The 144,179-nt window shown below is 44.2% G+C and overlaps 1 protein-coding gene across 1 annotated transcript; it reads left to right on the forward strand.

Annotated features, from left to right (window-relative positions):
- The first annotated feature begins 11,275 nt into the window (after positions 1-11,275).
- On the forward strand, positions 11,276-114,569 carry gpc4 (glypican 4). The gene is made up of 9 exons (XM_060927819.1): positions 11,276-12,119; positions 86,290-86,448; positions 102,196-102,593; positions 102,841-103,006; positions 106,520-106,650; positions 110,997-111,134; positions 111,288-111,412; positions 111,512-111,684; positions 111,910-114,569. The coding sequence occupies exons 1-9, from the start codon at positions 11,960-11,962 to the stop codon at positions 112,113-112,115; spliced, it is 1,656 nt and encodes a 551-aa protein (XP_060783802.1). The 5' UTR covers positions 11,276-11,959; the 3' UTR covers positions 112,116-114,569.
- The last annotated feature ends 29,610 nt before the right edge of the window (positions 114,570-144,179 follow it).

Below are 144,179 nucleotides of genomic sequence, written 5' to 3' on the forward strand. Positions count from 1 at the left end.
AAAGTGACACCGTGGATGGGTCAGGTTTCCCTTGACAACAGCAACTGTTTTGTTCTTGCACTAATGCTACCTTGTGTGTCTATTAAGCCTTGGCATTTCCCTTCTGATTCACCTCACTCCACCAGTTATGCACTTTGAAGAAATTTTTCACTGTCTGTTTTCCATTTACTGCTTTTTTCTTTTTCCCCCTCTCTATTTCCATCGCAAAAAAAAAAAAATGCATTGCATGTGTCACAAATTACCTGAATTAGACTGTTCTACATTATCTAACTACCTAACTTGGTCAGATGGGACAAGTTAAAAATTACTGTCTAGTAAATATCCTAAAATCAATATTGATTAAAATCTCATCTCATCTCATCTCATCTCATTATCTCTAGCCGCTTTATCCTGTTCTACAGGGTCGCAGGCGAGCTGGAGCCTATCCCAGCTGACTACGGGCGAAAGGCGGGGTACACCCTGGACAAGTCGCCAGGTCATCACAGGGCTGACACATAGACACAGACAACCATTCACACTCACATTCACACCTACGGTCAATTTAGAGTCACCAGTTAGCCTAACCTGCATGTCTTTGGACTGTGGGGGAAACTGGAGCACCCGGAGGAAACCCACGCGAACACGGGGAGAACATGCAAACTCTGCACAGAAAGGCCCTTGCTGGCCGCTGGGCTTGAACCCAGAACCTTCTTGCTGTGAGGGAACAGTGCTAACCACTACATCATCTCATCTCATCTCATTATCTGTAGCCGCTTTATCCTGTTCTACAGGGTCGCAGGCAAGCTGGAGCCTATCCCAGCTGACTACGGGCGAAAGGCGGGGTACACCCTGGACAAGTCACCAGGTCATCACAGGGCTGACACATAGACACAGACAACCATTCACACTCACATTCACACCTACGGTCAATTTAGAGTCACCAGTTAACCTAACCTGCATGTCTTTGGACTGTGGGGGAAACCGGAGCACCCGGAGGAAACCCACGCGGACACGGGGAGAACATGCAAACTCCACACAGAAAGGCCCTCGCCGGCCATGGGGCTCGAACCCAGGACCTTCTTGCTGTGAGGCGACAGCGCTAACCACTACACCACCGTGCCGCCCATTGATTAAAATATTAAATAGAAATAACTTACACTGCCCTCCACAATTATCCCCCCCCCCCACACACACACACCTCAATAAAAATAGTAAAAAGGGTTAGGGAAAAAAAATCCACTTTTTGGTGAAGTAGCTTCATCTCACACTGAAAAAAGAGGAAAAATCCAACCTTTAAATGAAATAAATAAACGAAAAGCAAATCCTTCATCTATTTGCAACAAAAACGTGCCACTGTTATTGGCACCCCTGCATTTAATACTTTGTACAACCTCCTTTGCCAGTAAAACAGCACTGAGTCTCCTATAACATTTTATAAGGTTGGAGATACAGAGCAGGGCGTCTGAGACCATTTGTCTTTACACAATCTCTCCACATCATCCAGGGTCCTCGGCCCTCTCTTGTGCTCTCTCCTCTTCAGCTCACCCCACAGGTTTTCAATGGGGTTCAGGTCAGGGGACTGAGATAGCCAGGACAGAAGCTTGATTGTGTCCTGCTGGAAGATCCAATGACTTCCCAGTTTTAGTTTCCTGGCAGAGGCAGCCAAATTTTGATTTAAAATGTTCTGGTATTTCATGGAGTCCACGATGCCATGTACCCTAGCAAGGTTTCTAGGTCCTTTGGAGGAAAAACAGCCCCAAAACATCACAGCACTTCCACCATGTTTTACAGTTGGGATCGGGTTCTTTTCATTATAGCCATCCTTCTTTTTACACCAAACCCACCTTGAGTGTTTGTTGCCAAAAAGCTCCATCTTTGTTACGTCAGACCATAGAACACGGTTCCGGTCACAGTTGTAGTAGCATTTCGCAAACTTCAGGCACTTATGTTTGTGGTTAACTTACCTTTGTGGTTAGGCTTTTTTTTCTGGCATACCTTCCAAATAACCTGTTGGCATGGAGGTGGCGTCTGATGGTGGTTTTTGAGACTCGGAAACCCCAAGATTTTACTTTTTCTTGTAATTCACCAGCAGTGATCCTTGGGGGTTTGTTTGCCTCTCTTACCATTCTCACTGTATGTTGGGGCAAAATAAACTTGGGTTCTCTTCCAGGCAAGTTTGTAACTGTTCCAGTTGGTGTCCACTTTTTATTAATGCGCTAACAGTAGAAATGGGCATTTTCAGGCAAGTAGATATTTTTATAACCATTCCCTGACTTATGAAGGTTGACACGCTTCTCCCTCATTTGGTTTGTGTTCTTTTATCTTACCAATGTTGATGGATGATGAAGGGAATTTGGCCTCTGCGTCACCTCATATTTGTTCCCCAGTTAATCAGGAAGTCATGGATTACAGCTTGAAAGTTCCTACACACTCTAATCAACTCAAAAATGTACAATTTAAATGGGAAACATGCTTCAGTTAGATGTGTTCACTATAATTTCCAGGGGTGCCAAGAATAGTGGCACATGTGTTTTTGGTGAAAATAATTATTTCCTGGTGAGGGATTTGTTTTGCTCTGAATAAATTTGTTTCAATTAAAGGTTGGATTTCTCTCATTTTTTCAGTCTGACATGACGCTACTTCACCAAAATTGGATTTTTTTCTAACCCTTTTTAGTTATCTTTACAAAGGGTGCCAGTAATTGTGGCACTGTTTTTTCAGTGATATCAGTAAATTATGGTTTATTGATGAGGATAAACCACAGATATAATTCTGAGAAGTAAACAAACTTTTGTTAATGTGTCCCATGTTCCCTGATGCCAAATATTACCTGAATTTACATTATACAGTCAAATCCAGAATTACTGGCTCCCTTGGTAAAGATTGGGGGGCAAAAGGGTATGGGGGAGGGAGTCTTTGTGGATAAGTGTAGGAAGAAAAAACAAAACCCTTATCAAAAATATTTGAGCAGAACCACAGTCATAACTATTGGCAAAATTCGCACATACATATTTATTTATTTACAGTGGGGCAAAAAAAGTTTTTAGTCAGTCACCAATTGTGCAAGTTCTCCCACTTAAAAAGATGACCTACCTAATTTTCATCATAGGTATACCTCAACTATGAGAGACAAAATGAGAAAAAAAATCCAGAAAATCACTGTCTGATTTTTAAAGAATTTATTTGCAAATTATGGTGGAAAATAAGTATTTGGTCAATAACAAAAGTTCATCTCAATACTTTGTTATATACCCTTTGTTGGCAATGACAGAGGTCAAACGTTTTCTGTAAGTCTTCACAAGGTTTTCACACACTGTTGCTGGTATTTTGGCCCATTCCTCCATGCAGATCTCCTCTAGAGCAGTGATGTTTTGGGGCTGTCGCTGGGCAACACGGACTTTCAACTCCCTCCAAAGATTTTCTATGGGGTTGAGATCTGGAGACTGGCTAGGCCACTCCAGGACCTTGAAATGCTTCTTATGAAGCCACTCCTTCGTTGCCCAGGCGGTGTGTTTGGGATCATTGTCATGCTGAAAGACCCAGCCACGTTTCATCTTCAATGCCCTTGCTGATGGAAGGAGGTTTTCACTCAAAATCTCATGATACATGGCTCCATTCATTCTTTCCTTTACACGGATCAGTCGTCCTGGTCCCTTTGCAGAAAAACAGCCCCAAAGCATGATGTTTCCACCCCCGTGCTTCACAGTAGGTATGGTGTTCTTTGGATGCAACTCAGCATTCTTTCTCCTCCAAACACGACAAGTTGAGTTTTTACCAAAAAGTTCTATTTTGGTTTCATCTGACCATATGACATTCTCCCAATCCTCTTCTGGATCATCCAAATGCTCTCTAGCAAACTTCAGATGGGCCTGGACATGTACTGGCTTAAGCAAGGGGACACGTCTGGCACTGCGGGATTTGAGTCCCTGGCGGCGTAGTGTGTTACTGATGGTAGCCTTTGTTACTTTGGTCCCAGCTCTCTGCAGGTTGTTCACTAGGTCCCCCCGTGTGGTTCTGGGATTTTTGCTCACTGTTCTTGTGATCATTTTGACCCCACGGGGTAAGATCTTGCGTGGAGCCCCAGATCGAGGGAGATTATCAGTGGTCTTGTATGTCTTCCATTTTCTAATAATTGCTCCCACAGTTGATTTCTTCACACCAAGCTGCTTACCTATTGCAGATTCAGTCTTCCCAGCCTGGTGCAGGTCTACAATTTTGTTTCTGGTGTCCTTTGACAGCTCTTTGGTCTTGGCCATAGTGGAGTTTGGAGTGTGACTGTTTGAGGTTGTGGACAGGTGTCTTTTATACTGATAACGAGTTCAAACAGGTGCCATTAATACAGGTAACGAGTGGAGGACAGAGGAGCCTCTTAAAGAAGTTGTTACAGGTCTGTGAGAGCCAGAAATCTTGCTTGTTTGTAGGTGACCAAATACTTACTTAACCGAGGAATTTACCAATTAATTCATTAAAAATCCTACAATGTGATTTCCTGGATTCTTTCCCTCCATTCTGTCTCTCATAGTTGAAGTGTACCTATGATGAAAATTACAGGCCTCTCTCATCTTTTTTAAGTGGGAGAACTTGCACAATTGGTGGCTGACTAAATACTTTTTTGCCCCACTGTAAGTTCATCCAAATGTTTAGGAACTCTTAAGCCATCATTAATGACTTCCAGTTTCACTGGGTTATACATGTAGACAGAGGCTTTTAGTCATTTATAAACATGTTGAAGATACAATACACAAATGAAATGTCATAAATCAAGCAATGCTTATAAAAAAAAATAGATACAGACATGAATCTACTGTTAGACTGTTTAAAACAACCAGAGCTGTAATAAACTTCCCTGGAAGAGGACACACACATCGAGGAGGATGGCTAGAGAGCCAAATAATTCTCCAAGGATCACAGCTGGAGGGATGAAGGGTAGCATTTTGAGGTCATCAAAGTTTCCAAATCTACAATTAGACACCTCCATGCCAACAAACTGTATGGAAGCCCTGCCTTTTCTATTGTCTAACCACAGAGACACTACTGAAACTTTGAAACCCTTTTGCTAGTTCTATGGTCAGAAGAAACAAAAAATTTAGCTTTTTGGCATCAAACACTCATGGTATGTAGCATGTATGTAGGCTCTGTGATGTGATATTGTGAGGCCTTTCTTTTTTTTTTTTTCTTCAAAGGCCCTGCAAAACCCTCTTAGAATACATGGCGTCATAGACTCCATGAAGTATCAGGAATTATTATACATACAGGACACTTTTTCCATGAAATAAGTATTCTTATTCCCTTCTAGCGGGTTTCATTCATTTGGTTTGATAGCATGCAATATTATCATATCGCTTATCCTACATGTATTACACCACTCTACCCAATGGAGAATGAGCGTGCAATATTATTACAATATTGCACGTTGTCAAGACAACATGACTTCACACGTCGGCGCTCATGTGAATATCCAGTGATAAAACTTTTCTGCTGCGCATGCACATAATCATTTCTTTGTCCGCCAGGAACGAGAAAAGACGAGGCTAATCCAGTGCTACTGCTAGGATTAGCTATGCTATAATTAACCCCGAAATAAATAAACTGAAGACTGAAACTAAGGACACGTTGAATACCAGAAAGTCTACCAAAAGTTCATTATATATTCTTCACACATATTTACAAGAGAAAAACATACCAACGGACATCGAAAAACTGGAAAAGAGACATATCAGAGATGTAAAACAGATGTAAAATGAGCGAGCGAGCAAGTGAGTGACTGTGACAGTTTGTAAACAAACCATTTAGATCCACCAATTAGCCTAACCTGCATGTCTTTGGACTGTGAGGGAAACCGGAGCACCCAGAGGAAAACCGCGCAGACACGGGGAGAACATGCAAACTCCACACAGAAAGGCCCCCGTCGGCCACTGGGCTCGAACCCAGAACCTTCTTCACTGTAAAACATTTCAAACTGGTTTAACTTGGAAATGTAAGTTCACCCGCTGCCTTGAAAATGCAAGTTAACTCAATTTGACGATTATCTTTGTTTCAACTCAGAAAAAGTCTCAATTAGTCAAGACAACTAAGTAATTCAAGTCTAACCTTTGAAAACTTGCACAGATTAGTTAAAATTAAAACACTTTTCAGCCCTGCGATGACCTGGCGACTTGTCCAGGGTGTACCCCGCCTCTCGCCCATAGTCAGCTGGGATAGGCTCCAGCTTGCCTGCGACCCTGTAGAACAGGATAAGTGGCTACAGATAATAGATGGATGGATAGATGGATGGATGGATAACACTTTTCAGAGCTCATTGAGTTAAAGAGAAAAAGTAAGTGGACTAAACAAGCCTGAAATGTTTTACAGTGTTGCTGTGAGGCAACCGTGCTAGCCTCTATACCACCGTGCTGCCCCCGACATCGATATATTTATATAAAGGATAATTTGTACTCGGCGGCATGGTGGTGTAGTGGTTAGCACTGTCGCCTCACAGCAAGAAGGTCCTGGGTTTGAGCCCAGCAGCTGGCGAGGACCTTTCTGTGTGGAATTTGCATGTTCTCCCCATGTTCCTCCGGGTGCTCTGGTTTCCCCCACAGTCCAAAGACATGCAGGTTAGGCTAATTGGTGACTGTAGATGTGAATGTGAGTGTGAATGGTTGTCTGTGTCTATGTGTCAGCCCTGTGATGACCTGGCGACTTGTCCAGGGTGTACCCCGCCTTTCGCCCGTAGTCAGCTGGGATAGGCTCCAGCTTGCCTGCAACCCTGTAGAACAGGATAAGTGGCTACAGATAATTGATGGATGGATGAATAAGTCTATGTAGAACAAATTTTCAATTAAAAACTATGTTTTGTTAACTTAATACCACATACTGATTATTTTTTACATAAATAATCATCTGGTTGTCGATAACTGTAGAACAGTGTTGATAACTGTAGACAAAGGTGTCCATAATTGTGGAATGGTGTCACGTAATCTGATACACTAAGTAATCGGTAATCAATTCTTTTTTTTTCCAGTGGAAGTTTGAGTAATTATTCATGCACAATTTACGTATTGAAAGTATTTTCTACTTTTGCAATGGCCAAAAGATCATTAAGGTGTCGATAATTGTAGCTGCCTCTCTGTTAATAATTATAATAGTTCATCTCATTTCATTATCTCTAGCCGCTTTATCCTTCTACAGGGTCGCAGGCAAGCTGGAGCCTATCCCAGCTGACTATGGGCGAAAGGCGGGGTACACCCTGGACAAGTCGCCAGGTCATCACAGGGCTGACACATAGACACAGACAACCATTCACACTCACATTCACACCTACGGTCAATTTAGAGTCACCAGTTAACCTAACCTGCATGTCTTTGGACTGTGGGGGAAACCGGAGCACCCGGAGGAAACCCATGCGGACACGGGGAGAACATGCAAACTCCGCACAGAAAGGCCCTCGCCGGCCACGGGGCTCGAACCCGGACCTTCTTGCTGTGAGGCGACAGCGCTAACCACTACACCACCGTGCCGCCCATTATCTCATCTCATCTCATTATCTCTAGCCGCTTTATCCTTCTACAGGGTCGCAGGCAAGCTGGAGCCTATCCCAGCTGACTACGGGCGAAAGGCGGGGTACACCCTGGACAAGTCGCCAGGTCATCACAGGGCTGACACATAGACACAGACAACCATTCACACTCACATTCACACCTACGGTCAATTTAGAGTCACCAGTTAGCCTAACCTGCATGTCTTTGGACTGTGGGGGAAACTGGAGCACCCGGAGGAAACCCACGCGGACACGGGGAGAACATGCAAACTCCGCACAGAAAGGCCCTCGCCGGCCACGGGGCTCGAACCCGGACCTTCTTGCTGTGAGGCGACAGCGCTAACCACTACACCACCGTGCCGCCCATTATAATAATTATATTTATTTCTGAAAATATTCCTATTAGAGGTGGACAAAGTACCCAACTTCATTACTTAAGTCAAAGTACAGATCCCACTGGTCAAATGTTACTCTGATACAAGTGAAAGTTGTACAGTCAAAATTTTACTTAAGTTAAAGTACTGAAGTACTTGCTTTTAAAAATACTTAAGTATTTTTATATATATTTTTATATATATACTTTTATATAAAAGTACATTTTCTGTCAACACAATGTTGTATTATTGCCACAACACTTACAAAACCTAATGCCTCTGAAGCAATCTACTGGATTTATAACATGAACACTTGCTGTGCATCATGGTGGTTTAACATTAAGCTAGCTAGTCAGTGACGCTCCACCTGACATGCTAGCAAACTCTTTTCAAACTTTAAATCATATTGGGTAGCTAACGCTACTAGAAAAGAAAGATTTCTACATTCTGTTTATTTGGCAAGATTATGATAAAACATTTCTGAAAGGATTTCAGATAAGTTAATGTTATTCATGTTAGCGTAACTCCGTTTTTACATGCTTATAATACATAGAGCCAAATTACTCAATTCTGATTGGTCAATCAAGGAGGGCTTTTTTCCTTAACATGGGGCCGTATTTCTGAAATGCTATTGGCTAGTTTGTTGCTTGGTTACGGTTACAAAAATTAGCAAATTTTGTCAAGAAAATAGCTTTTGTAAAGAAGTTCCAATAAAATTTTGCAAACCACTTTCAAACTCCTCGTGTCGTGTCGCTGTGTCATGATGAAAGACACTTTAGAAACTGATTCAAATGTGCAAGATAGTCTTGCGCCCTGATTGGTTCAGAAAACGTGAAGGACAAATGTTGTGAACTTGAATGGCTTCCGAAGTATGAATTTGGCCCTATATATTATAAACAAGTAATCATATGGGGCCGAGTAAAATTAAGGATCAATTTCACTCGTGATTTCAAAGTTTTGAAATTGCCCGAGTCGCGAACTTCGAAATCACTCATGAAATTAATCCTTAATTTTACTCGGCCCCATACAATTACCTATACTAACTAATAGTGTCCACGTTAATTAGCTATGTGTTAAGGTTAGCCATGGACAAGGCGATGGCAACTTGGTGGACAAATCCATAGAAAGTCATTTGACTAACCAGACCGCATCGCTATTCTCGCTAGCTCTAAAAGCACAGACAACTTCATTACAAGCTTTCTCTTGGAATAAAACATTTATATACCTCAATATGCTTCCACAGGTTGGACGGTGAGTTTTTGTAGGCTGTGACGTGGTTTGTTTTCGGCAAACATTTAAAACGAAACGAATCTTTAATCCTTTTAGAAAACTGAAACATGGGTTCATGGGCGTGTGCATCCAGAAGAACCGCCTCCTTCCATTCTGCCATCAACTGATTTGTGTTCAAATAATGCTGCTGAGAAATTGAACTTGATTTTATCCAGTCTATGGCCGTGACGTGACCCTAGTGATTACTGATCGGCTGTCTCAGTGTCACCTGGGAAAAAAAACAATCACGTTTTAGAAAAGAAAAAACAGACATTTTCAAAACTGATTCATAGTAATGAGGACCTTGATAAAAATGTAGTGGAGTAAAAAGTACGAAATTTGTCTTTTAAATGTAGTGAAGTTAAAGTCATAAGTTTCCAATAAAAATAATATTCGAGTAAAGTACAGATACTCAAAAATGTACTTAAGTACAGTACTCAAGTAAATGTACTTTGTTACTGTCCACCTCTGCTTAATACCATATACAGATGATTTTTTAAATAAATCATCATCTGGGTGTTGATAATTGTGGAACGGTGTCGATAACTGTGGAACGCTGTCACGTGATCTGAAACGCTAAGTCATCAGGAATCATCCATCCATTATCTGTAGCTGCTTATCCTGTCCTACAGGGTCGCAGGCAAGCTGGAGCCTATCCCAGCTGACTACGGGCGAAAGGCGGGGTACACCCTGGACAAGTCGCCAGGTCATCACAGGGCTGACACATAGACACAGACAACCATTCACACTCACATTCACACCTACGGTCAATTTAGAGTCACCAGTTAACCTAACCTGCACGTCTTTGGACTGTGGGGGAAACCGGAGCACCCGGAGGAAACCCATGCGGACACGGGGAGAACATGCAAACTCTGCACAGAAAGGCCCTCGCTGGCCGCTGGGCTTGAACCCAGAACCTTCTTGCTGTGAGGGAACAGCGCTAACCACTACACCATCTCATCTCATCTCATTATCTCTAGCCGCTTTATCCTGTTCTACAGGGTCGCAGGCAAGCTGGAGCCTATCCCAGCTGACTACGGGCGAAAGGCGGGGTACACCCTGGACAAGTCGCCAGGTCATCACAGGGCTGACACATAGACACAGACAACCATTCACACTCACATTCACACCTACGGTCAATTTAGAGTCACCAGTTAACCTAACCTGCATGTCTTTGGACTGTGGGGGAAACCGGAGCACCCGGAGGAAACCCACGCGGACACGGGGAGAACATGCAAACTCTGCACAGAAAGGCCCTCGCTGGCCGCTGGGCTTGAACCCAGAACCTTCTTGCTGTGAGGGAACAGCGCTAACCACTACACCATCTCATCTCATCTCATTATCTCTAGCCGCTTTATCCTGTTCTACAGGGTCGCAGGCGAGCTGGAGCCTATCCCAGCTGACTACGGGCGAAAGGCGGGGTACACCCTGGACAAGTCGCCAGGTCATCACAGGGCTGACACATAGACACAGACAACCATTCACACTCACATTCACACCTACGGTCAATTTAGAGTCACCAGTTAACCTAACCTGCATGTCTTTGGACTGTGGGGGAAACCGGAGCACCCGGAGGAAACCCACGCGGACACGGGGAGAACATGCAAACTCCACACAGAAAGGCTTTTGCTGGCGGCTGGGCTCGAACCCAGGACCTTCTTGCTGTGAGGCGACAGCGCTAACCACTACACCACCCATAGGGAATCAACTCATTTTTTTTTTCCAGTGGAAGTTTGAGTAATTCTTCATGCACAATTTAAGTACTGAAAGTCTTTTCTACTTTTGCAATGGCCAAAAGATCGTTAAGGTGTCGATAATTGTAGCTGACGCTCTGTTAATAATTATAATAATTATAATTCTTTCCGAAAATATTCCTATGGGCTTCTCAAAGCACACACAAAAAAAAAAAAACAAGAAAACGTGGCAAGTTGAATGATTACAGAAGAATTCGGGCCAGAAAGATGATTTCAGTTTGTTTGTTTATCTAAAAAACAAAGGTGTCGTGTTGAGATGCCTGAGTCAGATCGCCCCAGGTGAACGCGTGTTGCGCGCACACGCTGCTTTGTTTGGAATCGCGTTCACGTGAGCGCGCAAAGTCGACGCGCCGAAGACGTCGTACTGCGCGCGCGCAGACAACGCTCGAGCACACGGCGAGCGACTCCAGCCTTCCGGCGCCCTGAGAGCCGCACAGCACCGGGACCGCGGAGGAGGAGGAGGAGGAGGAGAAGGAGGAGGAAAAACTTTTCACAGAAACTTTCACTCTGTTCCCGAATGAAGCTCCGGCTGAGTGCGGTGCGAGCGGCTGAGTGCGGTGCGAGCGGCTGAGTGCGGTGCGAGCGGCTGAGTGCGGTGCGAGCGGCTGAGTGCGGTGCGAGCGGCTCCGGAAGCCGCTTGAACGCGAGTTGAGAGTTTTTTCACGCGTCAGAGAGAGAAAGAGCCGCGCGCGCGCTCCACTCGCTTTTTCACTCAGAAGTTTGAGCTCGCGAGCCGTTCAGGGAACTCACTCCGGTCCGCGCGCGCACTCGCTGAGGCTCCTGTAGGCGCGTTCAGGCTTCAACCGACTTTCAACAAACAAACAAACAAAACCGGATTGTGTGTGAACGAGTCGGTCGAGTCGCGAAAACTTTCTCTGCCTTGGAAAGAGAGAGAGAGAGAGAGAGAGAGAGCGAGCGCATCTCCATGTGGAAATCCGCCGCGCGGCTCTCAGGTCGAGTGTAAGCGAGGAGCCGGAGCGCTCTAACCGCGCTGTACGCAGAGCTGTCCGCGAGCCGGAGTGTAAGCGCGGAGCCGGAGCGCTGTGTACTCAAAGCTCTCCGCGATGAAGGCGGTTGTTGTCGCGGTTTGTGTCTCGGCGGTGTTTTTTGTCTCCGCCAGCCCGAGTCCGAGTGAACAGAAGTCAAAGAACTGCAATGAAGTCCGGACGGCGTACAGCAGCAAGGGCTTCAACAGCAACGACGTCCCCAACAAAGGAGTGTACGGTAAGAACCGCTCTGGACTTTTCTGGGCTTTTCTTCTCCTTCCTGCCTCTCAGAGAGCAGACGGAGGTTTGTGGCCGAACCTGAACACTGGTATTACTCTTGGTCTTTAGTGTGTCCTGACTACAATCAACAGAGGATAGCTAAAGCTTCGCCTGAGCTTCTTCTCCTTCTTCTAGCTTCTTCTCCTTCTTTTAGCTTCTTCTCCTTCTTTTAGCTTCTTCTTCTCCTTCTCCTTCTTCTTCTTCTTCTTCTTCTAGCTTATCCTTCTTCTTTTAGCTTCTTCTCCTTCTTTTAGCTTCTTCTTCTTTTAGTTTCTTCTTCTCCTTCTTTTAGCTTCTTCTCCTTCTTTTAGTTTCTTCTTCTTCTAGCTTCTTCTTCTCCTTTTAGTTTCTTCATCTTTTAGCTTCTTCTTTTAGCTTCTTCTCCTTTTTTAGCTTCTTCTTCTTACAGCTTCTCCTTTTTTAGCTTCTTCTTCTTACAGCTTCTCCTTTTTTAGCTTCTTCTTCTTATAGCTTCTCCTTATAGCTTCTTCTCCTTCTTTTAGCTTTTTCTCCTTATAGCTTCTTCTTCTTCTTATGGTTTCTTCTTCTTGCTTCTTCTTCTAGCTTCTTCTTGTAGCTTCTTTTTCTTCTTCTTATAACTTCTTCTAGCTTCTTCTTCTCCTTCTTGTAGCTTCTTCTTCTTGTAGCTTCTTCTTATAGCTTCTTACAGCTGCTTCTTCTTCTTCTTTTTCTTCTTGTAGCTTCTTCTTAAAGCTTCTTCTCTTCTTCTTCTTGTAGCTTCTTCTTGTAGCTTTTTCTTCTTCTTATAGCTTCTTCCTCTTCTTCTTCTTCTTATAGCTCCTTCTTATAGCTTCTTATAGCTGCTGCTTCTTCTTCTTCTTTTTCTTCTTGTAGCTTCTTCTTAAAGCTTCTTCTCTTCTTCTTCTTGTAGCTTCTGAGCGCGAGGACACTGGAGTGGAAAAGTTTACCATGTTAGCTAAAGCACACCACCTTTCCAGTTTACATTTATTATAATAACGGAGGCTATAAATGCAGTACTCCTGAGTCCATTCTGTACAGCCTCTGAGGTCCTTGAAACTACGGAGAATAAACATCTTGCCGTGATTTTACGTCAGGAAACCGGCAGCTTTTGTTTCTTTTTATATAAGGAAGTAAATCTGAGCACCATTTTTAGTCAGTTTGAAGGGCTAGGGATGTTTGTTGTTGTTGTTTTTTTTACCTTTGTCTTCTTTACAATACACACACACACACACACACACACACACACACACACACACACACACACTCACTCTCTGTACTGCTGCACTTGGAAGTAAAACTAATAAAATTTTCCAATTCTAAACCCTAAACCCAAATCTTATCCCAGTATCCATGTAAATGTAGTGGTTTTTATCTGGGTGGGGGTGGAAGGAACACTCAGCTCTAATGCATGGTCGGGATGAGCAAAGGTGGCTCCAGGGTACACTCTGTTTTCTATGTTTCCCTGGAGTAAAGGAAATCCATGGCTTTTACATTTACTTGCATTTATTTGGACAACTTATAATCTAAGGGCGGCGCGGTGGTGTAGTGGTTAGCGCTGTCGCCTCACAGCAAGAAGGTTCGAGCCCAGTGGCCGACGAGGGCCTTTCTGTGTGGAGTTTGCATGCTCTCTGTGTATCCACGTGGGTGGGTTTCCTCCGGGTGCTCCGGTTTCCCCCACAGTCCAAAGACATGCAGGTTAGGTTAACTGGCGACTCTAAATTGACCGTAGGTGTGAATGTGAATGTGAATGGTTGTCTGTGTCTGTGTGTCAGCCCTGTGATGACCTGGCGACTTGTCCAGGGTGTACCCCGCCTCTCACCCATCGTCAGCCGGGATGGGGTCCAGCTTGCCTTCGACCCTGTAGGACAGGATAAGCAGCTCCAGATAATGGATGGACTAAGTGATGCTAAAAGGAGGAGAATACATTTCAAGGATGTAATGGTGATGATACACGGGGCAACTTTTTGGGCAATGTTGCCGAGCAATGTTGCTGGGCAATTGCGTTTTGACTCTTTTCTATTGAGATTGGGCAACATTGTTTCTTTCTGAATGGTTTTGATAATCTCTGGCAACTTTTTGAGATAAGCCAATCAGAACGCGAGTATCGAGTCATGTGACCTTCGGTGAGGTTCGGATCAGAAATTTCAAACAAATATGGCGGCCGCTCAGTGTCAGTGGAGTGAAGAGATGGAGAGACTCCTCATCTGTTTTTACGCCGGTAAGTTGTTATTTTAATATTCTATATGGAGGAATTTACCTCATCAAAGCTCTAAAAAACAACAGACAGCTTGATTAAATGGTCACAGCAAAAATTAAGACATCGATTTTTTTTAGCTAACTGTAAACTGCCGTTGCTAACTGTTGTTGCCCATTGTTAGTTGCCCTGAAAAGTTGCCCTGTGTTTCACCTAGTTGCCCGTTGCCAGCAACATTGCTCAGCAACATTGCCCAAAAAGTTGACCCGTGTATCATCACCATTAGTGATTTCCCCAGGACCAACAGTGGCTCTCAGAGGCAGTCCTGAGATCTGGACTTCATGTAGCACACACACACACACACACACACACACACACACACACACACACACACACACAAAACAAGGATTTGTCTGTTTCTTTCACCTGAAGTTGGAATCACACCACCAGACTAGTAAGCTTTGTTGTGCTCAATACCCTGTGTATCGGTTGCCATGTAGCCTGCATTTAGCTTGCATTTATCTCATATTTATCTCATTTGCACAGCTGAGCAGTTGAGGGTGAAGGGCCGTGTCATGGACTAGATCAGGAGAGTCTTCTTTCTATCCCTTAATATTTAAATCAGTGATATTCAAAGCCTCTGTTACAAATAACGTTAAAGCCAGGTTGAACTTTTTTTCGCTTTGCATAAGTAAACATTGTTATTGTTTCCAAGTTTTAAATCCAAGGCAGGAAAAAGTCCAGATGTGGAATGAACTTGCTGCTATATGTCTGATTCTATTTATTTATTTAGAGCATATACATTCACTGGGCGCTTTATTAGGAACACCCATCCACTTGCGGTTTGATGCAGTTCTCTAATCAGCCGATCCCTTGACAGCAGCACAATGCATAAAATCATGCAGATACAAATCAAGAGCTTCAGTTAATGTTCACTTCAAACATCAGAATGGGAAAAATTACGGTCTCTGTGACTTTCACTGTGGCATGGGTGTTGGCATCAGATGGACCGGTTTGAGTATTTCAGAAACTCAGAGCTCGACAATAATTTTTTTAATCTACTCGTCCAAGATTTTTCACTTGTCCTGATCATATATTAACTGGTCCTGACCATAACCTTTTAATTACTATGTATTTACTAGTTCAGTGAAAGGAAAGTGGTTTTAAAAAGTTTATCAGAAAGCAGGTATAGTTATAATAATCATTATGCTTTAACGATTTATAATTTTTCCCCAAAAATAAAAACCTCAAGGAGTTCTATTATGGTGCATTATGATGTTGTTATAACCCATGACCTGATCTGCAATTTTAAGAATTAGACTCAGCCAAATTCAGAGCGTTTGGAGGAAATAAAATTAAATCTTGATTAATCCAGTACAACTTGAATTATAAATTAATTTAAGAAAATGAAACCGAGGGCGGCACGGTGGTGTAGTGGTTAGTGCTTTCGCCTCACAGCAAGAAGGTCCTGGGTTCGAGCCCCGTGGCCGGCGAGGGCCTTTCTGTGTGGAGTTTGCATGTTCTCCCCGTGTCCGCGTGGGTTTCCTCCGGGTGCTCCGGTTTCCCCCACAGTCCAAAGACATGCAGGTTAGGTTAACTGGTGACTCTAAATTGACCGTAGGTGTGAATGTGAGTGTGAATGGTTGTCTGTGTCTATGTGTCAGCCCTGTGATGACCTGGCGACTTGTCCAGGGTGTACCCCGCCTTTCGCCCGTAGTCAGCTGGGATAGACTCCAGCTTGCCTGCGACCCTGTAGAACAGGATAAAGCGGCTACAGATAATGAGATGAGATGAAAATGAAACCGAAAGAAAGCAAGTTGGACATGATAAGGGTGACAGAGTTATGTTGGGAATGAAAACAAACCCTAAGTGAGTTTGGCACTGTTGTGAAATTCCTGCGAAATATTTTATGACATTTGTGATGGTTAATGTGTACCATACAAAAGAAGAATACAATGAATGACCGAATTAAATGAAGATTCAATACAGGTTTTTTTTTTTTTAATTGAGGCATTTGATCACAATTTCTCCGATTTTGATGAATTCAGAGTCTAATAGTCTATAATTAGATATTATGACGTCGTTATTTTTATACACACACCTGCTATATCACTGAGGTGACTCAAGTAGTTTTGTTGGAACTTCATTGATGCAACTCTTGAATAGTGGTTTTCAACAAATATTCAACTTGTCCCATCAAACAAGCAGATGTGGATTTGACTTGTCTGGACCAAACATTTGGTTGTCCCAGACAGTCAGACTACCGTTAATGTCAAGCCCTGAAACAGCTGATCTGATCTGGATTTTTCACACACAACATCCTCTAGAGTTTACACAGAATGGTACGAAAAACAAAAAACATTGAGTGAGCGACAGTTCTGTGGGTGGAAATGTCTTGTTGAGAAGAGGAAAATGGCCAGATGGGTTTGAGCTGCCAGGAAGGATATAGTAACTCATAGCAACTCTTTACAACCGTGGTGAGCAGAAAAGCATCTCAGCATGCAACAACAGAAGGCCACATTCTGTTCCGCTCCTGCCAGAAGAAGAAGAAGAAGCCTTTATTTGTCACATGCACACTCAAGCACAGTGAAATTCATCCTCTGCATTTACGCCATCTGAAGCAGTGAACGCACGCATGCACGCACACAAGTGAGCAATGAGCACATATACATACTTAGAGCAGTTAGCTATATTACAGCGCCCGGGGAGCAGTTGGAGTTTAGGTGCCTTGCTGAAGGGCACTTCAGCCCAAGGCCACCCCATGTTAACCTAACCGCATGTCTTTGAACTGTGGGGGAAACCGGAGCACCCGGAGGAAACTCACACAGAAACGGGGAGAGCATGAAGAAAGGCCCTCGCCGGCCGCTGCGCTCGAACCCAGAGCCTTCTTGCTGTGAGGTGACAGTGCTAACCACTACACCACCGTGCCAGCAAAGAACAGGAATCTTAGAATCAAGAACAAGCTCCTATAAAAGCTTGCAGAGAAATTCTGATTTGTCCCCAAGTGGTTGGGAATAATGTGTAATTTTGGTGAATGAATCACTTTTGCAGTTACTGAAGCCCTTTTTGGGGAGAATTCTTTTACCTGCTGGCATTGTGTCATGTAACTGTTATGGGAGTATGCTCTAATTATTTTTTTTTAAAGTTCCACTCAAGTGCATCATAATTGTAACATTTTATGGACTATGTGTTTGCTTTTGGAAAGATTACATCATTGGTATTTTATAATGAGTAAAAATAGCATGTGGACATAAACCCAAGTAATGTACAGTGTCTTGCGAAAGTATTCATCCCCCTTTGTGTTTGTCCTGTTTTGTTGCATTACAAGCTGGAATTAAAATGGATTTTTGGAGGGTTAGCACCATTTGATTTACACAACATGCCTACACCTTTAAAGGTGAAAATTGTTGTTTTATTGTGGCGCAAACAATAATTCAGATGAAAAACAGAAATCTAGAGTGTGCATAGGTATTCTCCCCCCAAAGTCAATACTTTGTAGAGCCACCTTTTGCTGCAATTACAGCTGCAAGTCTCTTGGGGTATGTCTCTATTAGCTTAGCACATCTAGCCACTGGGATTTTTGCCCATTCCTCAAGGCAAAACTGCTCCAACTCCTTCAAGTTAGATGGGTTGTGTTGGTGTACAGCAATCTTCAAGTTATGCCACAGATTCTCAATTGGGTTGAGGTCTGGGCTTTGACTAGGCCATTTCAAGATATTTAAATGTTTCCCTTTAAACCACTCCAGTGTAGCTTTAGCAGTATATTTAGGGTCATTATCCTGCTGGAACGTGAACCTTCGTCCCAATTTGAAACCTCTGGCTGACTCAAACAGGTTTTCCTCCAGAATTGCCCTGTATTTAGTGCCATCCATCTTTCCTTCAGTCCTGACCAGCTTTCCTGTCCCTGCAGATGAAAAATATCCCCACAGCATGATGCTGCCACCACCATGCTTCACTGTAGGAATGGGGTTCTCAGGGTGTTGGGTTTGCACCACACATGGCATTTCCCATGATGGCTAAAAAGATCAGTTTTAGTTTCATTTGACCGGAGAATCTTCTTCCATGTGTTTGGGTAGTCTGCCACATACTGTTGGGCAATCTCCAAATGTGTTTTCTTATTTTATTTTTTTTCTTTAAGCCATACATGGCTTTTTTTCTGGCCACTCTTACATGAAGCCCCACTCTGTGGCGTGTACAGCTTAAGGTGGTCCTATGGACAGATACTCCCATCTCCACTGTGGATCTTTGCAGCTCCTTCAGTGTTATCTTTGGTGTCTTTGTTGCATCTCTGATTAATGCCGTCCTTGTCCGGTCTGTGAGTTTTGGTGGGTGGCCTTCTCTCGTCAGGTTTGTAGTGGTAACATATTCCTTCCATTTTGCTATAATGGATTTAACGGTGTTCTGTGGGATATTCAAAGTTTGGGATATTTTTTATAACCCAACCCTGATCTATACTTCTCCACAACTTTGTCTCTGACCTGTTTGGAGGCTCCTTGGTTCTCATGTTGCTTGTTTAGTAGTGTTGCAGAGTCGGGGTCCTTCCAGAACAGGTTTATGCAGACATTGACAGGTCATGTGACACTTTGATTGCACACAGGTGGATCTTAATCAACTAATTATGTGACTTATGAAGTGAATTGGTTGGACCAGCTCTTATTTAGGGGTTTCATAGGAAAGCGGGGGAATACTTATACACACTCCAGATTTCTGGGTTTTTTTTTTTTCATCTTAATTATTGTTTGTGTCACAATAAAACAATGATTTTCACCTTTAAAGTTGTCGGTATGTTGTGTAAATCAAATGGTGCTAACCCTCCAAAAATCCATTTTAATTCCAGCTTGTAATGCGACAAAACAGGACAAACACCAAGGGGGATGAATACTTTTGCAAGACACTGTAATAGGCCCTGTCCTGTTGACACATAATTTGCACCTACTAGATGTAACAGCATTATTGTTGTGTTTTTGTTTGTTTGTTTTTTAAACATCAACTTTAGTTTATTGGTCTATTCATGAGAGGTTAGCAGGTGGAATCATGTAATTTATAAGCTGTGTTACATGTGAGAAATAGAACAGCTGTCTCAAATCATGGGCACCATTTGCTTGTAATTTGCATTGTACTTTACACCACGTAAAAATCTCATTGTTTTCCCCGGTGTGTCGTTGTAATGTAAAATTTGGTTGATTGTACCCAAACTCATGATCTCTTATGCTGTGTTCACACTTGTACCGGTACGAAAGTGGTATAACTGTATCGATACAAAGTATACCGGTACAGTTTAGTGCATCTGTCCACACTAGCGAGAAATGCTTGCGGTTTTCTTTCACGGTAGTTGAAATGCGCGTGCGCGAAATGTTTCCGTGGTTACCGAGTAACTTCCTTCCGAGAATATGGCGGATGAAACAACGTGCGTGTGCTTTTTGTTGTCAATGTACAGTCTGTATTTCTGGTGGTCATTTATTCAGTCGAATCGTATAAAACGCGCGAGGCAGTTGAGAAAGAAACAAAGAAAACGAATCTCTGTTCTTCACTATTTTATTCAGCGAAGACATCGATTGAGGTGTGTGACTTTGCGCATGCGCATTATATTTGTATCGATACAGAACCGCTTCATCTGTCCACACTACAGCGAAGCGCTACAGTACCGGTACGAAACCCATACATTTGTGGGTTTCGTACCGATACAGTTATACCGCTACAGTACCGGTATAGTTGCTAGTGTGGACAGGTGTTGCGGTACGAAAGTAGTTTCATATCGGTACAAAATCCCTAGTGTGGACAGGGTATTATTGTAGTGGAACTCCAGTTTTGTCATGATGGTTAACAAGAATGTGTTATAACGGCTTGTTGAACACTCTGGGTGCCATGTACATGCGCATCTCACAATAGATCCTGATATGCATCAGACTCTTTCTTTGTCAATAATGGAGGCTGAGATAATTGATCCAGCGAGAGTAACAAGGTTTACTGTCGCTGAAGGGTGGAGGCTTCTTAGAAAGCCAAAAGAGAACACAAAAAGCTTTGCTTTTGGCTAACAATGTCTCCTGTTGCTAGGGTGAAAATGGTCCACAGGAGACTGTAATTGAACTGTCAGTGTCCCCTTCTGGTTTTGGCTTTCAGCGCTGGCCCTTTTCACCTGGTAGTCAAAACATCTATTCTCCATATTTCCATGCTCCTGAATCCACATTCTATCCACAGTTAGGCCAAGTACATCCAAGACAGCATCGATGGCCAAAATTATATCCTTTCCAAGCCAGCGTTTCTGCTTTTCTGTGATTAATCAGCAAGGGTATTATTATTTTTGCCCTCTGCATTTTTTTTTTCCTGATGGTTTGTTCCAGCCAAGTCGGCCAAATAAAATTTATCATAAAAATGGTATCCTTCATTCATATGTTTTGGCTTGCTGGGATTGTAAATCATATAATACAATAATGGTCACATTGTGAACTTTGAGTTATAAAGTTCTGCCATTTTATTTTTACCCAGATCGAATCTAAACAAGAGCACAGTTTTGTAGATAAAGCTTCTAATATGTCTTGTGATCCTCCAGCCACAAGCATCTTTTGTTTTCAGCTTATGGTGGAAAAATTATAGTATTCGCCTGCTGAATCTCCAGCCTTTCGATTAAGACCTAGTGCCTGTGGTGTTTTACACATGATCCAGGGCAAGAAAATGATCGAGTGTTTCCTGTGTGTAATTTTATTCGATTTTTTTTAAAACTCGATTTAAGAAGGCTGAAAAGATTTGCGCAAATGTATTCCTAGACCAACACTGATATTTTTTGACTCGCTATATTGCTTTCCCTCCGTTTTCATTTACAAGGGTTGTGCACTGTTGTTGGAAGGTGTGCTAACTTGAAGTACACTACCGTTCAAAAGTTTGGGGGTCACCCAGACAATTTTGTGTTTTCCATGAAAAGTCACACTTTTATTTCCCACCATAAGTTGTCAAATGAATAGAAAATATAGTCAAGACATTTTTCTGGCCATTTTGAGCATTTAATCGACCCCACAAATGTGATGCTCCAGAAACTCAATCTGCTCAAAGGAAGGTCAGTTTTATAGCTTCTCTAAAGAGCTCAACTGTTTTCAGCTGTGCTAACATGATTGTACAAGGGTTTTCTAATCATCCATTAGCCTTCTGAGGCAATGAGCAAACAGATGCCCCTTTTCCACCAAAGCAGTTCCAGGGCTGGTTCGGGGCCAGTGCTTAGTTTGGAACCGGGTTTTCTGTTTCCACTGACAAAGAACTGGCTCTGGGGCCAGAAAAACCGGTTCCAGGCTAGCACCAACTCTCTGCTGGGCCAGAGGAAAGAACCGCTTACGTCAGCGGGGGGCGGAGTTGTTAAGACCAACAACAATAACAAGACCGCGAAAGATCGCCATTTTTAAGCGACGAGAAGCAGCAGCTGTACAAACGCGAAGTCATCCATTATTATTATTATTATTATTGTTGTTGTTGCTGCTGCTTCTTCCGTGTTGTTTTTGCTTCGATATTCGCGCCAAGGTTTATGCAAACGTAGCGACGTAACTGACGTATACAACGACGTAATGACGTGTCTTCTCTTAGCACCGCGAGCGATGGAAAAGCAAGCTGGTTCTCAGCTGGCTCGCAAGTTGAACGAGTTGTGAACCAGCACCAGCACCGGCCCCGAACCAGCCCTGGAACTGATTTGGTGGAAAAGGGGCAACATTGTACCATTAGAACACTGGAGTGAGAGTTGCTGGAAATGGGCCTCTATACACCTATGGAGATATTGCACCAAAAACCAGACATTTGCAGCTAGAATAGTCATTTACCACATTAGCAATGTATAGAGTGGATTTCTGATTAGTTTAAAGTGAGCTTCATTGAAAAGAATGGTGCTTTTCTTTCAAAAATAAGGACATTTCAAAGTGACCCCAAACTTTTGAACGGTAGTGTATGTGTTGGGGTTGAGGAAGCGGTTGAACACAGGCTTGACCTGCCTGTGTGAAAAAGCAGTGGAATTAATTTTCCAAAGTCTAATGGAGTACATTGTTTTAGCTTCTCTTTACAGTCTGGGGTTTAAGGTGTTTATTCGCCAACCAGTTGGTCTCTTCAGATCCTTTCTGTTTGAGAGATACCAAGGATTATATCATCTTCGGGGACCTCATAGTTACTTAAGCCCTGAAGTACACAGTTTCCCACTAAGGTCTGAAGCTTTCACACCCTCCCATTCCTCACCAAAGCAGAGAGGGTCTTGGCCTTTTAAAGAAAATCCCCACTGTTTGTGATGGTTGATGATTGGCCTAGATGTTGTAAAATGTGTGTGTTGAGTTCCTGCTGCGCACTGGCTCTTCAAACGGAGAGTGGTTCGCACTGACCAGATTGGTATCTCTTTGTGTCAACAGTTTCTTATTGGGAGACAGCGGAACACTCTTTCCTGTGCTAGCGCACTCTGTTTTGCTTCATATTGGCAGCTGGGTCTTATGTCATGCCTCAGGTATGGGCAGTGGTGAAGATCAAAGGTTCTTCCTTCTTTACGCACGTCCCCGTTCTAATTACTTTAGTGCATTATAACTGAAGAAGCTAATATAGTATATAGTACTATATTATATTATTATTAATTCCTAATATAGTATGTTCTTTTAGGGGTATGCTTAATGCTTGAAATATGACATATTCAATTGGAGGTCATAGTTTATGTTTACCAGATTGCACTCTGATAAATAATTGACTAACTGTCCGATCACTGCAGAGATAAGACACGAGCCCAGTAACAGTTCTGCTGTTCCTATAGTAAACAAACAAACAAACAAACAAACAAACAAACAAACAATCTCTTCTTGTGCTTTATACACCAAGCTAATGTAATTAGAATTGACCAGTTGAACTAATGTCCTGATCAGTGTCATCTAGATTTTAATTCGAGAGTTCTGTTGCAAAGGACTTATTTGCGCAGAAGTGAAACCTTTGGCTGTGGATTTTTTTTTCCCCTTCTAGATAAACCCTGCCTGAATCACGTGCTGACATAAAAAAAAAATCACTTGCATGAGACTCAGTGGTGTTACATCTGAGTTCCGTCTCATATCAAATGGTGTGGAGTGGTTATTTAGATTTGATTTACTAAAGCTGTGTTCACATATATACCGGTACGATAGTGGTATAACTGCATCGATACAAAGTATACCGGAACAGTTTAGTGCATCTGTCTAGCCTGGCAAGCCAGACTAAATGTGAATATTTAGTCTGGCCTCGATCCGTAGACATTTCCGAAGGGGGTGGGAGGAACAAACCGCTGTCTTTCAAACTGTCTCTGTGCGTATAGGCCAACGCTCTGACCAATCAGCGCAACAGTGACTGTGACGTAGTCAGAGCGACAGAAAGCAGTGGGGGAGACCTTGAAATAAATAATTTTTCAAAATGCGTATTAATTATAAACAGGTTCTAGATATTAAGAAGTTTGGAGATAATGACCACAAGTTTGGAGTCTGTACCACATACACTCTTTTTTTTTTTCAAGTGTTTTTCAAGGGTTTGCTTAAACTGTTTTTGAGAGTTTTTATTTAGTGGTGTTTGGTGAAATAATTTCCCTTAAATTTAAAATAACGGGAAAATAAGAAACAATCAAAAAGTAATGTTTCAAAGCTGTTTATGAATTCTTCGTACTGCACAAACTAGCCCCATCCTTTTGGCTACGAGCGGAACCAGCTGGTAGATCAGACTTTTGCCATAGCCGGTCGGCAAAACAGCGAAAACGTCCTACTTGAAAAGGAATGAGCGGAGAGCCTCTTCCTGCTCATGTTTCAACGAAAACTCCAAGTCTAATTCTTCTAAAACTGATTCCAAAGCGGAGTCAAACGCGCGCTGTTCACTAGCCGTAGCCATCTTTCCTGCTGTGCTTTCTCCAGCGTCGCGCAGCTTTGTCGTCACTCCTGCAAAAGCCCACCCAAAGAATCCAAACAAAAACCTTGCGTTGTGATTGGCGGGCACGATTTGATGCCCGGGGTGTTTTTGTTTATATGGTGCGAGGCTAGACCCACTCGCTAGGCAAAAATATTTTTGGCCGCTAGGCGGGTGGGTCTAGTTTACTAGGCTAGCATCTGTCCACACTAGCGAGAAATGTTTGCGGTTTTCTTTCACGGTAGTTGAAATGCGCGTGCGCAAAATGTTTCCGTGGTTACCGAGTAACTTCCTTCCGAGAATATGGCGGATGAAACAACGTGTGTGTGCTTTTTGTTGTCAATGTACAGTCTGTATTTCTGGTGGTCATTTATTCAGTCGAATCGTATAAAACGCGCGAGGCAGTTGAGAAAGACTCGTACGGTACCCCTCAACTGTTCCTGGCATCGCTCGTCTCCCCAAAGCTCCAACAAACACATAACTTCGTCTTTGCTCCATGTAGCTCCACGGTCGTTTTGAGCCATTTTGACGTTTTATTTACAGCTGGAAAGCACGTGCGTATTGTATTGTATGAATAACCCGGAAGAAGTAGGAATGGTTCATTGCGCATGCACATTATATTTGAATCGATACAGAACCGCTTCATCTGTCCACACTACAGCGAAGCGCTACAGTACCGATACGAAACCCATACATTTGTGGGTTTCGTACCGATACAGTTATACCGCTACAGTACCGGTATAGTTGCTAGTGTGGACAGGTGTTGCGGTACGAAAGCAGTATCGTATCGGTACAAAATCCCTAGTGTGGACAGGGTATAATACTATCAATAACAGGTTTTTTTTCAACATTCAGTCTAGCTATGTTGATAAAGGTGCCTCGTGCATCAGCGCACACTGGAGTTTTACTAATCGAAATGCAGGCATTGACAGGGTTAGACCAATCAGGATACTTTTGACTTGAGTCACCGATCATAATCCTTTTTGCTCAGGGAACGTATTCTATACTGCCGAGTGTATTTGAGTAAACCCAGCTGTTTTTTTTTCTTGGTGCATGTAAAATATGCAGTGACAGTTAAACAGGGCTCATGTGAACAGCCCTGCTTTCTTTTGTATTGTTGGGTAAGAGCAAACGCACCAGGAATTATATTTCTCTTTGTCAGTGACTAAGGATTAACTCTTTTGTCAGGAAATGGGCCACTAGGATATCAACAGTATCAATGAAGGAAATTGATCCTGGCTCAACAGAAAGTGTTCCTCCTTGTTGTCAGCAAGATTGCAAGCCTAAGAACATGTGGGAAAAGAGTATTTTACCCTCCTTTCTATTCACCTCCCTGAACTCAAAAGCATTATGTCCTAAACTAGATGTGTTGCTTAAAGGTGTGTGTGTGTGTGTGTGTGTGTTAATGTGTTGCAAAGATCATTTTGAATTGGCATCTGGCTGCGTTGTGCGAAGCAGAGAGTCATTTCCGAAGCGTATCACTGTGGGTAGAAATGCCATCAGAAATCAGCATGAATTAAAATCATCTGTGACTTTAAAGGTGAAGTGAATCAATGTCCCATATGTAGATAATATTGGTTTCACAAAGTAATTAAAGGTAAAGTACCGTCACCAGGCACTTCAGTTAATCTTTACAACAAACATCATCATGGGAGGAAAATGTGATCTCAGTGACTTTGGCCATGGCTTGGTTGCCAACGCCAGACTGGTGGGAATATCGTGGACAGTCAACATTCTTTACACCTGAAGAACATGCAACATGTCGAATCTCGAAGTGAATGGGCCATAAGAGCAGAAGACCACATCGGGTTTTGTTCCTGTCAGCCAATAACAGGAACCTGAGGTTCACCAAAACCAGCCAGATGAACATTGGAAAAAGACCAATGTTTCCACTGACAAAGAACTGGCTCTGAGACCAGAAAAACCGGTTCCAGGCTAGCACCAACTCTCTGCTGGGCCAGAGGAAAGAACCGCTTACGTCAGCGGGGGGGCGGAGTTGTTAAGACCAACAACAATAACAAGACCGCGAAAGATCGCCATTTTTAAGCGACGAGAAGCAGCAGCTGTACAAACGCGAAGTCATCCATTATCATTATTATTGTTGTTGTTGTTGTTGCTGCTGCTTCTTCCGTGTTGTTTTTGCTTCGATATTCGCGCCAAGGTTTATGCAAACGTAGCGACGTAACTGACGTATACAGCGACGTAATGACGCGGATTCCCTTAGCACCGCGAGCTACGGAAAAGCAAACTGGTTCTCACCTGGCTCGCAAGTTGAACAAGTTGTGAACCAGCACCAGCACCGGCCCCGAACCAGCCCTGGAACTGATTTGGTGGAAAAGGGGTACAAGTGATGTTTTTATAATCTACAACTGTCCTCTTTCGGTGAGGCTTTGCCCAGTGTTGCCTCAGGGCCTCTGCATGCTCTTGCGACAAGGCTTTCGCAGATAGCTTTTCGCAGACAGTTGTAATTTATCGTTGAGCGGGGAGTAATAGGCGTGCGCGATGTTATTCACCGCCACAACGCAAGGGGGCGCGAAGTTGCGAAATCGCTAGGAGTAGTTGGTGGGTGTGGTTAGTGGAGTGTTTATCCTCCGGTTACTTATAATGACTAGAACTGGAGTCGTATAGATGTACGTACTTCCTCACTTCCTCGATCAACCGCTCTTCGTGCTGCTCCATCTTCGCTCGTGTTTATAAAAATGGCGGTCGTGAAACCAAACCAAACCGGGAAAGTAGGGAAGCGGAAGTGCGTGTACAGCGGATGTAGAGTGGACCAATCAGAGCCCTCTTGTCTGCGACGCTGTCTGCGAGGCTTCTGCGGTGGTCACAATTTTTGGGAGGTGCGCGCAGAGCATCTGCGAAGGAGGGGGGCTTCGCAGACACCATCTGCGACGCCACCTGCGAGGACTGGGTTGTCAGCATAAATTGGCCTTCAGATGTCTCTTTGTGGCGTTGAACCTGAAGTGTTTGTCTGGTGTTGTAGCCCATCCACTTCGAGATTCAATGTGTTTCTCAGATGCTTCTCTAGTCACCACGGTTGTAAAGATAAAGGTATTTCAGGGTTTTGTTTTGTTTTTCCACACAATTTTGTATAAACGCTAGAGACTGGTCCATTTGAAAATCCCAGGAGATCAACAGTTTCTGAAATAATGAAATGTATTCAAAATGGTAAGACTAAGTGATCATATTTTTAGATTAACTGAAGCTGTATATGCATGATTTTGTGCCTTGTGCTGCTACCACATGATTGGCTAATTAAATTGTGCATTTGTAATTGAGCATTTTAATGAGAAAATGCATTTGTCACAAATATGGGTTTAGGTGAACTTTTCGTCAGTTCACGGATGGAGAAATTAATTTCATTCAAAAAATAGATATAAATCTGTGCTTTGGGGCATTAGTGGCATTACTGAGGGACTGTTATTGAGCTGGAGGAAGATATCAGTAAGGGTAATTAAAGCTTGGGGCTATGGGCCAGGCAAAAACGACCTTGCTGCAGCCTGTTCCTGTGTCATGGCCAGGCCCTGTGGCTAGCTGACTATTTGGCTATCAGAAAGAAGATATGAAACACACTGACACGCATTACAAAAAGTATGCCTGGGTGTTTGAGGGTGTATGAGTCTTGGAATGGTCGGCTTAACATTTTTGTAAGTTTGTTCACCTTGTAATTTGCATTAGATTAGTTAGTGCACATATTGAGATTAAGGCATGAATGTTCGAGTCCCTTACTTGGTAACGCATGACCTGGATAACGGGCAGGTCATCAGTTACTTCATGACGTGTAGAACAAGCAGTTGAGTTGAGAGATGAATTTCCAGGTGGTTGAATACAGGAAGCTATAAATCAGCTACTGATTCAGCTGGTCAAGTCAAATTGCTCAGAGCCAAAACTTGCATTAACATTTTGACTGTGCTTGTGGTCTGTGACAGTAACTTTAAGTTATGAGTCTCGTGTTCTGTTTTGCTCCGTTATTTCTCTGAAAACCGCTGGAATTTGTTACCCAACTGTAAGATGAATTTTGTGCTGTTTTCTCCCCAATGTGCTTTCGGACCATCCATCCATCCATCCATCCATTATCTGTAGCCGCTTTATCCTATACAGGGTTGCGGGCAAGCTGGAGCCTTTCCCAGCTGACTATGGGCGAGAGGCGGGGTACATTCTGGACAAGTCGCCAGGTCATCGCAGGGCTGACACAGATACCCCTTTTCCACCAAATCAGTTCCAGGGCTGGTTCGGGGCCGGTGCTGGTGCTGGTTCACAACTCGTTCAACTTGCGAGCCAGCTGAGAACCAGCTTGCTTTTCCATTGCTCGCGGTGCTAAGAGAAGACACGTCATTACGTCGCTGTATACGTCAGTTATGTCGTTGTATACGTCATTACATCACTGTATACGTCAGTTACGTCGCTACGTTTGCATAAACCTTGGCGCGAATATCGAAGCAAAAACAACACGGAAGAAGCAGCAGCAACAACAACAATAATAATAATAATAATGGATGACTTCGTGTTTGTACAGCTGCTGCTTCTCGTCGCTTAAAAATGGCGATCTTTCGCGGTCTTGTTATTGTTGTTGGTCTTAACAACTCCGCCCCCCCCCCGCTGACGTAAGCGGTTCTTTCCTCTGGCCCAGCAGAGAGTTGGTGCTAGCCTGGAACCGGTTTTTCTGGTCTCAGAGCCAGTTCTTTGTCAGTGGAAACAAAACCTGGTTCCAAACTATGCACTGGCCCCGAACCAGCCCTGGAACTGCTTTGGTGGAAAAGAGGCAATAGAGACAAACAACCATTCACACTCACATTCACACCTACAGTCAGTTTAGAGCCTAACCTGCATGTCTTTGGACTGTGGGGAAAACCGGAGCACCCGGAGGAAACCCACGCAGACATGGGGAGAACATGCAGACTCCGCACAGAAAGGCCCTCGTCGGCCACTGGGCTCGAACCCAGAACCTTCTTGCTATGAGGCAACAATGCTAACCACTACACCACCGTGCCGCCCCGCTTTCGAACCAGGGAAACATTTTCATAGTTCTTAGAACTGTTGGAGGAATTTCCCCCTTTTTTGTGTGTCCGCACTGCAGGAACTGAGAACGGCCGTAATTCTTAGGACGCAATTTTCAGGGAACTTTATAGCTCCTACGTCAGGATAGGTACTCTCCCAACACAAGAGGAACCATGAGTGACATAAGTGCATGGCGATTGGTCGAACATGAACCAGTGCAGCACCGGCAACCGCCGTTTTTAAAGTTTAACATAAAACATTAGCCGTGTAAACAACAGTTCTTACTATTAGCATTTAATAAAACAGGCAAATGCATATATGTGATGGGGGGAAATACAACATGATTTTGACACTTGTTAGCGAAATATAAAATTCTTCATTAGTATTTCCTTCTAACATCACACTAGCAAGCCAGCTTGCATCACTTCAGTATTCCTACTGGTAGTGTAGGAATACACTAGCAAACAGAAAAAAAAAGCCCTGAAGGTATGTAGTTCTCGGGGGAGCTTCCCAGTGTAGTCCCTAGAACTGTTTGGTTTGAAAGCGCCTGTGGTTACCCGGCACTCCTCCTGTGTAGCCCCCAGTGAGTGATGGCTCAGCAGGGGATGGATTCTGTCTGCAGGAACAATTGAGTGACCAAAAAAAAAAAAAAGAAGAAAAACCCAAAAAACCCCGCCCATTTCACGTGAGACCACCAAGACCCACATACTGGAAGCTCAGATCCTTGAGCAGCAACAAAGCCTGTGCCAGCAGAGGATTGACAGGCTGCACCCACTGAGCAAAACGTGCAGGGGGATTTTGACTGATGGAAGATGAGCTTAGTCTGAGGATGAGAACAAAACTCAGGAATTACCAAAAGGAGCTGGCAGTGTCTATAATTCAGGCAAGAAGCCTCGTCTCTGGAGCCTTGCCCAGGCCCTGATGTGTTTGCTTTTGCCCATATACACACATGCTCTCTGTATAGACGAGGCATATGCATACTGACCTTTTTGTACCCCTACACTCAAACAGCTTTAGAACTTGCGTCTCTGGTGACATTGTTTAACTCTGTGGTCTCCGCTGAGTGAACCAGGCTGTGCACTACAGTACAGAGGCACTTCTGATTGACACTTTGTAAAATCTGCCTTCACATTTGTGCCTTTTCCTCACTGCAAGGCAGATAGAGGCCACCACCAAAGCTCCTTGTTAACACTTCCAATTTGCATGTGGCGTTCCCTGGGGCCCATTCACTTGGCTCATGCATCCTGCCTTGTCTTAAAGAGCATGCTTTGTAGGAAGTGTTGATGCAGGCATTCCTTTTTAATCTAGCCTTAACATCTAGAAGCTTTTCTTTCCTTTGTCCTCATTCTGTTGGGCCATTTTATCCGTTCTGGCTTGCTCCAAGACCTCATCCAAGGTCTGGTCCCTTCTCTATTATCCTTCATTGTTTTTCTTTCTGCTCTCTTCTCTCTTTCAGTTGAATTTAATATCAAAACCTGTTGTTTTGTACGCTTGCTTTGATAGACATTGTCGGTATGGGGTCACGTTGAATCATGCTTTTTGGATCCGTTGCAGAGACCAACTGCACAACAGACAGATTGTGTTTTTGAAGAAGACATTGTGTTGTCATCATGTGTTTCATATGTATGTGTAATAGAGAGCACTAGCGTGACTCCCTCCACCTCACAGAGTCTTTAACATTGTGTTCCATCGTACCCTTCCCTTACCAGGCACAGCTCCATGTGAAATTCCCTTGTTGGAGTGGCATTGCAAATTAAGCCATGAGCCAGTTGATGTTCGCTAGTAATGATGTTAATGGGAAGGATAGTACTGATGGTGCCAATAATAGTGGTGTCTTTATGGTCCCAGAGAAGCATTTTGTGGCTGCGGAGACATGGGCCAGGGGTTTGTCGTGGGGTTTGGGCAGAATCCCCAGCTTTGCTGACATTCCAGAACCTCTGAAATCCCTGCCAGTTTTTCCCATAAGCTTCATCGGGACTAACCTTAATGAGCCTAAGACCAGATCTCCATTCGCACTGGTAATTCACACTCGCTTCACTAATCCCACTTTTACAGACCTTCTAAACATGTCATAAAGTCTTTTGAAGAGCACAGTGTTGATTTGATGTGTGCTCGGGTTAAATTATCTCTGGTTCTCACAGATTTTTATTTTTTTGTTTTGAATATGCATGATGCTTTTGATGGCATTTCTTAAAACTGACCCTGCAATGGCCGAAATTAACAACAGTATTTTTAAATGAGCTACAGTGGTGCTTGAAAGTTTGTGAACCCTTTAGAATTTTCTATATTTCTGCATAAATATGACCTAAAACAACATCAGATTTTCACACAAGTCCTAAAAGTAGATAAAGAGAACCCAGTTAAACAAACGAGACAAAAATATTATACTTGGTCATTTATTTATTGAGGAAAATGATCCAGAATTACATATCTGTGGGTGGCAAAAGTATGTGAACCTCTAGGATTAGCAGTTAATTTGAAGGTGAAATTAGAGTCAGGTGTTTTCAATCAATGGGATGACAATCAGGTGTGAGTGGGCACCCTGTTTTATTTAAAGAGCAGGGATCTATCAAAGTCTGATCTTCACAACACATGTTTGTGGAAGTGTATCATGGCACGAACAAAGGAGATTTCTGAGGAGCTCAGAAAAAGCGTTGTTGATGCACATCAGGCTGGAAAAGGTTACAAAACCATCTCTAAAGAGTTTGGACTCCATCAATCCACAGTCAGACAGATTGTGTACAAATGATGGAAATTAAAGACCATCGTTACCCTCGACAGGAGTGGTCGACCAACAAAGATCACTCCAAGAGCAAGGCGTGTAATAGTCGGCGAAGTCACAAAGGACCCCAGGTTAACTTCGAAGGAACTGAAGGCCTCTCTCACATTGGCTAATGTTAATGTTTATGAGTCCACCATCAGGAGTACACTGAACAACAATGGTGTGCATGGCAGGGTTGCAAGGAGAAACCCACTGCTCTCCAAAAAGAACATTGCTGCTCGTCTGCAGTTTGCTAAAGATCACATGGACAAGCCAGAAGGCTATTGGAAAAATGTTTTGTGGACGGATGAGACCAAAATAGAACTTTTTGGTTTAAACGAGAAGCATTATGTTTGGAGAAAGGAAAACACTGCATTCCAGCATGAGAACCTTATCCCATCTGTGAAACATGGTGGTGGTAGTATCATGGCTTGGGCCTGTTTTGCTGCATCTGGGCCAGGACGGCTTGCCATCACTGATGGAACAATGAATTCTGAATTATACCAGCGAATTCTAAGGAAAATGTCAGGATATCTGTCCATGAACTGAATCTCAAGAGAAGGTGGGTCATGCAGCAAGACAGCGACCCTAAGCACACAAGTTGTTCTACCAAAGAACGGTTAAAGAAGAATAAAGTTAATGTTTTGGAATGGCCAAGTCAAAGTCCTGACCTTAATCCAATCCAAATGTTGTGGAAGGACCTGAAGTGAGCAGTTCATGTGAGGAAACCCACCAACATCCCAGAGTTGAAGCTGTTCTGTACGGAGGAACGGGCTAAAATTCCTCCAAGCCGGTTTGCAGGACTGATCAACAGTTACCGGAAACGTTTAGTTGCAGTTATTGCTGCACAAGGGGGTCACACCAGATACTGAAAGCAAAGGTTCACATACTTTTGCCACTCACAGATGTGTAATATTGGATCATTTTCCTCAATAAATAAATGACCGAGTATAATATTTTTGTCTCATTTGTTTAACTGGGTTCTCTTTATCTACTTTTAGGACTTGTGTGAAAATCTGATGATGTTTTAGGTCATATTTATGCAGAAATATAGAAAATTCTAAAGGGTTCACAAACTTTCAAGCACCACCGTAAGTCTTTCAGATGTCTTTAATTTTTCTCCTCCAAACATCATTAAAGAACTTGGTCACCAAACAGTGGTTTTCACAACCCAGTCCTCAGTGCCCTCGAATGGTCCAGATGTTTTGCTCCCTCTCAGCTCCACAGGTATTCAGTGTCCTTCATTCGCAGTTACTAAGATCAGCACCGGGTTCAACGTGACACTGATCAGGATAAAACGGTTACTGAAGATGAAACAAGCTAAAATTCTGCAAATTCAGCAGCGCGCTGTTTTAAAGCGAGGAGACGAGACGGACACACTGATGTTAATATTCCATAACTAAGCTGAAGTGAGATTAAGGTTGTCAGTGATAACTTGTGCATTGATGTTTTCTGTTTGCTGTCTTACATTGATAAAAATAAGATTGTGTTTGGACCAGTGGATAACTGCAGTGGATACTGTGAAGTTAACATTGCTTACTTCAGCGTGTCTCGAGTGTGGCCAGGTGACAAGACAATTCAGTGCATATGTGTGTGTGAGCATGCGCGTGGAGAGGAGGGGAGGAGGGCTGACAAATTAAACTATGGCGTGCCGCCACAGTTGAGGCAATTAATGGGAAACGCTGTGGTTATTACTGTGACCTACTTTCCGTTGCTTTATGTCTGCGTTCTGTTCGGCTAAAAGAAATTCTGTAATATTTCATGCTAGATTTGCTACAGATTTCCTTTTATTCCCCTCTGATATCAAATCCAACAGTTTCTGCTAATATCATCCCAACACTGATGCTGGATATCATCTTGGTGCCATGTCTAAATGCATGAAAAGGTGGTTAAATTTCTTTGGTTTTATTTATCGGCAGTTGTTTACTATAATCCTCTTTGGACACGGGCTGTGTGGTATTGCTTTTACTGTGCTTACTACACGAGAGATGCAGGCGGTTTTTCACCTGTCCTTCCCAAAAGCTGTGCTAAGCAGGAATTATCAGGTGGAGTGGAGACAAGTTTGTTGTTTGCTGTTTCTTAAGCCCTTAAATCTGCAGACATATTTTCTGGCATCATTCATTTTCAGAGCTATTGCGATAGATGGACTCGATCAGTGATTCTTGATGTCATCATTAAAGGAACAGTCCACTGTACTTCTATAATGAAATATGCTCTTATCTGAATTGAGACGAGCTGCTCCGTACCGCTCCGAGCTTTGCGCGACCTCCCAGTCAGTCAGACGCGCTGTCACTCCTGTTAGCAATGTAGCTAGGCTCAGCATGGCCAACGGTATTTTTTGGGGCTGTAGTTAGATGCGACCAAACTCTTCCACATTTTTCCTGTTTACATAGGTTTATATGACCAGTGACATGAAACAAGTTCAGTTACACAAATTGAAACGTAGCGATTTTCTATGCTATGGAAAGTCCGCACTATAATGACAGGCTTCGGCAGCGCATTGATATCTGAGCTCCGTATCAATGCGCTGCCGAAGCGCGCAGAAGGTGTTAGTACGCCTGTCATTATAGTGCGGACTTTCCATAGCATAGAAAATCGCTACGTTTCAATTTGTGTAACTGAACTTGTTTCATATCACTGGTCATATAAACCTATGTAAACAGGAAAAACGCGGAAGAGTTTGGTCGCATCTAACTACAGCCCCAAAAAATACCATTGGCCATACTGAGCCTAGCTACATTGCTAACAGGAGTGACAGCGCGTCTGACTGCGTCTGACTGACTGGGAGGTCGCGCAAAGCTCGGAGAGGTACGGAGCAGCTCGTCTCAATTCAGATAAGAGCATATTTCATTATGGAAGTACGGTGGACTGTTCCTTTAAAGGGGAACTGAAGGCAAATTTTTTATTATCAAAATTCTCATCTCATCTCATTATCTCTAGCCGCTTTATCCTGTTCTACAGGGTCGCAGGCAAGCTGGAGCCTATCCCAGCTGACTACGGGCGAAAGGCGGGGTACACCCTGGACAAGTCACCAGGTCATCACAGGGCTGACACATAGACACAGACAACCATTCACACTCACATTCACACCTACGCTCAATTTAGAGTCACCAGTTAACCTAACCTGCATGTCTTTGGACTGTGGGGGAAACCGGAGCACCCAGAGGAAACCCACAGGGAGAACATGCAAACTCCACACAGAAAGGCCCTCGCCGGCCACGGGGCTCAAACCCGGACCTTCTTGCTGTGAGGCGACAGCGCTAACCACTACACCACCGTGCCGCCTATCAAAATTCTATTTATCTCATTTTATAAAATGTAGGAATGCATTTCTGACAGCTATTTTGTCGCTGCTATAGCAAGTTATGAGTTTGAAATATGCTCTGTAATACATCAGTCCATATGTCAAAGCAATGGCTGGAAACGAGATTCGCTGAGACCTGTGCGAGACATCGTAGGACGGAAGTAAAACGTACAGCGGAAATCAAAGTGACCAACATCTACCAACGTTGTCAAAAGACGCACGCGCCCTCCTTCGAACGCTGACGTAATCAAGCCGGAAGTTTTCCCTGTGTCCGAAATCGCTCCCTACTCACTATATAGTGGGGACGCCATTTTGTAGTGCTGTCTGAAACCTGAGTGAGGATTATGTGGGAAATGTGCTCAGTATAATATGTATGTATCACAAAAATACACGCATGAATTTTTTATTATTTTGAAAACCCACCAGCCGCCTGATCTGGCACGTTTTAATTGTGCGACAGTAATGCAGCGCAACGGATTCATCCTTATCCTGTCATCTTTTCTACTCCACGTTGGTTCGAAGTCGTATGGAATAATCTCCATCACTGATGAAGCTGGCAAATCTCGAAATTAATCTAAATCGGAATGATATGGCGATCTGGCCGCTGTGTAAGCAGTTTTCAAAATGGCGGCGGTGACACTTCACGTTTGAAGTCTCGCACAAGTCTCGTGAAGATCGCGCGGATAAGCGACGCCTGCCGTGGACCAAATGAGCTACATTCAACATGGCTAAAAACCGAAAAGGCCGATAAGTGTAATATAACATGCTAGTACGAGTCACGATATAAGGTTAATAAAACCGAAAACATAATTGAATAACACATTAATTAAGAAATAAAGCAAGTTTAAAAATGACTTCAGTTCCGCTTTAATCAGCTCAGATCTACAGCCTGGATACTCTGAGCACTGGCTTGGGGAAATGTTTTAGTCTCTGAGTTTTAGTCTGGTCTTTTGAAGGAGATTGGAGTAACAAAATGGTGGATTTCACTAGGTAAATGGAGATGGCCATGTTTGATCCGAAAGCTTTTGCGTATGCAGCTTGTACTCATAGGCCTCAGTGATTTATTGACATGGCCGACTGTATCACCTTGGAGAGGAGATAAAGGATGTCCATGACTAAAGTATAGTACCTTGGTATAAGTTTCCCTTTTTTTTGCACTTGGCTAATAGTGCTGCTCTTCCCACCGACATCACTGCTATCCAGTTTCCTGTGCCCAACAGCTCTATCAGAATCATTGTGGCTGTGTTGTCGCATTGAGGACTTGGAAACATGATCATGGGTTTGACCTCATCTTGCCACTGGGCCCCTCTCACTCCATTACTTGTAAATGCACACACCGTTCGACCGCTTGTCCTTCAGGTTCAACATCTGGCAGATTTCATCCCCTCTTACTTGCGCTTTGTTTGTAATGGTCATCTAAATCTGCTGCTACTTTGCTTTGCTGATAAAGGTGAGATGTAGCATGTGATGTTTAAATACTTTTGAAGCCCTAAATGCTCCGAAGGCAAACGGGTTCATTTTGTTTTGAAAAAAAAAAAAAGACCTGTACAAAAATATGTGCGGCATAAAATGGCTTTAGGGTATACGTAGAAGGAGTATTAGTGCATTTATACATTGTAAACAGAACTAGCATTTCTGCAAATGTGTATTTTTCTCCTTTTTGGTCACACGAGTTGTGTTTATGGCATTTCTACAACACTAAATCACTTTTCAGGGAGGGCGGAAAAGTTGTTTTCAAGCTGAAAGTCCAAGCTTGTCTCCTTTCATTTAAGCACCAAAGAGCAGGGTATGGAGACGAGGTCTTTTGGGACAAAGGATGAGCCGGGCTTTTGAGCAGAGCTTTCCTCTGTTATAATAAAGTGTTGCTGTCTGGACAATCACTGTTTTTCCCCTACAAATCTTTAAGATTACTCATTTTTTCCTCTCTATTCTGTTATTGCCCAGGTGATTTAAAGGGGAAATATAATCGTCGTAAAAGTAAAATGAACTTGGGTATGAGTGTAATTGAATGCATGTTTCACTTGTATAATTTCAGTGTAAGTTTTTGGAGTTCATTTTACAAAAAAGCAAAAAAAAAAGCAAAATGCTCTTTGTTTATCAACCAAGACGGTCCATATGGGGTTTGGACCAAAGTTGGAGTGAGTGATCATGTTTGTTGAAAATGTAGATTTTCGGTGGTACGTGCTCATGGTGCCACAGTTTCTCATATTGCGTTACTCTTCCCCCAAGAGCTCCACCAAATTGGCACACACATACTTGTTTGTGTGTGTATGCAAACAGCTGTGCGCTTTTGCTCTCAGTGGGGATAGCAAATTCATTCTCAACACCACTGTCCGCAAGCGGTGTCATCAGCTCAGTCAGCCCTCTTTTCATGTCCATGTTTTCCCTCATTTCGTGTCTCCCTTCCCTTTAAAGTGTATGTAATGCCTTATTGTAATGCTTTAAAATGAATATACAGTGGGGCAAAAAAGTATTTAGTCAGTCACCAATTGTGCAAGTTCTCCCACTTAAAAAGATGAGAGAGGCCTGTAATTTTCATCATAGGTACACTTCAACTATGAGAGACAGAATGAGGAAAAAAAATCCAGAAAATCACATTGTCTGATTTTTAAAGAATTTATTTGCAAATTATGGTGGAAAATAAGTATTTGGTCAATAACAAAAGTTCATCTCAATACTTCATTATATACCCTTTGTTGGCAATGACAGAGGTCAAATGTTTTCTGTAAGTCTTCACAAGGTTTTCACACACTGTTGCTGGTATTTTGGCCCATTCCTCCATGCAGATCTCCTCTAGAGCAGTGATGTTTTGGGGCTGTCGCTGGGCAACACGGACTTTCAACTCCCTCCAAAGATTTTCTATGGGGTTGAGATCTGGAGACTGGCTAGGCCATTCCAGGACCTTGAAATGCTTCTTACGAAGCCACTCCTTCGTTGCCCGGGCGGTGTGTTTGGGATCATTGTCATGCTGAAAGACCCAGCCACATTTCATCTTCAATGCCCTTGCTGATGGAAGGAGGTTTTCACTCAAAATCTCACGATACATGGCCCCATTCATTCTTTCCTTTACACAGATCAGTCGTCCTGGTCCCTTTGCAGAAAAACAGCCCCAAAGCATGATGTTTCCACCTCCATGCTTCACAGTAGGTATGGTGTTCTTTGGATGCAACTCAGCATTCTTTCTCCTCCAAACACGACAAGCTGAGTTTTTACCAAAAAGTTCTATTTTGGTTTCATCTGACCATATGACATTCTCCCAATCCTCTTCTGGATCATCCAAATGCTCTCTAGCAAACTTCAGACGGGCCTGGACATGTACTGGCTTAAGCAGGGGGACATGTCTGGCACTGCAGGATTTGAGTCCCTGGCAGCGTAGTGTGTTACTGATGGTAGCCTTTGTTACTTTGGTCCCAGCTCTCTGCAGGTTATTCACTAGGTCCCCCCGTGTGGTTCTGGGATTTTTGCTCACCGTTCTTGTGATCATTTTGACCCCACGGGGTGAGATCTTGCGTGGAGCCCCAGATCGAGGGAGATTATCAGTGGTCTTGTATGTCTTCCATTTTCTAATAATTGCTCCCACAGTTGATTTCTTCACACCAAGCTGCTTACCTATTGCAGATTCAGTCTTCCTAGCCTGGTGCAGGTCTACAATTTTGTTTCTGGTGTCCTTTGACAGCTCTTTGGTCTTGGCCATAGTGGAGTTTGGAGTGTGACTGTTTGAGGTTGTGGACAGGTGTCTTTTATACTGATAACGAGTTCAAACAGGTGCCATTAATACAGGTAACGAGTGGAGGACAGAGGAGCCTCTTAAAGAAGTAGTTCCAGGTCTGTGAGAGCCAGAAATCTTGCTTGTTTGTAGGTGACCAAATACTTATTTTACCGAGGAATTTACCAATTAATTCATTAAAAATCCTACAATGTGATTTCCTGGATTCTTTCCCCCCATTCTGTCTCTCACAGTTGAAGTGTACCTATGATGAAAATTACAGGCCTCTCTCATCTTTTTAAGTGGGAGAACTTGCACAATTGGTGGCTGACTAAATACTTTTTTGCCCCACTGTACATCATTAGTAATGACCAAAAGGAATTAATAAAGCAGGGGGGGAAATAATATAAATAAATTTTTTCGCGGTCCGGTTTCCATCAAATCCTGCGCTCTGATTGGCTGGCGAGCGGGTCTGTATCCTACGATATGGATCCCAGTTACGGACCTCTGGCAACTCGCTCGTTCACAACAATGACAAACATAGTAGCAATTTTTGTCAACATTTATCTTTTTTATAAGATTTATTTATAAGATTTTTATCAAAAATCTTATAAATTTTTGCCAGCATTTCTCAGGAGAATAGCATTAATTTTACATCATGGACAGTGATAACGACAGTGTTCACAGCGAAAGCGAGTTTTACTACCCTGAGGAAGAAGAAATAAAAGAAAACATTTCAGGAGAAAGCTAAAAACCTCTAACGGTTGCTAACGCTGAGCAAAAACATGGCTGAATCCTGAATGACTCAGTTTTGTATAAATAGGGGACTACATAGGTGGCAAAATGTAGTTGTTTTTCTGCCATGGAAGTGCACTTGTATACCGAGGAGGAAGCAATTTGCATTACAGCCGTGAATGAGGATTCAAAATGGTGGCTCGGCTCGGTTTTCCCTTTCGGGTGCTCTCGTTTTCTGTTAGAATTTGGTAAAGAAAAAATAAATATATTATTTACCAGCTTAAGGTCGGTCCGTATGGTGAAATACCGTGACCTCGGCCTTGAATACTGACCTCGGCCCAGAGGGCCTCGCTCAGTACTTTCAATACCTCGGTCACGGTATTTCACGATACGGACCTCCCAGCTGGTAAATAATATATATTTATTTGTTATTTTATTATCAAGCACAAAACTATCGATAAATCGCGGCTTCCGGATAAATCACAGCTTCCTTGCCTCAGGGCTGATCTCACATGACGTCACACGTGGAACCCGGGTTATCTGGGTCATTTCAGTTCATCTGACTCTGTGCTTGTTTACTCACCGAGATTGGATATTGTTTTCGAAATCTTACAAAAATAGCGATGTGAAAGCGCTGCGTTGTGTTTGGATGTTCAAATTCCTATACAACAGGACATTCAGTTCACAAGTTTCCGAGAAAAAACACGAATCTAAAGCGACAGCGGGTGAGGTTTGTGCAGACGAAGCGGGCAGATTTTGTGTCGCCTACTACTAATAAATCTGATTCATCAAGTGTTCAGTACTACCAGAACGACCACATGGGAATTCATCTCATCTCATCTCATTATCTGTAGCCGCTTTATCCTGTTCTACAGGGTCGCAGGCAAGCTGGAGCCTATCCCAGCTGACTACAGGTGAAAGGCGGGGTACACCCTGGACAAGTCGCCAGGTCATCACAGGGCTGACACACAGACACAGACAACCATTCACACTCACATTCACACCTACGCTCAATTTAGAGTCACCAGTTAACCTAACCTGCATGTCTTTGGACTGTGGGGGAAACCGGAGCACCCGGAGGAAACCCACGCGGACACGGGGAGAACATGCAAACTCCGCACAGAAAGGCCCTCGCCGGCCCCAGGGCTCGAACCCGGACCTTCTTGCTGTGAGGCAACAGCGCTAACCACTACACCACCGTGCCGCCCCACATGGGAATTACTGGAGCAAAAAGAAACACATTTATTTAACAAATGACATTTGATCTGACAGTTCGTCAGTTCCCCTATTATCACACACAGTGATAACAGGGGAACTGTGACACAGAGACGCAGGATTATGAGCAACATTTACATGCTCGTGACATCCGATCTTATTATATCTGATGCACTTTAACAGGAAGAAAAATGCACATGCGCAATCATCATTAATTATTAACTGAAACATGTTAAATGCTCTCAGAGTGCAATATTGCAAGACTCGATTTGTTTTTAGTTTTGTTCAGGAAAACATGATGAAAGGTAACTACCACGTTCTGCACATTTCTATCTATCTATCTATCTATCTATCTATCTATCTATCTTGCACACGCTACAGAGGAAAACTGAGTGAACTGGCAGTTTCTCATCTTGGAGGCTCAAGAAGATAATCATTTACTCTGGAATATCCTTGATAATTATCTGCCCCTTCATCCGACATATCACTACTATCAGAATTCTCTCCAAAACGCGATTCCATATCGAGACTTGTCTCACCACTGCTGCACACATGAACACAATTGATATCTGGATTGTTACACATGTGACGTCATGCACCCCTTCGGGAACTTCCGGTTCAGTCTCGGTAGATTCTGTGAAAATCGGCTGATTTTCTTGATTTTCCATCGATTCATGGCCTTTTGGATCAGCTGTGGTTCAAAAACACATGGTCAATCAACATAATGATTGTTGCTTTGTACAAGGAAAAAGGTGGGGTTTTGAGGCGTTACATACAGTTTAATTGTCTTAGTTGCCAGGGATGAGAATTTTCCACGGATCTGCGGAATTCCAAGTTTTTCCCGCTGAAAATGTCATTTTTGTGAAACGTGTAAATCCGTTGAGAAAAATTTTTTTTTTTTTGGGGGGGGGGGGGGGGGGGGTCGGCGTGAGGCGAGGTTTGTGGTGGCACAAGCAGGCAGGACCGACCGACTGCCCGCCAGCATCTTTCGGCAACGCTCATCGCAAAATTAGTTGCAGCTGTGATAACAGAAATCGTCATTGCTTTCTTCAATATTTATGCTAACGATAACTCACGACGATTTCCGGCAACGTTTTGGCGCTAGTTTCATCTCACTTCTACAATTCGCGGAGAAATGAGCTATACGTACACGGTTTTGATCACTTCTTAAGTTTAGTTATTTTGATTAGTTTTCAAAGTTACTTCGCCAATATAGCGAAAGTTTTGGACCGCAAAAATGAGGATCGTGCCAGGGAACTCGATAAATCGAACGGGATAAAGAACTGTTTCCGATGGGCATGGCTCGATAGTAGCGTTACCGTGCAGATAGGGACACAAACTGTGACGACGTGCCTGACGGAACATATCCGAAAAGTGGACGTGCTGGGAAAGGTTCTGTGTATTCTGTGCTCAGATATGATCAATTATGGAAACAGAGGAGCTAGAAACATCCAGGAGCACATCAAAACAAAAAGCACAAAGGTACGTTTTACTTAAATTGTCAAAGATAGAGTCAGGAGGAATCTATCATTACAGTTACCTCCATTATCGCTCACTATATATATATATATATATATATATATATATATATATATACACACACACACACACACAGTTATGGCCCTTTTCCACTACCCTTTTTCAGCTCACTTCAGCTCGCTTCAGCTCACTTCAGCCCGACACGGCTCGCGTTTCGACTACCAAAAACCAGCACGACTCAGCTCGCTTCAGCCCTGCTTAGCCCCTAAAACTCGCACCGTTTTGGAGTGGGGCTGAAGCGAGCCAAGCCGTGCCGAGTGAGGCTGGGGGCGTGAGCAGACACTCCCCTGTGCACTGGTTGGTGAGGAGGAGTGTCCTCACATGCCCACACACGCCCCGCGAGCACGCTGGGATCTGTAAACACCGTAAACCCGGAAGAAGGAGAAGAATTACAAATTACGAGAATTTCTGAAGCCTTATGCGCCTCGCCTCATCTATACGCTCTTGCCAGTATCTGTAAGCGTTGTCGGTGACAACAAGCCACAGCACCAAGACCAGCAACACTAACGACTCCATGTCCTCCATGTTTATTGTTTACTATTCGGGTTGTGAGACTACCGCTTAAAAGATCACTGATGTCACTGTTTGCGCTGCTTAACGACATCACGTGACGTCCACCCACTTTCGCTAACTCCACCCAATGTGTCCACCCACTTCCAGCCAGCACGGTTCAGCGCGGTTGTAGTCGAAATGCAACTCCAACAGCCCCGTTCAGCCCGACTCAGCACGGCACGGCTCAGCCCGACTCAGCCGCGTTTGTAGTGGAAAAGCGGCATTAGGTCCATATATATTTGGACACTGCCACAAATTTTGTTTTTTTACCTGTTTACTGAAACATATTCAAGTTATAGTTATATAATGGATATGGACATAAAGTCCAGACTTTCAGCTTTCATTTGAGGGTATCCACATTAAAATTGGATGAAGGGTTTAGGAGTTTCAGCTCCTTAACATGTGCCACCCTGTTTTTAAAGGGACCAAAAGTAATTGGACAATGTTAGGGTTTTGCTGGGATTCGAACCTGGTTCGTTGGTGTGATAATCCAGCAAACCCCCACTAGGCCACCAGGGGGATGACTCAAATGCAGAGGCGTGAGGCGGAAGTAGAAAAAGAATCAAAAGGTTTATTTAAACTATATACACTATATACAGGGCAAAACAAAAGACAAAAAAAAAAACCAAAGAGTATAATCCAAAAGAAAAGCAAAGTGCAAAAATTCAAAAGCTAAGAAGATCAAAAAACACAGTACAAAGGAAACTGGAGATAAACATAACAGCACAAAGACTCCGTGACAAGAGGACTGAACTCAGGGGTATAAATAGACAAACTAATTAAGGACACAGGTGAAGATAATTAGGCAATTAACACAAACACAAGACACAGGAACAGTGGCGGCCTCTAGAGGCCAAAATAAACACGACATGAAAAGGAAATAACAGCGGCCTCTAGAGGCCAAAACAGTCCTAGTCCTAACAGGACCCCCCCCCTCTAGGAGCGTCTCCTGACGTTCCCAGGGCGATCCGGATGGGCCGAATGGAAGTCCCGACATAGTTCTTTATCAAGGACATCCCGAGCAGGAACCCAGCAGCGCTCCTCAGGACCATAGCCCTCCCAGTCCACCAGATATTGCAACCCGCCGCGGACCCGGCGGGAGTCAAGCAGGCGATTCACAGTGAACACAGTCTGCCCCTGGAAGATGCGGGGGGGTGGGGGGTTCCTAGGGGCAGGGGCATACGTAGACGTCAGTACGGGCCGTAACAGGGAAACATGGAAAGTGGGGTTGATCCTCAGAGTCCGGGGCAACTGGAGCCGGTAGGAGACAGGGTTCACCCTGCGCACCACCTTGAAGGGGCCAATGTAGCGAGGAGCAAGCTTGCGGTTCTCCACCCGCAGTGGAAGGTCCTTAGTGGACAGCCAAACACGCTGCCCAGGGCGGAAAGCGTGTGCAGGTCTTCTATGGCGGTTGGCCTGAGTCTGGTTGGTTCTGGAGGTCTGTATGAGGGTCTTCCTGACCTTGCTCCAGGTCTTGCGACACCGTCTCACATATTGGTTGACCGAGGGCACCCCCGCGTCCTCCTCCTGGTCCGGGAACAGAGGTGGCTGGAACCCGAATTGGCACTGGAATGGCGACAGCTTAGTGGCCGATGACTGCAGGGTGTTGTGGGCGTACTCCGCCCATGGCAGCCAGGTGCTCCACGATGTCGGGTTATCCATAGCCAGGCCTCGCAGGGTGGTTTCCAGGTCCTGGTTGAGCCTCTCCGTCTGACCATTGGACTGTGGGTGAAACCCAGAGGAGAGGCTGGCAGTGGCTCCGATGACCTTGCAGAACCCGTGCCACACTCGGGAGGAGAACTGGGGCCCTCGGTCTGAGACGATGTCCTGTGGAAGACCAAAGACTCGGAAGACATGATTAAACAAAAGTTTCGCAGTTTCAAGAGCAGAGGGGAGTTTGCACAGTGGTATGAAGCGGCAGGCCTTGGAGAATCTGTCAACTAAGACCAAAATGACCGTGTTACCTTGTGACTCAGGGAGACCCGTGATAAAGTCGACTGCCACGTGGGACCAGGGACGCCGGGGAATGGTCAGAGGATGCAGGAGACCCTGGGGACGCTGTCGTGGGTTCTTGGTTCTGGTGCAAACCTCACAGGACAGGACAAATGACCTTACTTCCTTCTCCATGTTAGGCCACCAGAAGCGTCTTTTCAGGAAGTCCAGGGTCCTCCGAGCTCCCGGGTGGGCGGTGAGAGGGGAAGAGTGACCCCACTGGAGAACCTTGGCCCGGGCTTGATGTGGGACGTACAAGAGGCCTGGTGGCCCCGTCCCAGGACCGGGGTCCTGGCGTTGGGCTCGTCGGACAGCCTCCTCAATACCCCAGCGGACAGGGGCCACAATCCGGGACACAGGGATAATAGGCCCGACTTCATTCTCCCTGTTAGTGGCAGAGAACAGTCTGGACAGTGCGTCAGGTTTGGTGTTCTTGGAGCCGGGGCGGTATGAGAGGGTGAAGTCAAACCGACTGAAAAACAGGGCCCACCTAGCCTGTCGAGGGTTCAGTCTCTTGGCTTGCTGGAGGTACTCCAGGTTCTTGTGGTCAGTCCAAACCAGGAATGGATGTTGTGCTCCCTCCAGCCAGTGCCTCCACTCCTCAAGGGCCAGTTTGACCGCTAGCAGTTCTCGATCCCCCACATCGTACCGGGACTCAGCAGGACTCAGGCGGTGGGAGAAGTAAGCGCAGGGGTGCAGCTTTCCTTCCGAACGTTGAGAGAGCACCGCGCCGACACCACTGTCCGAGGCGTCCACCTCCACGATGAATGGTTGGGAGGTGTCCGGGAGAACCAGAATGGGTGCCGTGCAGAAGCGGTCCTTGAGGTCTTTGAACGCCTTTTCTGCCTGAGGAGACCAGCCATAAGATCCACCTGTCCCTTTGGTGAGGTCTGACATGGGTGCTGCCACAGAACTGAAGTTCCTGATGAACTTGCGGTAGAAGTTAGCGAATCCTAAGAACCGCTGAACCTCCTTAACGGACTTGGGAGTAGGCCAATCCCGGACGGCCAGGGTCTTGGCAGGGTCCATTTGGAGTTGGCCTGTCCGTACAATAAATCCCAGAAAGGAGACCTCGGGAACATGAAATTCGCATTTCTGGGCCTTGGCGAACAGATTGTTCTGTAGCAGCCTCTGGAGAACCTGGCGGACATGGTGGCGGTGCTCCTGCACGGTCTTGGAAAAGATAAGGATGTCGTCGAGGTAGACAAAAACGTATAGGTTAATCATGTCCCTTAAGACGTCGTTGATTAGGGCCTGAAAAACAGCTGGTGCGTTGGTGAGTCCGAAGGGCATCACCTGGTATTCGTAGTGCCCAGACGGGGTGTTAAAGGCAGTCTTCCACTCGTCTCCCTGTCGGATACGGATGAGGTGGTATGCGTTCCGTAGGTCCAACTTGGTGAAGACGGTGGCGCCTTGGAGCAGGTCGAAAGCTGTGGACATCAGCGGAAGGGGATATCGGTTGCGCACAGTGATCTTATTCAGGCCCCTGTAATCAATACATGGTCGGAGCCCCCCATCCTTCTTGCCGACAAAGAAGAAGCCGGCTCCAGCAGGTGAAGTGGAGGGTCGAATAAACCCAGAGACCAGGGCATCTTTGAGGTATTCCTCCATGGCCTTGCGTTCTGGCTGAGAGAGTGAAAACAGTCTGCCACGAGGAGGGGTAGTCCCAGGGAGCAAGTCGATGGCACAGTCGTAGGCCCGGTGTGGAGGAAGAACGGCGGCCCTGCTCTTGCTGAATACCTCCTTGAGATCCCAGTACTCTGTGGGAACTTGAGATAACTCGGTGAGATCAGGGGGCTCGGCAGGAGACACAGGAGAGCTAGAGAGCAGACAAGAGGCATGGCATGCAGGGCCCCATTCCACAACCTGGCTTGTTACCCAGTCTATGCGAGGGTTGTGGCGAGTAAGCCAAGGAAGGCCTAGAATAACTGGGAACTCAGGTGAAGGAATCAGGTGCAGGGATATTTCTTCCTTGTGACCTTGAGACTGGAGGAAGACTGGAGAAGTAACTTGGGTGACTCTTCCATCACCTAACGCTTGGCCATCGAGGGCAGACACAGACAGTGGGACTTCAAGAGGTGCAGTCGGAATATTGATGCTTTGGGCGAAGTGAATATCCATAAAGTTCCCAGCCGCCCCTGAGTCTATCAAAGCTTGACAAGAGTGGACAGACTCACCCCAGGAGATGGAGACCGGGATGTAGATTCCTTGGCCAGGGAGTCCGGGAGAGAGGGTAGGCCCCGTCACAACCCTCCCTCGGCTGGACGGGGCGGTCCTTTTCCCAAGAGTTCGGGACATGATGCTCGGAAGTGACCAGGCTTGCCACAGTAGATGCAGCACTTGTCCCTCCTTCTGCGCTCCCTCTCAGATGCGGAGAGGCGAGTACGACCCACTTGCATGGGTTCTGGACAGTCACTGAAGGAGGTAGACGGTCTCCAGGTAGAGGTAGGGAGGCTGGGGGGGCTCAAGGCTTGGTGGCGTTCTCTCATCCTGTTGTCCAGACGAATAGCATGTGAGATGAGGGTTTCGAGGTCACTTGGGCATCCAATAGAGGCCAGACCGTCCTTGATGGGGTCAGACAGACCATGGTGGAAGGCTGACACCAGGGCAGTCTCGTTCCATCCACTTACTGCTGCGAGTGTTCGGAACGAGATGGCGTAATCTGCGACGCTTCCTCCTTGCCGGATGGACATGAGCTTTCGGGCTGCGTCGGTACTGATGTCTGCCTGATCGAAGACCCGAAGCATCTCTTCAGAAAACAGCTGGAAATCAAAGCACTCAGGTCCCTGTCTTTGCCAGATAGCAGTAGCCCAGGCTCGCGCCTTACCAGCTAATAAGGTGATCACAAAGGCAATCTTGCGGCGATCCGTAGTGTAGGTGGTAGGCTGAAGCTCAAAGGTGAGTTGACACTGGGTAAGGAACTCTCGGCACTCACTGTGCTTGCCGTCATACCTCTGTGGTGCAGGAAGGCTGGGTTCGCGAGGTGAAGAAGGCAGCATTGCAGGAGGCACTGGAGCAGGAGTGGGAGCTGGATCAGGAGCAGGAACTGGATCAGGAGCAGGAGATGCAGGCAGAGATGTCAGCTGTGCCAGGGTTTTCCCAATTTGCTGAAGCAGTTCCTCGTGGCGAGCGAGGGCCTCACGTTGGCTGGTGAGCGTACGTCCATGAGCGTCCATGGTCGCTCCGAAGCGTGTCAAAGCTGCCATAATTCCCTGAAGGTTGGCCGGGTAGACAGTTGAAGCAGCCTCTGCTGAGTCGGTCATGACGGAGTCTTTCTGTTAGGGTTTTGCTGGGATTCGAACCTGGTTCGTTGGTGTGATAATCCAGCAAACCCCCACTAGGCCACCAGGGGGATGACTCAAATGCAGAGGCGTGAGGCGGAAGTAGAAAAAGAATCAAAAGGTTTATTTAAACTATATACACTATATACAGGGCAAAACAAAAGACAAAAAAAAAAACCAAAGAGTATAATCCAAAAGAAAAGCAAAGTGCAAAAATTCAAAAGCTAAGAAGATCAAAAAACACAGTACAAAGGAAACTGGAGATAAACATAACAGCACAAAGACTCCGTGACAAGAGGACTGAACTCAGGGGTATAAATAGACAAACTAATTAAGGACACAGGTGAAGATAATTAGGCAATTAACACAAACACAAGACACAGGAACAGTGGCGGCCTCTAGAGGCCAAAATAAACACGACATGAAAAGGAAATAACAGCGGCCTCTAGAGGCCAAAACAGTCCTAGTCCTAACAGACAATTGACTCAAAGGCTATTTCATGGGCAGGTGTGGGCAATTCCTTCGTTATGTCATTCTCAATTAAGCAGATAAAAGGCCTGGAGTTGATTTGAGGTGTGGTGCTTGCATTTGGAAGATTTTGCTGTGAAGAAAACATGCGGTCAAAGGAGCTCTCCGTGCAGGTGAAACAAGCCATCCTTAAGCTGCGAAAACAGAAAAAACCCATCCGAGAAATTGCTACAATATTAGGGGTGGCAAAATCTACAGTTTGGTGCATCCTGAGAAAGAAAGAAAGCACTGGTGACCTCATTAATGCAAAAAGACCTGGACGCCCACAGAAGACAACAGTAGTGGATGATCGCTGAATAATTTCCATGGTGAAGAGAAACCCCTTCACAACAGCCAACCAAGTGAACAACACTCTCCAGGAGGTAGGTGTATCAATATCCAAATCTACCATAAAGAGAAGACTGCATGAAAGTAAATACAGAGGGTTCACTGCACGGTTCAAGCCACTCATAAGCCTCAAGAATAAAAAGGCTAGATTGGACTTTGCTAAAAAACATCTAAAAAAGCCAGCACAGTTCTGGAAGAACATTCTTTGGACAGATGAAACCAAGATCAACCTCTACCAGAATGATGGAAAGAAAAAAGTATGGTGAAGGCGTGGTACAGCTCATGATCCAAAGCATACCACATCATCTGTAAAACACGGCGGAGGCAGCGTGATGGCTTGGGCATGCATGGCTGCCAGTGGCACTGGGTCACTAGTGTTTATTGATGTGAGACAGGACAGAAGCAGCCGGATGAATTCTGAGGTATTCAGAGACATACTGTGTGCTCAAATCCAGCCAAACTGATTGGTCGGCGTTTCATAATACATATGGACAATGACCCAAAACATAAAGCCAAAGCAACCCAGGAGTTTATTAAAGCAAAGAAGTGGAATATTCTTGAATGGCCAAGTCAGTCACCTGATCTCAACCCAATTGAGCATGCATTTCACTTGTTAAAGACTAAACTTCAGACAGAAAGGCTCACAAACAAACAGCAACTGAAAACCGCTGCAGTAAAGGCCTGGCAGAGCGTTAAAAAGGAGGAAACACAGCGTCTGGTGATGTCCATGAGTTCAAGACTTCAGGCAGTCATTGCCAACAAAGGCTTTTCAACCAAATATTAGAAATGAACATTTTATTTACAATTATTTAATTTGTCCAATTACTTTTGAGCCCCTGAAATGAAGGGATTATGTTTAAAAAATGCTTTAGTTCCTCACATTTTTAGGCAATCATTTTGTTCAACCCACTGAATTAAAGCTGAAAGTCTGAACTTCAACTGCATCTGAATTGTTTTGTTCATAATTCATTGTGGTAATGTGCAGAACCAAAATTAGAAAAATGTTGCCTCTGTCCAAATATTTATGGACCTAACTGTGTGTGTGTGTGTGTGTGTGTGTGTGTATATATATATATATATATATATATATATATATATATATATATATATATATATATATATGAGTGATTCCACGCTTATGGGTACTGAAATGGGGACATGAACTTATTCACCTAAAACCATTTCTTTTTTTACCATCAGGTCACAAAACATGTAATCTTTAATGAATGATATGTTAAAAGATAACTTTAATTTTCTGAGATGTAATAAAAACATATTTATATGCCAAAGTCAAGCCTATGAGTTCCAAAATGATGTCTGTTACATTACTTCTGTTACGATTGTCCATCTCGCGTCTGTTACAAATTAATTACAATCTAGCTCTATACCATGTTAATCTTATTGAAAGAATGTGTATGTTTATTCTACTACACATGTTTATTAATTATATTTGCTAAAACATCACCTTCCTATGTTTCAAAAAGTAATTCTACATTGTTAAAATTGAGAATCTATATGTCCACAACACTTCTGTTACGTTCTGACTTTGGCATATAAATATGTTTTTATTACATCTCAGAAAATTAAAGTTCTTTTAACATATCATTCATTAAAGATTACATGTTTTGTGGCCTGATGGTAAAAAAAGAAATGGTTTTAGGTGAATTTTTAAAAATAAGTTCATGTCCCCATTTCAGTACCCATAAGCGTGGAATCACTCATATATATATATATATATATAATTATATCTGTAGAGATTTGTTATCTTACGCTACGTTCACACTGCAAGGCTTAATGCTCAATTCCGATTTTTTTGTGAAATCCGATTTTTTTGTGAGGTCATTCACATTAACAAATATATGCGACTTGTATGTGATCCTCAGTATGAACGAAAAGCGACCTAAAAGTGTTCCGCATGCGCATTGCAGGATACGACGACGTCACACGCAGTGAGCATGGCCAGTGTTTACGGAAGTAAAACCGCCCGGTTGCGGTATGACCCATCCAATCTAGCTTGAATAGCTGCATCCCCCCAAATGGAAATCAGCTCCCTAACCTCTGCGTCCTTCCATTGAGAAGATTCAGAACCTTCACAGCCCGAAGCGTCCCTTGCATTGATGTCATGCGCAGGGGCGCAGATACGTTTTTTGAACTGGGGGGGGGGACAAAAAACTGGGGGGGGGGGGGGGGGGGGAACAAAGCTGCCAGCAAACCAACCCCAACCCCGATATGCCTGTCAAACTTGTTGTGGGTTACTATAGCAACCAAGCTCGAGCTCGCAACCTGTGCAGTCTGCGCAGCTCAACCAACCGAATATCAGTCTTTGTTTTGCTTTATGTGAGTTGTTGCAACTATGTATACACTGCTGTGCACCTCAATAAACCGAATGGTAATTAGTCTTTTGATTTTTCCGTGAGGTTTGCCTTATGCAAAGTGGGGGGGACCGAACGAAGTGAATTTAAATCTGGGTGGGACGAATCCCACCCGTCCCACCCTCTATCTGCGCCCATGATTATGCACCATGTTGTTGTAACTTTTTTTGAGAGACCCGCCGCCTACTTCAGCGCAGAATAGTGACGTTTGTGGCTTGTTGATGACGTGTAAGTCGGATGAATGCGACCTGGCGGTTCAGACTGAAGTCGCATATGAAAAGAGCGGATAGGAATCGGAATTAGGACCACATATCCAAACGGCCTGGGTCGGATTTGAAAAAATCGGATCTGTGTCGTTCATATTGTCAATAAAAGATCGGATACAGGTCACATATGGGCGAAAAGATCGGATTTGAGTCACTTCAGCCTGCAGTGTGAACGTAGCCTTAAAGTTTATAAACGTTTTAACCCATCATTGAATTTGAAAACATTCATATATGTGGGAAAGTTGGCAGACATTTCAAAGTTTTTTTAAATGTCTGATTCTCATCCCTGAGTTGCGTTGCAAGCTAGCAGTGTCTAACCTGCCAGAGTAATAGAATTAGCCTCTGATTCTCTCTCACTCTTGTTGGTTTCATGGTTTGAGGAAGTGAATCTGCCTCAAACCGGAATGTTGCTCTGTTCATTTGTCAGCAGCTGCAGTCGGCCACATGGCTCTGCTCGGTTCGACTGCATTGACATGCTGTACAGTCGGTTTAAGTTTGTCAGTCCCATGCAGCTCTGCTGGTTCACTTGTGACCTGATTGTTCTTCCCTTGTTGGAACGAGGCCTTTCATTCCAATGTTCTTGCGTATCCCAAATCCCTAATGCGTAACAGAAAGCCTCTGCTCTGTCCATCTAAATGCTCGTTTGTCAGCTGTATGAAAGTAAATTCGTAGTTTCTATGACAATTCTGGAACAAAAACATTTCACAATGAGCCGACCTGGGAAGTGGTGTAGGCAGGGAGCTTTTGTGTACAGGGACAAAGCCGGAGACGGCTCACTGGGGAGGGAGATGGAGCCAGACAGAACGAGAGGCCAGATCCATGCTGTAGAATTTTCCCGGGGCTTTTGGGTGCATGTTCATGGATGACAACCTTTAGGAATGTTCACCACCGGGGAGTTTTAATTGGCCAGAACCTATGCCTGGTTTCATAATCGGAGGTGAACTAGAAGCAGAAGACCGTTTTTTTTTTTCTTTTGCCGTGCACACAGGCAAATCATTTTCAACACCTTTCATGTAAGGAGCCATTAATGATGGTTTCCTACAATGCCATCTATTTCATCATACAATTCTTCTGCATTGTCTCATAGCTCTGATAAATTTTGGATGCGTGCCGTTAGAGAGACGAGAGGAGCCGTAGCCTTTGCCATGCTAAATATCACCCTGGTTAATGATCACACAGTTGTCTAGACTCTTAGGCCTGTGATTAAACACGTGCTGTTCTAAGGCAGACGTTTTGAAAAAGAAACAGGCAGACATTGTCTCCGATGAAATCTGCTTCTGTAGATCGGTTTCTTTCATGTCAATCAAGTGCCATCTGAAAAAAAATGTGGCTGCTTAGTGTTTTGACAACTGTGTTTCGCAAGAGATTTTAATTCATGATTTATTTAAGGAAGCATTTTACACACACGCTTTCCAAGGACTTGTGGCTGGCTGCCCTACTGTAAAACATTTTGTTGCGTATTATAGTGGCTGTGATTCCAGATACTATAGTGAGTGAGTTTAATTCCAGATTCTTAAAGCATTTTTAAGTGAATGTTAACGTTCCTCTGTATTAATCAAGACTTCAGTGAACTCTAAGGGCTTCTGCATGCTCTTGCGACAAGGCTTTCACAGATACCTTTTCGCAGACAGTTGTAATTTATCGTTGAGCGGGGAGTAATAGGCGTGCGCGATGTTATTCACCGCCACAACGCAAGGGGGCGCGAAGTCGCGAAATCGCTAGGAGTAGTTGGTGGGTGTGGTTAGTGGAGTGTTTATCCTCCGGTTACTTATAATGACTAGAACTGGAGTCGTACAGATGTACGTACTTCCTCACTTCCTCGATCAACCGCTCTTCGTGCTGCTCCATCTTCGCTCGTGTTTTTAAAAATGGTGGTAGTGAAAACAAACCAAACCGGGAAAGTAGGGAAGCGGAAGTGCGTGTACAGCGGATGTAGAGTGGACCAATCAGAGCCCTCTTGTCTGCGACGCTGTCTGCGAGGCTTCTGCGGTGGTCACAATTTTTGGGAGGTGCACGCAGAGCGTCTGCGAAGGGGGGGGGCTATGCAGACGCCATCTGCGACACCATCTGCGAGGACTGCATTGTCAGCATAAATTGGCCTTTAATGTGAACATTCCTTCTCGGCCGTATTTTGCCTAATTTAATGCAAGTACAAGCAGATATACAGTACCAGTCAATAGTCTGGACACATTTTCTAATTAATTCTTTTTTCTTTATGGTTATTAATTAAAAGACACTTCCTGTCTTAAAGTAATGATGGACTGTGGTTTCTCTTTACTTAAGCCTAGGTCACAACCGGACGTACGATTTTTTGGGCGTGTGATTTTTGGCGGTTCCCAAATCGCTGCGTTTTTTTTTTTGTTTGTGGAGAAAGACGCACGTTGGCCGTAAGTTTGTCTTGCAACCTGAAAAAAACGTAAGCGCCCGTAGAGTTTGTTTGACACGACAAAGAACCTCTGCGGCCAGTCTACTGCTCGAAAATCAGCACGTCACACGCGCGCCCTCCGTGCGTTTCTTGAGTTTTTGCACGTAGACCGGCCGTAGGAGCACGTACGGCTGGTTGTGACCGAGGCTTTAGGCCATCCTTAAAAAAAATTCGTTTCCTGTCCACCGGGTGGGCAAAAAAAATTTCAGTCGGGAGGGAGGGATTTTTTTTTTATTATATATGGATGGATAAGAAATCGCAATGCTGTGTTTGCTTTTTCTTTCAGTACTTTTTTTATTACAAAAGCAGACACATTTAATAAAATGACAGTTTAATCAACTGAAACTTGTACAAAAACTTTAAGTTAGCATTTTAAATGCTGACTGCAACATTTGTAAAACTTTTACAAAGGTACTTAAAATGTCCGACACACGGACTTATTGTAGTTCTAAATCGAGCGTTAGGCCTAGTTCGGATGAAATTACACTATTAAAATGATCACTGAATGATTTGTTTTTCCGAATCTTTACTATTTTGTTGTTCGCTAGAATACCATTTTGCGATTTCACACTTAAGCAAATGTTTGAAAACTCCGGATCTCCTTCCTTCATGGTGGCTGCCATTTTTTTGTGCCGCACGGCGCATGCGCAGAGCTCATTCGACAGGGCTTTCCACAAGCGCCGGCCACACAATTAAGTCCAGCCGGCTACTTTAATGACTATTTTTGTAGCCCACAGGCTCTAAATATTAATTTTCGATTTTAATAAAATTAAATGTTTATCTAACGGACTGACAATAATGTCAAACTGAACCGTTGATCAAGGGAGAGAAACTCATCCGCGCCCCGACATGCGGTGTGCGTGCGCACTCGGTGCATGTTCAGCTGCGTGAATGTGTCATGCACCGAAAATAAGAGATTTACAAGCCAGGAATGCCTCATGATGTAATACGCAAGAAAAGAAAGAAGATTTACTGCCATTTTACTTTGTATTTGAGTAAAGTGAATAAATAAATGGTCTGTGGAAAATACACTTAATCCTGGGAACTGCGTGCACAGGAGTTTATTTTGTGTTTACCCCCCCAGCTGGCTACTTATTTGTCATGGCTGGCTAGTATGAGCCTTAGTGGAAAGCCCTGGGAATGCGGAAATATCAAGTTCGATTTTAGATTTACGAACCCGAAAAAAATGTCGAAAAACCGGCGTTTAAAAAAAAAAAAAAATTCAACCGCACAAATGGCACTCACCCGGCCAGTGGACCAGAAACAGAACATTTTTTTAATAATGGCCTTAGTTGAGCTGTTCTTGATATAGTATGGATTTGATGATCTCAGAGGCATTAAGAATTATAGGGTGCTGCAGTGGTTAGCACTGTCGCCTCACAGCAAGAAGGTTCTGGGTTCGAGCCCAGTGACCAACGGGGGCCTTTCTGTGCGGAGTTTTCATGTTCTTCCCTCGTGTCTGTATGGGTTTCCTCCAGATGCTCCGGTTTTCCCCACAGTCCAAAGACATGCACATAGGTTAACTGTGAATGTGTGTGTGTAAATGGTTGTTTCCCAAGCCTGGAAATGGGAGGGTTATGCTCCAATTAATATGACAGGGATCAATTGGGTCCATATGGCAGCGGCCCCGCACACATAAGTGGGACAAGCTAGAAGAAGTGACTGACCTCAAACGCATTAAGAAGGCAAGAAATTGCATTAATTAACTTTTGACGAGGCACTCCTGTTAATTGAAGAGCATTTCGGGTGACTACCTCATGAAGCTGGTTAAGATAATGCCAGTAGTGTATAAAGCGTCATCAAGATAAACGCTGGCTACTTTGAAGGATCTAAAATATGAAACATATTTTTTAACACTTGTTTGTTTACTACATAATTCCATTTATTTTTTTCCCGGTGCGGTTTTCATCAAATCCTGCACTCTGATTGGCTGGCGAGCGGGTCCGTATCCTATGGTACGGACCCCAGTTACGGACCCCGGTTACGGACCTCTGGCAACTCGCTCGTTCACAACAACAACAAACATAGTAGCAATTTTTGTCAACAATTATCTTTTTTATAAGATTTATTTATAAGATTTTTTTATCAAAAATCTTGTAAATTTTTGCCAGCATTTCTCAGCATAATAGCATTAATTTTACATCATGGACAGTGATAACGACAGTCTTCACAGCAAAAGCGAGTTTTACTACCCTGAGGAAGAAGAAATAAAAGAAAACATTTCAGGAGAAAGCTAAAAATCTCTAACTGTTGCTAACGTCGAGCAAAAACATGGCTGAATCCTGAATAACTCAATTTTATATAAATAGGGGACTACATAGGTGGCAAAATGTAGTTGTTTTCCTGCCATGGAAGTGCACTTGTATACCGAGGAGGAAGCAATTTGCATTACAGCCATGAATGAGGATCTGCCTCGGTTCGGTTTTCCCTTTCGGGCGCTCTCGTTTTCTGTTAGAGTTTGGTAAAGAAAAAAATAAATATATTATTTACCAGCTTAAGGTCGGTCCGTATGGTGAAATACTGTGACCTCGGTCAGTACTTTCAAGACCTCGGTCATGGTATTTCACGATACGGACCTCCCAGCTGGTAAGGTAGTCGTCGACTTACGACTGCGTTTGGTGACGACTGACCGGTCGTAAACCGATCTGGTCGTAAGTCGGCCTATGTTAAATGAACGTAAGTATATTGTGATGTGTAATGATATTGTAATCATCTTAAAGTCTTATTTTATCAACATTTTCTTATTTCATTACCTTGGCTCATTATTTGGTTTAAGTCAAACACTGCATACTACACTGCGTACAGTACAATTCGTTTAATATGTGCAAAACAAAAAATACGAAATACAGGTGTGACAAATAGAAAACATTTTAGTTTGAAACATACCAAAATACAAATGTAAAACATAGCAAAATACAAAACTTAGTGACCGCTGGCATCACTGGTGCTTGGCTGTGGGTCGTCTACGTCATCATCAGCTGTTGCAGTGCTCGGGCTGGCGGGGAGGATTTGCTCGTTTCATAAACCAGGAGCTGGGGCGGAAACTGTTGTACGCGGCGAGAGGCTGGATGCTGGGCGCTGCCAGGAGCTGGGGCGGAAACTGTCGTACGCTCAGCTAGCTCAGCTGGGAAACACTTGCCAGTCATAACCAGACGGTCATAAAGTTGATCTTACTATGTAAGTTGCATAGGTCATAAGTCGACGACTACCTGTATGTGTGTGTGTATATATATATATATATATATATATATATATATATATATATATATATATATATATATGTTATTTCAGTTTTGATGTCTTCACTATCATTCTACAGTGTAGAAAATAGTCCAAATACAGAAAAACCTCAGATGTGTCCAAACTTTTGACTGGTACCCTATACACCACTGTGGACGACAGTATATTTCAGATCCTCCTCCACTTGGTCATCAAAATGTTTTATATTGAATAATAAAGGACATAATGTGAAATGGTTATATTATTAAAAACGGCGGCACGGTGGTGTAGTGGTTAGCGCTGTCGCCTCACAGCAAGAAGATCCGGGTTTGAGCCCCGTAGCCGGCGAGGGCCTTTCTGTGCAGAGTTTGCATGTTCTCCCCGTGTCCGCGTGGGTTTCCTCCGGGTGCTCCGGTTTCCCCCACAGTCCAAAGACATGCAGGTTAGGTTAACTGGTGACTCTAAATTGACCGTAGGTGTGAATGTGAGTGTGAATGGTTGTCTGTGTCTATGGCTACGTTTACACTAGACCGTATCTGTCTCGTTTTCTTCGCGGATGCACTGTCCGTTTACATTAACCCCCCTGAAAATGCGGGGAAACGGGAATCCGCCAGCGTCCACGTATTCAATCTAGATCGTATCAGCTCCGGTGCTGTGTAAACATTGAGAATACGCGAATACGCTGTGCTGAGCTCTAGCTGGCGTCTCATTGGACAACGTCACTGTGACATCCACCTTCCTGATTCGCTGGCGTTGGTCATGTGACGCGACTGCTGAAAAACGGCGCAGACTTCCGCCTTGTATCACCTTTCATTAAAGAGTATAAAAGTATGAAAATACTGCAAATACTGATGCAAATACTGCCCATTGTGTAGTTATGATTGTCTTTAGGCTTGCCATCCTTCCACTTGCAAGTAATAAGTGATATGCGCTGGGATCTCACACACAGCGGCTCAGTCCCGAATCGTGGCTTGTTCACTTCACTCGCGCGCTCTGTGAGCTGCGCAGGGCCGGAGTGCACACCCTCCAGAGGGCACTCGCTGTTCAGGGCGGAGTGATTTGGAGCGCAGGATGCCTGCGGAGCCGAGCGTATCCGCGTATTGGTGTTGCTGTGTGCACGGCTAACGGTTTTAGTGTAAACGCGAATCGTTTTAAGAACGTTAATCTGATGATCCGCTGATTCGACGTAATGTAAACGTAGCCTATGTGTGAGCCCTGTGATGACCTGGCGACTTGTCCAGGGTGTACCCCGCCTTTCACCCGTCGTCAGCTGGGATAGGCTCCAGCTTGCCTGCGACCCTGTAGAACAGGATAAAGCAGCTAGAGATAATGAGATGCGAGATGAGATATTATTAAAAACATTGCACTTTATGGCCTTCCTTCCCATCCATTTTGTTAGTGCAGTGGGAATTGTCAATGCCTTTCTGAAAGTTATTGACCAGTCAGCTGTATTGTTTGGCTTTGGATATCCGTCTCGTTAATTTGCTTCCTCACAAACGCAACACGTGCCCCATGGGGTACATCTGCGCACCCATAAAAATGCTCACCCATGCGTTAGGATTGGAACTGGGGACTCTCTCTAAGGACAGCCGGACGGAGAAAATGTATACCCATGAAGAGGATTCCGGTTATCTGCAATGTGCCCTTTGGACCTGTGCTTAGTGGAGAAGTGACAAATGGGGTGTATGTAAAGTTGTGCTGGGAATGGAATGAGGATTTGGGAAAAGGAATAACTTTGGTAATAATACTGCTCTTATAGAATAAGTGTTCTCAGCTCATTATTTTTTCATGGTGTCAGACGTTAGGAATGTAGCCAGTATTATTGCAGTTGCCTTTAAGGATTGTAAATTCTTTTTAGCCAGAACAGTCTGTACTTATTCGATTTCTTGTGTGCGTTAGCTTGTCCTGAAGATGCCCATTGCCAGCCAATTTATCTGTCGAAGTAGAAGAGAACTTTTCTGTGGTGGAAATGAATGAAAATACTCTGCTTGGTGTATCCGTTATTTTGTGAGAATTCGTATAAACTAGGCCTTTGTCAATCTGGTCGAACTTTTATTTCAAGCCATGAAAGTCATTATTGTTTTGGCAAAAGTGTTCTAAACTTGCCTTGCCAGTATTATAGAGATATTGGACGGAAATAGGAGAGAAAAAAAACCCCAATGCCTATACTGATCAGCTCCATATGAGCTCTTGGGCTCTAATACTAGTTTCGGGTTACAATCATCCCTTTTCAATAAATTTCCACTGAGGTGGAAACTTCACATTGAACATGTTTTGTATGTGGTGTAAAGCTCTAGCAAAATCAATGGTTTGCTGAAAAGAAAAAAAAAAGATGTTTGTGGTATTTCTGCCTCATCAGTCTTTTAAAGGAAGGGCACGGACTTGTCTAAAACACGAAGAATAACTTAAACTGCAGATCAGGAGCATAAGAAACATGCATGGTCAATAGTTTGTGGAAACGTGACCGTCACACCCATATGTGCATCTTCCCCAAACTGTTACCAGAAAGTTGGAAGAATACAAATCATATAGAATGTCTTTGTATGCTGTAGCCTTACAATTTCCCTTCACTGGGACTCATACCCCTTTTCCACCAAAGCAGTTCCAGGGCTGGTTCGGAGCCAGTGCTGGTGCTGGTTCACAACTCGTTCAACTTGCGAGCCAGCTGAGAACCAGTTTACTTTTCCATCGCTCGCGGTGCTAAGCAGAGCCACGTCATTACGTCGCTGTATACGTCATTATGTCGCTGTATACGGAAGTTACGGCGCTACGTTTACATAAACCTTGGCGCAAATATTGAAGCAAAAACAACATGGAAGAAGCAGCAGCAGCAACAACAATAATAATGGATGACTTCGCGTTTGTACAGCTGCTGCTTCTCGTCGCTTAAAAATGGCGATCTTTCGCAGTCTTGTTATTGTTGTTGGTCTTAACAACTCCGCCCCCCCGCTGACGTAAGCGGTTCTTTCCTCTGGCCCAGCAGAGAGTTGGTGCTAGCCTGGAACCGGTTTTTCTGGCCCCAGAGCCAGTTCTTTGTCAGTGGAAACAGAAAACCCGGTTCCAAACTAAGCACTGGCCCCAAACCAGCCCTGGAACTGCTTTGGTGGAAAAGGGGCATCGGAGGCCCAAACCTGTTCCAGTATGACAATGCCCCTGTGCACAAAACGAAGAGAAAATGGTTTGTCAACATTGGGGTAGAACAACGACTGCACAGAGCCCTGACCCTCATCGCCACTTAAAGCATATGCGCAGAGCCATGGCCTCACTTTCGTTTATAAATGCCTTGAGACCTCAAGAATGGCACAGGAATAGTTTTAAGCGTTAATCTAATATAGTAACTTTTACGATTAAAGTGATTCATATAGGTAGCAGTCTGAGCGAATGACCTTGACGTCCGTGACGTCGCCGCAGGAAGTCTATCGGTCTCATCATCATTTCTGCTATACTAAAACACAGAGCTGACTGCAACTCCGATCCTACATTTTGAGCTAATGTATCGCCATGCCACGTAGATGTGTTGCTGGCGGGTGCAGCAACACGACAGAAGGTGGATTTACGTTGCATTCATGGCCCAAGAATGTTCAAACTGCAAAGATTTGGACGCGTTTTGCGGGAAGTTCACAGGCACATTGGGCGCCTACGAAGTGGTCTCTCCTCTGCTCTGCACATTTTACTGAAGACTCGTACGAGACCTCTGATCTGTTGAGGAGCGTTGGCTGTAAGCCCGTATTGAAAGAGGGTGCAGCACCAACAATTAAATAAAACTACAAGAAAAGGAAAGTATTTATTTTATTTTATTTTTTTTAAAAAGGAAAGCAAGTTCAGTTGCACCTGTTCTCCCAGAGTGTGAGCCGAGGGTTGTTGGTAAAACCCGGGACGGAACGGGACGTGACGTATTATTGTTCGGGCAGTGACCTCCCCGCGGTTGTTGCTAAAACCGGTGATGTCCTGTCCCGGGTTTTAGTAATTGCTTGAGCCGAGCAGTAATGGCGGAGTACTCAGTATGGAGAAAATAGAGAATGAATGGAACAGCCGTCTTATTTCTAAACTGGATATTGCTGCCATCTCGCCCTTACGTGGAAGAAGCGAATGAACGGAGAACTGAACAAACAACTGAAAGTCAGATTGCTTCAAAACAATCAGCCACAAGATCGGCCTTCAAGAAGCGAGAACGCAGACGGGTAAGCTGCGACTCTCATTTGGATACAAAACAACAAAAAACAACTCGTCGTTTACCTGCATTTAGATTAATACATGTAACTTGTATTGTGTGTTTAAGTTACCGGTATAAGATTATTTAATTTGCTTCAGAATGTGATGGTCTCAGTTCATCTGATTATTTAATTAGCCTTTTACGGTTTATCAGTGAAAATGCATGCATGTACATGTATGTTGCATAAGTTATAACACCTATCCTGCTTTAATGAGAGTCAACCCACAATCAGTGAAGTCAAATCAGTCTTAGTTGAGCAAGTTGGTAACGGTGTTTCTTACTTTCAACAGAAATTTTTATTTATATGACTTTGGTCTATAGCTGTCAAAGGCCTCGGCCTTAAAACCGGTTCCCGCAGTGAAGTCACGCGCTCAGGGCTGGCTGGCTCAGCGGGGCAGCTCGAAGGCCAACTTTGTGGTCAATTTTAACTCTCAAAATATATATATTTTTATTCCCATTTATGCAGCATACAAGAGTCAAGGATGGAGATACTATCCACTCAGAAATGTATTTAAAAATAAAGTTTCTGCGTGGGCGGCACGGTGGTGTAGTGGTTAGCGCTGTCGCCTCACAGCAAGAAGGTCCGGGTTCGAGCCCCGTGGCCGGCGAGGGCCTTTCTGTGCGGAGTTTGCATGTTCTCCCCGTGTCCGCGTGGGTGTGCTCCGGTTTCCCCCACAGTCCAAAGACATGCAGGTTAGGTTAACTGGTGACTCTAAATTGACCGTAGGTGTGAATGGTTGTCTGTGTCTTTTTTTTTTTTTTAATTTATTTGCTAACAAATACAAACAAATACAAAGTAAAAAGGACAGAATGAAACAAATCAATACATACACATGACATACATGACATACAACAGAAGCACTGACGTAACTAACAACAATTTCAAAGGCTGGACAATACTACTAACATGTTAACAAAGAGATGTAACAGAACACATGGAGACAAATTCGACAAAGATAAACAAGAGCTATATTGCTGTATAGAGGAGGATGGGTGGGGTTGATTAGGGGTAATGAATGTGCATATGAGATAGAGGAGGGTAGGTGGGGGGGATTTGGAGGGGTTTTGGGCCTTGAATTATGGGTGGAGGGACAGTGTGTATATGTTGGGGGGGAGCGGGATATGTGAAAGTAAGCACATGTGTGTGTGTATGAGTGTATATAAGCAGTGCTGGTCTGTGTCGGGCCAGGAAGAAGGAAACTGGATCATAATGAAGGAGGGGGGGGGAGGGGGAGTATTATTTTATTTGCTAATCATTTGTGTTAGTAAATTTTTTATAGATAGAAATTCTAAAAATAATAGTTATTTAATAGTTAATTATGATGACTACCTGAGCACCTGTTATGGCTATGGTGCCAGCCCCCCCTGCCCAAGTTAAATCATGATGGGACGACAGAGGGGAGGGGGAGGTACTGCATGAGGCAGGGCTCCGGGTCCAAATTGACCGTAGGTGTGAATGTGAATGGTTGTCTGTGTCTGTGTGTCAGCCCTGTGAGGACCTGGCGACTCATCCAGGGTGTACCCCGCCTTTCGCCCGTAGTCAGCTGGGATAGGCTCCAGCTTGCCTGCGACCCTGTAGAACAGGATAAAGCGGCTAGAGATAATGAGATGAGATGCGTATCTGCTTTAACTCTTTTAGGATCATTTGTATTGCCTACTGCACACCAGGCCTCCTCACCTGAAATCAGTGCCTGACCAAAATATAGTGGAAAGTCTTCCCAGAAGAGTGGCTGATTTTACAACGGCAAAACAAGAGGGCCATTTTGGATTGGGATGTTCAGAAAGCACATACGGATATGTAGGTTAGGTGTCCACAAACTTTTAGCTGTATAGTGTATATAATGATTACTGGAGGTTACAGATGATCTTTATTGTATCGCTTACATGAGGCAAATTTGGTAGGAGGTTGTTTTCCTGAACAGCCTGTAGGACTCATGCTGCAGTGCTTCGGGTGAACGTAAGTAACTGATGGACACACTCAAAATGGCCTCAGGCCACACAGCGAGGCAGGAAGAGATGCAGTACAGATAGAAACATTGCTCCTGCAGCTGGAACAGAGCGAGAGAGAGAAAGAGTGCTGAAGGCAAACAGTGGTGTCTTGTCTTGACACGAAAGCCAGATTTGGGAAGCTACATCTAGAGCAACATAAACTCTATGATTTACCTTTATCTACCCTTAATGTTCCCGCTCTGTGTCACTCTTTTGCTTAGCCCTTTAATCTTAATACTTTAGTTGGCACCTACTGTAATAGGAAAGTATGTGTAGTTTCTCTGCTCGCAGGAGGGTGTGTTTATCATTATCGCACAGGGTGAGAAAGATATTCCCTGACAAATGCGAGTTTCCTTCCCTCGGTAGTAATTGTAGTTTATGTTAAGTGAAAACGAGCAGTAAGATATAGCAGTGGGGGGGTGTAGATTTTGCTCTTGAGTCTGTTTTGTAGGTTTATGTCTTACGAGTCCTCTCCTAGAGTATAAATCGGTCTCCTCGAGCGTAGGGATCTCGGCTTTCAGTCGACTATCGGGTGTGGCTCTTGCTCGGTTGCAATATAAACCTGCACCTATACACCTTTGCAGATGAGATTCGACATGGAGGCCATCGCAGTTTATAGGGCTGGCAGCCTGAAATAATCCCTGTGAGAATTTATGACTTCTGACTCAGAGGGCCCAGGGCTGCTGGAAGAATGTGTGTTGGTGTGTGCATGCGGGTGGTGAGTCTGCTGGCCAATGTCTGGCAGGGTCAAAGAGCACGGCCTCTCTCAGAGGAGTGGCTGTTAACCTTTGACCCCGATGGTTAAGCTTGGAAACTGGTTTCGTGGAGCGACGGGCATTGAAGACGGTCTGGGTTCTGGAGAAAGGCTGGGAACACACAAATGTGGGGTTAGGGTTGTAAGGGCATGAGAGCTAATTTAGGTTTCACCCACATTCCTCTTTCTACCAAAACGGATTGTTGCTGGAAAACATGGGGTGTAAACAGGAAGTGACTTTGTCATTTAATGGAGAGCTGTCACAGCTCGTTAAGATTTACTGTGATGTCATTTACCACTAAGTATAAGTGGTGAAAATAGAGAAACATGACGTTTGTTAGTTACCTTATAGGCTATAATAGACTTTCACTTGACTTAGGAATGGTAAGACTATTTAAAAAAAAAAAACACCTCAACAAGCATAATAAATGCAAATCTTAGCGTAAAAGACAGATTCAAGCCTCTTTTCCATTTTAGAGTCGAGCAGTTCTGAGCCAGGAGAGCAACTGCTCTGATAGTTTCTGTATGCGCACTGTTAATGCTTTCTCTTTCATTTCATGGTAAAAATGGAGACGCCTGCTCCAGTTAACATTTGGACTGCCAGGAAAATTCAAGAGAAACTAATACCCTGTCCACACTAGGGATTTTGTACCGATACGAAACTACTTTCGTAGCACAACATCTGTCCACACTAGCAACTATACCGGTACTGTAGCGGTATAACTGTATCGGTACGAAACCCACAAATGTATGGGTTTCGTACCGGTACAGTATCGGTACTGTAGCGCTTCGCTGTAGTGTGGACAGATGAAGCGGTTCTGTATCGATACAAATATAATGCGCATGCGCAAAGTCGGGCGGCACGGTGGTGTAGTGGTTAGCGCTGTCGCCTCACAGCAAGAAGGTCCTGGGTTCGAACCCCGGGTCCGGCGAGGGCCTTTCTGTGTGGAGTTTGCATGTTCTCCCCGTGTCCGCGTGGGTTTCCTCCGGGTGCTCCGGTTTCCCCCACAGTCCAAAGACATGCAGGTTAGGTTAACTGGTGACTCTAAATTGACCGTAGGTGTGAATGTGAGTGTGAATGGTTGTCTGTGTCTATGTGTCAGCCCTGTGATGACCTGGCGACTTGTCCAGGGTGTACCCCGCCTTTCGCCCGTAGTCAGCTGGGATAGGCTCCAGCTTGCCTGCGACCCTGTAGAAGGATAAAGCGGCTAGAGATAATGAGATGAGATGAGATGAGATGCGCAAAGTCACACACCTCAATCGATGTCTTCGCTGAATAAAATAGTGAAGAACGGAGATTCGTTTGTTTCTTTCTTTCTCAACTGCCTCGCGCGTTTTATACGATTCGACTGAATAAATGACCACCAGAAATACAGACTGTACATTGACAACAGAAAGCACACACACGTTGTTTCATCCGCCATATTCTCGGAAAGAAGTTACTCGGTAACCACGGAAACATTTCGCGCACGCGCATTTCAACTACCGTGAAAGAAAACCGCAAACATTTCTCGCTAGTGTGGACAGATGCACTAAACTGTACCGGTATACTTTGTATCGATACAGTTATACCACTTTCGTACCGGTATAAGTGTGAACACAGTTATAGACACGGGGTCATCAGTTAGATTTGACCTGGTGCCAAATTCTCATAGAGTAAATGTCGTTTGAGGCAGCGTAGTTTAACCGTTCTCATTTAAAACAGTACTAACCAGACTGCCTCTGTTTCTCAGTACCAATTTCTTTATTCTCGCTCCTTGCCTTTTTTTTTTTTTTTAACCATGGTTAACCAGCACTCATCTTTCCCAGTCTAATAGTTAACAGCCGTGTTTTTGGCTGTTCATTGCTTTTGAACACCTACACACACGCGTACGGGCACACACACAAGTTAAAGAGTGAGAGGGTGTCGCCTGCACGTAGTCGTACATTTCACATGGTCTTGACAGACGGTATTGAATACTGTGAAGTTTTTCAGATTCTGCCTAATTTTAATCACGTAGAGTGTTGGAGGAGGAGTTGTGGCCAGAGAAAAGTCACCCTTGACCATCGATCGCTTTTCAAGTAGTGGTGGGCTCCAGAACCATGCATGGTACCATAAAGAGCAGTAAAACGGATTGATTCGTTAATTGATTAAACGTAAAACATTATTATTATTATTGAAAAATTTTTAAGGATTCAATATTTGTGATCTTTTATAAAGATATCAAATGTTTGGTAAGTTTGAATTTTGACCTGATTACATTGTTAAACCAATTTAAAAGTAAGTGAAATCCCAGAGGTGTGTTTTTAGTTTTTATGGACAGCTCGAAGGCAGTTTATTAAACCCAAGATTCTGTTCCACTTTTTCTTTTTCTTTTTTTTTCACTACTGTGTGTTTTACTTGTTTCACCCAGGTATTCAGCCCGCCCCTCACACTTTGCCCCATACAAAGAGCTAAGTGTTAGGGAGAAATATGGTGGTGGAAAGGATTTAATGGCGTGTGTGTGTGTGGGGGGGGGGAACCTGATTTGGAGCCTGAATAGGATACTATGCAACTCATTTGTGTCAGTGCAATGTGGTGTCATGGGTTTGTGTAATGAAGTGGTGGTTTGTTTGTTTGTTTGTTTTTTCTCCTATATAATATTTACTCGGTGGCACGGTGGTGTAGTGGTTAGCACTGTCGCTTCGCAGCAAGAAGGTTCTGGGTTCGAGCCCAGCAGCCGGCGAGGGCCTTTCAGTGCGGAGTTTGCATGTTCTCCCCGTTTCTGCGTGGGTTTCCTCCGGGTGCTCCGGTTTCCCCCACAGTCCAAAGACATGCAGGTTAGGTTAACTGGTGGCTCTAAATGGTCCATAGATGTGAGTGTGAATGGCTGAGAGGAGAAAATCTCTATAATAATCCAGTAGAAGGCAACGGGAAACCACTACTGTCACGTTCCCAAGAGACTTTAGCTGTGTTCACATATATACCGGTACGAAAGTGGTATAACTGTATCGATACAAAGTATACCGGTACAGTTTAGTGCATCTGTCCACACTAGCGAGAAATGTTTGCGGTTTTCTTTCACGGTAGTTGAAATGCGCGTGCGCGAAATGTTTCCGTGGTTACCGAGTAACTTCCTTCTGAGAATATGGCGGATGAAACAACGTGTGTGTGCTTTTTGTTGTCAATGTACAGTCTGTATTTCTGGTGGTCATTTATTCAGTCGAATCGTATAAAACATGCGAGGCAGTTGAGAAAGAAACAAAGAAAACGAATCTCCGTTCCTCACTATTTTATTCAGCGAAGACATGGATTGAGGTGTGTGACTTTGCGCATGCGCATTATATTTGTATCGATACAGAACCGCTTCATCTGTCCACACTACAGCGAAGCGCTACAGTACCGATACTGTACCGGTACGAAACCCATACATTTGTGGGTTTCGTACCGATACAGTTATACCGCTACAGTACCGGTATAGTTGCTAGTGTGGACAGGTGTTGCGGCACGAAAGTAGTTTCATATCGGTACAAAATCCCTAGTGTGGACAGGGTATTTGATGGCTGAAGCCGTCAGAGCGGCCACGTCACTGTAGTGATATGCCAAAATGGTTGGATAATATTTGATCAGTTTAGATCGCCTAGAACAGTTCCCAACTCAGAATTTACTGTTCTTGTCTGTTCCTGTTCATATATTGAGAGGTTTACCAAATCTCAAGAATCCGAGGTATTTGGAACCCAAACCGTTGCTCGTTTTAAAGACTAAGTCCTCACAAAGCTACGCTTAAAACTCCATTTGGAACAGTCATAGTGATCTGTGGATTGTGAAAATCCCTGCATAGTTGCAATGATGCTGATGTTTAACAATTATTCGCCAAAGGCAAAGTGAATATCGGTGAATAATAACCAAGACTAAGTCAGGGTTATTATTCACCAATATTCACTGAGCCTGAGGCAGATAATTAGGCCATTATTAAAAAACGTTCTGTTTCCGGTCCACCGGCCGGGTGAGTGCCATTTGTGCGGGTGAAATTTTTTTTTTAACGCCGGTTTTTTGACATTTTTTTCGGGCTCGTAAATCTAAACTCGAACTTGACATTTACGCATTCCCAGGGCTTTCCACTGCCTTTTCCACAGGCTCATACTGCCTCCGCCGAGTGCGCGCATACACCGCATGTCAGGGCCGCGGATGAGTTACTCTCCCCTGATCAACGAAGTCGGCGGGGAATTTGTGGTTATTATCGGTACAAACAGCGCGAATCACAACTTAAATGAGTGCGGTTCAGTTTGACATTATTGTCAGTCCGTTAGATAAACATTTAATTTTATTAAAATCGAAAATTAATATTTAGAGCCTGTGGGCTACAAAAATAGTCATTAAAGTAGCCGGCTGGACTTAATTGCGTGGCCGCAGCCGGCGCTTGTGGAAAGCCCTGTCGAATCAGCTCTGCGCATGCGCCGTGCGGCACAAAAAAATGGCAGCCACCATGAAGGAAGGAGATCCGGAGTTTTCAAACATTTGCTTAAGTGTGAAATCGCAAAATGGTATTCTAGTGAACAACAAAATAGTAAAGATTCAGAAAAACAAATCATTCAGTGATCATTTTAATAGTGTAATTTCATCCGAACTAGGCCTAACGCTCGATTTAGAACTACAATAAGTCCGTGTGTCGGACATTTTAAGTACCTTTGTAAAAGTTTTGCAAATGTTGCAGTCAGCATTTAAAATGCTAACTTACAGTTTTTGTACAAGTTTCAGTTGATTTAACTGTCATATTGTATTAAATGTGTCTGCTTTTGTAATAAAAAAGTACTGAAAGAAAAAGCAAACACAGCATTGCGATTTCTTATCCATCTATATATAATTTAAAAAAAAATACAATAAAAAAATCCCTCCCTCCCGACTGAAAATTTTTTTGCTCACCCGGTGGACAGGAAACGGATTTTTTTTAAGGATGGCCTTGTTTTAGTACTGATACACAGGTCATTATTTAAAAAATTCAAAATCATATTTAAAAAAAAAATCATTAATTTCAATCTTCAAAGGCGGCATGCAAATGTAATGCACGCAGGCTTGTGACACTGAGTCACTTTGTTTTGAACTAGATAAAATAAATCACAGTCCCACCTTTACCTCTGAATAGTTTTAGACCAAACTTTGTAGCATCTTTAGTTCTTTTTTTTAAATAATAAATAAATAAAATTGAATTTCGGTTCTGTTATCAGTTTTGCAATAACCCTTCATTATAGCAAACAAAGGCTACAGATTTGCAAGGACGTATGTTGTGCATCAGTGCAACAGCACGTCCATTTGTTTATATAGAGAGCATGCACGTGACGTCACGAGGTCACGTGATATTTGTTTATCTGCCATCTTGGACGGCATGGCCGCGCATAGAACTTAGACGAACCCGTTCTAATTATCAAGTGTGTGGGAGTAGATCTTTCAAGAATGGTTATATCTTTGTAGGACTCCCTATGTGTGGGTGGAGCACAGAGGACGGCAGGACAGGGATCAGGTTCCAAAATAGCGTTTATTGCTAGACTTTTCAGTTTAAACAATAATTCATTCATTCAAACACACACAACCGGCGTCTGGTTCAGGGATGAGCTACCTCCGCTCTCACTCTCCCTCCTCATATAGGGCGCGGTCACTGGGAAGACACACAAACAGGTTAATTGCTCTCAGGTGAAGTGATTCTGCCACTTACCTTCCCTGACTCCGCCCTCCTGTCACAGACCGGCGCTTGACCACGCCCCCGCTGCCACAATCTTGTTCAGCATTTGTGATCAAAAAGATATAACTGGTTTTCACATGGACGTGTAATATTAATGTTCTTAATAAAATATGTATACAAATGCATAACTTGTTTATAAAGTTCTTCCTATCAGATTGTGTAAAGTACTGAAAAAGAATATGTATGTTATTTTAGGCACATAGAGGTGCAAGAAAATATTTTTTTAATTTGTTTGAATATAGAAGCTGGACATATCTGTGACCCCTGTACATTTATGGCCCTTTTCCACTACCCTTTTTCAGCTCGCTTCAGCTCACTTCAGCCCGACACGGCTCGCGTTTCGACTACCTCAAAGCAGCACGACTCAGCTCGCTTCAGCCCTGCTTAGCACCCAAAACTCGCACCGTTTTGGAGTGGGGCTGAAGCGAGCCCAACCGAGCCGAGTGGGGCTAGGGGCGTGAGCAGACACTCCCCTGTGCACTGATTGGTGAGGAGGAGTGTCCTCACATGCCCACACACGCCCCGCGAGCACGCTGGGATCTGTAAACACCGTAAACCCGGAAGAAGAAGAATTACGAATTACGAGAATTTCTGAAGCCTAATGCACCTCGCCTCATCTATACGCTCTTGCCAGTATCTGTTGGCGTTGTCGGTGACAACAAGCCACAGCACCAAGACCAGCAACACTAACGACTCCATGTCCTCCATGTTTATTGTTTACTATTCGGGTCGTGAGACTACCGCTTAAAAGATCACTGATGTCACTGTTTGCGCTGCTTAACGACATCACCTGACGTCCACCCACTTTCGCTAACTCCACCCAATGTGTCCACCCACTTCCAGCCAGCACGGTTCAGCGCGGTTGTAGTCGAAATGCAACTCCAACAGCCCCGCTCAGCTCGACTCAGCACGGCACGGCTCAGCCCGACTCAGCCGCGTTGGTAGTGGAAAAGCGGCATTATATCTGATATTGAATAATAATTCTGCACAGATAAAGATAGCGGTGATTTGTGATTTTTTTTTTCAGACAAAAACATACATATTTACAACCCTGTCATTATCTGGAACTGAGTTTAGATTTCGAACATTCTTACGATAAAACGTCCTGCGTAGTCTCTTTATGATAAACGTCTTAATGCCACTTACCTGTGAGGTTATCAAGTAGGGATGTCCCGATCAGGTTTTTTTGCCCTCCGATCCGATACCGATCATGTGATTTTGAGTATCTGCCGATACCGAGTCCCGATCCGATACTTCTTATAATCCATAAAAAATAATAAAGACGAGGAAAGAAACGGATCCAGGATGTTCCTCATTTTTTTATTTAACACCTTATTTTAACATCCAACAACTCCGTTAGCAAACAGAGCACTTACGTGAGGTAGTTTGAACAATAAATAACATAAATTAAAAACATAACCTTAAAATACCTGGCAGGAATGTAAACAAATTTAAAAAAAAAATAATAAAACTGCCACAGTGCCAGTAATTTGCTTTTAAGAACGCATCTCACAGTGGTATACAGTAATTTCAATTAAGGAAATGAACGTTTTTCCTGATGAAAACAAGCATTTCTACCCTTTCAGGTTTGAGCCTGTTTTTGTCATCCAACACGTTTGCAACAGCACTAAAAACTCGCTGTATTGTGTCGGGTGTTTGTTTTTCAGGTGCCGTATCAGGTTTGTTGTATTAAATGCGGCCCTTTCCTGTCCACCCCTTGAAATTCCAGCTTTACATATTTCACAGTTTGCTATGGCAATGTTGTCATCAACTTTGAAATACTGCCACACCGCAGACATGCTTTGCTTTCCGCTTCGAACTGCTTCCGTGTTCAACTTCGCCGGCAACAGGCAGCCAATAACCAATAGCGTCTCCGCTACAAAGTGATGTCATGCCGCACGTGTTGATGTTGCTGTGTTGAGACAAGAGGTCTGGTCTCACTCTGTGCCAACGCATAGCTATTGATGTGTTAAAAATGAGAATATATTATATAGATATATATCCGATCCCTGATCGGTAGGTAATGCCCGATTCCGATCGAGTCTGAAACCACGTGATCGGGCCCGATTTCCGATCACGTGATCGGATCGGGACATCCCTATTATCAAGTAGACATTCTTCTTCAGAACCTTCCAGAGATGTAGTTGGGATACCCATCCCGCAACAAAATATTTATAAGCTTCCAGGCTCTTGTAAGCTTTGACGGCTTTGCCAGTGTAACACGATTCACGATTAACAAGAAAATTGTAAATGTCGTGGTAGGCCAGATCGGGCAAATCGCCGGCACCGCAGCTCCGAATTTCCCTGAACAAGGATTGCGGCAAGTTGTACGGATCTGCAATCCCCAACCTGGAACACTTTTCCACGTAACGCTGCCTCACGTCACCTTCAAGATGCTGAACAAACTTAGACAAGTTATCGTGCGATGTAGATGGGGTATTTTCCAAATTTTCTTGGGGATTACTCCCTGGATCCATTACGCTCGCGCAAGGTAAACAATCCTGAAGCCGTCCAATATGGCGGAGTAAACACGGACGGGTCACGTGACTGCACATCCTCTATACGAGCTAGCATGCATGGCTAACGTCACAACATTGTGAAAGAGGGACCGTAGTAAACAGTCAAAAGTTGCGTTTTGTTGTTGAAATGTTTGACCTCTCTTTTTTAACCATTTCGAAATCAAAACAGGGAATCAATAAGCACAATCAGAATCAATGAAATTCAAACAATACTAGGGCTGTAACGATACACCCAACTCACGATTCGATTCGTATCGCGATTTTTGACCCACGATTCGATACGCCCACGATTTTTTTTTAAATGTTTTTTTAAAGTAGTAAATTTGACTTATTAACATTTACTTACTTACATTAACTATTTAATAACAAATAATTAAGACCGCTGCAGAGAATGAGTAATATGTATGCAAAAATGAACAAATGTATATCCAAAGATTGTTTTATTTCTCAAAATAATACTGTTGAGCCAGAAGCTCTGTTTTTTTCGGTTCTGAAAAAGTCATTTTTCCAAATCGTGTAAATCCGTTAAGATTTTTTTTTGGGGGGGGTGGCTCTCTCACTGTCTCACACTCATAGGGCCAATGATTTTCTGTGATCGCGGAAAACAGATGGAAATTACGGAATTTTTATGGTGAAACATTGCTCGCGTGTCAAAATGTAACTGCCGCAGAAGGCTTCCGCCCAAGCAGACATGCCTTCAGTGTTGCCAGATATTGCTAACGTTTTCCACCCCAAAATATGTTCAAAACCAGCCAAAAAGCACCTAAACCTGCCCAATCTGGCAACACTGCATGCCTTTCCGGTCAAGTGATTGTGATTGGCTTGTGGCACACCTAGCCAGCCAATGAGCTGCTTGTTTACAGATTCGCTCCCCGCGTCGCAACCAGAATGGCGACCGCTTAAAAGAAATGAATGCTCTGCCAGTGGCGAGTGTGGACGTTGCGTGACTCGCAGAAGATTGTCGCAGGTCGGCGAAAAAACGATTTACTAATAGATATAAAAAAATTCAAGTAATTTAAGTAAGTTTAAAATGTAATTTAAATAAAAAGTAAAGTATTCATAAATTGAAGTTTGGAAGCGCCTCTGTTTTTGGGCTGAGGAGAAGTTTGAAAGGGTGTACCGCGATTCTGCCTTCTTGTATCGCGATACGGATCGTGGCTCTGTGTATCGCGATTTCGATACGCGTATCGTTACAGCCCTAAACAATACCCATCCCTGTGTATCAGGATCCTTCCAAGTATTTCGTATGCGCTAAGTTCAGTTAAGAACCCACTCCCCAACTGTTACTGTAGTGCATTCTACAGGTCTGCAAGCAAGTAATAAGGACACACTTCGGACGTGCTCCGCTTCCATCTTACCCGTCCCTTGACACAGCTGTTTACAGATGACTCATACCTGCATATACCACAAAAATTTTTTCTCTTCGGAAAATTTACCTCAGTATAGCAATCTTTGACCATACCACAAATATCTTGTGCTCTGAAAAACGCATTTGACAGCACCACTCAAAGGCGTCGTATGTCTTTGTATAGAGTGACTTACTTTTTACTTACAGCTTTTTATGCAGTTATACAGGAGCAGGGTAAGGTGGTTTTTCCATTTCCTTTTTCATCATTGATGTTTTTTTAAAATAATTATTTAATCGGGCGGCACGGTGGTGTAGTGGTTAGCGCTGTCGCCTCACAGCAAGAAGGTCCGGGTTCGAGCCCCGTAGCCGGCGAGGGCCTTTCTATGCGGAGTTTGCATGTTCTCCCCGTGTCCGCGTGGGTTTCCTCCGGGTGCTCCGGTTTCCCCCACAGTCCAAAGACATGCAGGTTAGGTTAACTGGTGACTCTAAATTGACCGTAGGTGTGAACGTGAGTGTGAATGGTTGTCTGTGTCTATGTGTCAGCCCTGTGATGACCTGGCGACTTGTCCAGGGTGTACCCCGCCTTTCGCCCGTAGTCAGCTGGGATAGGCTCCAGCTTGCCTGCGACCCTGTAGAACAGGATAAAGCGGCTAGAGATAATGAGATGAGATGAGAATTATTTAATCATCAAAAAACAACAACCAAAACTTCAAAATCAGCCTGCTTAGCCGACTGTCAACCTGAGGTAAAGTGGAACGCTACGGTTTTGGTCTATAATCTTCTTTATATTTTTCCCAGGGAAAAATATTAAGTTATTCTGTTATTCGAGCTCCAGCAGTCTTAAAAGGGAAACTGAAGGCAAATTTTTTATTATCAAAATTCTATTTCTCATTTTATAAAATGTAGGAATGCATTTCTGACAGCTATTTTGTCGCTGCTATAGCAAGTTATGAGTGTTTGAAATATGCTCTGTAATATATCAGTCCATATGTCAAAGCAATGGCCGTAAACGAGATTCGCTGAGACCTGTGCGAGACTTCGTAGGACGAAAATAAAACGTACAGCGGAAATCAAAGTGACCAACATCTGCCAGCGTTGTCAAAAGACGCGCGTGCCCTCCTTCGAACACTGACATAATCAAGCCGGAAGTTTTCCCTGTGTCCGAAATCGCTCCCTACTCACTATATAGGGCACTATATAGTGGGTGCGCCATTTTGTAGTGCTGTCCAAAACCTTAGTGAGGATTATGTGGGGAATGCGCTCAGTATAATATGTATTTATCACAAAAATACATGCATGCATTTTTTATTATTTTGAAAACCCACCAGCCGCCTGATCTGGAACGTTTTAATTGTGCGACAGTAATGACGTAAATACCAGCACGACGGACTCGTCCTTATCCTGTTGTCTTTCCAACTCTTCTCTACTCCATGTTGGTTCGAAGTCGTATGGAATAATCTCCATGTCACGTACGTGAGGGAGGCGGATGTATGTGCAGAACTATACAGTTTAATAAAGTGCAGAATATATATACAGTGAGACAATATATACACAGGCAAACAATCCAAAACGGCAGGCTCGATCAAAAACAAGAATACAGGCAAAAGGGTCAGTCGAGGCGCAAACACTGCATCAGAGGCTAAGCGAGGACAAGAACGAAAAGCAGGAAATCAAGACAACGGGTAGAAAGGCTCAGTAATGCGTACATGCGTATCGTAATACTTCGCGATGCAAATGCATCAGCACAGTCCTTAAAGGAACAGCCCACCGTACTTCTATAATGAAATATGCTCTTATCTGAATTGAGACGAGCTGCTCCGTACCTCTCCGAGCTTTGTGCGACCTCCCAGTCAGTCAGACGCGCTGTCACTCCTGTTAGCAATGTAGCTAGGCTCAGTATGGCCAATGGTATTTTTTGGGGCTGTAGTTAGATGCGACCAAACTCTTCCGCGTTTTTCCTGTTTACATAGGTTTATATGACCAGTGACATGAAACAAGTTCAGTTACACAAATTGAAACGTAGTGATTTTCTATGCTATGGAAAGCCCGCACTATAATGACAGGCGTACTAACACCTTCTGCGCGCTTCGACAGCGGATTGATAGCTCAGATATCAATGCGCTGCCGAAGCCTGTCATTATAGTGCGCACTTTCCATAGCATAGAAAATCGCTACGTTTCAATTTGTGTAACTGAACTTGTTTCATGTCACTGGTCATATAAACCTATGTAAACAGGAAAAACGCGGAAGAGTTTGGTCGCATCTAACTACAGCCCCAAAAAATACCATTGGCCATACTGAGCCTAGCTACATTGCTAACAGGAGTGACAGCGCGTCTGACTGACTGGGAGGTCGCGCAAAGCTCGGAGAGGTACGGAGCAGCTCGTCTCAATTCAGATAAGAGCATATTTCATTATGGAAGTACGGTGGACTGTTCCTTTAAATACGCAAACACACAATTCCTTAATTGCGCTCAGGTGCACCCTTGGCCACAGCGCGCAGGACTGACACTCCATCACTGATGAAGCTGGCAAATCTCAAAATTAATCTAAATCGGAATGATATGGCGATCTGGCCGCTGTGTAAACGGTTTTCAAAATGGCGGCGCTGACACTTCACGTTTGAAGTCTCGCACAAGTCTCGTGAGGATCACGTGGATAAGCAACGCCTGCCGTGGACCAAACGTGGCTAAAACCCGAAAAGGCCGATAAGTGTAATGTAATGTAATATGCCAATACGAGTCACGATATAAGGCTAATAAAGCCGAAAACGTAATTGAATAACACATTAATTAAGAAATAAAGCAAGTTTAAAAATGACTTCAGTTCCGCTTTAAAGGATAGTGTGGTGTAGTTTGCACTGTACCAGGTACCGTTCCACTACTATTAAATGTCTACTGAGTATTTGGACACCCTATGGATTACGATGTACTGCTTTTTGCGTTAGGCGGTATGAGTATTCAGATGCGCTCTCAGTACATTCTCCCAAATGTTTGACTAAACATGATGATCCCAGAGTTCTGTGGGAAGAACTAAAAGCTGAACGTGCGGATGTTTGCTCAGAAAACATGATTTCTAATGCTAAACTGAAATCAGATTAAAACTGTAGTCTTTTTATGTCGTATGTCCCTCAGGCACATCCATTTATGCCTGATTTCCTGTGTGCTTTAATACTCCGGTCACTTGAGCGGAGTTGTAAATATTGTAAAACGGCCTGTTTGGCTCTCAGCAGCAGCCGTTGCTGTGAATGAGTGGACGTGTCTGTCTGTAGAGTGCAAGCTGGAGTAGCTACTGTTCCAGCAGGCTGGCAGGGAAAACCAAACAGCCTGTTCACTGAAAGGACCCTTGTTTTGTCCCTGAACTCCAGCAACCGCATTAAAAAGTTAGCAAAACAAAACATTATTGCAGCTGTGACTACGCATTGACTCCCACTCCCCCCGTACGCTCGTGACATTCAGCTTGTTTCGCACACTCGAGTCCACTTTGCCTCATGGAGGCCGCGGATCACCAGAAATATTGGACTCCGAGCCAAACACATCGATGCCATCTTTTGAAAGTCACAACACTTCAACACATCTCCACTGAACAGCAGCACTCAGCATGGCTTGGCAACAAATCCGAACACAGGGCTATCCGTGTCCTGGCTGAGCGAGTGTGCTGCTTAAACATCACATAAATCTACCTGTCAATGGAGGCATGTTTCATTTGATGTAATGAGGTAATGGCTGCCCGCTCACCCAAACACAAGCCTGACAGTACTGAAAATACCGAGCAGCAAAGTCTCGCTTAAGGGCTGTTTTACAATCAGGGGACAAAGTTTGTGTCACAGGGGTCCAAAATTCAAATTGATTCAAACTGGTTCTTGTACCAGTTTTTAAGTGAAGGACAAGTTAAAGAACAGATTTCAGGTAATTTTTTGACGTGTGTATGGGAGTTTTGTGTAATCTGCTATAAGATGGGAGAAACAAATGAAGTGATTCTCGGAGAGGCCTTTTTTTTTTTTTTGACAATTCAGAATCCACTACTTCCATAGTGCTTTTAAATATAAGGCTGTAAGCTTTGTGTAAGTTGTCTCTAATATTTATGTCCCAATATCTTGACCACATTTTAGGATGAAAATAATCATTTTAGATATGTTATTTTATATTGAAAAATTAGCTGTCTCGGAGAGGACATTTTTTTTGACACAGTTGCATACTAATTTGATCAAAATAGTCTGAAAACTTACTGGCATTCAACATTAAAGCTTAGCTATGTTTCCAATGATATGGAACCAAATATGTGTTTTATGGTATAAAGAATGATTTAAGTGCATCCCTTTTGGAGCTACCTGTGGTCAAAAAAGCACTTTTTCTAAACGACACGAGTAATTTTGCTAAATATGACATATTGCCATACACTCACCAAAAATAACGTTATCACCAAATTTTTTTTGCATGGTAAATAGAGCTATCACAGGGCTACAATAAACAACCAAGTTTATTTAGTCAAGCCTTTTGATATTGAAGATAATAAGTGTTAAATGTGATTTTTAGCCTGCGTACCCTGATTGTAAAACAACCCTTAATGGCTCCCCATTGTCCCAAACACAACTAAGGGCCTCTGCATGCTCTTGCGACAAGGCTTTCGCAGATAGCTTTTCGCAGACAGTTGTAATTTATCGTTGAGCGGGGAGTAATAGGCGTGCGCGATGTTATTCACCGCCACAACGCAAGGGGGCGCGAAGTCACGAAATCGCTAGGAGTAGTTGGTGGGTGTGGTTACTGGAGTGTTTATCCTCCGGTTACTTATAATGACTAGAACTGGAGTCGTATAGATGTACGTACTTCCTCACTTCCTCGATCAACCGCTCTTCGTGCTGCTCCATCTTCACTCGTGTTTTTAAAAATGGCGGTTGTGAAAACAAACCAAACCGGGAAAGTAGGGAAGCGGAAGTGCGTGTACAGCGGATGTAGAGTGGACCAATCAGAGCCCTCTTGTCTGCGACGCTGTCTGCGAGGCTTCTGCGGTGGTCACAATTTTTGGGAGGTGCGCGCAGAGCGTCTGCGAAGGGGGGGGGGCTTCGCAGATGCCATCTGCGACACCATCTGCGAGGACTGCGTTGTCAGCATAAATTGGCCTTAAGGAGTTTGAGTGCCAACCTAGCCAGATTATGTTAAGGTTAAACCATTCAGCATCATCATAATATAACACAAAAAAAAAAATCAAAAGGCAAATCTGAAATCTCAGGATTAAGTGGGATTTTCACTCAGTCACTGACTGACAGCAGATTGTTGGAAGGTTGCAACCTTAATACTCCTCAGAGATCTGTTACACTGGGAGGGGAAAAGCAGGAGCTCTGCCACACTATTTGCAGTATTCGCTAACTTCAGGCAGTACACTGAGTGGGTGCAAAAAAGGAACGTATCCTCCAATGCTTTCTCAACTTCCACCGTTTCACTGTGGTTGGTACGGTGAAGTGAATGACTTCTTGAATGACGCGTCAGTGGACTAGGTCCAACTAAACCGGTCTTGTTTCATAATACCTCTTTCAGGGGTTGATAAACCAGTAGCCTGGATGCCTGGGACAAGAAGATTACGTGTCCAGGCTATTAGTTTTTCTTCACAGCTGTGTGGGTTTAGCAGACTAGTGGACACCAGTGGGGTTTTTTGTTCTCTTGGTAAAGAAAAACCCCTATGCACTGCTGACTCTCACAAAACAAAGGTTATCCGACATGTATGTTTAGGGGTCATCCATAATTTTCATCATTATCATGAGTCTACAAAGAGTAGACTTTTGAGCAACCCCCCTCCCCCAGAAAAAAGTGTACATTAGCGGACAAAAAAATGATGATGGATCTACGTGGAATTAGTCTGGTTAACACCAGACCATATCACAAGTGGAATATGGTCTGGAATCCGCCTATTGAATTTCTCGTAGGGGAGGTGTGGTTTACGATTGTCAACGGCCGTTTATTGGACGTTGCGAATGTCTATCATTTGGCGTATACGTAGCCCATAGCCAATCATGGCAGTTGTACCCGGTGACATAGTTAGAGCGACGAAGAGGCGAAGAAGAGAAGGAAAGAGAAAGAGAAGGCAAAACAAAAATAGGAAAACAATGGCACCGAACGATTATTGCCGTTTGTGCAAGACAAATATGAGAGAAGCTGGACCCTCCGTCCAGCTTGATCGAAAGTTTGGTTCTTATCGCTCGCCGCCATGTTAAATGTGATCCGTAAACAGTCCCAAATAAACTACAAGCTTCCGTTTGTCGAGTAGTACGCGTCACCGTCTTTCCACCCCTCCCCACTCTCTGATTGGCTCCCTAACTCAGGCGAGCCTTTAGACCATAGTTTCCATGCTGTCTTTTCAGATCGGAACGATTGTGCAAAGCAGTATGGGATTTCCCAGGCTAACGTGGAATAGGAATTCAAAATAAAACCATGTCTTGTATTACTTTTTATTAAAATCGGATGACAGGACAATACAAAGATTCACAAGAGAAGAAAAGAAGACAAGACGGGTCCAGAAGTTTTCATAGAACGCAGGCGATTCATTTTTGAAAATTAGGGACTGTCTTTTTAAGGGGAGCTGTTGCCTTTTGGCTCCTCATGAACAATAGAGCTGGGGCTGGTCGTGCAGGACTTTCATTCTGAAATGGAAGAAAAGAAGACTGACTGTATAAAATTCAACTGACTGCTGACGCAAGTACAAAATACCCATATGATATCCTACGTACCGTTTTACGAGAGAAATAATCCCGAATTGTAAAAGTTGACTTGATTTTTTCCATCCGGACAATCGTTTGCCGGCACAGCTCAGCCTGCTTTGAAACGTTCGTTTTTGATTCTTTCCAAGCAGCCTGTCCTGCCCTAACTGCCTCCTGACGCTTCTCAGATGAATGCAGGAAACAATAAACGTTTAAAAACTGCTCGTACTCGTTTGAAGGAGTCTTGTGAATAGGGGTATTTCTGCTATTTACAAATTTGTAAATGCCGTCAAAATCTGGGTCAGCCATTGTTGTATTGAAGAAAGAAAGCGTGTAGAGCTAGCTGGCAACACCGATGTGGCGCGAAATTTTTAACATGGCGGCCGCCGAGTCGCACATTGACGGATCATAATTTTTTCATTTTTAAAAAGTGTACGCCTGGTCATTAACCCCCTCCCCCCCGCGTACGGTTTGTACGCTTGTGATAATGATGAAAATGATGGATGACCCCTTAAACTAAACGTGCTTCACGGTTCTATAACTCATCTTGTGCTGTAACTGTAGCAAACACGAATCATTCTGAGTCCCACTGCCTGCTGCACCACACATCTATTCAAATGAATTAGCTGGATACACAGGCAGTACATTAAGTGGGACCTAATGTGCAACTTCAGTGCCTGTACCTTTGTGTCAGTACTGACCAATAAATCGCTGTGCCGAGCCAAACACGTCGATGCCATCTTTTGAAAGTCACAACATTTCAACACATCTCCACTGAACAGCAGCACTCAGCATGGCTTGGCAACAAATCCGAACACAAGGCTGTCCGTGTCCTGGCTGAGCGAGTGTGCTGCTTAAACATCACATAAATCTACCTGTCAATGGAGGCATGTTTCATTTGATGTAATGAGGTAATGGTTTCTGCTCCTTGGACCTGCCTGATCCATCCTGATGCCCTGTGTCTGGTTGGAGTCTCATCGCATCGCTCCTGTGGAGGACGGCCCCATATGGACAGTTGAAAGTCACACTTGGAAGACGCTCTGGACACTTACAGTAATGCTTTTATGGCTGAGGACTACAGTTGACTTGCTAACTTTAGGACGGCAGTTGTCATAAACAGTTTTGCACTCAAGCTTCCATCAATGAAGAGTTATAACATCAACGAAACTGACTTCATGTTAAAACTGTTAATGTTATAGTCATGTTATCTGTTGTTGCCCAAATGAGGATGGGTTCCCTTTTGAGTCTGGTTCCTCTCGAGGTTTCTTCCTCATGTCGTCTGAGGGAGTTTTTCCTTGATGATGATGATGATGATGCCCTTTATTGTCACTAGTCACATGTACCAGCGAAATTAGCCATCAACCTGTCCGTACATATACAACATACAATTGACATAGGGTAGACAGGACAGGAAGACAGGGATGAAGATAAAAAGGAAACACAATATGAGGAGAGATAAGGAAAAAAACCACCACCCCCACTATGCTCCTGTCAGGAGTACAGTGTGGGAACATTTAAAAAAACTTTGCACATAAGCACACAACAACACAAGTACACTTTAAACACGGGACTTGAGGGGGGGAATCAGGGGTGGAGGGGGAGGGGAGGAGGTAATCCAGCGCAAGCAAGCAGGCGTCCACTCCTGCAGCCATGAAGGCGCTGGTCATGCACCCGCTTGTCACACTGGGGGTAAAAATGGCGACTGCGGAAAGTTAGAGAAGGAATGCGAGAGAGTCTCCCGGCAGTGACCTTCAGGGGGAAATGTTGTCTCAGCAACAGCCTGAACCGAGGCCGGTGCTGTCTCAGGGAGCCGAATGTCGATAAGATATAAATTGTTTGGTCTTTCCAGACGCAGTCTTTGCACGTCCACACCGCTCGTCCATATCTGTCCATTCCGTCCATTCTATTCAAATTCAAATTGATCTCAGAGAGACGTACTCCTTGCAAAGCTGAAAGCTGCTCCGAGATAACAACCATTTTGTGGTTAAAGTTCTGAATGTCCACAGTCCGAGTGCCAACAGCTTTGCCCACCACTCCAATCATATCGGGCAGCTTTGTGGGGCTTTGAACAGCTGTCACCGTTGTCTGATTTCCTCGATATACCAGGGCAATGCCTAATCCAATCAGCTACCGTCGCCACAGGCGTGCTCACTGGGGATAAAATTAGCTCATGTCTTAAGTCATTCAAATTCTGTAAAGCTGCTTTGGGACAATGTCTGTTGTTAAAAGCGCTATACAAACAAACTTGACTTGACTTGACTTGTGCGGATATCATCAGCCGATATGGGCTAATTGCAGATAAATCGGTATTGCCGATTATTATCATAATGACAGTTAAAAAAAAGAGACTGAAGATGGATCCTTCAACCATGTTATGAGTGTTGCGTAATTTGTTCACAAAAGGTGGCAACACGTGTTTGGAATGCCATAACTCACACCAATCAGGTGACGCAAGCAAGGGTCAAGTACTATTTATGACAATAAAAGTTTATTTTTAAACACACTCATGTTATCTTGGTGAGGCCTATTAAATAGCTACACAGAACAAATGTTAGGGAAAATCTTTGTGTTTCTGGGAAAAAAATATCAGCTGATATCGGATTTTAAAATCCTCAAATATTGAAATCAGTATCCATCTTAAAATCCTATCTGTCAGTCTCTAGAGTCGGTACTAATTCATAAATGCATTAGCCTCATGAATACAAGAAGAAAATGAAAACTGATTGGTGCAGAGTATACTGGAAATGACTTCAGGATTAGCCAAAACTCTTACCAGCTAATTAACGTTAATTAGAACAGAGAGCAATTAATGCTCTTTTTGCTAGTTTATTAAAGCCGAGTTCACACTACATGAGCCCAGTAATATTGCTTCTATCAGAAATTAGCATAAATACGCAGGTGATTATAGAAAATCGTGCGCACTGATTATCGAGAAATTCGGACTATTTCTCGATAATCACCTCTAGCAACTCGGCAAAATGGCGGCCAATCGCTTCGTCACCGTCAGTGAGGAAGAATTAAAATTATAAAAGAAACTGCTGTTCCTAGAAGCAATAAAGTTGGTACGAAGTTTGGTCTAAAACTGTTCAAAGGTAAGGTGGAATTGTGATTTGTTTTACCTATTTCAAAACAAAGTATTTTAGTATTTCATGTGACTCGGTGGATAAGTGACACAAGTCTGCGCCGCACCATTATTACATTTGCATGCCACTTTTAAATGATTTTTTTAATACGATTTGTTTTAAATAAATCACCTGTGTATTTATACTTAAACAGTTATCAGCCTCAGGCTCAGTGAATATCGGTGAATAATAACCTCGACTTTGTCTCAGTTATTATATTATTCACTTTGCCTTTGGCAAATAATTGTTAATTGTAATATCGTAACCTAAATAATTGTTAGGAACAGCAGAAATAAAAACGAACATAAGAATTTTTTTGCACGCACTATAGCATTTTACAGTCCTCTACCTCCACCAAACAACTGATTTGAAGTGATTTTAAAGTTGTGTCGTGCGAGTGGTTCAGCATTTCTGAAATCTTGAAAGTCAGAGTGTGCACTTGGCTTATAGATGAAAGTCTTCCGGATTTACCCGGAAATCCGGATATTTGACAAAACTCTTGAAAATCTCCGGTTTCCCGAATGGAGAAATTTATTTTTCGGATTTTTCACGTTCCTAGATGCGGCGTAATTCTTCGCGTCGTCCTTGCATGGGCGCAGTCCTTAAATAGCCCAAACATAGTTAATTGATTAAAGACAGGTGTTCTTTGTTAACGGCGCGCATGCCGGAGCTCGTTAGGCGCGCGCCCCCAAGGCGCGCCTTCAGGTGCACGAGCTAAGGCGCGCAGGACTGACACCATTCTGCGCAAGCGCAACACAATCGCACTAGAAAGCGTGTTCAAGCTGCCAGTGTAGCTGCAGTCTTTTTAGTTGCAAATTACAAGTATTTCCTCTTGTGTTAATAGTTCGCCATGTCAAAACAAGCAAAACTTTCCTCCTTCTTTCGACGTGAAGAGAGGTAAGCAATTTATTATATATATTTTTTTCCATCAAAGTTGCATTTTGTGGCTTCGAAGCTAAGTTTTAGTGCCGTTTCTAGAACACAACATCAAGAAAACGTGGAAGAAACAGCAATAATGGAAGAGCCGGTTTCTAAGCTGCCTAAAACTAGCAATGGTAATTTATTTTTTGTTACATAATGTACTCAGGCTGCCAGTCAGTGTGTGACACACACACACCCTGAAAAATCCTAGCTACAGCCCTGATTTACATGAGGAATTTGGTATTCATTGGTGTGTTTAAATTTACAGACAATACGAACTAATTGGCTTCAACTCGCATAAATATGAATTGGAAATTTTTAGTTCACTTTAGCTTATGCGAACGCACAACTCTACTAAAAGATTGATAAACGAGGCTCAATGTTCCCAACATTGAAACCTGAAAGCTTTAGAAACTTTAACAGACCTTTACTTTTTAACAGTACTGTTTTGGGATTTTGCCGAGTTTACCTTCAACTGTGATTTTTTTCAAAGTAATGAACTGTGTAGCAGGAAAATCACTGCGTTTTCTAAATGCACTCCTGAAAATTACTCATTAACTAGGGGAATTAAATTTGATATTTTTGACATGAGGGTGGCACGGTGGTGTAGCGGTTAGCGCTGTCGCCTCACAGCAAGAAGGCCCGGGTTTGAGCCCCGTGGCCGGTGATGGCCTTTCTGTGCGGAGTTTGCATGTTGTCCGCGTGGGTTTCCTCCGGGTGCTCCGGTTTCCCCCACAGTCCAAAGACATGCAGGTTAGGTTAACTGGTGACTCTAAATTGACCGTAGGTGTGAATGTGGGTGTGAATGGTTGTCTGTGTCTATGTGTCAGCCCTGTGATGACCTGGCGACTTGTCCAGGGTGTACCCCGCCTTTCGCCCGTAGTCAGCTGGGATAGGCTCCAGCTTGCCTGCGCCCCGGTAGAACAGGATAAAGCGGCTACAGATAATGAGATGAGATGAGATTTTTGACATGTTAATCGTTAATGTACATGAAAGAAAAAGGCTTAAAAGTTATAACTTGTTTTAGTGAAAATAAGTACTAAAATGCACTAGAATGCAGGGTTTTGCGTGTTATGTTATTAAAATTTTTTCGGGGGACGTTGCCCCCCCCCCCCCCCCCCCCCCAATCTTAGTTTGACTTTCAAAAGTTCAGGATTTTTTTCTTTGCTCCACTTTCATCTCTAACTTGGCTGAACATTATCTAAAAATGTATCTGGTCCTCCATTTCTTACTGCTAAACGGTATACCTGCCTAACTACTCCTGGCTTTATTCCTAGCTGCTAGCGTTTGCAAATGGCCTTCGTGAGGAGATAAAATAGCGATCTGTAGTGGCTTTCATGCCGGGAAACCTGAAGCTTAGATTATTTTGAAACATTAAACATTATCACCAGCATCTCATAGCCGTTTTTGCTTGGGGGTTCAAGATGATTGTCCCACGATATAGTGAAACCCAGGGTACTGGCTTCTGTGCTTAGCATACCATGAATTTTTCTTCCTGTCCCAGCCATAGTTTCATGTAGTTTTGGTTTAAGCTTCATTTTCTTCTCTCAGGATTTTTAAACAGAGTGGTTTAAAGAACACTCGTATAAGAGCTCTGTCATGCTTTGTGTGTTACAGAAGCCGATCTGAAAGTGTGCCCTCAAGGCTTCTCATGCTGCACTCTGGAGATGGAGGAGAAGCTGAGTCAGCAGTCTCGCTCGGATATGAAGGCCCCGATCTCCCAGCTGAGCACCAACCTGCAGAGCACCTTCACGCAGAGACACCAGCATTTTGACCGTAAGGCTCGTTCTGTCTGTCACACACACATCTACACAAATTATATCTTTCCTCTTGGTTCCGTATTGGTCAGTGTAAGGGCCTACATCCAGCTATAATCCACCAGCACACATCTGTGCAACACAATTACATGCTTTCAGGTACTTTTTTATTTTTTATTTTTTTAAATTCTGAGTCACCCTCATTCCTGTTGTTTTGTCAGCCACCTCTGCTTGGTTCTGTTCTGACCAGCAGTGTTTCAGTTTGACTGAAACTCCCAGCTGGTCCCACCAGAGGGTGTTGTGACACCAAAAGGTGTGTTACATTACACCTCTTCTTAAGCTTGTATTTAAATTCATGCCATATACAGATTTAAAAAGTCTTGACAAGCCGACACACTTTTTATTTATTCAAGGCTAATGGCCCAAACAGTTTAAATAGCACAGATAACAAGTGAGAAACAACATATAAAAGCGCTTTCGGGCCGAAGGAATTCTTTTCTTGTAGTACTTAGAACTGTTGGAGGAAGTTCTGCCTTTTTTGTGTGTTCGTACCGCAGGGGCTGAGAACGATTGAAGTTCTTAGAACGCTGTTTTGAGGGACTTTTTTAGCTCCTACTTCAGGGTAGGTCCTCTCAAGAGTAAGTGCATGGTGACTGGTCCAGATGTAAGTGTACGTTGATTGGTCGGACATGAGCCAGTGCAAGACTAGCGATAGCAACTGCCATTTTTAAAAATCCATGTAAAACGCTAGGCGTGTACGCAACAACTCGTAAGATTAGCATTCAACAAATGGAAGAAAAAAACACGGACCAACACAGAAGTCAAGGCTTTATTAATCTGATGTTAGGGAGGAAATACAGCACAATTCTGAAACACCTAAGCAAAACAAAGACCACGAGTTGGCCTAGTGGTTAGCGTGTCCGTCTCTTGACCAGGAGATCGCGAGTTCTACTCGTGGTCGGGTCATACCAAAGACCATCATAAAAATGGTACCTACAGCCATCTGGCAAGGCACGCTGCAATACAGATGCGAGTGGGGAGTCAAACTCTCGCGGTTACCAGAGGACTAGTGCCCCCCCCCCCCCCCCCCCACTGTAACCCTAGCTGTATAGGCGAGAGGCTGATTGTCGCTGCACCCATACGCCTTAAAGAGTTGGGTAGTACTGGGACAGGAGATTGCCTGGGAAGACCAAATCCTGGTGTGAGAGGGACTTTGACTTGAAGCAAAACAAAAATCTTTCCTTGTGTCCGAAATTGCTCCCTGGGCACTATATAGCGAGGACGCCATTTTGTAGCGCTGTCCGAAACCTTAGTGAGGATTATTTACACCCTATATAGTGCACTCAAAGTATCCCACAATGCATCACGAAAAGTAGTGTATAACTGATGATCACTAACCAAGCACTGAAAGAAATCAAATCAAAAGTCTCAAATTTGATTTAATAAAAGGCAGTGGCAAAGAAGAAAGTATTCAGCCTTGATTTAAAAGAACTGAAAGATGCAGGTACTTTGTATTGATTAATGTGGGAAATGTGCTCAGTATAATATGTATTTATCACAAAAATACATGCGTGTATTTATTATTTTGAAAACTGACCAGCCAACTGATCCGGCACGTTTTAATTGTGCGACAGTAATGACATAAATACCAGCGCTACGGACTAGTGTCCGAAAGCGTTTTTTCATTTTACCAATGAGCTCACTGTATAGTCCTCTATATAGTAATTCCCTAGATAGGGAGTAGTGAACGAGTGAGCGATTTCGGACACAGGGTTTGTTACCATTTCCTGCTAACGTCACGCTAGTAAGCCAGCTTACGTCACTTCAGCGTTACAACCGGTGGCGCGAATTCAAATAGAAAAAAGCCCTTGAAGATACAGCACCAGTCAGAAGTTTGGACACCCCTACTCAGTCATATGTTTTTCTGCATTCTGACTATTTTCTACACTGTAGAACAATACTGAAGACATCAAACCTATGAAATAACACGTGGACCATATATGGAATTTTGTGGTAAATGAAAAAGTCTCGTCTCGTCTTCTTCCGCTTATCCGGGACCGGGTCGCGGAGGCAGCAGTCTAAGCATGGAAGCCCAAACTTCCCTTTCCCCAGACACCTCGGCCAGCTCCTCGGGAAGAACACCGAGGCGTTCCCAGGCCAGCCGAGAGACATAGTCCCTCCAGCGTGTCCTGGGTCTTCCCCGGGGCCTCCTCCCGGGGGGACATGCCTGGAACACCTCCCCAGGGAGGCGTCCAGGAGGCATCCGAAAAAGATGCCCGAGCCACCTCAGCTGGTTCCTCTCGATGTGGAGGAGCAGCGGCTCTACTCCGAGCTCCTCCCGAGTGACTGTGCTTCTCACCCTATCTCTAAGGGAGCACCCAGCCACCCTGCGAAGGAAACTCATTTCAGCCGCTTGTATCCGCGATCTTGTTCTTTCTGTCATTACCCAAAGCTCATGACCATAGGTGAGAGTCGGAACGTAGATCGACCGGTAAATTGAGAGCTTCGCCTTTTGGCTCAGCTCCTTCTTCACCACGACGGACCGGTAAAGCGACCGCATCACTGCGGAGGCTGCACCGATCCGCCTGTCGAATGAAAAAGTGTTAAACATAATGTTTCATGTTTTAGATTCTTCAAGGTAGCCAGCGTTTACCTTGATGACGCTTTGCACACTATAGAGATCTTGCAGTCACGTGACCGGAAAGTACACAACCGCCATCTTGTTGGTCAAAAACACCACTGAATACTGCTGCACTCGTGTACAGAATGGATCAATTTCAACCGACGGACTACACGGCTCATTTTTCTAATGAACAGATAACTAGATATATGTCTAAAATAAACGATCTACAGATTAGTGACCCTTATGGCTTACCGGACGGAGTTTTCACGACCGGATTTTGAACTGCCAGCGGAATACCCAGACATGTATAATTACCTCATTAACTTTCCCTCGCTGTTCAGTGGTGAAGCACTGCGTGCCTATAAATCTCTGGACAGTTATCTTTACAGAAATTCAGGATTTGTCAGCGACTCAGATGTGGCATCTTGTAAACAAGAATCCTCATTGGATGGGTAAGTCACTTAAGTATTGAGTATAGCACTGACCAGCCGATTATAGAACAGAATAAGGCAATTCCAGCTGTAATTCCAAATTGTCCGTGTTGTTTACATGGATCTGGCGCTGGAGAGGTAGAGGCTTAGCAGTGGAGGTTTGAGTGGCTGTTTTCTGAGCTTAGTCAACAGGCCGGCTCTGCCTGCAGCCTCGCTTTTGCTTCCACTCCCGGCGCCACCTCCTTCACTTTGCTTCCGATAACAATCCACGGAGACCCCCCTGGTCTCGCTATCTCGTCCGGAATGTTGTGCATGCGATGGAAATCGCTACAAACCGTCATTTTCTGCTGGAAACCAATGCCCAGTAAGTCCATACGGTTGTAGTGGATATTGAAGTCCGGTACAGACGAACAACACGCAAAAATACACACAAAAAACGTGCACAGGTAGGGAGAGCTTGTAGCCGCAGCCGTTGTAGTAGAATTGTATATAGTAGGGTTTTCCAGAAGTAAAAGCAGAAGTAGAACCAGAAGTAGAAGTAGAAGGCGGAATATGGCGTTTGACCGACAAGATGGCGTCTGTCACAATCTGGATCGGCTGTGACGTCACATGCAAGTGCTCCATTGGCGTTATCTTAACCGGCTTCATGAGGTCGTCACCTGGAATGCTTTTCAATTAACAGCTGTGCCTCGTCAAAAGTTAATTAGTGCAATTTATTGCCTTCTTAACACGTTTGAGATCAAACAGTAAATAGTAAATAATAAACATACAGTAAATAGCCCTATTCCACAATCGTAGTAATCCATATTATGTTAAGAACCGCTCAGCTAAGTAAAGAGAAACGACATCCATCATTACTTTAAGACATGAAGTGTCTTTTAATTAAAAAAAATAAAGAAAAACCATGGAAATAGGTGGGACGGCACGGTGGTGTAGTGGTTAGCGCTGTCGCCTCACAGCAAGAAGGTCCTGGGTTCGAGCCCCGTGGCCGGCGAGGGCCTTTCTGTGCGGAGTTTGCATGTTCTCCCCGTGTCCGCGTGGGTTTCCTCCGGGTGCTCCGGTTTCCCCCACAGTCCAAAGACATGCAGGTTAGGTTAACTGGTGACTCTAAATTGACCGTAGGTGTGAATGTGAGTGTGAATGGTTGTCTGTGTCTATGTGTCAGCCCTGTGATGACCTGGCGACTTGTCCAGGGTGTACCCCGCCTTTCGCCCGTAGTCAGCTGGGATAGGCTCCAGCTTGCCTGCGACCCTGTAGAACAGGATAAAGCGGCTAGAGATAATGAGATGAGATGAGATGAGATGAGATGGAAATAGGTGCTCCCGAACTTGTGACTAGTATTATGTGTGGTTCTCGGGAGCTCCCCAGTGGATATTTCCTCTCAATAAGTCTCAAGAACTGTTTGGTCCAAAAGCACCTGAAGTAAATCATACATGTCAGAGAAATGGCTGATATCCTATAGGTTATACTTGAGAGAATGAAAACAGATCGTGAACAAGAGAAATAAAATGCCTTCTTAAAACGTCTGAGATCAAACAGTAAATCGTATATAATAGCCAGGTCTTAAGGTATAAATAAGTGAAGAATTGAAAAGAACGAATAGAATAATCCAGGATCAGTCTGCAAGTGTCTTACACCTTTTTAGACATTATAGGAAGAGCTGGAAGTGCTGTTATTCTCTCCAGGGCAGCCTTCACCAAATGATTGCTCCAGTGTTTTCCAATATTTCTGACCTCAAAATATCATCATTTTATTTTATCTCTTCACGTTTGCTCACCTTGATGAAGGATGTCAATAAATAGACCCACTAAGGCCCTGTCCACATGGTAACAGATTCAGGTGAATCTGATAAAATTGTTTATCGTTTCAGCCTGGCGTCCACACGGCACCAGCGTTTTGGGTGCCCCAAAACGAAATCTTTTGAGAACGGGTTCCAGAGTGAAAAAATCTGGCAATGGCACTGTTGCGAAGTCGTCTGGATGAGTAGAACGGATTTGTTTACGATGACGTCACAACCACATGACTGTCAGTGCTTCACGCCAGGTAGAAGTGTAACGAACTCGATGCGAGTTGTCAACAAATCCTATAACTTGGTTCATGAAACGTGCTTACAAAATATTTTCACTGTGAATATTTATTGTGTAATGGTGCAAAGTGAGAGAGAGAGAGTGAGAGAATAGCCCTTAGGGCAGAGTCTTTAGTCCAAACACTGCGGAAGCAGTACCAAACCGCGCACCGCCCGTGCGCTTTCCAAAAACAAAAACAATCCCACCAGCAAAAATAGGGAAAAAAAAGGAGCGGTCTCACCTCTTCAGATGTTGGTTTAAGTCTGACAATACATTCCTCAAAAAGGGCGTAGAAGAACAAAGTAATCCATCAATGTGTAGCATTCAATTTATTCCGGACCATTAAAGAATTCTGGAGGATCTCAGAATGTTGGCGTACCGGCTTCTATCTACCCCCATTCATTCCTCTTTCCGCGTCTTTCGTTTTACGCTACTGATTAATAATCAAAACTTTATGTGGCTGATGCTACAGAAGAAGGGGTTTATGCGCATGCGTCCTACTTCTTCTGTTGTTCTGGCGTCTCCGATGGGACCATCTTACAGCGCACGTAGAGGTGTGGCATGTGTATTGCATCGTTTTCAGCAAGCGCTGCATTGCTATATGTACCTGATATTTTACTGATCCATTGCCCATGTGGACGCGATATTTAAAAAAAAAATCTCGTTGCTGTTGTCGTGTGGATGTAGCCTAAGATTTGAGCAGAGAACGGTAATTCGAACACTGCTATCTAGAGACCTCAGCCATGTTTCCACCTGTCCCACAGAACACATTCTCTCTCTCACACACACAAAGAGAGAGAGAGAGAAGCTTGTCAGACAGACCACACACACATCTAGAGCCAAGCTTCCTTTCTCCTGTGCATGTGGCTGTAAATATCAAGCAGGGGGAGGGAGATCAGGTTTCTGCTTCGCTGAGAGTGATGGGAACACGTGACAAGCCCTGCTGACTCACCCAGGAGGGGAAAACCTCCACTAACGCAAAGAGAGACTGGGTGCCTATCATCACATTCATGTCATAAAGTCTTGCAGATGTGAACGCAGCCATTTACAAAATAGCGTGAGATGAAGTGGTTGGGGATGAAGAAGGCTTTGCCCTTAACTGTTGATGCCAGTTAGGTTAATTTGGATAGGAAATTACAGGAGCTGTTACGCTTATTAGATGATTCATCTGGGCCAGGCGAGTGATGTCAGAGAACTGATGTCAGATGCCCACCAGGTACAAGGGATAAGGATCAGGCTACGAGGCACATGTTCATTATGAACCCATTGTTATTCACCAATCCATTCTGAGAATGACTTAAAACTTGGAATGTACATCCACATATGTATCTATTTTTTAGTTTTCTATTTGAGAAGTCAGTATTCAAATACTGGAATCAGCAGACTCAGTTTAAGGCCCACTTTACACGGGGACGGTCTGAAACAAAAACGCAAAAGTCTGTTTTCGTTCTCACTTTTTTCCGCGTCTACACGACCGTTTTCAAGGAGGAAATCTGCGTCTATACGGTGACGCATAAATGTGTGGAATTCAATTGGATGTGCATGCCAGGCGGCTAGGTGGTGCTGTGAAAGACCTCCGCTATGTCTGCACGCATGCGCAACGTCTTCCATCTTGTCTGATCTGCACATCTGCGCCGCGAAAACTTTGACTACTCTGGCTATGGTAAGTAAGAAAGTAAGTAAAAAAGTAAGAGCATACTATACCCGCCTCTGTTCATTAACGGTATATGTGCAGATTCGGTATAGATGTTCGAAGGACTCCTGGACGTTTATTAAAGCTGCCAGAGCAGCTTGAAGGTCCGTTGGATCGATGTAATCAGACATGCTCTTACTTTTTTACTTACTTTCTTACTTCCCGAGCTGGCATGTACAGTATATGACATATGTATGACGTAAACGCGTACCCGACGTGAGCAGATCCGAGCAGAGTTTCGCGTATTGGGTAGTTCAGACGGATATGCAACGGGGGCTGTTTTTAACTTATCCACTCTGGAAGGCGTTTTCAATTTTATCTGTTTTTCAGCCTTGGAAACGCCGTCCCCGTATAGACGAAAGGCACTTCCGATAAAATAGTTAGTCGTTTTTACCCGACAGCGTCCTCGTGTAAACGGGCCCTAAAAAAAAAAGATATTTTTCTCAGGAGCGAAAATGTCTTGGAAATGGGCAGTTTTCACTCTCATGCACTGGCACCGAGATATGAAGTGTGTGTGTCTCGGAGGACAAAAGAGAGAGAATACATTTCTAATTGCATCCAGTACAAAATTTAAATGACAGCACAAGCAACTCAGGCACCTTGGTTTTGACTGAAACTGTTTTACACCAGACGTAACATTGAGCGCGCACAAACACACACACACACACACACACACACACACACACACACACACATGGCATGTCTCAATTGCTCTGTGATCCTTTTATTTCATACTGGCCACTGCCCATACGGAAATAAAATCTATGACATATATGGCCCTATATCACGAATGATATTGCCATATGTGTTACCTATAGGGTGATATTATCACATACATACATCCTCTAGATATATGAAGATATAAGTTTATAGCATATTTGAAATACCCATAGTAAAATTTGTACATGTACATGTATTAAAAATATCTATATGAGGATTTTTTATATGCTGTTACACTACCGTTCAAAAGTTTGGGGTCACTTTGAAATGTCCTTATTTCTGAAAGAAAAGCACTGTTCTTTTTCAATGAAGATCACTTTAAACTAATCAGAAATCCACTCTATACATTGCTAATGTGGTAAACGACTATTCTAGCTGCAAATGTCTGGTTTTTGGTGCAATATCTCCATAGGTGTATAGAGGCCCATTTCCAGCAACTCTCACTCCAGTGTTCTAATGGTACAATGTTGCCCCTTTTCCACCAAAGCAGTTCCAGGGCTGGTTCAGGGCCAGTGCTTAGTTTGGAACCGGGTTTTCTGTTTCCACTGACAAAGAACTGGCTCTGGGGCCAGAAAAACCGGTACCAGGCTAGCACCAGCTCTCTGCTGGGCCAGAGGAAAGAACCGCTTACGTCAGCAGGGGGGCGGAGTTGTTAAGACCAACAACAATAACAAGACCGCGAAAGATCGCCATTTTTAAGCGACGAGAAGCAGCAGCTGTACAAACGCGAAGTAATTTATTATTATTGTTGTTGATGTTGTTGCCACTGCTGCTTCTTCCATGTTGTTTTTGCTTTGATATTCGCACCAAGGTTTATGCAAACGTAGTGCCGTAACTTCCGTATACAGCGACGTAACTGACGTATACAGTGACGTAATGACGTATGCAGTGACGTAATGACGTGGCTCCGCTTAGCCCCGTGAGCGATGGAAAAGCAAACTGGTTCTCCGCTGGCTCGCAAGTTGAACGAGTTGTGAACCAGCACCAGCACCGGCTCCGAACCAGCCCTGGAACTGCTTTGGTGGAAAAGGGGCATCTGTTTGCTCATTGCCTCAGAAGGCTAATGGATGATTAGAAAACCCTTGTACAATCATGTTAGCACAGCTGAAAACAGTTGAGCTCTTTAGAGAAGCTATAAAACTGACCTTCCTTTGAGCAGATTGAGTTTCTGGAGCATCACATTTGTGGGGTCGATTAAATGCTCAAAATGGCCAGAAAAATGTCTGGACTATATTTTCTATTCATTTTACAGCTTATGGTGGTAAATAAAAGTGTGACTTTTCATGGAAAACACAAAATTGTCTGGGTGACCCCAAACTTTTGAACGGTAGTGTGTGTGTTGCAACCATATAAAACCATATTTGTATGGGCTAGACATACATGTCAAAATATGAAATTGTTCCAATTTCTAATAGGTTTTATATATGTTTTATATGTATATGTACATATATGTTTTAACCTCTTATGCAAATATATTTCATACAGTGGTGCTTGAAAGTTTGTGAACCCTTTAGAATTTTCTATATTTCTGCATAAATATGACCTAAAACATCATCAGATTTTCACACAAATCCTAAAAGTAGATAAAGAGAACCCAGTTAAACAAATGAGACAAAATATTATACTTGGTCATTTATTTATTGAGGAAAATGATCCAATATTACATATCTGTGAGTGGCAAAAGTATGAAACCTTTGCTTTCAGTATCTGGTGTGACCCCCTTGTGCAGCAATAACTGCAACTAAACATTTCCGGTAACTGTTGATCAGTCCTGCACACCGGCTTGGAGGAATTTTAGCCCATTCCTCCGTACAGAACAGCTTCAACTCTGGGATGTTGGTGGGTTTCCTCACATGAACTGCTCGCTTCAGGTCCTTCCACAACATTTCGATTGGATTAAGGTCAGGACTTTGACTTGGCCATTCCAAAACATTAACTTTATTCTTCTTTAACCGTTCTTTGGTAGAACGACTTGTGTGCTTAGGGTCGTTGTCTTACTGCATGACCCACCTTCTCTTGACATTCAGTTCATGGACAGATGTCCTGACATTTTCCTTTAGAATTCACTGGTATAATTCAGAATTCATTGTTCCAGCAATGATGGCAAGCCGTCCTGGCCCAGATGCAGCAAAGCAGGCCCAAACCATGATACTACCACCACCATGTTTCACAGATGGGATAAGGTTCTTACGCTGGAATGTAGTGTTTTCCCTTCTCCAAACATAATGCTTCTCATTTAAACCAAAAAGTTCTATTTTGGTCTCATCTGTCCACAAAACATTTTTCCAATAGCCTTCTGGCTTGTCCACGTGATCTTTAGCAAACTGCAGACGAGCAGCAATGTTCTTTTTGGAGAGCAGTGGCTTTCTCCTTGCAACCCTGCCATGCACACCATTGTTGTTCAGTGTTCTCCTGATGGTGGACTCATGAACATTAACATTAGCCAATATGAGAGAGGCCTTTGGTTGCTTAGAAGTTACCCTGGGGTCCTTTGTGACCTCGCCGACTATTACACGCCTTGCTCTTGGAGTGATCTTTGTTGGTCGACCACTCCTGGGGAGGGTAACAATGGTCTTGAATTTCCTCCATTTGTACACAATCTGTCTGACTGTGGATTGGTGGAGTCCAAACTCTTTAGAGATGGTTTTGTAACCTTTTCCAGCCTGATGAGCATCAACAACACTTTTTCTGAGGTCCTCAGAAATCTCCTTTGTTCGTGCCATGATACACTTCCATAAACATGTGTTGTGAAGATCAGACTTTGATAGATCCCTGTTCTTTAAATAAAACAGCGTGCCCACTCACACCTGATTGTCATCCCATTGATTGAAAACACCTGACTCTAATTTCACCTTCAAATTAACTGCTAATCCTAGAGGTTCACATACTTTTGCCACTCACAGATATGCAATATTGGATCATTTTCCTCAATAAATAAATGACCAAGTATAATATGTTTGTCTCATTTGTTTAACTGGGTTCTCTTTATCTACTTTTAGGACTTGTGTGAAAATCTGATGACGTTTTAGGTCATATTTATGCAGAAATATAGAAAATTCTAAAGGGCTCACAAACTTTCAAGCACCACTGTATGTACATATATTACATTTGCATATGCGTGCTCACATAGAGCATTAATTTCTCTTTTCCTGAATTGTTTTAATAAATATAACAGAACTCTGTATGAGCCTTAAGATAAAATATAAAATTACCACTGAGTCATACAAAGTTCATTAATCCAGGGATTTTCGAACATCCTGCCCACAAATATCCAAGTGGTTGTAGCATTTTGAACTCCGTAACAGTTCTAACATACATGAGGTTTGAATTTGAAGCTCCGCCTGAGTGTGCACTGCCAAAGGGCTACATACTGATGTATTGAGCTGACATTCAGTAAAGTTTTTTCTGTGTTTTTTTTAATTGTCTTTTGGAGTGGGGAAAAAAAAATACTTGATGATGCCATGTTAAATATGTTTTTCCCCCTCTTCTTGTGGTTAACCAAATATCTGCTCATTAACTCTCATGGATATCTGAATAATAAGACGGCAGATCCCTACTCAAAACAAGAGCTTCGTTAGTGACAGTCAAGTCGCTGTGTATTTGGCGGAAGTGCAGAGTGGAATCAGTCCCACACGCTGGCAAGCACCGAGGAAATGTTATGGTGCGGATAAATGTGGAATTTGTCTTGTGCGCTGCTGGCATATGACATTTTATGAATGTGTTTGTGGAAGAGAAAGTGGAGGGTGAGTGTCATGCGACCTTCAGCGTGGGGGAAGAGTAATTTGTCCGGGAGTTTTGTGGAGAAAGAGACATGCGAACACACCCACACAAAAAGAAACAGCATTTTGCACTTATGAAACTGATGTTTATGATAACTGATTTTTCTAGCAGGATGTGTATCCATGCTACACTGTGAGAAGAAATGCTTTAGGGAGTGCTGGTGAGCAAGACTGCCTGTATTGCAGCCAGATGTGATTAGAAATGTGACGTTTCGGAATGCAGTTGCAGCCCCGTTCCTCCTCCTTTGCCTCCCCCATACTCCTATTCTCTGCTGTTTGTTCCTTTTCTCTGCCTTTCATTTCTGTGCCAGCTCCAGGTTCTCAGCTCTTTTGAACTATTACCGTGGGAATAAGCTCAGAAGTGCTAGTCGGTGAAAACGGCGCAGGCACTTTGTTTAATGAGCTAAACATCCCGACGACTCGAACATACTGGACTCCTGGTGCAACAGTGAAAACTGCACTCAGATGTGTGTAGATATGACCGCATGAATTTGCTTTACCTTGGTTTTGAAACTCTTATCAGCGTAAACGAGCTGATGAAGTTTAGGCGATGAAGCAGTTGAAGTAGGTGAGTTTTGCCTATCTGAGCTCCACGGCGTAAACTGGTGACATTTAAGACATCAAACAAGCGAGCAGGCCCACAGGAACCAGCACAGATTGTGTACAGTGGAGTTGAGATGTAGATGATAATGACACACCCACAGTCGCACAAACACAACTACAAAGTAGAATATTTACAGTGATTACTGAAGATAAATGGTCATTAAGATAACTTGAACATAAACATGCGTGTTTGTGTAGGGGAAGTGGTGAGAGTAGTCTCGAGGTTTCAGTCAAGGCCAAAAACAGGCCTCCTTTGCTGTGTCTGGTCTGGATAGCTGTGGCCAGGTCAGTATTGTCTGCAGGATTAAACCCCCTACCCAAACTCTCATGTCCTGCACCACAGCTGCACGGCAGGGTGCCTGCAATCCCACAAGAAAAGAAAGGAACTCGCCGACTAATTGGTGCAAATGGGAAGCAATTACTGGACCTTATTGGAAGGTCATGGAATAAATCGAAGGAAGAAGAGGTTTGGTGGCCAGAAACATCTCTTGCGTTCTGTGTTCTGGACAGTACCGATATGGTTCAGTGTTTTCTGACTTTTCTTTCGGCATGGTACAAGCGTGCACACCACTGGAAAAGGGCAGAGAAAAACAGAGTGGTCCAGTTTAGGAGCTGCCCTTTAAAATAAGGGGAAAAATTGTGCTCGAAGATCAAGTTCCCTTCCTAAAGTTGATGTACTTGTATTCTCCAAATGAGTCGCCTTCCTCACTAACGGATAGCGCAGTTTAATGGAAATACCAGAAGGGAGGCCTCAGGCTTGTTCTTTATTGGCAGACCAACCACACTGCTCCCTGAACTTGTATTTAATGATGAAACAAGATGCGTAAATCTTACAAATGTGTTTAATCACACTGAAAGTATACAGAAACTTCAGGCCAAGCGTACAATGTTTAAAACTAGTTACATTGGAGTGGCTTGGGAAAATAGCTTTCCTCGCTGGTTCAAAAAGCAAAGTAAGGGATGTTTTTTTTTTACATCATGTTTTTTGTGGTTTTCCATGTGATAAATAATGAGTTGCTTTAGAGTATGTCGAGTAAATACATCATGTTGGCTTTATTTATACGTTTTACATTAGTGTCGATTAGAACTGCTTTTGTCCACTCGTCCGTTTGAACCGTCTTTATTAGGGGTCGACCGATAATCGGCCTGGCTGATATATTGGGCCGATATTCTGCATTTTTAGGGTTATCGGTATTGACCATAATTTCCACCGATATGCCGATAACATGCCTTTTTGCAGCCATTTTGTTCCTAACGTGACTGTCACTGCACGTCCTTTCCTGCACTCGCCTCTCTGAGTTCAAGAACACGGTCCCGCCCACCACAACATCTGATTTGTTTGGCACAAGAGATATAGCCAATCGACACGTGTAGCTAAACGCTGTGAACTGTTTCAAGGCGGCCGTACGGGCACTCGTGCAGAAGCGGCACAAGGGATACAGCCAATCAACACGCGTAGCTAAACGCTGTGAACTGTTTCAAGGCGGCCGTATGGGCACTCGTGCAGAAGCAGATCCCACTTCAAGGTAAGGACACGCTGCTTTTGCCGCAATAAGTCACAAACACACAAGTTGCAAAAGCACAACATCATTATATGTTTACATTCTTCATCTACTACTCGTTAAAATTGTCCATTTGCATCTGTGTAGCCAGGCAAACTTAGCTTACGGAAGGAAGCACTTGAATTAGCCTACAACCAACTAGTCTCGCTGAAACTACATGTAATGCTTCCTTCACTACAATATAATCCTCCTAAATTGGGAATATTAGGCTTGGGCATTAAAAGCATTAGAATGTAGATGGTTACTTGTTAAGTTGTTACATAATAGGGAGTGATCGCCTACTTTATGTTTGATTTTACTTTTTAAAAAATGCTGCAGGCAGCTCCCTACACTTGATTTGTTATTTAAAAACTACTTGAAGTTGGTAAGTCTTACTTAGTTCTTAGTGTAAAAGAATCCAGAGTGTATTTTCATTTATTTTCCACTGAAAATAGTGAGCTGTAATATAGTAGGGAGTGATTTATTTTTTTTATTGGTGAATATTTATATTATTATTTTATTTCTCATTTTATTCTAACTAATGTTTGACTTTATTGTACAAATGCTGCTGGCATCTCCCTGCACAAAATTTCATGTTCAATTTTACAATTAAACATACATTTCATGGATATGAAGGTTTGTGTCAGTGTGTGCTATGTTTAATTTCATGTGAATTATAATGTTTACATTTATCGGTTGCACGTATCTGTTATCGGCATCCCAATTCCATAATAATCGGTATCGGTATCGGCCCTGAAAAAAAACATATCGGTCGATCCCTAATCTTTATTGCTTGTTCCAGCTCTCTGTCCTCCTTCTCCAGCTATCTCCCTACCCCTCACTCCTCCGTCCCAGTCATGGCTCTGCTGTGTGGCTTTCAACTTTTGACAGATCTGGCATTCTTCCCTGTCTGTCTGGGGCAGGAATTTGTTATAATCTCACTCTAGAGAGCTTGAGCTGCATGCCCTTTTCCTCTTCCCATGTCAGTAAGGGGCTGATGGCCACCCGCCGAAACAGTCATGAACGCAAAGGCTGCAGTGTTTCCGGTATCCGTGGTTACATAGCATCTTTTAAAAGAGCGGCCTCGACTCCCTCCCTATACACACACGCACCACCTGCCATTTTGCTGAGTGGATGCCAGTGTGAAGTGGAAGTGATGGTGCCTTACTGACCTGTGCATATGTGCCTGTCAGTGTGCCTGAAAGCAGTGTGTGGTGTGCTTGTATAGTTCTGGTATAGTCCAGCATCGGCATAATCCTGTCTTGGTATAGTCCGACAGATTTAACGGACAGATTTAACTCTTTAACACGCATCAAATTGTTGTAAATAGCCAGTAAGGGAGAAGTTAATACAGAGGGGAAAAAGGCTGCGTTAGTGCTTATTTCTGCCTATGCGTGAGGGGGGGAAAAGGTGAAGCATTTCAGTGGAATTCTCATTTTGTTCAGATTAAGAAAGCCTGGGCCATGGGGAGTGAGTTTCATGGGAGAGAGGGGATGGATTATTTGTGGTGGGGAGGGGGTTTGACATTCCACAGGATGAAGTAAGTCATTGTTCCCTGTCTCCACTGAAGAGGGCTTTCTGAAGGAACTGATGAACTGAAAGCAGAGCAGAAGGAATGAGAGAGGCTCGAGGCAGGGTACAGGTCCCTCTTTGGCGAAAGGGGTCTGCATTATTCAGTAATCCTATTGAAAGCTCCTCTCTGAAGGACGGAGCAGGAGCAGCGCCGAGACAAAGAAAAAAGCGAATGGAATGTGACAACAGAAAAATGCCATTGATGGTGGTCAGTCTCAACTAGCTTGATGGGTGAGATGTTACCGTTTGAACGTAGGCCGCCCTTCATTCTTCCTTTCACTCCCCCCCCCCCGTCAGCACTTTTGTCCCGTGATAAAAGTTATTTTCCTTGAGGCTGCAAGAAAATGTTTGTAGAACAATGTTGGGCTGGAAAACGCATTAATGTGTTTGAGAATAACCTTTACTTATCTGGCCTCACTGGCAACCCTAGTGGCTTTTCCAGACGTGCAAGAATAAAACATGGTGGAATCTGAAATTTTACTCTCTTGATTGAAGTAATATAAATTAGATACAGTCGAGAAGCTTTTCGGAAACGTAAATCAGTTTGCATGTCCAGGTTTTGAAAACGTCATCAAGCTGGTGCTCTTTAATGTTTGTGCGTGTTACTCATTGTTCAGCAGAGAGACAGATAGATATTCTGTCCCAGTAAATAATGAACAAAACCTTATGTCTGCTTTTGCTTTGCTTAGCACTCGCTGTCTAATCTGAGCTGTCTTCCTTTCCCACTCTCTCTCGTAGAGTTCTTCAAAGAGCTGCTCGACAACTCCGAGAAGTCACTGCACAACATGTTTGTACTCACCTACGGAGTGATGTATGTGAAGAATGCAGAGCTTTTCAAGCACTTTTTTCGTGACCTGCGGCTCTACTACGCATCACGCAGCTCTGCCGTGCACCTCGACAACATGCTGTCAGAGTTCTGGGCCGAGCTACTTGAGCGGATGTTCCGCCTGGTGAACGCCCAGTACGAGTTCAGCGATGCATACATGGAATGCGTGAGTCGGCATACAGAGGAGCTAATGCCGTTCGGTGATGTGCCGCGCAAGCTGAGACTGCAGCTGAGCAGAGCCTTCATTGCTGCCCGCACCTTCACCCTTGGCCTCGCTCTCATACCCGAAGTGGTCGGCAAAGTCTCCACGGTGAGCACACAATGATTCATTGTGATGGATAAAGGAAATCCTGAAAGGGTATACGACCTTAATAAGATTCTTTGACCTTTTGGTTTATTATCGATTAAAAGCTCTGTCCTGTAATTGAGTGGTCTGATTACTCATCAACTTCTACAGCAGACCTTTGCACTCTTCCCCCCCCACCCCCTTTCTTTTTTAAGCTGAATCTGATTAACGGTCCTCCACTTGCTCACTTTATTCGGTCACTCCTTCACAGGTGAGTGCCTCTCCAAGCTGTGTGCGTGCTGCTATGAAGATGCTGTACTGCCCATACTGCACAGGTCAAGTGGCTCTGAAGCCGTGTAAAAACTACTGCCTCAACGTGATGCGTGGCTGCCTGGCCAACCAAGCCGACCTTGACACTGAGTGGAACAACTTCCTGGGTAAGGAAAGCGTGTGCGGGCAAATCCGTTTACCGCTGAGGTGGTGTAAAATAACACGTTTTCTGACAGTGTGGAGTATAAGAGCTGAGGGTAATGACTTAGTTGTGGAGTTTGCTACAGAACATAAGTGGATTCTGGTTAGATGTAGTGTACTGTGCCTCTACTACGATACTATAGACTACCATAGACTCAGCCTGACACACACACACACATACATTTTCTGGCCAGGGCTGGCTTTGCTCACCCAGTACATCAGCTTTGTGGCGCCTTGTTAAGCCCACTTGCTGTTTAACAAGCCTTAAGTATGGCAGCCTGTACTGCTCTATTAGCCAGCTCTGTGGTTCCCCCCAGTGGTAAACCTTTGTTAAAGCAGCAGTTCGAAAGTATGCATGCACCTTTCGGAGTTCCTGGATATGGAAGCCGCGAGAGGCACTTCATATAATCTTTTTTTATTCACCTTGTTATCCTGAGATAACGACATAATTAATTCAGGATCTTGAGAAAACAACACAACTAATTCGAGATCTCGAGAAAACAAAACCGTTATTCTGAGATAACGACACAATTAATTCAGGATGTCGAGAAAACAACACAACTAATTCGAGATCTCGAGAAAACAAAACCGTTATTCCGAGATAATGACATAATTAATTCAGGATGTCGAGAAAACAACACAACTAATTCGAGATCTCGAGAAAACAAAACCGTTATTTCGAGATCTCGAGAAAACAAAACAATTATTCCGTGATCTCGAGAAAACAAAACAATTATTTCATGATCTCGAGGAAACAGCTGAGATTTCTAGCAGAGCTGCGCCCCCCTGTGGGTCAGACAACGAAGACTTAGAAATTGGCAGACATGTACCTGAATGAACCATTTCTCAGCTGTTTACTCGAGATCATGAAATAATTGTTTTGTTTTCTCGAGATCACAGAATAATTGTTTTGTTTTCTCGAGATCTCGAAATAACGGTTTTGTTTTCTCGAGATCTCGAATTAGTTGTGTTGTTTTCTCGAGATCCTGAATTAATTATGTCGTTATCTCGGAATAACGGTTTTGTTTTCTCGAGATCTCGAATTAGTTGTGTTGTTTTCTCAAGATCCTGAATTAATTATGTCGTTATCTCGGAATAACAGTTTTGTTTTCTCGAGATCTCGAATTAGTTGTGTTGTTTTCTCGAGATCCTGAATTAATTATGTCGTTATCTCGGAATAACGGTTTTGTTTTTCCAGATCTCGAATTAGTTGTGTTGTTTTCTCGAGATCCTGAATTAATTATGTCGTTATCTCGGAATAACGGTTTTTTCTCGAGATCTCGAATTAGTTGTGTTGTTTTCTCAAGATCCTGAATTAATTATGTCGTTATCTCGGAATAACAGTTTTGTTTTCTCGAGATCTCGAATTAGTTGTGTTGTTTTCTCGAGATCCTGAATTAATTATGTCGTTATCTCGGAATAACGGTTTTGTTTTTCCAGATCTCGAATTAGTTGTGTTGTTTTCTCGAGATCCTGAATTAATTATGTCGTTATCTCGGAATAACGGTTTTGTTTTTTCGAGATCTCGAATTAGTTGTGTTGTTTTCTCGAGATCCTGAATTAATTATGTCGTTATCTCAGAATAACGGTTTTGTTTTCTCGAGATCTCAAATTAGTTGTGTTGTTTTCTCGAGATCCTGAATTAATTATGTCGTTATCTCAGAATAATGGTTTTGTTTTCTCGAGATCTCAAATTAGTTGTGTTGTTTTCTCGAGATCCTGAATTAATTATGTCGTTATCTCAGAATAATGGTTTTGTTTTCTTGAGATCTTGAAATAACGGTTTTGTTTTCTCGAGATCTCAAATTAGTTGTGCTGTTTTCTCGAGATCCTGAATTAATTATGTCGTTATCTCAGAATAATGGTTTTGTTTTCTCGAGATCTCAAATTAGTTGTGTTGTTTTCTCGAGATCCTGAATTAATTATGTCGTTATCTCGGAATAACGGTTTTGTTTTTTCGAGATCTCGAATTAGTTGTGTTGTTTTCTCGAGATCCTGAATTAATTATGTCGTTATCTCAGAATAATGGTTTTGTTTTCTTGAGATCTTGAAATAACGGTTTTGTTTTCTCGAGATCTCAAATTAGTTGTGTTGTTTTCTCGAGATCCTGAATTAATTATGTCGTTATCTCGGAATAACGGTTTTGTTTTCTCGAGATCTCGAATTAGTTGTGTTGTTTTCTCGAGATCCTGAATTAATTATGTCGTTATCTCGGAATAATGGTTTTGTTTTTTCGAGATCTCGAATTAGTTGTGTTGTTTTCTCGAGATCCTGAATTAATTATGTCGTTATCTCAGAATAATGGTTTTGTTTTCTTGAGATCTTGAAATAACGGTTTTGTTTTCTCGAGATCTCAAATTAGTTGTGTTGTTTTCTCGAGATCCTGAATTAATTATGTCGTTATCTCGGAATAACGGTTTTGTTTTCTCGAGATCTCGAATTAGTTGTGTTGTTTTCTCGAGATCCTGAATTAATTATGTCGTTATCTCGGAATAATGCTTTTGTTTTTTCGAGATCTCGAATTAGTTGTGTTGTTTTCTCGAGATCCTGAATTAATTATGTCGTTATCTCGGAATAATGGTTTTGTTTTTTCGAGATCTCGAATTAGTTGTGTTGTTTTCTCGAGATCCTGAATTAATTATGTCGTTATCTCGGAATAACGGTTTTGTTTTTTCGAGATCTCAAATTAGTTGTGTTGTTTTCTCGAGATCCTGAATTAATTATGTCGTTATCTCAGAATAACGGTTTTGTTTTCTCGAGATCTCAAATTAGTTGTGTTGTTTTCTCAAGATCCTGAATTAATTATGTCGTTATCTCGGAATAACGGTTTTGTTTTTTCGAGATCTCAAATTAGTTGTGTTGTTTTCTCGAGATCCTGAATTAATTATGTCGTTATCTCGGAATAACGGTTTTGTTTTCTTGAGATCTCGAATTAGTTGTGTTGTTTTCTCGAGATCCTGAATTAATTATGTCGTTATCTCAGAATAATGGTTTTGTTTTCTTGAGATCTTGAAATAACGTTTTTGTTTTCTCGAGATCTCAAATTAGTTGTGTTGTTTTCTCGAGATCCTGAATTAATTATGTCGTTATCTCGGGATAACAAAGTGAATAAAAAAAAAGGATTATATGAAGGGCCTCTCTCGGCTTCCGTACCTGGATTCAAGGCTCACAGCTGTTTACCCTTTTCCCACTAAACGTAAATAATGACCAGTGCATCATAGTTCAAGCAGAACTGAACCAGATGGTTCTGAGAAAATGTTACACCGTGCAGTGCTTTGGGTCTTTCATCCATCCATTATCCATAGCCGCTTATCCTGTGCAGGGTCGCGGGCAAGCTGGAGCCTATCCCAGCTGACTATGGGCAAGAGGCGGGGTACACCCTGGACAAGTCGCCAGGTCATCGCAGGGCTTGGGTCTTTCATGCCTTAGTTAAAATTTTGTACTTTCCTCCATAATACGCTCATGTGTTTGCCTTTTAGATGCCATGCTGAGTCTGGGTGAGAGACTGGACGGGCCATTTAACTTCGAGTCAGTAATAGACCCCATTGATGTGAAGATCTCGGACGCAATCATGAACATGCAGGAGAACAGCATGCAAATCTCACAGAAGGTTAGTGACTGGTCAGGTTACTTTATTATTCAGCTATAAATAATAAACGTCATTCATCTTAGAGTGGAAAATAAAGTTTGCAAACCACATGTTGTGGGACAACAAGAAAGAAAGCAAGGCTTACCGTGTTGGTTCAGTAATATGGAGTTTTATTCCTATATTTTAAGTCCAAACAGAAAACACATGAGAGAGAAAGAGCACAGAAATCTGTGAACAGAAGCTTTGCGAGCGCACAAAGCGGTTTGAGATTATTTGCAGGGGCTATTTGAGAGAGAGGAAGGAAACATTGCAAAGTCTGAACATGAAATGAATAAACACTGCTCTCAAACTGAAAGATCAGGCTCTTGATTAAAGATAGGAATAAAACTTCATAGAAATATAACCAATCAGCTCCCAGACATGAGTGACGCCGGTGCGTAGCAGAAGCTCGCTGCTACATTCAGCCGTCTGTCTCCTACGTCCTACTTTTATTTGCAGTGCTTTACTCTTTACTTTTACTTTTTCCGTCTGCTTCTACTCTGAGGTGTCGCGGGGAGACGTAACCTTTCTGCAGCATGGCCGGAGGCTTAGAGGGCTGGTGTGCCGTGGTCTCATAGTGTCTCTTGTACCCCACCGATCCATCTCTTTCTCAGTCTTCCCCTGGCTCTAGAGCCAGAGTGTCTGGAATTGTATGCACGGGCAGCTGGCTGACATCCTGATAAGATAGCCGAACCACTGGATCCTTTTCTTTTCAATATGGTGCAGGATGTGCGTGGTCCCAACAATGCTTCTGATCACCTCATTTCTGACTTTGTCCCGTCTTGTCACAATTGCCGCTTTTCTCAGAAAGGGAAAGGATGCACTGATGCAATCTTTGCACTTTGCCAACTCAGCGAAAAGGCAGCGGAATACGACCGGCACTTTAACCTCATGTTTGTTGACCAGGAGAAGGCCTTCGGTCAAGTCAACAGGGCCAAACTATGGAAAGTTCTGGAACAGTACAATGTTAAAGGTCAGCTCATCAAAAACATACGAGCCATCTCTGCCAAGAGCAAGAGCAGAGTTCACACTCCCAGTGGACTATCCAGATGATTTTCATTGACTTCAGGAGTTAGGCAAGGCTGCGTACTGTCACCCCTGCTTTTTCTCACCTATATGGACAGGATCACCAGAGAGGCAAACCCCGACCCGGAGGAGCTAAACGAGCTGTTATTTGCAGATGATCAGGTCATGCTAGATAGAGAAGAACCATGACTTCAAGATCGCACGGACCGTCTTTGCAGTGCAACCGCTCAAAAAAAAAATTGACCACGATGCAAAAAAATTTTGCTTTTGTTGCATAATATACACATTCTGCGTGAACATACTCACAACAAAAACATCAGTTCGAAAAAATATTGATGTGCCAATCATCTCATCTCATCTCATTATCTCTAGCCGCTTTATCCTTCTACAGGGTCGCAGGCAAGCTGGAGCCTATCCCAGCTGACTACGGGCGAAAGGCGGGGTACATCCTGGACAAGTCGCCAGGTCATCACAGGGCTGACACATAGACACAGACAACCATTCACACTCACATTCACACCTACGGTCAATTTAGAGTCACCAGTTAACCTAACCTGCATGTCTTTGGACTGTGGGGGAAACCGGAGCACCCGGAGGAAACCCACACGGACACGGGGAGAACATGCAAACTCCACACAGAAAGGCCCTTGCCGGCCCCAGGGCTCGAACCCAGGACCTTCTTGCTGTGAGGCGACAGCGCTAACCACTACACCACCGTGCCGCCATGTGCCAATCAATCACACTGAAAAAAAAAATGCCCCGGGTGTCTAAAGTAGCCTGTGCCCGCCCATCCTAAGCGTGACGCAACACGAGGGCCTGTTGTGAGCTTAGTCTGGCAAGGCAAGCTATCTACAGCTCTTCCAAGCTACCGAAAAATCGGGAGCCAATCAACTTTGAGCATCTCCCACGGCCCTGGGTAGAGGCGTGTTCAAGGCACTGACGTAGTAGAACTGCGACCGGAAGCCATAGATTGTTTACAGCGGTAGATGCTGTATTGAAAGCATTCAACAGGAAGTTCTCATTGAAAACGGAGCAAAGAGCAGCCCTGGAGGTATTTATTGAAAGGAAGGACGTTTTCGCCTTGCTCCCGACCGGCTTCGGTAAGAGTTTAATCTACCAGTTACTCAAGCAGTTTCCGTCGCGTCACATACGTCAGAGGAAAGAGTGATGTGATTGGTTTAAGCTTCGTCACAGCCTTTTCTGGCTTCGACCAGTAGCAAATTGAGGCATTTCAGGGAGGCGGGTCAACCACGCGCTTTGGGAAACGGTTGGGCTTAATAACTTTGCCAGACCAATAGCTCGGAGAGCTTTGAAGTCGCGTTAGCCAGACTATGTCTAAAGGCCTTTTGAAAAGGTTCTCTCAAATCAAAATATTTATAATTTGTAAAAAAAAAAATTCAATAAAATAGTATATTTATTAAAGATTTATTACATATTTTGCATATGCTCTGTGTTCATTGCTTTTATGAATTCCATGATTTTATTTTGTTTGTATTTTACAATCACTGTAGTTTCAGACCAATGAATGGGAGATTTTTGCTACTCTGTTTCCCCATTAGAGTTGTGCAGTGCAAAAGAGAATGGGACAACATACAACCCCGATTCCAAAAAAGTTGGGACAAAGTACAAATTGTAAATAAAAACGGAATGCAATGATGTGGAAGTTTCAAAATTCCATATTTTATTCAGAATAGAACATAGATGACGTATCAAATGTTTAAACTGAGAAAATGTATCATTTAAAGAGAAAAATTAGGTGATTTTAAATTTCATGACAACAACACATCTCAAAAAAGTTGGGACAAGGCCATGTTTACCACTGTGAGACATCCCCTTTTCTCTTTACAACAGTCTGTAAACGTCTGGGGACTGAGGAGACAAGTTGCTCAAGTTTAGGGATAGGAATGTTAACCCATTCTTGTCTAATGTAGGATTCTAGTTGCTCAACTGTCTTAGGTCTTTTTTGTCGTATCTTCTGTTTTATGATGCGCCAAATGTTTTCTATGGGTGAAAGATCTGGACTGCAGGCTGGCCAGTTCAGTACCCGGACCCTTCTTCTACGCAGCCATGATGCTGTAATTGATGCAGTATGTGGTTTGGCATTGTCATGTTGGAAAATGCAAGGTCTTCCCTGAAAGAGATGTCGTCTGGATGGGAGCATATGTTGCTCTAGAACCTGGATATACCTTTCAGCATTGATGGTGTCTTTCCAGATGTGTAAGCTGCCCATGCCACACGCACTAATGCAACCCCATACCATCAGAGATGCAGGCTTCTGAACTGAGCGCTGATAACAACTTGGGTCGTCCTTCTCCTCTTTAGTCCGAATGACACGGCGTCCCTGATTTCCATAAAGAACTTCAAATTTTGATTCATCTGACCACAGAACAGTTTTCCACTTTGCCACAGTCCATTTTAAATGAGCCTTGGCCCAGAGAAGACGTCTGCGCTTCTGGATCATGTTTAGATACGGCTTCTTCTTTGAACTATAGAGTTTTAGCTGGCAACGGCGGATGGCACGGTGAATTGTGTTCACAGATAATGTTCTCTGGAAATATTCCTGAGCCCATTTTGTGATTTCCAATACAGAAGCATGCCTGTATGTGATGCAGTGCCGTCTAAGGGCCCGAAGATCACGGGCACCCAGTATGGTTTTCCGGCCTTGACCCTTACGCACAAAGATTCTTCCAGGTTCTCTGAATCTTTTGATGATATGTTTGATGAACTGTAGATGATGATATGTTCAAACTCTTTGCAATTTTACACTGTCGAACTCCTTTCTGATATTGCTCCACTATTTGTCGGTGCAGAATTAGGGGGATTGGTGATCCTCTTCCCATCTTTACTTCTGAGAGCCGCTGCCACTCCAAGATGCTCTTTTTATACCCAGTCATGTTAATGACCTATTGCCAATTGACCTTATGAGTTGCAATTTGGTCCTCCAGCTGTTTCTTTTTTGTACCTTTAACTTTTCCAGCCTCTTATTGCCCCTGTCCCAACTTTTCTGAGATATGTCATGAAATTTCAAATGAGCCAATATTTGGCATGAAATTTCAAAATGTCTCACTTTCAACATTTGATATGTTGTCTATGTTCTACTGTGAATACAGTATCACTTTTTGAGATTTGTAAATTATTGCATTCCATTTTTATTTACAATTTGTACTTTGTCCCAACTTTTTTGGAATCGGGGTTGTAAAAAAGCGAACCAAAATTATCACTATTCCTATGATTCCTATGTGGCGCATGGAAGAACAGGTGCCGTTTAACTGTAGAACTTTCATCCTGTTTGGGTCATCCAGGTATTCCAGGGCTGTGGGCAGCCAAGGAACGTACGCACCCGGCGTTCTACGAAAGACTCTGGATTCCCTGGTCGCTTCCGGCCATACAGCCCAGATGCCAGACCCACCACTGCAGCTGGCACCAACATGGATAGACTGGTAAAAACACATTTACTACTTGGTTCCATGTAGAGAACTTGGATCTCTGATTACATCGGTACTGGTGCCAATTTAATTGCAAGGCATTTATGTTTAAAATAGAAGTGAAATTCAAGAAACCTAACTGGAATCTTCTCTTCACCCTTCACCCAGGTGTCTGATGTGAAGAAGAAGCTGAAACATGCCAAGAAGTTTTGGTCTACTTTACCGGAGACGGTCTGTGTTGGAGAAAGGGTCACTCAGGGCGACGAGTGCTGGAACGGCACAGCCAAGAGCAGGTGATCTAGAACAGTTCCTGAGTGCTGTCATTCTCCTGATAGCAAGACATTTCTTTCAACCTTTTTTTGTTTTGTTTTGTTTTTTTCTTACCGTCTCAGGTACGAGTCTGTGGTCTTGGGCAATGGTTTAGCCAATCAGGTCTCCAATCCTCACGTGGAAGTGGACATCACCAAGCCGGACGTGGTGATTCGCAGACAGATTGCTGTGCTGAAGGAAATGACCACACGGCTGAAAGCCGCTCACAGTGGAAACGACATCACATACGACGACGGTAAGAACTGACCACACGTACAGCACTTTAACATGACGGCATCACTGCTTTGTAGATTACATCATTCCCTGGACAGTGCTTTTCAGGATTAGTCCACATCTACCTATGCCCCCATTTTAGCGTTTTCGCTGTTACTACAACGTGGACACTGCTGGAAACCACGTAGCATGCGTTTTAGTAAATCACTAACACTCATCTCATCTTTCTCTTTCCTTTTTGTTAAAGACGATGTCAGTGGTAGTGGCAGTGGCTGTGATTCACCCTCCTGCGACAACGACAAGGACATGTATTTCTCCACTTCAACGCCTGTCAAACCCCGCGTCGTTAAGGTAGTAGACAGGCCCTCCAGTGGTGTGCGGCTGGCACCGTACAGCCCGGTCCTGACCCTGGCAGGCATTGCTCTCACCCTCCTGACCTCCCACACCAGATAAGAGTGCTTCCGACGAGAAGGACGAGTATTAGTGCAAAGAAGAAACTGTCAGAGGGATTTTTTTTTAAAAAACAAACAAACAAGAGACCGCCTTTAAGACTATGGTCAGTCTGTCATCTGACTCTCAAGTTATTAATACTTAAATAACTTCATCCTAATATTTTTTTTTCTTTTTAATACACATGGAGACTCATGTACATGGGATTCTGAAACAAACACCTCCCTTTCCTGCCATTTTCACCTGGACTTTGTTTCCTAAAGTCATTATCAGTGTTTACAGTACCACACACACACATCTATATATATATACACACACACACACACACATTTTTTTCTTTTCTTTTTTCTTTCAAAAGGAGCTTTACAGGCTGAGGTTTGCTCTATATTTAGGAGTGTTTGCGTGCATGTGTGCGTGCACATGTGAGTGTGTGAGAGTCGTTGTGAATGACTTTTTGTTCGAGAGCCTTTCCTAAGATAGCTTATTAATAAATTCCTATACCATGTTTAGACTGAGTGAAGCAAGATGTAGCAGGTACACAATCAGCAGAGTGAAACACCTGTTACGTGCGTGTGTGCTTCTGATTGCCAGCTTGTGCGGCATAGATGTTGGCAAGCCTTAAGAACAAAATCCCTGCACCAAGCGTTTCTGTTTTTAATATTAAAAGGTGAGGGCCAAGCCACAAAAGATGGTACAGAGTAAAAATGACTAGCATGTGCAGATTCGAAGGGCCCTTTTTAAAAAAAAAAAACGATCAGGGATGTCACGTCTTTTAAGGAAAGTGTATGAAGCGATTTGGGTGATGTGACCGTTCAACGTTATTCATCTAGCTATAGCACGCACACTGCGATCGAAACATCCTGAGTGCACAGTGGCTGCTCTGTGCACAGGTGCTTCACAGGGAAGGAACTCACATCCACCTGGACAGCGTGTACATGTGAATTAGTTAGAACAGAGTTTGAGAAATGGAAGAAGAATAATGAAATTAACACAGGGTTTTATTTGATGGTTTTTAATTTTGCTAGAAATGTATTCTAAAGTGTAAATCTATATATTGGGTACGACAGCAAATTTGCCTTGTCCAGAATGACTGATGATGCTGACTTGAGTGAGGAGTGGTTTCTGTACGTGTGTAAATGTTTTAGGTTTTTTTTTCTTTCATTTGTTTGTCCCACTGGTCTAATCAAGACTTATGCGAGTACCCTATTTAAATCCATTCTTACCATCTGATAGTCGCCTCTCCGTTGCAGTAGAAGCTTATTTCCCCCCCAAGCTGTAACCTCGGTACGTTATTCTAATGCATCCTTACACGGGGAGCAAAAGGCGCCTCTCTCAACAGTCTTACATTTTGCGGCTTGTGGACTGTTCTTTTGCTCGACAGGCCATTTGTACATGTAGGTTTTCTTTTCGATGACTGACAAGTACAGTGTTATGTTAGAAAACAGCAGAGGTCCTTCCGACACGAACGCATCTCTCTCAGTTGAACTGCTCCCTCCTTGCTCTTGTACAGTAAGTTATTTAACTGCATGTCTCCAAGTTCTTTTACAACCATGACATAAAGTCCATAAAGTGCAGTATTGGAAAAAATATATATATATATAATTTATATCTGTAGATGGTTGCATTTTAACAGTTTCATAAAATACCTGAATTTGTATTGGCTTCGAATTTCATGTAATGTAAAGCTTATTGTTTATAAACCAGTTTATTATTGCCATTCCTCCCCCCCCTCCCAGTAGTTAAGTAAGGATGATGTAAAAGGTCTGTAGAGTGAAGGATAGCGTTGACCATGAGCGTCTTAGTGTCGTATGCACTTTCTAAATTGCCATTCAAAATGCCTTGGAAACAAAACACTTGGAGTGCTAGCAGGAATCTTTCAGCGTCGACTGACTGGAGGTCAGTCCTGGTCACTTACTCGCTCAGAGGCTATGAACAGTGGTTGAGTTGTGGGTGCGTTTTTTTTTTTTTGATGGTTTGTTCTTGGATATTTAGATGGAGGAATATCAGGTTTCTGATTGACATCACATATCAGTAATGTATCCTTTAAGGTTGTTGTACATGAGAGCATAAATAGAGAGCAGTGTAACTTCATGGCCATTTAACTCCTTCAGTGTTGAGGTGAGATCCAGTTTGACCGGAAGGACTGCTTTTTTCTGATTCAACAGTTTTAGCAGGAACACTGAGCTACAGAATGAAGTTTGTGTAGTCGTTCACCCTGAACAATAGAGCAGTGCCATCTTTGGAACAGTACAAGAGACTTGACTACAGAAAGGTAATGATGTAAATACAGAGCAGTCGGTTTAGATCAGTCGGTCTCTGAGAGAGGTTATAACAGATCAAGTCTTACTCAGAGGATAGACTTAACATGGGGAGGGGGAACATGATAAAACTGTAAGAGAAAGGATGTATTAAACACATCAAAGTCTTGTAAAAATAAAGACTGCAGATATTTAAAAATGTGCTCCTTTGTGTTATTTTTCCATTATTGTACTTGGGCCAAAATAATTACTTTTGTTTATCATTTGTATTTCACACTACTGCAGTGCCATTCAGAAAGCAATGACTCATAAGGACATATAGCCGATGCTGTTTACATCCTCCACTGAAATAAAAATGCTTCTTTTCCATACATTTGAGTCCTTAAGTATGATTGGGGCAGCACGGTGGTGTAGTGGTTAGCGCCGTCGCCTCACAGCAAGAAGGTCCGGGTTCGAGCCCCGTGACCGGCGAGGGCCTTTCTGTGTGGAGTTTGCATGTTCTCCCCGTGTCCGCATGGGTTTCCTCCGGGTGCTCCGGTTTCCCCCACAGTCCAAAGACATGCAGGTTAGGTTAACTGGCGACTCTAAATTGACCGTAGGTGTGAATGTGAGTGTGAATGGTTGTTTGTGTCTATGTGTCAGCCCTGTGATGACCTGGCGACTTGTCCAGGGTGTACCCCGCCTTTCGCCCGTAGTCAGCTGGGATAGGCTCCAGCTTGCCTGCGACCCTGTAGAACAGGATAAAGCAGCTAAAAATAATGAGATGAGGTGAGAATGAGTATGATTGGTAAGCTTACTCTCACCATGAGCAAAATTTGTCAGTGTCCTTTCTCAGTGTTCCCTGGGTCGAGAAGGCATATCAGATCTTTATCCTGGTGTATAAATTTTCCCGATTATTTACAAGAATTGAGGAAGACGTTATGCCCAGGTCAGACGGCAGGCTGCAACTAGTTTTCAACTACTTGCGTCTACCTGCGATAACAAAATCGCAAAGACCGGTCTTGTGTCGACGCAGATAATGGCAGAGTGTTGCAGAGGGTCTTTAGTAGAGGCAGGTTGACGCAAGTGGATCACGATCTGTTCGCATTTCAGCTGCGATTCGCTTCCAATCGGTACAAATAGCAGGTTGATGCATGTAGAAGGCAGGTCTTAATCCAGATGGCGAAGGAGTGGAGGGGAGGAGCCGACGGGAGAAATACAGAAACGGGTAATTAGGGGGAAAAAACAGAGATTAGAGATCCGCTGCTAAACGAGCGCAAAAGGAAAAAAGCATGACAGAGTCCAGAAACGCAGCCCCGCAATGGGAAAGAGTTCAAAGAACACAGTTCAAAAGTTCAAAGCAATTCTGCATCGGGAAAACGACGCGCTCACAGTCCCAATTAAAAGATATCCACGGAAGAGCGAAATACTCCACAGCGCGCAGCAAAGTAACAAAATAATACAATACAAAAAACGGAGGGGGAAAAAGGGGCGAAAAACCATATCCTGAGGCGAAGGCAATCCCGCGCCGAATGAATATCCGAGCGGTATAATGTAGAGTTGTGGGCATGGGCGCCGCTAGGGGGGGAAAGGTTAGAACAATTCTAGGGGCCCAGCACTGCCATGGGGCCCTTTAAGGAGCTGATAATATACTTTTAATGATTTTAATAAGACTTTTGAAATAACAACAATGCAATATTCCATCTGGTAAAATGAGCTAATTGAACAAGGTTGTCTATTTCTTGAGTTCTTCAACATATTGTCATTTAACCCTCCCCCTTTTGCGAAATGGTACGGTCCAGTTCTGGTAGAAGCGCGATGCGTTAAATCTGTGTGCTGATCAGTGCAACGCTACTTGCTGCTGTGTCGCGGTGCAGCAGCCAGCCAGCCAGCAGTGGAGTGCGTACAGTCTATGATCGCTAAATATGAAGAATGGCTGTCAAAAACGTAAAGAAAGGCAGCTGAAAGCTGAGAGGGACCGGAGAGGCAGGCAACTGGTCACTCAGTTTTTCCCAAAGAAAGGTAGCTATCGCTCACATGTGTGTTCAAAATATTAGCGAATGGTAAATGAACGTGGTTGGATTAGCCTATCAAGAGAACACTTTTACAGTTTGTACAGTGACATTTTTTCCATTTTAATAACTGAACTGACTTGTGTGATAAACAAGATGAAATATTACGTTATGCTGGTGCTAATAACTAGTGCTAATAACCAGTTTCATAACTAATGGGGTGCCCTAAATATGCACAGATTCAGCCTCAGGGGGACCTCCGCCCTACCAAACCACTGAACCCCCCTTTGGAGAAGGAGGTAAGCAGCAATAAATGCTTTAGGATTGAAGTTTTTAATGAGCGAGCGCCATATACAGTTTGCTAGATTAAAGTGTTGCTAATAACGGACAGCAGTCACATCACACATTTCACTACCAATTGTCCTAGCACAAGAAGGCATGTGGCAAAATCTTGAATTTTCATTTGTGATTGTAAATGCACCAGAATTAGTCACTGACCAGTTTTCATCTAGTCCCTGGTAGGTTAATACATAAAATGTAATAACAAAGTCACAAACTCAAGGTCCATGGGCTATCAAAAGTCAAATAATGACAATAGTGCAATTGTGACAAGGGTGGGCAAAGTTGGGGGGCCCAAAATTCTAATCTTTCATGGGGCCCAAAATTTCTGGCAGCGCCCCTGGTTGTGGGTTAGCTGATGAGAGACAGGTTTGCTGGCCGCAGCGCGGGGAAAGCTCGGGGAAAACCCAGGAAAGGGGTGAAAGCTCGGAGAAGGACCTAGATGTTCCCAGCTGGCTCGTGACAAGATTCAGCTTAAAAACTCTGCGTCTTGCAAGACATCTGACCACAACAAAGGATTTGACGCAAAACGCCTGCGTCCACCTGCAGCCAGTCGCCACCCGACCGATCACAGGTCGCAGCATGCGTCTTCCTGCCGTCCGACCTGGGCATCAGCTGCAATAAACAGCTTGTACGGTACCAGTCAAATTTGGACACCCCTTCTCATTCATATGTTTTTCTGTATTTTGACCATTTTCTACATTGTAGAACAATACTGAAGACATCAAGACTATAAAATAACATACCGTAAAATACCAAATAATAGCCCGGGCTATTATTTGTCTCAATCACGTAAGAGACCCGGCGCGTATTAGAGACTAGGCGGCTATTTGGAACAGGCGATTAATTCCTTCTTCACAAACACCTTCCCCAAAATCTACCTCAAAACGGGGAAAAATCATTCTCAGATAGGCCTACTTTTAACCAGTATAACTTACAGTTTCTTTCGAGTTAGATTACAGATAGCACGGTGCCGACTTCGGGGAATTTTGAAGACGCAGAATGTATCTTCGCATGGCACAGTCGGGGTGGATAAAGGATAAATCACACACCTTTTCCTGTTAATGACTAGTTAAGCGCATGCTTTACAAAATAATCAAGAAACCACACCATTGTCTGTGCGCAGCACTGTGATTTAATTACTCTGCAAAGTTATGGTCACTTGCTATCACCCTCACCCATGCAGCCTCCACCCTTTGCGCTTCGCGATGTCTGTCAATCTGAAATTGCATGGAGGGCGCGACGTTGAAGCAACATAATTAGGGTGCGAAGTGTCAAACCAAAGGGTTTTTTCTTATGCTGAAAAATAAGTGACCTGCAGTGGCTACATACTGTCATCTTGCATCACGTTTCTCTCCAAGACGTCTCCCTATTTGGCCGATATGAGCCTATTCCCCGAGTGAGTTGGTACGGTGGCTCGACCCCGTAGAAAACTTAAAGTTCGGATGAAAGTTAGTTGAATAGGTTACTGACTTGTAGGCCTACATGTTGCCTGCCTGACGCGTGCTTCTGCCCAACCTGCACGACAGATTACTTGTTGAAAAGGCCCCTTGGATTAGATTGGCCGCGAGCAGACTGAAATGCATGTTAGAACGCTCTCACCTTTTTTGTAAAGCGTCTTCCAGATCCGAATGGGTAAGGGCAAGTGAAATGGTATAAGGTCTTTAATAAAACTCAGTGTGTGCTTTGACGCATGCATTCGGCAATTTAGGTCGTTTAACAGAAGCAGCAGTCCAACCTTGGAAACCCGCAGTCCTCAATGTCACCACACACGCTGGCTTTCGTTGGGTATACCCAAAGGGGTGGCTAAGACATCTGTCAAAAGTTACGGAGTTGCATTCCTCAAGAAATATTACGGTAGACCAAGATTATAACATTGAAATGGCATGTTTATTATCACGTAACAAAATGTTGTAAACAGTATTATAGAAATAATTTCATTTTGCATTCATTCATTCATTCATTCATTCATTCATTCATATTGTTTCGGTAGAAAACTATGCAATGCAAAATCGTTTAAACACCAGAAAACCAGAAAAGTGCTGGGCCTCAAGATTCTAGATAGAACGTTCGGACGCTTTTTTTTTTTTTTTAGACCCCGGCGAGTATTCGGAACCGGCCTTTATTTGTCACAACACACGCGTACACCCGGCCGTTAAAGGGAACTCGGCGGTTAATTGGAACTCGGCTATTATTTGGTATTTTACGGTATATAAAATGATGCAGCAAACAAAAGTGGTAAAAAGAATAGTTTCATATTTTAGATTCTTGAAAGTAGCCACCGTTTACCTTGATGACGTTTTGCACACTATTGGCGTTATCTTAACCGGCTTCATGAGGTCGTCACCTGGAACGCTTTTCAATTAACAGGTGCTTCGTCAAAAGTTAATTAGTACAATTTCCTGCCTTCTTAATGTGTTTGAGAATAAACAGTAAATAGTAAATAATAAACATACAGTAAACAGCCCTACACCACAACTGTAGTAATCCATATTATGTCAAGAACCGCTCAGCTAAGTAAAGAGAAACGACATCCATCATTACTTTAAGACATGAAGTGACTTTTAATGAATAAAAAGAAAGAAAAACATTGAATTAGAAAAGTGTTTCTCAACCACTGGGCCGCAGCCCACTAATGGGCGAAATTTTTTCAAGTTTGAAGCCAAATACTAAATAGTTCAGAAATTTGTTGTGTCCCAAATCTGGTAGCTGGTTTGCCGTATACTTTTCAAATGGAATAAATACATTTGTGGGTAAATTAAGAAGAACGAGCCTTTATTTTGTCATATTTAACCCACACGTGTGCGTACACACACACACACACACACACAGAGAAAGCGCAGCAGGGTGAATAAATAAAAACGTTTGTGGGTAAATTATGTGGATCTGTGACGCCTGCTGGAAGAGAAGAGCAGGGAGGATTTGAGAATCAAGCGGCTGGGGACGATACAGGATTCATCTTGTAGTGTCCTGATCCCCAGATCTTTAACCTAGCCACATATAAAAAGTTGTACGCCTCCATGCTCTTCCAGGTTTTCATCTATGTGTCTGTGTAGAACGATGTCTGCAGCACCAGGTAGTTTGAGATTTCGGGGAACTCAACGGATGGATCAATTTCCAGCTCAAAATGAATGAATAACTTTATTTAAACACAATAAGTTGATCAGCAGAGCTGGTGGGGTCATGCATGTACTGATACAAATAATTACAAATACAAAAGACTAAAAATATACACAGTTTAAAAAAAACCTTAAATCTGTTGATTATCTGTGAATTATCTTCACATTAAGTTAATTAACAGTGTGCATAACTATTGTCCTATTCAATCCTATTTAGTTACAGCTACAATCAAAATTCATTCTACTAATGTCAAATTTAGGTGGTAGAATTTTCTTTCATAGGAAAAATCCTTCTTTGTTAGCGTGTAAGGATCTAATCCCATTGAGTGGTTCCTATATCCACTTCTTTTGAGTGTACTTCTTGGTTCTAATAACGTGTTTGTTTGCTGAACACAAACATGGCAATAAGTTCTTGTGTTAATGGACCAGACTCCACTTTTGGATCATTAATCCCTTTTGACTGAGAATGACCTTCATGCATGGTTTTATGTTGGCTTCTGGTGCATCCAGACAGTTTTAAATACAATACCTACAATCTAAAAATGTGTTTTTTATTGCATTTATTTAATTCATACATACATACATACATACATACATACATACATACATACATACATACATACATACACACATATGAAATTCTAAAGGGTTCACAAACTTTCAAGCACCACTGTGTGTGTATGTATATATGTATATGTATATATATTACACACACACACACACACACACACACACACACACACACACACACACAGTGGTGCTTGAAAGTTTGTGAACCCTTTAGAATTTTCTATATTTCTGCATAAATATGACCGAAAACATCATCAGATTTTCACACAAGTCCTAAAAGTAGATAAAGAGAACCCAGTTAAACAAATGAGACAAAAATATTATACTTGGTCATTTATTTATTGAGGAAAATGATCCACTATTACATATCTGTGAGTGGCAAAAGTATGTGAACCTCTAGGATTAGCAGTTAATTTGAAGGTGAAATTAGAGTCAGGTGTTTTCAATCAATGGGATGACAATCAGGTGTGAGTGGGCACGCTGTTTTATTTATTTATCTGATCTTCACAATACATGTTTGGGGAAGTGTATCATGGCACGAACAAAGGAGATTTCTGAGGAGCTCAGAAAAAGCGTTGTTGATGCTCATCAGGCTGGAAAAGGTTACAAAACCATCTCTAAAGAGTTTGGACTCCACCAATCCACAATCAGACAGATTGTGTACAAATGGAGGAAATTCAAGACTATTGTTACCCTCCCCAGGAGTGGTCGACCAGCAAAGATCACTCCAAGAGCAAGGCATGTAATAGTCGGTGAGGTCACAAAGGACCCCAGGGTAACTTCTAAGCAACCGAAGGCCTCTCTCATATTGGCTAATGTTAATGTTCATGAGTCCACCATCAGGAGAACACTGAACAACAATGGTGTGCATGGCAGGGTTGCAAGGAGAAAGCCACTGCTCTCCAAAAAGAACATTGCTGCTCGTCTGCAGTTTGCCAAAGACCGCGTGGACAAGCCAGAAGGTTATTGGAAAAATGTTTTGTGGATGGATGAGACCAAAATAGAACATTTTGGTTTAAATGAGAAGCGTTATGTTTGGAGAAAGGAAAACACTGCATTCCAGCATAAGAACCTTATCCCATCTGTGAAACATGGTGGTGCTAGTATCATGGGGTTTGGGCCTGTTTCGCTGCATCTGGGCCAGGACGGCTTGCCATCATTGATGGAACAATGAATTCTGAATTATACCAGCGAATTCTAAAGGAAAACGTCAGGACATCTGTCCATGAACTGAATCTCAAGAGAAGGTGGGTCATGCAGCAAGACAATGACCCTAAGCACACAAGTCATTCTACCAAAGAATGGTTAAAGAAGAATAAAGTTAATGTTTTGGAATGGCCAAGTCAAAGTCCTGACCTTAATCCAATGGAAATGTTGTGGAAGGACCTGAAGTGAGCAGTTCATGTGAGGAAACCCACCAACATCCCAGAGTTGAAGCTGTTCTGTACGGAGGAATGGGCTAAAATTCCTCCAAGCCGGTGTGCAGGACTGATCAACAGTTACCGGAAACATTTAGTTGCAGTTATTGCTGCACAAGGGGGTCACACCAGATACTGAAAGCAAAGGTTTCATACTTTTGCCACTCACAGATATGTAATATTGGATCATTTTCCTCAATAAATAAATGACCAAGTATGATATTTTTGTCCCATTTGTTTAACTGGGTTCTCTTTATCTACTTTTAGGACTTGTGTGAAATCTGATGATGTTTTAGGTCATATTTATGCAGAAATATAGAAAATTCTAAAGGGTTCACAAACTTTCAAGCACCTCTGTAGCTGTCCACTGCTCTGGGTATGTGTGTGCGCTCACTGTTCACATGTGTGTGCATGCGTGTGTTCACTGCTTCAAATGGGTTAAATGCAGAGGAGGAATTTCACTGTGCTTGTGTACATGTGACAAATAAAAGCTTCTTCTTCAACAAAAATTAACATAATCAATCTCTAAAATTCTATGACTACAATACAGTAAGTAAAAAAGTCTCCCCATACTACATGCATACAAGGTTGGGTTTTTTTTTAAAACTCTCTCTTCCTGCACCCCTCTCACTGTTGTGTGTGTCATTGGTGCTATTCTATGTTGTAATAAATGGATCATAGTTAGGGTTTGGTTATAAGCGATATGATAACAATATTGCATGCCATCAAACCAAATGAATGAAACCCGCTAGAAGGGAATAGAATATGTGTTTTTATTCCATAGATAAAGTGTCCTATATGTATAGTAATATGTTTTTTTTTTTCAAGTTGATGCTAAATACCTCGCCGGCTACGGAGTAAGCGGAGCAAGGTATTGTTTTCAGTCGGGTTTCTTTGTTTCTCTCTTTTTTTTTTGTAAGCAACATTACGGGAAAACAGCTGGACCAATCTTCATGAAACTTTCAGGATAGGTGGGCATTGGTCTCAAATAGAACCTCCAACATTTTGAAGGTCATCCGGTCAAGGTCACGGTGACCAAAAAGGTTTTAAAAAAAAAGTTATGGGCAGCACGGTGGTGTAGTGGTTAGCACAGTTGCCTCACAGCAAGAAGGTCCTGGGTTCGAGCCCAGCAGCCGGCGGGGACCTTTTTGTGTAGAGTTTGCATGTTCTCCCCGTGTCTGTATGGGTTTCCTCCGGGTGCTCCGGTTTCCCCCACAGTCCAAAGACATGAGGTTAGGTTAATATGGGACAGCCTTGGGCTGAGGTGCAGTTGAGCGAGGTACCTAACTCCCAACTGCTCCCCGGGCGCTGTTAGCATGGCTGCCCACTGCTCTGGGTATGTGTGTGTGCACTCATTGCTCACGTGCATGTGTTCACTGCTTCAGATGGGTTAAATGCAGTTAAATGAGAGGAATCTCACAAGCGTGTGATGAATAAAGTTGTTCTTCTTAAAAAAGTTCTGAGGTCAGACTGCAGGAATGCTGCCTCGAAAAGACTCCTCCCACATACATGCTGATTGGATCACTACCTGCCTTATTTGCATACACTGTGCTGTCATTGGATGGTTTCTTGGTTCGTTTACATAAGCAAAGGAAGGGGGTTTAAAAGTGGCCACACCCACTTTTAAACCCCACTGATAAAAACTTTCCCACTCTCATCTCATCTCATCTCATTATCTGTAGCCGCTTTGTCCTGTTCTACAGGGTCGCAGGCAAGCTGGAGCCTATCCCAGCTGACTATGGGCGAAAGGCGGGCTACACCCTGGACAAGTCGCCAGGTCATCACAGGGCTGACACATAGACACAGACAACCATTCACACTCACATTCACACCTACGGTCAATTTAGAGTCACCAGTTAACCTAACCTGCATGTCTTTGGACTGTGGGGGAAACCGGAGCACCCGGAGGAAACCCACGCGGACACGGGGAGAACATGCAAACTCTGCACAGAAAGGCCCTCGCCGGCCACGGGGCTCGAACCCGGACCTTCTTGTTGTGAGGCGACAGTGCTAACCACTACACCACCGTGCCACCCCCTTCCCCACTCTGTTGATTTATTATTATTAGCTACAGACTAAAGAAATCGCTTTCAGACATGTTTATGCTTATTACAGCAGGGGTATCAAAAGTAGCCGGTCAGCACCGGCTGTAGTAGGATTTGCCGTCGGCTATTTTTCACTGAGTAACAAAAAATATTTGCGTTTACATATCTGTATAAAACTGAGCAGCACGCGATGTGAAACTGAGTTTTATTCAACTAAATATCCAGGGTTCCCGCTGGCACTCGTCACATTCATGACTGACGAACATAATCCATCAGTGACGAAGAGAAAATTACAAGCAGTCGTCATGGTGACGAATGCGTGTCATCATTATCATAAGTCATCTTTTATAGAAATCCCTGTTTGCTGAAACCCGGCCCCAGTGAAGAGACTTTGGGAAGCCGGAGTGTAAACAATGAGCACGTGTTTGTGACCAGTAAAAATTGACGACACATAATGACCACATGAGCGCCAAGATTTTGACCAATCGTAGAGTGTCTTACTCAGCCTGGTGTGGGGTGTAATCATCTCTGTGGGATGGCAGCAGTTAAAAACTGGCGATTTTTTATTTTTTGGGTTTTTCTGAGCAAGCTTCTTCAAGCACTGAAGATGATTTAAGGGCCGAAACAGGCATGGAGGAGGCACACTCAGGGCCCCTACTGTCCCCGAGCGCATCGGGCAGCATCAGTAATACAGGGGTCGGTAAAACAAACAAACAAACAAACTGAAAGTGCAGTCAGCCGGCAAGCGACCTCCGTTTCTGGGCTCTATCACCTTCAAAAAATGTACTAGATTAATAGAAAACAACTGACTTGGATGTCATCTGGGATTTTGAATATTGTGCTATAATAATGTAGCTTAGAACGTGCGTCTTTGTGATCCTAAAGGAGAGAGATGTGAGTGAGAAATGATATTTTTATTAAACTGAAGATTAATTTTACAAGTGACATTAAGTCAGTGGACAAGTGCCTGAGTTTCCTGAGACATTATGGGTATTGATCATAACTTATAAAGAGTCAGAAACTGAAGTGAATGGCACATTTAAAAAGAGCAGTGCAAAAAGTCAGTGATAAAGATGTGAATGAGTGCGGGTGATGATATTTCTTGTAAAGTTAGATACAACCTCACCAATCTATCTATGCCAATCTCCCTTAAAAAAAAAATACAAGCCTCAGGAAAACTGGACTGAGCCCCTGGTCTGTTCAATAGCTCGAATAGAAACGGACTCTATTTTGCTGTTTACAATAAATTGGAAATTCCTCCTCAAAAACCTTGAAATTGAGTCTCAGATAAACCCAGTTTTCCATTTTTCTCACCTATGGTTCACGGTGAAGGGCTTCAGCCTTTTTAATTGTATCCTCCTATTCTCTGCCTCGTACCTTTTTATTCCCCTAAACTTTGAGATTACTGTGACAGAGGGAAAGTGCGTTCCATTGAGCTCTAGCACTGGGCCCATCCATTATCTGTAGCCGCTTATCCTGTTCTACAGGGTCGCCCGTCTGACTATGGGCGAGAGGCGGGGTACACCCTGGACAAGTCGCCAGATCATCGCAGGGCTGACACAGAGACAACAACCATTCACACTGTCATTCACATTCACACCTACCGTCAGTTTAGAGTCACCAGTTAACCTAACCTGCATGTCTTTGGACTGTGGGGGAAACCGGAGCACCCGGAGGAAACCCACGCGGACACGGGGAGAACATGCAAGCTCCACACAGAAAGGCCCTCGCCGGCCGCTGGGCTCGAACCCAGAACCTTCTTGCTGTGAGGTGACAGTGCTAACCACTACACCACCATGCTGCCTCTAGCACTGGGCCATTTCCAGGAAATAAGAGTTTCAGTTACGGCGACAGCGTGTGTATGTCAGCTTTGGCTCAGAGGTTTACTTGGTATATTTTACTTCTGTGATTTTTAAAATTGTTCATTTTTGGATTACGCTTCATTTTTGTGGCTACTGCCTCATAGAGTAAATATATATATATGGTATATTTACTGTATGGACATGGTATCAGAAAACAGTTTTATTTATAAGCAGTACCCACATGTACCCATAGGGTACCTATTTTTTTCGCGATAGCTTCCTTCACATTCATCATCATGAGTGCTACCGGACAAGGTTTGTTTTGCCTGGCAGCACTTGTTTTTAATTTTTAGAGTACAATTGCTGGGTTGCACCCGACGTCACATCCTCTTCATTAAGCTATGGTCACACTACAGCTCGCAATGCTTTGCGACGGGTTATCGATGAAAATGAGGCATTTTGATGGCGATATACACGTGAGCTAAAAGTTGTGGTCACACAGCAGGTGAATACTTGACTGTTGCGCCTTTGCGCGCTTGAGTCGAGCGGCCGCGCACGCTCACGGAGCACGTTGTGCGCTTGCTTAGGACCCAGTTGTTATGGGAAACACCTGACGCTGATTTGAGCGCAATCAGCACGCACAGATACGGACGCTGTTTTCACAGAGGCTTTGCGAGGTATCATCGTTATCACTGTCACGTTTGGTTCTAGCCACGTTTATAACACTGTTTAAATACTGTGCTCTCCGTTTTGCTTTTGTAAAAATAAATAAATAAATAAATAATTAAAAAAAGCCACTTGGGGGCGGCACGGTGGTGTAGTGGTTAGCGCTGTCGCCTCACAGCAAGAAGGTCCGGGTTCGAGCCCCGTGGCCGGCGAGGGCCTTTCTGTGTGGAGTTTGCATGTTCTCCCCGTGTCCGCGTGGGTTTCCTCCGGGTGCTCCGGTTTCCCCCACAGTCCAAAGACATGCAGGTTAGGTTAACTGGTGACTCTAAATTGAGCGTAGGTGTGAATGTGAGTGTGAATGGTTGTCTGTGTCTATGTGTCAGCCCTGCGATGACCTGGCGACTTGTCCAGGGTGTACCCCGCCTTTCGCCCGTAGTCAGCTGGGATAGGCTCCAGCTTGCCTGCGACCCTGTAGAAGGATAAAGCGGCTAGAGATAATGAGATGAGATGAGAAAGCCACTTGGAAGACGCTCTGGACACTTACAGCAGTGCATTTATGGCTGAGGACTACAGTTGACTTGCTAACTTTACGACTGCAGTTGTCATGAACAGGTTTTGCACTCAAGTTTCCATCAATGAAGAGTTTAGAACTTCAACAAAACAGACTTTGTGTTAAAACTATAATGAATTTCCCGAAGTTACACTTTGTGACTCTACAGGACACAGTTATAGAAGTGAGTAATTTATATTCACGTTATCTGTCATCATCCAAATGAGGATGGGTTCCCTTCTGAGTCTGGTTCCTCTCGAGGTTTCTTCCTCATGTCATCAGAGGGAGTTTTTCCTTGCCACCGTCGCCACAGGCTTGCTCACTGGGGATAGATTAGGGATAAAATTAGCTCATATTTAAAGTCTTTAATTCTCTGTAAAGCTGCTTTGCGACAATATCGATTGTTAAAAGCGCTATACAAATAAATTTGACTTAAATATCATGCCTGATAATAAACACTCTTCCTGCACTTAGATCCATCTACCACCGCCTATCTTGTACAGAGGAGGACAAAGTACAGATCCCACTGGTCAAATGTTACTCCGATACAAGTGAAAGTAGTACAGTCAAATTTTAACTCAAGTTAAAGTACTGAGGTATTTGCTTTTAAAAACACTTAAGTATTAAAAGTACATTTTCTGTCAACACATCGTTGTATTATTGCCACAACGCTTACAAAACCTAATGCCTCTGAAGCAACCGACTGGATTTACTGACTAGCTTGTAGAATCTGTAGAATAAACACCTTTAAAAACAGATAAACACAGATTTCTACATTCTGTTTATTTGGCAAGATTATGCTAAAACATATTTCTGAAAGGACTTCAGATAAGTTAACATTATTCATGTTAGCGTAACCCTGTTTTTACATGCTAACAGTGTCCAAGCTATGTGTTAACATTAGCTGTGGACAAGGCGATGGCAATTTGGCAGGCAAATCCATAGAAAGTCATTTGACTAACCAGACTGCATCGCTATTGCAACATTATCGCTAGCTCTAAAAGCACAGACAACTTCACTGCAAGCTTTCTCTTGGAATAAAACGTTTATATACCTCAATATGCTTCCGCAGCTTGGACTGTGAGTTTTTGTAGGCTGTGATGTGGTTCGTTTTCAGCAATCAAGGCAAACATTTAAAATGAAATGAATCTTTAATCCTTTCAGAAAACTGAAACATGGGTTTATGGGCCATGGGTGTGTGTGCATTCTCCAGAAGAACTGCCTCCTTCCATTCTGCCATCAACTGATCATGTTCAAATAATGCTGCTGAGAAATCATTGATCTTGATTTTATACAGTCTATGGACGTGACGTGACCCTAGTGATTGCTGATCGGCTGTCTCAGTGTCACCTGGGGAAAGAAAAAAATCACATTTTAGAAAAGAAAAAAAACATCGACTTTCAAAGCTGCTTTATAGGAACAAGTAACGAGGACCTTGATAGAAATGTAGTGGAGTAAAAAGTACGATATTTGTCTTTCAAATGTAGTGACGTTAAAGTCATAAGTTTCCAAAAATATATATACAACCCCGATTCCAAAAAAGTTGGGACAAAGTACAAATTGTAAATAAAAACGGAATGCAATGATATGGAAGTTTCAAAATTCCATATTTTATTCAGAATAGAACATAGATGACATATCAAATGTTTAAACTGAGAAAATGTATCATTTAAAGAGAAAAATTAGGTGATTTTAAATTTCATGACAACAACACATCTCAAAAAAGTTGGGACAAGGCCATGTTTACCACTGTGAGACATCCCCTTTTCTCTTTACAACAGTCTGTAAACGTCTGGGGACTGAGGAGACAAGTTGCTCAAGTTTAGGGATAGGAAGGTTAACCCATTCTTGTCTAATGTAGGATTCTAGTTGCTCAAATGTCTTAGGTCTTTTTTGCCGTATCTTCCGTTTTATGATGTGCCAAATGTTTTCTATGGGTGAAAGATCTGGACTGCAGGCTGGCCAGTTCAGTACCTGGACCCTTCTTCTACGCAGCCATGATGCTGTAATTGATGCAGTATGTGGTTTGGCATTGTCATGTTGGAAAATGCAAGGTCTTCCCTGAAAGAGACGTCGTCTGGATGGGAGCATATGTTGCTCTAGAACCTGGATATACCTTTCAGCATTGATGGTGTCTTTCCAGATGCGTAAGCTGCCCATGCCACACGCACTAATGCAACCCCATACCATCAGAGATGCAGGCTTCTGAACTGAGCGCTGATAACAACTTGGGTCGTCCTTCTCCTCTTTAGTCCGAATGACACGGCGTCCCTGATTTCCATAAAGAACTTCAAATTTTGATTCGTCTGACCACAGAACAGTTTTCCACTTTGCCACAGTCCATTTTAAATGAGCCTTGGCCCAGAGAAGACGTCTGCGCTTCTGGATCATGTTTAGATACGGCTTCTTCTTTGAACTATAGAGTTTTAGCTGGCAACGATGGATGGCACAGTGAAATGTGTTCACAGATAATGTTCTCTGGAAATATTCCTGAGCCCATTTTGTGATTTCCAATACAGAAGCATGCCTGTATGTGATACAGTGCCGTCTAAGGGCCCGAAGATCACGGGCACCCAGTATGGTTTTCTGGCCTTGACCCTTACGCACAGAGATTCTTCCAGATTCTCTGAATCTTTTGATGATATTATGCACTGTAGATGATATGTTCAAAGTCTTTGCAATTTTACACTGCCGAACTCCTTTCTGATATTGCTCCACTATATGTCGGCGCAGAATTAGGAGGATTGGTGATCCTCTTCCCATCTTTCCTTCTGAGAGCCGCTGCCACTCCAAGATGCTCTTTTTATACCCAGTCATGTTAATGACCTATTGCCAATTGACCTAATGAGTTGCAATTTGGTTCTCCAGCTGTTCCTTTTTTATACCTTTAACTTTTCCAGCCTCTTATTGCCCCTGTCCCAACTTTTTTGAGATGTGTTGCTGTTATGAAATTTCAAATGAGCCAATATTTGGCATGAAATTTCAAAATGTCTCACGTTCGACATTTGATCTGTTGTCTATGTTCTATTGTGAATACAATATCAGTTTTTGAGATTTGTAAATTATTGCATTCCGTTTTTATTTACAATTTGTACTTTGTCCCAACTTTTTTGGAATCGGGGTTGTATACTCAAAGTACAGATACTCAAAAAGTGTACTTAAAAAGTTGTTCTCCTCCATGCTTTTCCAGGTTTTCATCTGTGTGTCTGTGTTGTTGTTGTTCGTCCGTTGATACGACAAAGACCATCACTCATCCAAGAAATCCCGGGGACGGAGTGCACGCAGTGCGCGGAGAGCGTCTGTGTGTGTGCAGATGGCTAGTGAGGCCAATCTGCGCACGAAAGAATCTGCTGCAGCTGGGGCACGGAATGGACGCTGGGGCCGGATTCGCAGATCGAGCTTTTCTGGCAGCTCTGCGTGCCTCAGCGGAGGCTGTTCTTTTGGCTACGCATGCTGAGGTGCTATTTCGGACAGCAGCGCGCCATCCCGCACGGTCCTGGGCCAATTACTCCCAGTTTGCGTGGCTGATATTGAAAGCCTTTAGTTCGGCTTTAAGGGTGTCCTTGAATCTCTTTTTTTGGCCACCTTGGGAACGTTTGCCGTGCTTTAGCTTCCTGAACAGAAGTCTCTTTGGCAGACGTGTGTCTGGCATGCGGGCTACGTGGCCTGCCCAACGAAGCTGAGACTGCATCTGTTAGGACTTGGACTGTTTTGGCCTCTAGAGGCCGCTGTTATTTCCTTTTCGTGTCTTGTTTATTTTGGCCTCTAGAGGCCGCCACTGTTCCTGTGTTTTGTGTTTTTGTTAATTGCCTGTTAGTCCTAATTATCTTCACCTGTGTCCTTAATTAGTTTGTGTATTTATACCCCTGAGTTCAGTCCTCTTGTCACGGAGTCTTTATGCTGTTATGTTTATCTCCAGTTTCCTCTGTACCGTGTTCTTTGTTTTGCACTTTGCTTTTCTGTTTTTTTGGCTTTTGTTTTGTACCTTTGGATATTTTTTATTTTTGTGATCTTCTGAGCTTTTGCATTTTTGCCTTTTCCTTTTTGGACTTTGAACTTTTGATATTTTATTTTTCCCTTTGTCTTCCCAATATTGGATTATACTCTTTGTTTTTGTTTTTTTGTTTTGCCCTGTATATAGTGTATATAGTATAAATAAACCTTTTGATACTTTTTCTACTTCCGCCTCACGCCTCTGCATTTGAGTCATCCCCCTGGTGGCCTAGTGGGGGTTTGCTGGATTATCACACCAACGAACCAGGTTCGAATCCCAGCAAAACCCTAACAGAAAGACTCCGTCATGACCGACTCAGCAGAGGCTGCTTCAACTGTCTACCCGGCCAACCTTCAGGGAATTATGGCAGCTTTGACACGCTTCGGAGCGACCATGGACGCTCATGGACGTACGCTCACCAGCCAACGTGAGGCCCTTGCTCACCACGAGGAACTGCTTCAGCAAATTGGGAAAACCCTGGCACAGCTGACATCTCTGCCTGCATCTCCTGCTCCTGATCCAGTTCCTGATCCAGCTCCCACTCCTGCTCCAGTGCCTCCTGCCATGCTGCCTTCTTCACCTCGCGAACCCAGCCTTCCTGCACCACAGAGGTATGACGGCAAGCACAGTGAGTGCCGAGAGTTCCTTACCCAGTGTCAACTCACCTTTGAGCTTCAGCCTACCACCTACACTACGGATCGCCGCAAGATTGCCTTTGTGATCACCTTATTAGCTGGTAAGGCGCGAGCCTGGGCTACTGCTATCTGGCAAAGACAGGGACCTGAGTGCTTTGATTTCCAGCTGTTTTCTGAAGAGATGCTTCGGGTCTTCGATCAGGCAGACATCAGTACCGACGCAGCCCGAAAGCTCATGTCCATCCGGCAAGGAGGAAGCGTCGCAGATTACGCCATCTCGTTCCGAACACTCGCAGCAGTAAGTGGATGGAACGAGACTGCCCTGGTGTCAGCCTTCCACCATGGTCTGTCTGACCCCATCAAGGACGGTCTGGCCTCTATTGGATGCCCAAGTGACCTCGAAACCCTCATCTCACATGCTATTCGTCTGGACAACAGGATGAGAGAACGCCACCAAGCCTTGAGCCCCCCCAGCCTCCCTACCTCTACCTGGAGACCATCTACCTCCTTCAGTGACTGTCCAGAACCCATGCAAGTGGGTCGTACTCGCCTCTCCGCATCTGAGAGGGAGCGCAGAAGGAGGGACAAGTGCTGCATCTACTGTGGCAAGCCTGGTCACTTCCGAGCATCATGTCCCGAACTCTTGGGAAAAGGACCGCCCCATCCAGCCGAGGGAGGGTTGTGACGGGGCCTACCCTCTCTCCCGGACTCCCTGGTCAAGGAATCTACATCCCGGTCTCCATCTCCTGGGGTGAGTCTGTCCACTCTTGTCAAGCTTTGATAGACTCAGGGGCGGCTGGGAACTTTATGGATATTCACTTCGCCCAAAGCATCAATATACCTACTGCACCTCTTGAAGTCCCTCTGTCTGTGTCTGCCCTCGATGGCCAAGCGTTAGGTGATGGAAGAGTCACCCAAGTTACTTCTCCAGTCTTCCTCCAGTCTCAAGGTCACAAGGAAGAAATATCCCTGCACCTGATTCCTTCACCTGAGTTCCCAGTTATTCTAGGCCTTCCTTGGCTTATTCGCCACAACCCTCGCATAGACTGGGTAACAAGCCAGGTTGTGGAATGGGGCCCTGCATGCCATGCCTCTTGTCTGCTCTCTAGCTCTCCTGTGTCTCCTGCCGAGCCCCCTGATCTCACCGAGTTATCTCAAGTTCCCACAGAGTACTGGGATCTCAAGGAAGTATTCAGCAAGAGCAGGGCCGCTGTTCTTCCTCCGCACCGGGCCTACGACTGTGCCATCGACTTGCTCCCTGGGACTACCCCTCCTCGTGGCAGACTGTTTTCCCTCTCTCAGCCAGAACGCAAGGCTATGGAGGAATACCTCAAAGACGCCCTGGTCTCTGGGTTCATTCGACCCTCCACCTCACCTGCTGGTGCCAGCTTCTTCTTTGTCGGCAAGAAGGATGGGGGGCTTCGACCATGTATTGACTACAGGGGCCTGAACAAGATCACTGTGCGCAACCGATATCCCCTTCCGCTGATGTCCACTGCTTTCGACCTGCTCCAAGGCGCCACCGTCTTCACCAAGTTGGACCTACGGAACGCATACCACCTCATCCGTATCCGACAGGGAGACGAGTGGAAGACTGCCTTTAACACCCCGTCTGGGCACTACGAATACCAGGTGATGCCCTTCGGACTCACCAACGCACCAGCTGTTTTTCAGGCCCTAATCAACGACGTCTTAAGGGACATGATTAACCTGTACGTCTTTGTCTACCTCTATGACATCCTTATCTTTTCCAAGACCATGCAGGAGCACCGCCACCATGTCCGCCAGGTTCTCCAGAGGCTGCTACAGAACAATCTGTTCGCCAAGGCCCAGAAATGCGAATTTCATGTTCCCGAGGTCTCCTTTCTGGGATTTATTGTACGGACAGGCCAACTCCAAATGGACCCTGCCAAGACCCTGGCCGTCCGGGACTGGCCTACTCCCAAGTCCGTTAAGGAGGTTCAGCGGTTCTTAGGATTCGCTAACTTCTACCGCAAGTTCATCAGGAACTTCAGTTCTGTGGCAGCACCCATGTCAGACCTCACCAAAGGGACAGGTGGATCTTATGGCTGGTCTCCTCAGGCAGAAAAGGCGTTCAAAGACCTCAAGGCCCGCTTCTGCACGGCACCCATTCTGGTCCTCCCGGACACCTCCCAACCATTCATCGTGGAGGTGGACGCCTCGGACAGTGGTGTCGGCGCGGTACTCTCTCAACGTTCGGAAGGAAAGCTGCACCCCTGCGCTTACTTCTCCCACCGCCTGAGTCCTGCGGAGTCCCGGTACGATGTGGGGGATCGAGAACTGTTAGCGGTCAAACTGGCCCTTGAGGAGTGGAGGCACTGGCTGGAGGGAGCGCAACATCCATTCCTGGTTTGGACTGACCACAAGAACCTGGAGTACCTCCAGCAAGCCAAGAGACTGAACCCTCGACAGGCTAGGTGGGCCCTGTTTTTCAGTCGGTTTGACTTCACCCTCTCGTACCGTCCCGGCTCCAAGAACACCAAACCTGACGCACTGTCCAGGCTGTTCTCTGCCACTAACAGGGAGAATGAAGTCGGGCCTATTATCCCGGTGTCCCGGATTGTGGCCCCTGTCCGCTGGGGTATTGAGGAGGCTGTTCGACGAGCCCAACGCCAGGACCCCGGTCCTGGGACGGGGCCACCGGGCCTCTTGTACGTCCCACATCAAGCCCGGGCCAAGGTTCTCCAGTGGGGTCACTCTTCCCCTCTCACCGCCCACCCGGGAGCTCGGAGGACCCTGGACTTCCTGAAAAGACGCTTCTGGTGGCCTAACATGGAGCAGGAAGTAAGGTCATTTGTCCTGTCCTGTGAGGTTTGCACCAGAACCAAGAACCCACGACAGCGTCCCCAGGGTCTCCTGCATCCTCTGACCATTCCCCGGCGTCCCTGGTCCCACGTGGCAGTCGACTTCATCACGGGTCTCCCTGAGTCACAAGGTAACATGGTAATTTTGGTCATTGTTGACAGATTCTCCAAGGCCTGCCGCTTCATACCTCTGTGCAAACTCCCCTCTGCTCTTGAAACAGCGAAACTTATATTTAATCATGTCTTCCGAGTCTTTGATCTTCCACAGGACATCGTCTCAGACCGAGGGCCCCAGTTCTCCTCCCGAGTGTGGCACGGGTTCTGCAAGGTCATCGGAGCCACTGCCAGCCTCTCCTCTGGGTTTCACCCACAGTCCAATGGTCAGACGGAGAGGCTCAACCAGGACCTGGAAACCACCCTGCGAGGCCTGGCTATGGATAACCCGACATCGTGGAGCACCTGGCTGCCATGGGCAGAGTACGCCCACAACACCCTGCAGTCATCGGCCACCAAGCTGTCGCCATTCCAGTGCCAATTCGGGTTCCAGCCACCTCTGTTCCCGGACCAGGAGGAGGACGCGGGGGTGCCCTCGGTCAACCAATATGTGAGACGGTGTCGCAAGACCTGGAGCAAGGTCAGGAAGACCCTCATACAGACCTCCAGAACCAACCAGACTCAGGCCAACCGCCACAGAAGACCTGCACACACTTTCCGCCCTGGGCAGCGGGTTTGGCTGTCCACTAAGGACCTTCCGCTGCGGGTGGAGAACCGCAAGCTTGCTCCTCGCTACATTGGCCCCTTCAAGGTGGTGCGCAGGGTGAACCCTGTCTCCTACCGGCTCCAGTTGCCCCGGACTCTGAGGATCAACCCCACTTTCCATGTTTCCCTGTTGCAGCCTGTACTGACGTCTACGTATGCCCCTGCCCCTAGGAACCCCCCACCCCCCCGCATCTTCCAGGGGCAGACTGTGTTCACTGTGCATCGCCTGCTTGACTCCCGCCGGGTCCGCGGCGGGTTGCAATATCTGGTGGACTGGGAGGGCTATGGTCCTGAGGAGCGCTGCTGGGTTCCTGCTCGGGATGTCCTAGATAAAGAACTGTGTCGGGACTTCCATTCGGCCCATCCGGATCGCCCTGGGAACGTCAGGAGACGCTCCTAGAGGGGGGGGGGGTCCTGTTAGGACTTGGACTGTTTTGGCCTCTAGAGGCCGCTGTTATTTCCTTTTCGTGTCTTGTTTATTTTGGCCTCTAGAGGCCGCCACTGTTCCTGTGTTTTGTGTTTTTGTTAATTGCCTGTTAGTCCTAATTATCTTCACCTGTGTCCTTAATTAGTTTGTGTATTTATACCCCTGAGTTCAGTCCTCTTGTCACGGAGTCTTTATGCTGTTATGTTTATCTCCAGTTTCCTCTGTACCGTGTTCTTTGTTTTGCACTTTGCTTTTCTGTTTTTTTGGCTTTTGTTTTGTACCTTTGGATATTTTTTATTTTTGTGATCTTCTGAGCTTTTGCATTTTTGCCTTTTCCTTTTTGGACTTTGAACTTTTGATATTTTATTTTTCCCTTTGTCTTCCCAATATTGGACTATACTCTTTGTTTTTGTTTTTTTGTTTTGCCCTGTATATAGTGTATATAGTATAAATAAACCTTTTGATACTTTTTCTACTTCCGCCTCACGCCTCTGCATTTGAGTCATCCCCCTGGTGGCCTAGTGGGGGTTTGCTGGATTATCACACCAACGAACCAGGTTCGAATCCCAGCAAAACCCTAACAGCATTAGGATAGAGTGAATGCTGGGCAGGGCAGCACGTGTAAGGACCTCAGTGTCTGGGATCTTCTCTTGCCATTTGATGACAAGAATTTTCCTCAGGCAGGTGGTGTGGAAGTGGTTCAGCTTCTTGGCATGATGCTGATAGACCGTCCAGGTTTCAGCACCATAGAACAACGTAGTTAGAACAATGGCCTTATACACTTTGATCTTGGTTTCCGTTTTTATGCCTCATCTTTTCCACACGTTCTTACAAAGCCTGCCGAAAGCAATGCTCGCTTTAGCCAGTCTATTTGTTACTTCATCATCAAGGGTGACATTCCTGGAGAGTGTGCTTCCAAGGTAGGTGAACTTTTCCATGATGTTCAGTCTGTGCCTGTTGATGGTGATGTTGGGAGCACTGTATGGCTTTCCTGGCACTGGCTGATGCATGACCTCTGTCTTTTTGGTGCTGATGGTTAGGCCAAAGTTACTACAGGCATTCGAGAATATGTCGACCATGCGTTGCATATCAGGTTCTGACGCAGCATTCAGGGTGCAATCATTGGCAAAGAGAAGGTCATTGATGGTATCAGTCGAGACCTTAGTTTTAGCCTGCAGCCTTCTTAGATTGAACAGGGAGCCATCAGTATGGTAGTTGATACCAATGCCCACCTCAGCATCTCCAAAAGCATCGCTCAACATGGCCGAAAACATTAGACTGAACAAGATGGGCGCGAGGACGCATCCTTGCTTCACTCCATTGGAGACGAGGAATGGATCAGAGGTCTCTCCATTTTCCTGGACTCTTGCTAGCATGCCATCGTGAAGTTGATGCACGATGTTTACGAACTTGCTGGGGCAACCGTACATTGCCATAATTCTCCAAAGACCATCTCTACTCACGGTGTCAAATGCCTTCGTCAAATCGATGTAAGTGGAATAAAGGTCAACATTTTGTTCCTGACACTTCTCCTGGAGTTGTCTGTCAGCAAACACCATGTCCGTAGTCCCGCGCTCTTTCCGAAAGCCACACTGACTCTCTGGTAGTAGACCTTGCTCGAGATGTGCAATGAGGTGGTTGAGTAAAACTCTGGCCAAGATCTTTCCTGCGACAGCCAGCAGGGAGATTCCGCGGTGATTGTCGTAGATACGATGGTTACCTTTGCGCTTGTAGAGGTGCATGATGGATGCATCCTTAAAGTCCTGTGGCACAGCCTCATGAAGCCAGAGGAGCTGAAAAAGCTGGTGGAGTTTCTCAGTCAGGGCTACTCCCCCCTCTTTATAGACCAGCTGGGATGGAGTCTAAACCTGGAGCTTTGCCACTTGAGAGAAGATGGATAGCTTTCTCAGTTTCCTCAAATGTTGGTATGGTGTCCATTGTCTTGTCAATAGGAACCTGAAGTAGCTGGTGATGGCTTCATCGTTTATTGATGAGGGCCTATTCAGGATACTCTGAAAGTGTTCTGCCCATCTCTCGAGGACTTTATCCTTGTCAGAGATCAGTGTTGACCCATCAGCACTGAGAAGTGGAGACAGTGAGCCCGTGGTGGTAGGACCATAGATTTCTTTCAAGCTGTTGTAGAAGTTCTTCATGTCGTTTCTGTCAGCAAAGCCCTGGATCTCGTCAGCTTTCTTATTTAGCCAGGAGTCCTGCATCTGGTGCAGCTTTGCCTGTATGGTGCTCCGCACATTTCGTAGTATGTCATGCTTTGATGTTGACATCGGATCGTCGAGATGGGTTTTATATGCACGGCGCTTTTCCTCTAGTAGCTGCTCAATCTCCATGCAGTTCTCATCAAACCAGTCTTTGTGCTTTCTGGTAGTTGGTCCAAGGCATTCCAGAGCCATGCTGTACAACCCCGATTCCAAAAAAGTTGGGACAAAGTACAAATTGTAAATAAAAATGGAATGCAATAATTTACAAATCTCAAAAACTGATATTGTATTCACAATAGAACATAGACAACATATCAAATGTCGAACGTGAGACATTTTGAAATTTCATGCCAAATATTGGCTCATTTGAAATTTCACGACAGCAACACATCTCAAAAAAGTTGGGACGGGGCAATAAGAAGCTGGAAAAGTTAAAGGTGCAAAAAAGGAACAGCTGGAGGACCAACTTGCAACTCATTAGGTCAATTGGCAATAGGTCATTAACATGACTGGGTATAAAAAGAGCATCTTGAAGTGGCAGCGGCTCTCAGAAGTAAAGATGGGTAGAGGATCACCAATCCCCCTAAGGTGGGGTTTACATTAGACCGTATCAGCGGATCATCAGATTAATGTTTTTAAAACGATTAGTGTGCACACAGCAACACCAATACACGATTCGCCTGCACACAGCAATGCCAATACACGGATACGCTCGGCTCCGCAGGCATCCTGCGCTCCAAATCACTCCGCCCTGAACAGTGAGTGCCCTCTGGAGGGTGCGCACTCCGGCCCTGCGCAGCTCACAGAGCGCGCGAGTGGAGTGCACGAGCAGTGATTTGGGACTGAGCCGCTGTGTGTGTGATCTCAGTGCATGTCGGGCATGCGCGTCACTTACCACTTGCAAGTGGAAGGATGGCAAGCCTAAAGACAATCATAACTACACAATGGGCAGTATTTGCATCAGTATTTGCAGTATTTTCATACTTTTATACTCTTTAATGAAAGGTGATACAAGGCGGAAGTCCGCGCCGTTTTTCAGCAATCGCGTCACATGACCAACGCCAGCGAATCAGGAAGGTGGATGTCACAGTGACGTTGTCCAATGACGACGCCAGCTAGAGCTCAGCACAGCGTATCCGCGTATTCTCAATGTTTACACAGCACCGGACCAGACACAATCTGGATTGAATACGTGGACCCTGGCGGATTCCCGTTTCCCCGGCGTTTCCAGGCGTTTTAATGTAAACGGACAGTGCATCCGCGAAGAAAACGAGACAGATATGGTCTAATGTAAACTTGGCCTAATTCTGCACCGACAAATAGTGGAGCAATATCAGAAAGGAGTTCGACAGTGTAAAATTGCAAAGAGTTTGAACATATCATCATCTACAGTGCATAATATCATCAAAAGATTCAGAGAATCTGGAAGAATCTCTGTGCGTAAGGGTCAAGGCCGGAAAACCATACTGGGTGCCCGTAATCTTCGGGCCCTTAGATGGCACTGCATCACATATAGGCATGCTTCTGTATTGGAAATCACAAAATGGGCTCAGGAATATTTCCAGAGAACATTATCTGTGAACACAATTCACCGTGCCATCCGCCGTTGCCAGCTAAAACTCTATAGTTCAAAGAAGAAGCCGTATCTAAACATGATCCAGAAGCGCAGACGTCTTCTCTGGGCCAAGGCTCATTTAAAATGGACTGTGGCAAAGTGGAAAACTGTTCTGTGGTCAGACGAATCAAAATTTGAAGTTCTTTATGGAAATCAGGGACGCCGTGTCATTCAGACTAAAGAGGAGAAGGATGACCCAAGTTGTTATCAGCGCTCAGTTCAGAAGCCTGCATCTCTGATGGTATGGGGTTGCATTAGTGCGTGTGGCATGGGCAGCTTACACATCTGGAAAGACACCATCAGTGCTGAAAGGTACAGTGGGGCAAAAAAGTATTTAGTCAGTCACCAATTGTGCAAGTTCTCCCACTTAAAAAGATGAGAGAGGCCTGTAATTTTCATCATAGGTATACCTCAACTATGAGAGACAAAATGAGAAAAAAAATCCAGAAAATCACATTGTCTGATTTTTAAAGAATTTATTTGCAAATTATGGTGGAAAATAAGTATTTGGTCAATAACAAAAGTTCATCTCAATACTTTGTTATATACCCTTTGTTGGCAATGATAGAGGTCAAACGTTTTCTGTAAGTCTTCACAAGGTTTTCACACACTGTTGCTGGTATTTTGGCCCATTCCTCCATGCAGATCTCCTCTAGAGCAGTGATGTTTTGGGGCTGTCGCTGGGCAACATGGACTTTCAACTCCCTCCAAAGATTTTCTATAGTGTTGAGCTCTGGAGACTGGCTAGGCCACTCCAGGACCTTGAAATACTTCTTACGAAGCCACTCCTTCATTGCCTGGGCGGTGTGTTTGGGATCATTGTCATGCTGAAAGACCCAGCCACGTTTCATCTTCAATGCCCTTGCTGATGGAAGGAGGTTTTCACTCAAAATCTCACGATACATGGCCCCATTCATTCTTTCCTTTACACGGATCAGTCGTCCTGGTCCCTTTGCAGAAAAACAGCCCCAAAGCATGATGTTTCCACCCCCATGCTTCACAGTAGGTATGGTGTTCTTTGGATGCAACTCAGCATTCTTTCTCCTCCAAACACAACAAGTTGAGTTTTTACCAAAAAGTTCTATTTTGGTTTCATCTGACCATATGACATTCTCCCAATCCTCTTCTGGATCATCCAAATGCTCTCTAGCAAACTTCAGATGGGCCTGGATATGTACTGGCTTAAGCAGGGGGACACGTCTGGCACTGCAGGATTTGAGTCCCTGGCGGCGTAGTGTGTTACTGATGGTAGCCTTTGTTACTTTGGTCCCAGCTCTCTGCAGGTCATTCACTAGGTCCCCCCGTGTGGTTCTGGGATTTTTGCTCACCGTTCTTGTGATCATTTTGACCCCACGGGGTGAGATCTTGCGTGGAGCCCCAGATCGAGGGAGATTATCAGTGGTCTTTTATGTCTTCCATTTTCTAATAATTGCTCCCACAGTTGATTACTTCACACCAAGCTGCTTACCTATTGCAGATTCAGTCTTCCCAGCCTGGTGCAGGTCTACAATTTTGTTTCTGGTGTCCTTTGACAGCTCTTTGGTCTTGGCCATAGTGGAGTTTGGAGTGTGACTGTTTGAGGTTGTGGACAGGTGTCTTTTATACTGATAATGAGTTCAAACAGCTGCCATTAATACAGGTAACGAGTGGAGGACAGAGGAGCCTCTTAAAGAAGAAGTTACAGGTCTGTGAGAGCCAGAAATCTTGCTTGTTTGTAGGTGACCAAATACTTATTTTACCGAGGAATTTACCAATTAATTCATTAAAAATCCTACAATGTGATTCCCTGGATTCTTTCCCCCCATTCTGTCTCTCATAGTTGAATTGTACCTATGATGAAAATTACAGGCCTCTCTCATCTTTTTAAGTGGGAGAACTTGCACAATTGGTGGCTGACTAAATACTTTTTTGCCCCACTGAATATCCAGGTTCTAGAGCAACATATGCTCCCATCCAGATGACGTCTCTTTCAGGGAAGACCTTGCATTTTCCAACATGACAATGCCAAACCACATACTGCATCAATTACAGCATCATGGCTGTGTAGAAGAAGGGTCCGGGTACTGAACTGGCCAGCCTGCAGTCCAGATCTTTCACCCATAGAAAACATTTGGCGCATCATAAAACGGAAGATACGACAAAAAAGACCTAAGACAGTTGTGCAACTAGAATCCTACATTAGACAAGAATGGGTTAACATTCCTATCCCTAAACTTGAGCAACTTGTTTCCTCAGTCCTCAGACGTTTACAGGCTGTTGTAAAGAGAAAAGGGGATGTCTCACAGTGGTAAACATGGCCTTGTCCCAACTTTTTTGAGATGTGGTGTGTGGCAGCGGGGGCGTGGTCAAGCGCTGGTCTGTGACAGGAGGGTGGAGTCAGGGAAGGTAAGTGGCAGAATCACTACACCTGACAGCAATTAACCTGTGTTTGTGTGTGTCTTCCCAGTGACCGCGCCCTATTTAAGGAGGGAGAGTGAGAGCAGAGGAGCTCATCCCTGGACGAGACGCTGGTGTGTGTTAGAAGCATAGATTGTCAATGCTGAAAAGTGTGCCAATAAAGCCTCTGTTACACCTGATCTCTGTCCTGCCGTCCTCTGTGCTCCACCCACACGTAGTGAACCCTTACAGTGGTGCCGAAACCTGGGATCCAGAGTGGAGCACCAACCGATCAGCCCCATGGGGTCCTCCCCATTCGCCGACCTGGTCCACGCCCTCGCCACGGCCCAGCAAAGCCAGCACCAGGCGCTCATCACCCTCCGGAAGGAACAAGAGCGACGCTTCGAAGCCCTGGTGCTGGCCCAGCAGGAAGACCGCGAGGCGTTCCGGCACCTCCTCGCGTCGGCAGGGTCCACCAGCGCTCCGGCCGCCGGCCCGTCTCCCCTCACCGTCACCAAGATGGGCCCGCAGGATGACCCCGAGGCGTTCATCACGCTATTCGAACAGGTCGCAGAAGCCTCGGGGTGGTCGATGGAGCAGCGCGCGGCGCGCCTCCTCCCCCTCCTAACGGGAGAGGCACAGCTGGCCGCACTACAGCTCCCCGCCGACCGCCGGCTGGCCTACGCGGACCTCTGCCGGGTCGTCCTCCAGCGCGTGGGACGCACACCAAAGCAACAGCGCCAGCGCTTCCACGCTATGTGCTTGAAGGAAGTCGGCCGGCCGTTCGCGTTCGGCCAGCAGCTCTGGGACGCCTGCTGGCGGTGGCTGAGGGCCGACAACCGCGACGACGAGGGAGCCATCGACCAGGTGGTGCTGGAACAGTTCATCGCTCGCTTACCCGCAGGAACCGCGGAGTGGGTCCAGTGCCACCGCCCGGCGTCGCTGGATCAGGCAGTTGAGCTGGCGGAGGATCATTTGGCGGCTGTTCCGGCGGCAGGACAGCAGACGGCATCTACTCTTCTCTCCTCTTCACTCTCTCTCACTCCCCCTCCTTCTGTGTCCCGTCCTCGCCCCATTCCCCCACCGTGGAGACGGGGGCCGGCACCACCCCAGCCGGCCTGCCGCACCCGCGGTGCCCTCCCGTTTCTCCCTTCTGTGTCTGTCTCTCCCCCCCCTCAGGTGAGTGAGCCCCAAAACACCGGTGCAGAGGGAAAGCCCTGGCTGGTTTGCTCGCGCTGCGGGGAGCCAGGCCACCTTCAACAACAGTGCACGGCCATGGAAGTGGGCGCAGTGGTTCAGATCCCCGACGCGCCAGAGGCCGCCCTCGATCGGGCCGGAGCGTATCGCATACCGGTGAGTATCCAAGGGGCTACATATCAGGCGTTGGTGGATTCTGGTTGTAATCAGACCTCAATTTGCCAAAGCCTGGTTCAAAACAAGGCATTGGGGGGAGCACAGGGGGTGAAGGTGTTGTGTGTGCACGGAGACATTCACAGTTACCCTTTGGTGTCGGTCCACATCTTTTTCAGAGGGGAAAAATTTATAGTGAAGGCGGCGGTTAATCCTCACCTTACCCACTCTTTAATTTTGGGGACTGATTGGCCGGGATTTCGGGGGTTAATGACACGCTTAGTAAAGAGTGGGTCCTGCCATTTGACAGGGGGAGGTCCCGGTGTTGCTTTGGCGGGAGCAGCTGTCACAGAGCCGTCTACGTCATCTCCGCGTCAGAGTGAGGAGCCGCCGGCTCCTCCTCTCTCTATTGGGGAATCCCTCCCGGATTTCCCATTAGAACAATCGCGAGACGAGACTCTGCGACATGCGTTTGAGCAAGTGAGAGTAATCGATGGTCAAACGCTCCAGCCGAACGCCACCCCGTCCTTCCCCTACTTCTCAATTATGAAGGATAGGTTATACCGAGTGACGCAGGACACTCAAACTAAAGAGCGAGTCACGCAGCTTTTGATTCCGAAGAGCCGCCGGGAATTGGTATTCCAGGCGGCTCACTTTAATCCCATGGCTGGACACTTAGGGCAGGATAAGACACTAGCCCGAATAATGGCCCGATTCTATTGGCCGGGGATTCGCGGCGATGTTCGTAGGTGGTGTACGGCGTGCTGCAAATGCCAGTTAGTAAATCCAGCGGCCATTCCAAAAGCGCCTTTGTGCCCTCTTCCATTGATCGAGACCCCGTTTGAGAGAATTGGGATGGATCTTGTCAGGCCATTAGATCGGTCAGCACGAGGGTACCGCTTTATATTAGTTCTGGTGGACTATGCAACGCGATACCCAGAAGCAGTGCCTCTGCGCAATATCTCAGCACGCAGTATTGCAGAGGCGCTCTTCCGCGTTATCTCCCGAGTCGGAATCCCGAAAGAGATTCTGACTGATCAAGGCACTACATTCATGTCACGGACACTACGCGAACTGTATGGGTTATTGGGGATTAAGCCAATCCGGACCAG

This window comes from Neoarius graeffei, chromosome 8 (assembly GCF_027579695.1).
Source record: "Neoarius graeffei isolate fNeoGra1 chromosome 8, fNeoGra1.pri, whole genome shotgun sequence".
Taxonomy (NCBI): domain Eukaryota; kingdom Metazoa; phylum Chordata; class Actinopteri; order Siluriformes; family Ariidae; genus Neoarius; species Neoarius graeffei.

Excerpts from the sequence above, each read along its gene's own strand:
- gpc4 (XM_060927819.1), top strand. The coding sequence starts at position 11,960 with ATGAAGGCGGTTGTTGTCGCGGTTTGTGTCTCGGCGGTGTTTTTTGTC. Across the intron at positions 12,120-86,289 it reads CCCCAACAAAGGAGTGTACG|AAGCCGATCTGAAAGTGTGC; the intron begins GTAAGAACCGCT and ends TGTGTGTTACAG. Across the intron at positions 111,135-111,287 it reads GCACCAACATGGATAGACTG|GTGTCTGATGTGAAGAAGAA; the intron begins GTAAAAACACAT and ends CCCTTCACCCAG.